Genomic DNA, 144,179 nt, shown 5'->3' on the forward strand with positions numbered 1-144,179 from the left:
AAACTGAAATTTCGCCTGATTCCCTAGCCCACGCCTTCCGCGTTGGCTATGCCCCTTGGACCCGGATCGCCTCAAATTTTTTTGGTCAATCAAAAATGACCTCGGGAACCATAGTCAATGCCCCGCCATTACCGTTCATTGGTTTTTGGTATTTTACAACCATAAAACTAACACGGATCGACTCAAAGTTTTTCGTGCCATAAAAAACTAGGTAAGGAACCATAGTCACCTCCTCGCGCATGACCGTCCCTCTTTGTTTTGAATTTCACGGTCATAAAACTGGAATTTTTCCCGATTCCTTGATTTTAGTGTGCTATACTATAGCCCATGCCTTCCGCGTGGGCCAGGCCCATCGGACCCGGATTGCCTCAAATTTTTTCGGGCAATCAAAAATGATCTAAGGAACCATATTCACTGCCCCGACATGAACGTTCCTCATTTTTTGGCATTTTACGACCATATAATTAGAATTCTGCCTGATTCCGTGATTTTCGTGTGCTATAACAAACGTCTTCTGCGTGGGCCCAGCCCCCCAGAATCGGATTGCCTCAAATTTTTACGTGCCATTAAAAATGACCTAAGGAACCAAAGTCACCTCCCCGCGCGTGATCGTTCCTAGTGTTTTGGCATTTTACGGGCACAAAATTAGAATTTCGCCCGATTAACTGATTTTGCATGTGCTATAGCCCACGCTTTCCTTGTGGGCCCGGCCCCTCGGACCTGGATCACCTCAAATTTTTCCGGTCCTGCAACAACGACCTAAGAAACCATAGTCACTGCCCCGCGTGTGACTGTTCCTCATATTTTGGCATTTTACGGCCATAAAATAGGAATTCTGCCCGATTCCTTGATTTTTGTATGCTATATCCCACTCCTTCCGCGTGGGCTCGACCCCGAGCCTATATCACCTCAAAGTTTTCCGGTCGTCAAAAATGACCTAAGGAACCAAAGTCACAGCCCCGAGCGTGACTGTTCCTCATGTTTTGGCGTTTTACGGCCATAAAATTAGAATTCAGCGTAATTCCCTTATTTTCATGTTCGATAACTCATGCCTTCCGCGTGGGCCCGGCCCCTCGGACCTGGATCGCCTTAAATTTTTCCGGTTCATCAAAAATGACCTAAGGAACCATAGTCACTGCCTCGCGTGTGACCGTTCCTCATATTTTGGCATTTTACGGCCATAAAATAGGAATTCTGCCCGATTCCTTGATTTTCGTATGTTATAGCCCATTCCTTCCGCGTGGGCTCGGCCCCGAACCAATATCGCCTATAAGTTTTCCGGTCATCAAAAACGACCTAAGGAACCAAAGTCACAACCCCGAGCATGACTGTTCCTCGTGTTTTGGCATTTTACGGCCATAAAACTAGAATTCAGCCTGATTCCCTTATTTTCGTATGCTATAGCTCACGCCTTCCGCGTGGGTCCGACCCCTAGGACCCTGATAGCCTCAAAATTTTCCAGGCCATCAAAACGATCTAAGGAACCAAGGTCATCGCCCCGCGCGTGACCGTTCCTTGTTTTTGCCTGATTCTCTAATTTTCGTGTGTTATATCCCATGCCTTCCGCGTGGGCCTTCCCCCTCGACCTTGATCGCCTTAAATTTTTTCGGGCCATCAAAAATGACCTAAGGAACCATAGTCACCACCTCACGCGTGACCGTTCTTCATTTTCTGGTGTTTTACGGCCATAAAACTGTAATTCTGCTCGATTATCTTATTGCTTGTGCTATAACCCACGCCTTCCACATGGGCCCGACACCCCGCACACGGATCGAGTCAAAGTTTTCCGTGCCACAAAAAACTAGGTAAGGAACCATAGTCACCACCTCGCATATGACCGTTCCTCATTGTTTTGCATTTTATGGTCATAAAACTGGAATTCCGCCTGATTCCTTGATTTTAGTGTGCTATAGCCCACGCCTTCCGCGTGGGCCAGGCCCCTCGGACCCGTATCACCTCATATTTTTTCGGGCCATCAAAAATGACCTAAGGAATCATAGTCACCTCCCCGTCATGACCATTCCTCATTTTTTGGCGTTTTACGACCATTAAACTAGTATTCTGCCTGATTCCCTGATTTTCGTGTGTTATAGCCCACGGCTTCCGCGTGTGCCCGACCCCTCGGACCCTGATCACCTCAAATTTTTTTGGGCTATCAACAATGACCTAAGGAACCATAGTCACCGCCCTGCCATTACTGTTTTCATGTGCTATAGCTCACGCCTTCCGCGTGGGCCCGACCGGTCGGACCCGGATTGCCTAAAATCTTTTAAGGCTATCCAAAATGACCAAAGGAACCATAGTTACCGCCTCGCCATGACCATTCCTCATTTTTTGGCATTTTACGGCCATAAACTAAAATTCCGCCTGATTCCCTAATTTTTGTGTGCTATAGCCCACGCCTTCCGCGTGGGCCAGGCCCCTTAGACCCGGATCGCCTAAAAAGTTTTCGGGCCATCACAAATGACCTAAGGAACCATTTTCACCGCCCCTCCATGAACGTTCCTCGTTTTGTAGCATTTTACAGGAATAAAATTGGAATTCCGCCTGATTCCTTGATTTTCGTGTGCTTTAGAAAACGTCTGCCGCGTGGGCCCAGCAATCGCACCCGGATCGCCTCAAAGTTTTACGGGCCATCAAAAATGTCCTAAGGAACCAAAGTCACCACCTCACGCGCGACCATTCCTAGTGTTTTGGCATTTTACGGCCATAAAACTAGAATTTCGCATGATTCACTGATTTTCATGTGATATAGCCCACGCCTTCTGCGTGGGCTATACCCTTCGGACCCGGATCGCCTCAAATTTTTCCGGGCAATCAAAAATGGCCTAAGGAACCATAGTCACATCCCCGCGCATGACCGTTCCTCATTTTTTGGCATTTTACGGCCATAAAACTGGAATTCTACCTAATTGGTTGATTTTCATGTGCTATAGCCAACGCCTTCCGCATGGCCCCAGACTCGAACCCGTATCGCCTCAAATTTTTCCGGGCTGTCAAAAGCGACCTAAGGAACCAAAGTCACAGCCCTGAGCATGACCGTTCCTTGTGTTTTGTCGTTTTACGACCATAAAACTAGAATTTCGCCTGATTCCCTTATTTTTGTGTGCTATAATAGCCCACGCCTTCCGCATGGGTCCGGCCCCTCGAACCCGGATCGCCTCAAATTTTTCTGGGCCATAAAAAATGATATAAGGAACCAATGTCACCGCCCCCTGCATGACGGTTCCTCGTTTATTGCATTTTACGGCTTAAAACTTGAATTACTCCCGATTCTTTGAACGACTCAAAGTGTTCTGGGCCAAAAACAACGAGCTAAGGAACCATAGTCACCACCTCACGCATGACCGTTCCTCATGTTTTTGCATTTTACGGTCATAAAACTGGAATTTCTCCCAATTCCTTGATTTTAGTGTGCTATAGCCCACGCCTTCCGCGTGGGCCCGGACCCGGATCACCAAAAATATTTCCAGGTCATCTAAAACTATATAAGGAACCATAGTTACCGCCCTGTCGTGACCATTCCTCGTTTTTTGGCCTTTTACGGCCATAAAATATGAATTCTGTCTGATTCCCTCATTTTCGAATGTTATAGCCAACGCCTTCCGCGTGGCCCCGGCCCCCTGTACCAGAATCGCCTCAAATTTTTCTAGGCCATCAAAAACACCCTAGGGAACCATAGTCACCGCCCCAGTGTTTTCGTTCCTCGTGTTTGGTGTTTTACAGCCATAAAATTGGAATTCGGCCTGATTCCCTAATTTTCTTGTGCTATTGCCCGCGCCTTCTGCATGGGCCCGGCCCTCGAATCCCGATTGCCTCAAATATTTTTGGGCCATCAAAAACAACCTAAGGGCCATTCCTCAAATTTTTCCGGGCCATCAAAAATGACCTAACGACCATAAAATTTGAATTTCTTTCTGATTGCATGGTTTTTGTGTGCTATAGCCCACGCCTTCCGCGTGGGACCGGCTCGTCAAAACCGGATTGCTTCAAATATTTTCAAGCTATCAAAAATTACCAAAGGAACCATAGTTACCTCCCCGTCATTATCGTTCCTCATTGGTTGGCGTTTTACGGTCATAAAACTAAAATTCTGCCTGATTCCCTAATTTTCGTGTGCTATACCCTATGCCTTCTGGGTGGGCCCGGCCCCAAAACTCAGATCGCCTCAAATATTTATCAGCCATAAACAATGACCTAAGGAACCATAGCTACCGACCCACCATGACCATTCCTCTTTTGTTGTCATTTTACGGCCATAAAACCTAAATTCCGCCTAATTCCCATATATTTATGTGCATAGACCACGCCTTCTGCATGGACCCGACCCTTTTGACCCGTATCGCTTCAAAGTTTTTCTGGGCCATCAACAACGACCCTAAGGAACCATAGTCACCGCCCCGCCATGACCGTTCCTCATTTTTTTGCGCTTTGCGGCCATAAAACTAGAATTCTGCATGATTCCTTGATTTTCGTCTTCTATAGCCAACGCATTCCGTGTGGGCCTGCCCTCGAACCCGTATCGCCTCAAATTTTTTATGGCCATCAAAAATGACCTAAGAAACCATAGTCACCACCCAGCGCGTGACCGTTCCTCATTTTTTGGCATTGTTCGGCCATAAAATTGGAATTCAGCCTGATTCCCTACTTTTCGTGTGCTATTAGCCCCTATGACCCGGATCGCCTCAAATTTTCCGGGCCATTAAAAACGACCAAAGAAACCATATTTACTGCCCCGCCGTGACTGTTCCTCTTGTTTTGGTATTTTACGTCCATAAAACTGGAATTCTACCTGATTCCCTGATTTTCGTGTGCTATAGCCCACGCCTTCCGCGTGGGCCGAACGCCCACGGGCTCGGATCGCCTCAAATATTTCAAGGCCACTAAAAATGACATAAGGAACCATAGTCACTGTACCGTCGTGATCGTTCCTCATTTTTTGGCGTTTTCGGCCATAAACTGGAATTTCTTTCTGATTACTTGATTTTTGTGTGCTATAGCCCATGCATTCCGCGTGGGCCCGACCCGTCGAATCCGGATCACCTAAAATCTTTTCAGGATATCAAAAACAACATAATGAACCATAGTTATCTCCCCTCCGTGACAGTTCCTCATTTTTGGCGTTTTACAACCATAAAACTAAAATTCTGCCTAATTCCCTAATTTTCATGTGCTATAGCCCACGCCTTCCGTGTGGGCCCGGACCCTCTGACCCGGATAACTTCAAATTTTCCCGGGCCATCAACAACGACATTTGGAACCATAGTCACCGCCTCCGCCATGATTGTTCTTCATTTTTGGCATTTTACGAACATAAAACGAGAATTTCGCATGATTCCCAAATTTTCGTGTGCTATAGCCCACACCTTCCGGATGCACCCGAGCCCAAGGACTCGGATCGCCTAATATTTATTCAAGCCATCAAAAACTACCTAAGGAACCAAAGGCACCGCCCCGCCATGGTCTTCCTCGTTGTTTGTCATTTTACGGCCATAAAACTAGAATTCCGTCTGATTCTCATATTTTCGTGTGCTATACCCACGCCTTCCCTATGGGCCCGGGCCCCCAGACCCGTATCGCCTAAAATTTATACGGGACATCAAAAACTACCTAAGGAATCATAGGCACTGCCGCGCCATGATCGTTCCTTATTTTTTGGCGTTTTAAGGCCATAAAACTAGAATTCCGCATGAGCCCACGCCTTCCGCATGGGCCCGGGCCCCAAGTCGCCTAAAATTTTTACGGACCTTCAAAAACTACCTAAGGAACCATATGAACCGCCCCTCTATGACCGTTCCTCGTTCTTTGGCATTTTACGGCCATAAAACTGGAATTCCGCCCGATTCTTATATTTTCGTGTGCTATATCCCACGCCTTCCGCATGGGCCCGGGCCCCTGAACCTGGATCGCCTAATATTTTTCAGGGCCATCAAAAACAACCTAAGGAACCATAGTCACCACTTCTCCATGACTATTCCTCGTTTTGTAGCATTTTACGTTCATAAAACTAGAATTCCGTCCGATTTACATATTTTCATGTACTATAACCCACGCATTCTGCATGGCCCCTGGCCCCTGGACCCAGATCGCCTAATATTTTTATGTGCCATCCAAAATTACTTAAATAACTATAGGCACCGCCCCGCCATGACCTTACCTCGCTTTTTAGCATTTTACGGCCATAAAACTAGAATTCCGCCTGATTCCCACATTTTCATGTGCTATAGCCAACGCCTTCCGCATGGGCCCGGACCCGGATCGCCTAATATTTTTCGGAGCCATCAAAATCTACCTAAGGAGCCATAGGAATCGCCATGCCATGACCGTTCCTCATTTTTGGCATTTTACGACCATAAAATTGGAATTTCGCCCAATTCCCATATTTCTGTGTGCAATGGCCCACGCCTTCCGCATGGGCCCGGGCCCTCGGACACAGATCGCTTAATATTTTTACGGGCCATCAAAAACTATCTAAGGAACCATAGGAACCACCCCACAATGACCGTTCCTCATTGTTTGGCGTTTAACGACCATAAAACTAGAATTTCGCCTCATTCCCATATTTGCATGTGCTTTTATAGCCCACGCCTTCCGCATGGGCCCGGACCCCTGGACAATTCTGCCCCTTTCCTATATTTTTGTTTGTTGTAGCCCACTCCTTCCGCATAGGCCCGGGCCCCAGGAACCGGATCGCTTAATATTTTTATGGGCCATCAAAAACTACCTAAGGAACCATAGGAACTGCCCCGCCATGACCTTTCCTCATTTGTTTGCATTTTACAGCCATAAAACTCGAATTCCGCCTTATTCCCACATTTTCGTGTGTTATAGCCTACGCCTTCCGCATGGGCCCGGGCCACCAGACCCATATTGCCTAATATTTTCCTGAGCCTTGAAAAACTACCTAAGGAACCATAGGCATCTCCTCGCCATGATCGTTCCTTGTTTTGACGTTTTACGGCCATAAAACTAGAATTCCGTTTGATTCTCATATTTTCATGTTCTATTGCCCACCCCTTCCGCATGGGTCCGGGCACCCGGACCCGGATCGCCTAATATTTGTTTGGTCCATCAAAAACTACCTAAGGAACTATAGGCACCTCCCCGCCAAGACCGATCCTTCTTTTTTGGCGTTTTACGGCCATAAATCTAGAATTCTGCCCGATTCTCATATATTCGTGTGTTATAGCCCACGCCTTCTGCATGGGCGCGGCCCCCCGGACACAGATCACTTAATATTTTTACATGACATGTAAAACTACCTAAGTAACCATAGGCACCGGCCCGCCATGACGTTTCCTCATTTTTTGGCAATTTACGGCCATAAAATTGGAATTTCCCCCGATTCCCATATTTTTGTTCCTTCCGCATGGGACCGGATCCCTGGACCTAGATCACCTAAAATTATTTCAGGTCATCAAAAACTACCTAAGGAACCATAGGCACCACCACTCCATGACCGTTCCTCATTATTAGGCATTTTACGGCCATAAAATTGGAATTCCGCCTGATTCCCATATATTTATGTGCATAGACCATGCCTTCCGCATGGACCCGGGCCCCCGTCTCAGATCTCCTAATATTTTTTTGGGATATCAAATATTACCTCAGGAACCATAGGCATCGCCCCGCCATGACCATTCCTTTTTTGGCATTTTACGACCGTAAAACTGGAATTCTTCTTGATTCCCGTATTTTCGTATGCTATAGCCCACGCCTTCCATATGGTCCCCGGCCACCGGACCCATATCGCCTAATATATTTCTGGGCCATTCAAAACTACCTAAGGAACCATAGGAATTGCCCCGCCATGACCATTGCTCGTTTTTAGCATTTTACAGCCATAAAACTGGAATTCCGCCTCATTCCCATATTTGCATATGCTAAAGCACACGCCTTTTGCATGTGCCCGGGACCCCAGATCCAGATCGCCTAATATTTTTTGGGATATCAAAACTACCTAAGGAACCATAGGCACCGCCCCGCCATGATCGTTCCTTGTTTTGACGTTTTACGGCCATAAAACTGGAATTCCGCCTCATTCCCATATTTTCATGTGTTATTGCCTAAGCCTTCCGCATGGGCCCAGGACCCCGGACACGGATCGCCTTATATTTTTTTGGTCCATCCAAAACTACCTAAGGAACCATAGGCATCGCCCCGCCATGAGCGTTCATCAATTTTTGGCATTTTACAGTCATAAAACTAGAATTTTGCTAGATTCTCATATTTTCGTGTGTCGCTTTCCGCATGGGACCAGGCCCCCGGACCCGGATCGCTTAATATTTTTTCAGGCCATCAAAAACTACCTAAGTAACCATAGACACCACCCCGCCATGACCTTTCCTCTTTTTAGCGTCTTACAACCATCAAACATGAATTCCGTCCGATTCCCATATTTTCATATGATATATAGTCCATGCCTTCCGCATGGGACCGAACCCTTGGTCCCGGATCACTTAATATTTTTACAAGCCATTAAAAAATATCTAAGGAACCATAGACACCTCCCCTCCATGGCCTTTTATCGTTTATTGGCGTTTTACGGTCATAAAATAGGAATTCCGCCCCATTCCTACATTTTCGTGTGCTATAGCCCACGCCTTCTGCATGGGGCCGGACCCGAATAGCCTAATATTTTTATGATCCATCAAAAACAACCTAAGGAACCATAGTCACCTCCCCACCATGATCGTTCCTCGTTTTTGGCATTTTACGGCCATAAAACTAGAATTCCACCCAATTCTCATATTTTTGTGTGTTATAGCCCACGCATTCCGCATGGACCCGGGCCGCCGGACCCGAATCACTTAATATTTTTATGGGCCATCAAAAACTACCTAAGGAACCATAGGCACTGCCCCTCCATGACCTTTCCTCGATATTTGGCATTTTACGCTCATAAAACTAGAATTCTGCCTAATTCCCAGATGTTTGTGCGCTATAGCCCACACCTTCCGCATGGGCCCGGAATCGGATCTCCTAATATTTTCCGAGTAATCTAAAAGTACCTCAGTAACCATAGGAACATCCTCTCCATGACCTTTCCTCAGGTTTTTGCGATTTACAGCCATAAAACTAAAATTTTGCCAAATTCCAACATTTTCGTGTTCTAGAGCCCACACCTTCCGTATGGGCACGGACCCGGATCGCCTAATATTTTTTCGAGCCATCAAAAACTACTTATGGAATCATAGGCACCTCCCCACCATGACCGTTGCTTGTTTTTGGCATTTTATGTCCCTAAAGCTAGAATTCCCCCCTATTCCTATATTTTCGTGTGCTATACACCTTCCGCAAAGACCCGGACCCAGATCGCCTTCAATTTATACGGGCCATCAAAAACTACCTATGGAACCATAGGCACCGCTTTACCATGACCGTTCCTAATTTTTGGCATGGGCCCGGAGTGCATAATATTTTTCCGGACCATCGAAAATGGCCTAAGGAACCATAGGCACCACCCCGCCATGGACGTTCCTCGTTGTTTGGCATTTTACGGCCATAAAACTAGAATTCCGCCCGATTCATATATTTTCGTGTGTGTTATATCCCACGCCTTCCGCATGGGTCCGGGCCCCCTGACCCGGATCGCCTAATATTTTTTCGGGCCATCAAAAACTACCTAATGAACCATAGGCACAACCTCGCCATGACTGTTCCTCGTTTATTGGCGTATTAAGGCCATAAAACTAGAATTCTGCTTGATTCCCATATTTTAGTGTGTTATAGCCCACGACTTCCGCCTAGGCCCGGGTCCCCTGACCAGAATCTCTTAATATTTTTATGGGCCATCAAAAACAACCTAAGGAATCATAGGCACCACCCCCACCATGACCGTTCCTCTTTTTTGGCATCTTATGGCAATAAAATTGGAATTCCGTCCAATTCCCATACTTTCATGTGCTATGTGGGCCTTCTGCATGGGCCCGGTCCCCCGGACCCGGATAACTTAATATTTTTACGGGCCATCCAAAACTACCTAAGGAACCATAGGCACCGTCCCGCCATGACCTTTCCTCGTGTTTTGGCGTTTTACGGCCATAAAGCTGGAATTCAGCCTAATTCCCACATTTTCTTTTGTTATAGCCCACGCCTTCCGCATGTGCCCGGACCTAGATCGCCTAATAATTTACCGCGCCATAAAAAACTACCTAAGGAACCATAGGCATCGCCCCACCATGACTGTTCCTCGTTTTTTTATATTTTACAGCCATAAAACTAGAATTCTGTCCGATTCCAATATTTTCGTATGCTATAGCCCAGGCCTTCCGCATGGGTCCGGGTCCCCAGACCCGAATTACCTAAAAATTTTGTGGGTCATCAAAAACTAGCTAATGAACCATAGGCACCACCCTGCCATGATCGTTCCTCGTTTTTTGGCATTTTACAGCCATAAAATTGGAATTCTGTCTCATTCCCATATTTTCGTGTGCATAGCCCACGCCTTCTGCATGGATCTGGCCCCCAGATCAGATCGCCTAATATATTTTAGGGCCATCAAAAATTACCTAAGGAACCATAGGTACCACCCCGCAATGACCGTTCCTCATTTTTGGCATTTTACGGCCATAAAACTGAAATTCCGCCCGATTTTGATTTTTTTGTGGGCTTATAGCCCACGCTTACTGCATGGGTCCAGGTCCCTGGACCCGGATTGCCTAATAATTTTTCGGGTCATCAAAAACTAACTAAGGAATCATAGGCACCACCCTACCATGACTGTTCCTCGTTTTTGGCATTTTACGGCCATAAAACTAGAATTCTACCCGATTCTAATATTTTAATGTGCTATAGCCCAGGCCTTCCACATGGGTCTGGGTCCCTGGACCCGGATTATCTAAAAATTTTATGGGTCATCAAAAACTACCTAATGAACCATATGCACCACCCCGCCATGACCCTTCCTCGTTTTTTGGCATTTTATGGCCATAAAATTGGAATTTTACGTGATTGCCATATTTTCATGTGCATAGAACACGCCTTTTGCATGGGCCCGCGACCCCAGAACCAGATTACCTAATATTTTTCAGGGCCATCAATACTACCTAACGAATTATAGGCACTGCCTCGCCATGATCGTACCTTTTTTTGATGTTTTACGGCCATAAAACTGGAATTCTGCCTGATTCCCATATTTTCATATGCTATTGCGTGGCCTTCTGCATAGGCCCGAGCCTCCGGACCCGGATCACCTAATATTTTTTTCGGTCCATCAAAAACAACCTAAGGAACCATAGGCACCTCTCCTCCATGAGCGTTCCTCATTTTTTGGCATTTTACGGGAATAAAACTAAAGTTTTTCCTAATTCCCATATTTTCGTGTGTTATAGATCATGCCTTCTGCATGGGTCTGGGTCCACTGGAATTCCGCTCGATTCTCTTATTTTTGACTGCTATAGCCCACGCCTTCCATATGGGTCTGTGCCCCCGGACCCTGATCACCTAAAAGTTTTACGAGCCATCAATAACTACCTAAGAAACCATAGGCACCGCCGCGCCATGGTCATTCCTCCTTTTTGGTATTTTATGGCCATAAAACTAAAATTCCGCCCGATTCCCATATTTTCGTGTGCTACATCCCACGCCTTCAGCATGGGACCGGTCCCCCGGTTCTGAACCGCCTAATATTTTTTCGAACCATCACAAAACTACCTAAGGAACCATAGGCACTTCCCCGCCATGACCGTTCCTTGTTTTTTGGCGTTTTACAGCCATAAAAGTGGAATTTCGCTTGATTCCCATATTTTCGTGTGCTATAGCCAATGCCTTCCGTATTGGCCCGGACTCGGGACGCCTTCAATTTTTATGGGCCATCAAAAACTACCTAAGGAACCATAGGCACTGCCCCGCCATGACCGTTCCTCGTTGTTTGGCATTTTACGGCCAAATAACTGAAATTTTGCCCGATTCTCATATTTTCATGTGCTATAGCCCACAACTTGCGCATGGGCCCGGGCCCTCAAACCCGGATCGCCTAAAAACTTTTCAGTCCATCAAAAACTACTTAAGGAACCATAGGCATTACCCCTCCATGTCCTTTCCTCATATGTTGGCATTTTACGGCCAGAAAACTAAAATTCCGCCCGATTCCCATATTTTCGTGTGCTACCCACACCTTCCATATGCTCCTGAGCCCAAGGACTCGGATCGCCTAATATTTATTCAGGTAAGAAAAAACTACCTAAAGAACCATAGGGACCGCCCCTCCATGACCATTACTGATGTTTTGGCATTTTACGGCCATAAAATTGGAATTCCATCTAATTCCCATATATTCGTGTGATATAGCCCTCGCCTTCTGCATGGACCCGATACCCTAGACTAGGATAGCCTAATATTTTTTTGGGACATCAAAACTCACCAAGGAACCATAGGCACCGCCTCGCCATGACCGTTCCTTGATTTTTGGCATTCTACGGCCATAAAACTGGAATTTCACGTGATTACAATATTTTTGTATATTATAGCCCACGCCTTCTGCATGGGCCCCGACCCCCAGATCCGGATCGCCTAATATTTTTCTTGACCATCAAAAATCACCTAAGGAATATAGGTACTTCCACGCCATGACCGTTCCTTGTTTTTGGCATTTTAAGGCCAAAAACCTGAAATTCCGCCTGATTCTTATATTTTCGTGTCTTATAGTCCACGCCTTGCACATGGGCTCGGGCCCTCAAACCCGAAAACCCTAATAAATTTTCGGGCCATAAAAACTGTCTATGGAACCATAGGCACCTCCCTTCCATAGTCGTTCCATGTTTTTTTGCATTTTACGATAATAAAACTAGAATTTTGCCAGATTCCCATATTTTCGTGTGCTAATAGCCCACACCTTCCGGATGCGCTCGATCCCCTAGAACCTGATCGCCTAACATTTTTTTGGGCCATAAAAAACAACCTAAGGAACCATAGGCACCACCCCTCCATGACCATTACTTATGTTTTGGCATTTAACGGCCATAAAACTGGAATTCCGCCCGATTCTCATATATTCGTGCGCTATAGCCCACATCCTCCGCATGGGCCCGGACCCGGATCTCCTAATATTTTCTGATCAATCCAAAACTACCTCAGTAACCATAGAAATCGCCCCTCCATGACCTTTCCTCAGGTTTTTGCGATTTACAGCCATAAAACTGGAATTTTGCCAAATTCCAACATTTTTGTGTGCTAGAGCCCACACCTTCCGTATGGGCACGGACCCGGATCGCCTAATATTTTTCCGAGCCATCAAAAACTACTTATGGAATCATAGTCATCTCCCCACCATGATCGTTGCTTGTTTTTGGCATTTTATGGACCTAAAGCTAGAATTCCGCCCTATTCCCATATTTTCGTGTGCTATACACCTTCCGCAAAGACCCGGACCCAGATCGCCTTCGATTTTTACGGGTCATCAAAAACTACCTATGGAACCACAGGCACCGCTTCACCATGACTGTTCTTGATTTTTGGCATGGGCCCGGAGTGCATAATATTTTTTCGGACCATCGAAAATGACCTGAGGAACCATAGGCACCACCCCGCCATGGACGTTCCTCATTTTTGGGGATTTTATAGCCATAAAACTAGAATTCTGCCCGATTCATATATTTTCGTGTGCTATAGCCCCCTGATCCGGATTGCCTAATATTGTTTTGGGCCATCAAAAACTAACTAATGAACCATAAGCACAACCTCACCATGATTGTTCCTCGTTTCTTGACGTTTTAAGGCCATAAAACTAGAATTCTGCTTAATTCCCATATTTTAGTGTGTTATAGCCCCCTGACCGGAATCTCTTAATATTTTTACGGGCCATCAAAAACAACCTAAGGAACCATAGGCACCACCCCCACCATGACCGTTCCTCTTTTTTGGCATCTTATGGCAATAAAATTGGAATTCCGCCCAATTCTCATACTTTCATGTGCTATATGGGCCTTCTGCATGGGCCCGGGCCCCCGAAAACGGATAGCTTAATATTTTTACGGGCAATCCAAAACTACCTAAGGAACTATAGGCACCGCCCCGCCATGAACTTTCCTCGTGTTTTGGCGTTTTACGGCCATAAAGCTGGAATTCAGCCTAATTCCCACATTTTCTTTTGCTATAGCCCACGCCTTCCGCATGAGCCCGAACATAGATCGCCTAATAATTTACCGAGCCATCACAAACTACCTAAGGAACCATAGGCATCGCCCCTCCATGACTGTTCCTCGTTTTTTACATTTTACAGCCATAAAACTAGAATTCCGCCCGATTCCAATATTTTCGTGTGCTATAGCCCAGGCCTTCTGCATGGGTCCGGGTCCCCAGACGGACCCGTATTGCCTAAAAGTTTTACGGGTCATCAAAAACTAGCTCATGGACCATAGGCACCATCCTGCCATGACCGTTCCTCATATTTTGGCATTTTACAGCCATAAAATTGGAATTCTGTCTCATTCCCATATTTTCGTGTGCATAGCCCACGCCTTCCGCATGGATCTGGCCCCCAGATCAGATCGCCTAATATTTTTTTAGGCCATCAAAAATTACCTAAGGAACCATAGGCACCACCCCGCCATGACCGTTCCTCATTTTTGGCATTTTACGGCCATAAAACTGAAATTCCGCCCGATTTTGATTTTTTTCGTGGGCTTATAGCCCACGCCTACTGCATGGGTCCAGGTCCCTGGACCCGGATCGCCTAATATTTTTCCGGGTCATCAAAAACTAACTAAGGAATCATAGGCACCACCCTTTCATGACCGTTCCTCGTTTTTGGTATTTTACGGCTATAAAACTAGAATTCTGCATGATTCTAATATTTTAATGTGCTATAGCCCAGGCCTTCCACATGGGTCCGGGTCCCTGGACCCGGATTGTCTAAAAATTTTATGGGTCATCAAAAACTACCTAATGAACCATAGGCACCACCCCGCCATGACACTTCCTCATTTTTTGGCATTTTATGGCCATAAAATTGGAATTCTACGTGATTGCCATATTTTCATGTGCATAGAACATGCCTTTTACATGGGCCCGGGACCCCAGAACCGGATTGCCTAATATTTTTCAGGTCCATCAATACTACCTAACGAACCATAGGCACTACCTCGCCATGATCGTACCTTGTTTTGACGTTTTACGGCCATAAAACTGGAATTCTGCATGATTCCCATATTTTCATATGCTATTGCGTGGCCTTCTGCATGGGCCCGAGCCTCCGGACCCGGATCACCTAATATTTTTTTGATCCATCAAAAACAACCTAAGGAACCATATGCACCTCTCATTCATGAGCGTTCCTCATTTTTTGGCATTTTACGGGAATAAAACAAAAAAATTGTCTGATTCTCATATTTTCGTGTGTTATAGCTCAAGCCTTCTGCATGGGCCCTGGTCCATTGGAATTCCGCTCGATTCTCATATTTTTGACTGTTATAGCCCACGCCTTACATATGTGTCCGTGCCCCCGGACCCTGATCACCTAAAAATTTTACGAGCCATCAATAACTACCTAAGAAACCATAGGCACCGCCGCGCCATGGTCGTTCCTCCTTTTTGGTATTTTACGGCCATAAAACTAGAATTCCGCCCGATTCCCATATTTTCGTGTGCTACATCCCACGCCTTCAGCATGGGACTGGTCCCCCGATTCCGAACCGCCTAATATTTTTCCGAACCATCACAAAACTATCTAAGGAACCATAGGCACTTCCCTGCCATGACCGTTCCTTGTCTTTCGGTGTTTTACAGCCATAAAAGTGGAATTTTGCTTGATTCCCATATTTTCGTGTGCTATAGCCAACGCCTTTCATATGGGCCCGGGCCCCCGGACTCGGAGCGCCTTAAATTTTTACGGGCCATCAAAAACTACCTAAGGAACCATAGGCACTGCCCCGCCATGACCGTTCCTCGTTGTTTGGCATTTTACGGCCAAATAACTGGAATTTCTCTCGATTCTCATATTTTCATGTGTTATAGCCCACAACTTGCGCATGGGCCCGGGCCCTCAAACCCCGATCGCCTTAAAAAATTCCGTTCCATCAAAAACTACTTAAGGAACCATAGGCATTACCCCTACATGTCCTTTCCTCATATGTTGGCATTTTACAACCAGAAAACTAGATTTCCGTCCGATTTCCATAATTTCGTGTGCTATAGCCCACACCTTCCTGATGTGCCTGATCCCAAGGACTCAGATCACCTAATATTTATCCAGGTAAGCAAAATCTACCTAAGGAACCATAGGCACCGCCCCTCCATGACAATTGCTCATGTTTTGGCATTTTACGGCCATAAAACTGGAATTCCGTCTGATTCCCATATATTCGTGTGATATAGCCCTCGCCTTCTGCATGGACCCGATACCCTAGACTAGGATAGACTAATATTTTTTTGGGACATCAAAACTCACCTAAGGAACCATAGGCACCGCCTCACCATGACCGTTCCTTGTTTTTTGGCATTCTACGGCCATAAAACTGGAATTTTGCCTCATTACAATATATTTGTATATTATACCCCACGCCTTCTGCATGGGCCCCGGCCCCCATATCCAGACCGCCTAGTATTTTTCTTGACCATCAAAAATCAGGAATATAGGTACTTCCACGCCATGACCGTTCCTCGTTTTTGGCGTTTTAAGGCCAAAAATCTGAAATTCTGCCCGATTCTTATATTTTCGTGTGTTATATTCCATGCCTTGCACATGGGCTCGGGCCCTCAAACCCGGAACCCCTAATAAATTTTCAGGCCATAAAAACTGTCTAAGGAACAATAGGCACCACCCTTCCATGGTCGTTCCACGTTTTTTGCAATTTACGATAATAAAACTAGAATTTCGCCTGATTCCCATATTTTCGTGTGCTAATAGCCCACACTTTCTACATGGACCCGGATCGCCTAATAGTTTTCCAAGACATTAAAAAATGCCTAAGGAAATATAGGCACCGCCCCGCCATGACTATTCCTTGTATTTCAGCGTTTTACAGCCATAAAATTGGAATTCTGCATGTTTCCCATACTTTAATGTGTTATAGCACACGCCTTCCGCATGTGCCCAAGCCCACGGACCTGGATCGCCAAATATTTTTCTTAGCCATCAAAAATTACATAAATAACCATAAGAACCGCCTTGTCATGACCGTTCCGCATTTTTGGTGTTTTATGGCCAATAAACTGGAATTCCTCCTCATTCCCATATTTTCGTGTGATATAGCCCACGTCTTCCGCATGGGTTCGGTCCCTCAGACCCGAATCGCCTAATATTTTTTTGGGTCATCAAAAACTACCTAAGTAACCATAGGCACAGCCCTTCCATGATCGTTCCTCATTTGTTCATAGTTTACGGCCAAAAATCTGGAATTCCTCCTGATTCCAACATTTTCGTGTGCTATAGACCACGCCTTCCTCACGGGACCGACCCAGATCGCCTAAAAACTTTCTGAGATATCACAAATTACCTAAGGAACCATAGGCACTGCCCTGCTATGACCGTTACTCATTTTTGGCATTTTACGGCCATAAAACTAGAATTCCAAACGATTACCATATTTTCGTGTGCTGCCCACACCTTCCGGATGCATTCGACCCCCAGACCCGGATCGCCTTAAATTTTTTCGGGCCATCAAAAATTACCTAAAGAACCATAGGCACCACCCTACCATGACCATTACTCATTTTTTTGCGTTTTACGGCAAAAAAACTATAATTCCGCTCGATTCTCATATTTTCGTTTTCTATAGCCCACAACTTGTGCATGGGCCCGGGCCATCAAAAACTACCTAAGGAACCATAGGCACCACCCCGCCATGGTATTTCCACATTTTTTGGCATTTTACGTCCATTAAACTAGAATTTCGCTTGATTCCCATATTTTCGCGTGCTATAGACCACACCTTCCGGATGCGCGTGAGCCCAAGGACTCGGATCGCCTAATATTTATTCAGGCCAGCAAAAACTTCCTAAGGAACCATAGGCACCACTCCTCCATGACCGTTACTCGTTTATTGGTATGTTACGACCATAAAACTGGAATTCCGACTTATTCCCATATATTCGTATGCTATAGCCCTCGCCTTCTACATGGACCCGGTACCCTGGACCTAGATCGCCTAATATTTTTTCGGGCCATCAAAACTCACCTAAGGAATCATAGGCACCGTCCTTCCATGACCGTTCCTTATTTTTTGGCATTTTACGGCCATAAAACTGGAATTTCGCCGGTTCCCATTTTTTCGTATATTATAGCCCACGCCTTCCGCATGGGCCTAGGCCCCATATCCGGATCGCCTAATATTTTTCCTGGATATCAAAAATCACCTAAGGAATATAGGCATTGCCACGCCATGATCGTTCCTCATTTTTTGGCACTTTAAGACCAAAAACCTGGAATTTCACCAAATTCTTATATTTTATAGCCCACCCCTTGCGCATGGGCACGGGCCCTCGGACCTGGATCGCCTAAAATATTTTCGGTCCATAAAAAACCACCTAAGGAACCATAGGCACCTCCCTGCCATGGTCGTTCAACATTTTTCGCATTTTACGACAATAAAACTAGAATTTCGCCTGATTCCCATATTTTCGTGTGTTATAGCCCACACTTTCCGGATGTGCTCGAGTCCCCAGAACCTGATCGCCTAAAATTTTATTGTGCCATCCAAAACAACTTAAGGAACCATAGCCACCTCCCTTCCATAACCATTACTTATGTTTTGGCATTTTACGGCCATAAAACTGGAATTCCGCTTGATTCTCACATATTAGTGTGTTAGTCCACGCCTTCCGCATGGACCTGGGCCCCCGGACCCTGATCGCCTAATATTTTTTTGTATCATCAAAAACTAGCTAATGAACCATAGGCATAGCCCCTTCATGTTCGTTCCTCATTTTTTGATATTTTACGGCCAAAAACTGGAATTTCGCTCGATTCCCACCTTTACGTGTGCTATACCCACACCTTCCGCATGGGCCCGGACTCGGATCGCCTAATTATTTTTTGAAAGCTATCAAAATCCACCTAAGCAACCATAGGCACTGCCCTGCCATGACCTTTCCTCGTTTTTTGGCATTTTACGGCCATAAGACTAGAATTCCACCTGATTCCCAAATATTCGTGTGCTATAGCCCACGCCTTCCGCCTGGGCCCAGGACACTGTACCCGGATCACCTAATATTTTTTTGGGCCATAAACAACTACCCAAGGAACCATCGGCACTGCCCTGATCGTTCCTCATTTTTAGCGTTTTACAGCCATAAAAATGGAATTTTGCCCGATTATCATATTTTCATGTGCTATAGCCCACGCCTTCCGCATGGGCCCAGGCAACCGGACTCGGATTGCCTAATATTTTTCCAGACCATGAAAAACTACCTAAGAAACCATAGGCACCGGCCCGCCATGACCGTTCCTTATTTTGACGTTTTATGGCCATAATATTTTTTGGGGCCATCAAAACATTACCTAAGAAATAATAGGCACTACCCCTCCATGATCGTTACTCATTTGTTGGAATTTTTCGTCCATAAAATTGGAATTCCACTCGATTCCCATATTTTTGTATGTTATAGCCCACGCCTTCCGCATGGGCGCGGGCCTCCGTACCAGGACCGCCTAATATTTTTTTAGATAATTAAAAACTACCTAAGGAACCATAGGCACCACCCTGCCATGACCATTCCTTATTTTTTGTTGTTTTACGGTCATAAAAGTGGAATTCCGCCAGATTCTCATATTTTCGTGTGCTAGAGCCCACGCCTTCCGTATGGGCCCGGGGCCTCGGACCCGGAATGCCTAATTTTTTTACGGGCCATCAAAAACTACCTGAGGAACCATAGTCACCTCCCCACCATGATTGTTCCTCGTTTTTGGCTTTTTACCGCCATAAAACTAGAATTCCGCCATATTCCAATATAGCACATGCCTTCTGCAAGGGCTCGGGCCCCCAGACCCGGATCGCCTAAATATTTTTCAGGCCCATAAAAAACTACCTAAGGAACCATAGGCACCGTCCCGCCATAAATGTTCCTTATCTTTGGTATATTACGGCCATAACACTAGAACTCTGTCCGATTCATATATTTTTGTGTGCTATAACCCACGCCTTCCGCATGGGCCCAGGACCTGGATCGCCTAATATTTTTCCGGGCCATCAAAAACTACCTAAGGAACCATAGGTACCACCCCTCCATGATCGTTTCTCGGTTTTTGGCTTTTTACGGCCATAAAACTGGAGTTCTACCCGATTCACATATTTTCATGTGCTAAAGCACACGCCATCCGCACGGGCCCGGGCCCCCAGACCCGGATCTCCTAATATTTTTCCAGGCCATCAAAAAGTACCCAAGGAACCATAGGCACAGCTTCTCCATGACTATTTCTCATTATTTGGTGTTTTACGGCCATAAAACTAGAATTCGGCCCGATTCCCATATTTTTGTGTGTTATCGCTCACGCTTACCGCATGGGCCCAGTCCCCCGAACCCGGAGCGCATAATATATTTTTGGACCTTCACAAACTACCTTAGGAACCGTATGCATTGCCCTGTCATGACCGTTCCTTTTTTTTGGCGTTTACGGCCATAAAAGTGAAATTCCACCCGATTTCTATATTTTCATGTACTATTTCCCACGCCTTCCGTATGGACCTGGGCCCTCGGACCCGGAAGGCATAAATATTTTACGGGCCCTTAAAAACTACCTAAGGAACCATAAGCGCTGCCCTTCCACGATCGTTCCTCGTATTTTGACAATTTATGATAATAAAACTGGAATTCTGCCCCATTCCCATATTTTCATATGCTAGAACATGCCTACCGCATGGGCCCGGGGCCCCTGACCTGGATCGCCTCATATTTTTTTCGTCCCATCAAAAACTACCAAAGGAACCATAGGCACTGCCCCGCCATGACCGTTCTTTATTTTTGGCGTATTATGGCCATAACACTGGAATTCTGCCTGATTCCCATATTTTCGTGTGCTATAGCCCACGCCTTCGGCATGGAGCTAGGCTCCCCGGACCCGGATCGCCTAATATTTTTCCGGGCACTCAAAAACTACCTAAGGAACCATAGGCACTGCCCCTCTATGACCGTTAATCGCTTTTTGGCCATAACACTGGAGTTTCGCACGGCCGCGGCCCATAGACCTTGATCGCCTAATATTTTTCGGGCCATCAAAAAATACCTAAGGAACCATAGGCACTGACCTTCCATGACCGTTCCTCATTTATTTGGCGTTTTACGGCCATAAAATTGGAATTTTGCTTTTTTCACATTTTATCGCCCACGCCTTCTGCTTGGGCATGGGCCCTCGGACCCGTATCGCCTATTATTTTTCCGGGCCATCAAAAACTAGCTAATAAACCATAGGCACTGCCACGCCATGACGTTCCTCGATTTATGATATTTTAAGGCCATAAAACTGGAATTCCACCTCATTCCCATATTTTCGTGTGCTATAGCCCAAGCCTTCCCCATGGCCCCCGGACCCGGATCACCTAATATTTTTATGGGCCATCAAAAACTACCTAAGGAGCCTTAGGCACCACCGTGCCATGATTGTTCCTTATTTTTTGGCGTTTTTCGGTCGTAAAACTGGAATTCTGCCTGATTTTTTAATTTTTGTGTGCTATATAGTCCACGCCCTCCGCATGAGCCCGGGCCCCCAGACCCGGATTGCCTAATATTTTTAAGGGCCATCAGAAACTACCTAAGGAACCATAGGAATCGCCCGGCCATGACCATTCCATGTTTTCTTTATGCGTTTTACAACCATAAAACTAGAATTCTGCATGATTCTCATATTTTCGTGCGCTATAGTCCTAAATTTTTGTGTGTTATAGCCCATGCCTTCCGCATGGGCCCGGGCCCCCGGACCCGAATAGCCTAAAACTTTTATGGGCCATCAAAAACTACCTAAAGAACCATAGGCACCGCCCTTCCATGACCGTTCCTTGTTTTTCTTTTGTGGTTTACAACCATAAAATTGGAATTCCGCATGATTCTCATATTTTCGTGTGCTATACCACGCCTTCCGCATGGGCCCGGGCCCCCGAACTCGGATCACCTAAAATTTATACGGGCCTTCAAAAACTACCTAAGGAACCATAGGAACTGGCCAGCCATGACCGTTCCTCGTTTTTTGGCATTTTACGTCCATAAAACTAAAAATCTGCCTCATTCTCATATTTTTGTGTGCTATAACACATGCCTTCCGCATGGGCCCAGGGACCGAGCCCCAGGCCCGGACGCCTAATATTTTTTTAGGCTAGAAAAAACTACCTAAGAAAGCATAGGCACCGCCCATCCATGACAGTTCCTAGTTTTTCTGCATTTTACAGCCATGAACTGGAATTCCACCTGATTCACATATTTTTGTGTGCTATAGCCTACGCCTTCTGCATGGGCCCAGGCCCCCAAACCCGGATCACCAAAAATATTTACAGGCTATCAAACACTACCTAAGGAACCATAAGCACCGCCCATCCATTACCGTTCTTTATTTTTTGGTGTTTTACGGCCATAAAACTGGAATTCTGCTCGATTTTTATATTTTAGTGTGCTATAGCCCACGCCTTCTGCGTGGACCCGGGACCCCAGACCCGGAACGCCTAATATTTTTAAGGGACGTTAAAAACTACCTAAGGAAACATAGGCATCATCTGGCCATGACCATAAAACTGGAATTTCACTCGATTCCTACATTTTTGTATGTTATAGCCCATACCTTCCGCATGGGCCCACGCCCCCGGAACCTGATCGCCCAAAAACTTTACGGGCCATAAAAAAATTACCTAAAGAACCATAGGCACCACCCTTCCATGACCGTTCCTTGTTGTTTTTGCGTTTTATACCATAAAACTGGAATTTTGCCTGATTCTCATATTTTCATGTGCTATAGCCCACGCCTTCCGCATGGACCCGAGCCCCCGAACCCGGATCACCTAAAATTTATACGGGCCATTAAAAACTACCTAAGGAACCGTAGGCACTACCCCGCCATGACCGTTTCTCCTTTTTTGGCGTTTTACGTCCATAAAACTAGAATTCTGTCTAATTCTCATATTTTCGTGTGCTATAGCACATGCCTTCCGCTATGGCCCGGGCCCCAGGCCCAGATCTCCTAATATTTGTTTAGGAAATCAAAAACTACCTAAGGAACCATAGGCACTACCCTGCCATGACCGTTCCTAATTTCTCTGCGTTTTACAACCATAAAATTGGAATTCCGCCTGATTCTCATATTTTCGTGTGCTATAGCATATGCCTTCCGCATGGGCCCGGGCTCCCGAACCCGGATCAACTAAAAATTTTGCGGGCCCTAAGGAACTATATGCACCGCCCCGCCATAACTGTTCCTCTTTTTTTGGCGTTTTACGGCCATAAATATGGAATTTCGCTTGATTTTCATATTTTCGAGTGCTATAGCCCATGCCTTCCGCATGGGCCCGGGCCCTCGGACCTGGATCGCCTAAAATTTTTATGTGCCATCCAGAACTACATAAATAACTATAGCCCCGCCATAACCGTTCCTCGTTCTTTGGCGCTTTACGGCCATAAAATTGGAATTCTACATGATTCTCATATTTTCGTATGCTATATCACACGCCTTCCGCTTGGGCCCGGCCCCCAGACCCGAATCGCTTAATAATTTTTTTGGGCCATCAAAAACTACCTAAGGAACCATAGGAACCGCCCTGCCATGACCGTTTCTTTTTTTTGGCATTTTACGGTCATAAAACTGGAATTCCTCCTCATTCTCATATTGTTTTTTATTAAACTCAAATTGTATTAATCAAAATGTATATATGTACAAATCCAAGTAGTTGTTGACCAACTACTATCCAGAATCTTAATCTAGTCCTAGATTACACATTTCATTCACACCTACTACAAATCTAGGAATCGCTTAAAAACTGGGAAAGAGAAGATGTACAGATCATTACATACAAAGGCACTAAGCAAATCTATCTAAGTTATGTAAAGTCTGCTGCCATGATGGATGTCTTCTGCCTTTAGTGTGCACGTGAAGGACAATTTCTCTACATATTTTGAGCTCCTCAAAAGTGCCTTGCTGGAATCTAAAAAGGTTCATTTCCCTCCATAAACAGTATATTAGCATAGAAAATACATAGCTAGCAATGACACCTCGCCCTGTCTTATTTTTAGCCATTCGACATGCCTACCTAAGCTCTTCTTGCCATCTATTTATGTTCCTTTTCATGCCTAACCACACCAGTAATCTAGTCCACACTCTGCTTGTTACTGAGCAATCAAAGAATAGGTGATCCGGTGTTTCAGTAGTGGCTTTGCAGAAAGCACAATCCTGAGGCACCTACACTTATATTTTATTTAGTATATCCACTGTAGCTAATCTTTCATGTGCAACCAGCCATACTATGAACTTGAATCTGGGGTGTATGCTTGTCTGTAAGCCTATGCTCTTCCAAGGGACTTTCTGATACTGGGGCATCAACATACGGTAGACCTGCTTAATTGAAAAGTGTTCATGCACCTGCAATATCTTCAGTCGATCAATCAAGAATTCCTGCATGGATTGACTCTGCAATGTCTCTCTAGTCTCTAAGATTTTCCTGATCGCCCATGTTGCAGCCTTAGGTGTAGGCATGTGCTCCAAGTCCTATTTTTTGATGTAGTAGTTATGAACCCATTTTATCCACAAGCAGTCTTTTTTCATTGCAACAACCCATAATTGCTTGATCACAGCAGCTTTGTTCCAAGTGCACAGGTTTATGACATTCACCCCCTGCAGTTTGGGGCATATAATCTTTTTCCCAAGATACCAGTGTTTTTTTGTGATGGATGCCTCACCACTCCATAAGAATGATCTACATATTGTTTCAATCATCTTCATAACCTTCTTGGGTAGGAGGAATATTTGTGCCCAGTAGGTTTGAATACCAAACAACACTGATTTGATCAGTTGTAGTCTGCCAAATAAAGAAAGCAGCCTTGTAGACTAATGGATTCAATGTCTACTCTGCAGAACATGAGTAAATCATCAGCAAAACAAATGTGAGTTATGCCCAGCTTCCTGCATCTAGGATGAAAGTTAAAATCACTATTCTCTGCCATCTGCATCATTTCTCTTTGTAAGTACTCCATAGCAATGACAAAGAGGTAAGGGGACATGGGATCCCCTTGTATGATCCCTCTTTTTCTTGGAATGGTTTTGTAAGTCCTCCATTTAGCACTAAGGAATATGAAACAATTGTAACACATTCCATAATCCATTCAATGAATTTGAAAGGGAATCAAAGATCACTAAGCATTCTTCTCAAGAATATCCAGTCTATAGTATCATAGGTTTTCCTTAAGTCCACTTTCATAACACATCTAGGAGATACACCTTTTCTGTTATACCCCTTGAATAACTCATGGCTGAAAAGTATGTTGTCAATGATACATCTTCCTTCTATAAATGCAGACTGTGAGTGTCATATTATATTGCCAATCACCTTCTTAATTCTTAGTTGTAACACCTTGGTAATGATTTTGTAAGAGGTATTACAACATGCCATTTGTCTATAATCTTTGACCTGAGATGGTGAGCTAACTCTAGGAATCAGAGTAAAAGTTGTGCAGTTAAGTTTTCCTATTTCAAAGAAGCTTTATGAGTGTTTATTCTTCAATGTTAATCCATTTGTCTATCTCAGTCAGCAGCTCCTTCTCCTAATCAAATAAGATTTGGCAAAAGGGTTGAGTGAGTATGGTGGCTTGTACAACCTCTAGTTTTTGCCTGTCTTAATTCAACCTTTCTGTATATGAAGCCATATACTGATTTAGATCCTTTAGCTCATGCTTTAAATCCCGTAACTTCCTACATATACCGACCATAACATCTGCACCTTGTCTCTGCTCCTATACACTTTGTAATATTGTATGAAACTCAGGTCATTCCATTATATTCACAGATAGTTTAAATGGTTTTGGGTGTAATCTCCTTTACTGACCACATCTTAGTAAAATAGGAGAGTGATCAGACACTCCTAGATTAAGGAAGTCTGCCTCTACATGTCCATATTGATGTAACCAAGGAAGGTTGCCCAAAGCCTAATCTATTTTACTATATACTCTGATGGCCATATGTTGCTTGTTACACCATGTAAAATGCCATCTAATTGATCTTATTGGAGTCAGCTGCATACTATTAAGCAGTCTCTGGAATCCTTGGATTTCACTAGATGTTACTTGCTGCCCAAAACATTCTGCAGAAAGTGGCTAAAGGAAGGAACCACAGTTGCAATTACAACACATTAGTAAATGGCAGAATTTGGCTCTTATGGAAGGATCATATCAATGTACATATATTAGCAATGAAGTCCTTCATTGCTAATATTCTGTCAGTAGATCCTTCATTGATGGTCCTTCATTGCTAATATTGAGCATATATTGGCAAATATTACTTCTCCTCTACTGAGCAGTGAATGTACTGCTCCTTCATTGCTAATATACATTGATATGATCCTTCCATAAGAGCCAAATTCTGCCATTTACTAATGTGTTGTAATTGCAACTGTGGTTCCATCCTTTAGCTACTTTCTGACCTTCTTTAACTCTAGTGTCCACACAACCCATGATGTCTATTTTTGTCTATTTTAACTTTTTCTATTTTGAGAGCTTGTTCAGCCCTCTAATATTCCAGGTGCATACAAACATGGAGGATCTGCCATCGTCTGTGCACATATAGGACCTCTCACTGTAGTGCTAGGCTCATCAATTCTTAGGGCAGCAAATATGTTGGCCTTCTGCGGCATCATAGGATCTCACTGTGTGGTATCTTGTGCAACTATGATTTTGCCTTTTGACATTTGCTATTAGGCTTTACCCCAACCTATTGTTCAGGAGCATCCTCTTCTGCATTCAGGGAGGCATTTTGTTGTTGTCACGACCCAAATACCTAACATGTCGTGATGGAGCCTATCGTAGAACTAGGAAAGCCGACTCATTCCAAAACAAATCGATATTTCATTTCAAAGAAAATTTCAAGGCTAATTAGCATAAAAACCTTTGTAAAGGAGATCAAATCTAAACAAAAGTGCGGAAAATAAAAGCTCGACATCGGGGTGTCACTAGTCATGAGCATCTACTACAGTCTGTCTAACAATATCAAGGCTAACTCAACCTAGAAAATAGCTAAATGCAACTAAAGGAAGATAAGAGGGAGAAGACCAGGGGCTGCGATCGCCAAGCAGCTACCTTGCTATCCCCGAGAAAATCTGCAACCAGAATAATCAACAACCGCTACCATGTCCAGCTACACTTGGATCTACACACAAGGTGCAGGGAGTAATGTGAGTATGCCAACTCAGTAAGTAACAACAATAAATAAATACTGATCAGTAGTGACGGAAAATAAAGCATATCAAGTTCATATCACAAAAATTCAGTAAAGTACAACATGCTCTAAAAATTAGTGTTTGAATCAAATCATCTCATTTAAAACCCAATTCCAGTCAAAATCATTTGAAGATATTTTTCAACAGTTTCAAATAGAGGCTCAATGCAAAGGTGAGCAAAAATGATGAAGCATAAACAACAGCCCCTCAGGCATACCTCACAATCACTCGTATACAGCCCCTCGGGCAAACCTCACAATCACCCATGCCTCTCGGGCATACCTCACAATCACTCATGCTACTCGGGCATACCTCACAATCACTCATGCCACTCGGGCATACCTCACAATCACTCATGCCATCCAGTCACTCATCACTCGACACTCGCACTCAGTAGGTACATGCGCTCACTGGGGTGTGTATAGACTCTGGAGGGGCTTCTTCAGCCCAAACGTTATATCAAGCCAAATCATGGCATAAATCACTCAAGCCCTCGGCCTATATCAAACATGTTGTTGCGTGCAGCCCGATCCCATAAATATGCAATATGTTGCGGCGTGCAGCCCGATCCCATAAATATCCTCACAAATCAGACCTTCGGCCTCACTCAGTCATAAACTTCTCAAGCCACTCGGGCATTTCAGTAAAATAGGGCTTTCGGCCCAAAATATTTATATGCATCAAAATAGAGTCATAAAACTGAGTTATGCGGTAAACAATTATAATCATGACTGAGTATAGATTTTCAATCTAAAATAGTGAGAGGATAGTAAGAAAAGGCCCCTAAGGGTCCAAACAGCACTGGCACAAGGCCCAAACATGGCATTCAGCCCAATTTACAGAAACTCTTTCTAAAACATATAAGTATCATATAGTTTCAACAAAGTATGCAACTTTACAGTTGCTACGGGACGGACCAAGTCACAATTCCCAACAGTGCACGCCTACGCGCCCGTCACCTAGCATGTACGTCACTAAAAATAGTAGATGATACAAATAATCTGGGGTTTCGTACCCTCAGGACTATATTTACAATCGTTACTTACCTCAAACTGGTCAAATCTCTACCCCTCAATGCTCTTGCCTCTCGACGTGGCCTCCAAATGCTCTAAATCTATTCATAATCGGTACAATACCATCAATATACGCTAATGGTATAAATTCCATAAGAGAAACTATAAAATTAGAGCAAACCCCGAAATTTGCTCAAACCCGGCCCCTGGGCCCACGTCTCGAAATCCAAAAAAAATTACAAAACTAGAAAGCCCATTCACTTACGAGTCTAACCATACCAAATTCATAAAAATCCGACATTGTTTGGTCCGTCAAATCCTTAAATTACTCCTCCAAATATCCCAAGCCCTAACCCCTCATTTTCACTAATTACATGTTAAAACAATGGGAAATCACCATATATACGAGTATTAGGGCTCAAATGACTTACCTCAATGATATCCCCCGTGATTCCCTCTTCAAAACTCTCCAAAAAGCTCCAAATCCGAATAGAAATTGTGAAAAATACACAAAATTTCGCGAAGTGTGCAATATGTACCTTCTGCCCAGGCTTCTCGCACTTGCGGCCTTTTACTCGCACCCACGCAACCGCACCTATTGTCCTAACAACCGCACCTGGGTGGCACGCCGCATCTGTGAAGCCAGCCTTCTTCCTTCCTTCCGCATCTGCACCCCAGGTCTTGCACCTGCGGGCTCGCAAATGCGATAGGCTTATTGCACCTGTGCATCCTATCTATCCCAGCATTTACCGCACCTGTGAACCCTCATGCGCACCAGCAGCCTCGCACCTGCGACTCCTCCTTCTGCAGGTGCGGAAATAGCAGAAGCAGCAACTTCAGCTGCATTTCACCAACTTTGACAAATCCGTTAAACACCCAGAATCACCCCGAGGCCCTCGGGACCTCAACCAAAAATACCAACAAGTCATATATCAACATACAAACTTAGTCTAACCTTCGAATCACTCAAAACAATATTTGAACACCAAATTACCCTCAGATTCAAGCCTAAGAACTTCTAAATTTCAAAATTCGGCAACCGATGCTGAAACTAACCAAACCACATCCGAATGACCTCAAATTTTACACACACGTCACAAAATGACACTATGAACCTACTCCAACTTTCGGAATTCCATTCTGATCCCGATATCAAATTTTCCACTGCCGACCAAAAATCGCCAAATTTCCAATTTCGCCAATTCAAGCCTAATTCTATCACGGACCTCCAAATCATATTCTGAACATGATCCTAAGTCCAAAATCACCTAATGGAGCTAATGGAACCATCAGAATTAAAATCTGAGGTCGTCTACACATAGGTCAACATCCGGCTGACTTTTCCAACTTAAGCTTCTACTTTAGAGACTAAGTGTCTCATTCCACTCCGAAACCACTACAGTCCCGAACCAACTAACCCGGTATATCATAATATAGCTTAAGAGCATAAAGGAAACAGAAATGGGGTAAACGGGGATATAACTCCTGAAACGACCAGCTAGGTCGTTACAGCTGTGCCTCTACCTACGTAGTTCCAGAATCAGATCCTCCTTGTTGCTTTTCCTGCTCTTTGCCTGGCTCCTTTGCTTGACAGGTTGGTCCCTTCTTCCTATTTCTTATCATTTTCCTCTTAGACACTTCCTGGAAAGGTTCTTCCTTAGTCTCAACATTAATCCTTCTGCAATTGTTTGAATCATGGAATAATTTTATGCATTCTACAAAAAACTTTGGCCTCCAATCATATGTCACGTGTTGTTGAAATACCATAAATGGTGTATCAATCTGAATACACTCTAGTAGAGGCTGAGAAACATCTGCTTCAATCAATACTCTAGCATATGAGATCTTCTCCAGTTCTGTAGTAAATTTGTCTGTATACAGTGGTTTACCAACTCCACTAGCCAGTTTGCTTAAGGCTTCAGGGGACCAATATCCCACTGGTAGACCTGGGAACTTCATCCACAGTGGAATGGTGCTAAGGCACTCTAGATCAAAGTACAAATCAATTTCCCAGTTCTTCAATATGAAAGGTTTGTTGTGATATGTGTATGGGCCAGCATGCAAAACCAAATCTCTATCCTCTATCGTATAGAATTTGAAAATATAGTATCCTTCATCATGATGCAGTATCTTAGGCTTTGTGACAAAATTCTATACCATTGTTACGTAATTTTCCATTGATCGAGCATATGGTGTGTCACCAAGTACATATCCTATCAGGGCCGTATTCCATAATTTCTTTTGCGACTTGATATTTTCTGCTACAATCTTAACCCCCAGCTTATCATCCCTCATCGATAGAGGAACATAGGTAAGAGGTTTCCCCATTTGCGATCCACGGTTATTGACCTGACCCTCATTTGGTTCAATTACCTCCTTCGCCGCCATAGCTATTGGATGTGTAACAGTACAAATTTTAGAGAATTGCAATTGACGAGGTGCATGAATTTCCTTCTTTACTTGCTCATTTTTACCTCCACTTACAGGAGAATTCTATTTGGAATTATCAAGCTCTGCCTCAATTTCACTCTCCTCCTCAATTGATTGGAATTTCAAATGGAGAAAGCTGCCAAACGTCAGTGAAATGCTCCTCTCTTGAATGCTAGTTCCCAGTGTTACCATTGCCTCCGTCAGTGTCACCGGACGATCCCCATGGTGGTGGTGTTGCGCCATCTATTCAGTAGACGGTGTAATTTAGCATTCCTTGCTTAACATGCGCTGAGAGTAAAAAGAGACCTTCGATATTAATTTCCTCGATTCTTATATTTTTTGTGTGCTATAGCCCACGCCTTCCGCATGTGCCATGGCCCCTAGACCCGTAACGCCTAATATTGTTGCAGGCCATCACAAACTACCTAAGGAACCGATATTCACCGCCTCACCATGACTGTTCCTCAATTTTTAGCGTTTTACGATCATAAAACTGGAATTTCGTCCTATTCCCATATTTTCGTGTGCTAAATGCACGCCTTCCGCATAGGCCCGGACCCTGGACCCGGATCGCCTAATATTTTTTTGGGCCATCAAAAACTACCTAAGGAACCATAGGGACTGCCCCTCCATGACTGTTCCTTGTTGTTTTGCGTTTTACGACCATAAAACTGAAATTCCGCCTGATTCCTATTTTTTTCTTGTGCTATAACCCACGCCTTCTGCATGGACCCGGGCCCCTGGAACTAGATCTACTAATAATTTTTCAGACCATCAAAAACTACCTAAGTAACCATAGGCACCGGTGTGCCATGACCGTTCCTAGGTTGCGTTTTACGGCCATAAAATTAGAATTTCACCTGATTCCCATATTTTCTTGTGCTATTACCCACGCATTCCGCTTGGGCCCCGGCCCCAGATCGCCTTAAGTTTGTATGGGCCATCAAAGACTAATTAAGGAACCATAGGCACCGCCCCACTATGACCGTTCGTCATATTGTGGTATTTTACGACAATAAAACTGGAATTTTGCCCGATTTTCATATCTTCGTGTGCTATTGCCCACGCCTTTTGCATGGGCACGGACCCCCCCGGATTCGGATCGCCTAATATTTTTCCGGGCCATCATAAACTACCTAAAGAACCATAGGAACTTCCCCCCATGACCGTTCCTCATTTTTTGGCGTTTAACGACCAAAACACGGGAATTCCATCTAATTCCCATGTTTTCAAGTGATATAGCCAAGCCTTCCGCATGGGCCTAGGCCAACAGACCAATATCGCCTAATATTATTTCAGGCCATCAAAAATTACCTAAGGAATAATAGGAACCGTCCACCATGACCGTTTCTCATTTTTTGGTGTTTTACGGCCATAAAACTGGAATTCCGCCTGATTCCCATATTTTCGTGTGCTATAACCCACGCCTTCTGCATGGGCCCGGGCCCCTGGAATTGGATCTCCTAATATTTTTTCAAACCATCAAAAACTACCTAAGGAACCATAGGCATCGTCGTGCCATGACCGTTCCTCGTTTGCGTTTCACGGCCATAAAATTAGAATTCCGCCTGATTCCCACATTTTCTTGTGCTATTGCCCACGCCTTCCGCATGGGCCCCGGCACTGGATCGCCTTAAATTTTTACGGGCCATCAAATACTACCTAAGGAACCATAGGGACCGCATCGCCATGTCCATTGGTCATATTGTGGCGTTTTACGACCATAAAACTGGAAATTTGCACTATTCCCATATTTTCGTGTGCTAACCCACGCCTTTCGCATGGGCACGGACCCCCGGATCCGGATCGCCTAATACTTTTCCGGGCCATCATAAACTACCTAAAGAACCATAGGAACTTCCCCCCATGACCATTCCTCATATTTTGGCATTTAACGACCAAAACACGGGAATTCCATCTGATTTCCATATTTTCTAGTGATATAGCCAAGCCTTCCGCATGGGCCCGGTCCCACAGACCAATATCGCCTAATATTATTTCGGTCCATCGAAAACTACCTAAGGAATAATAGGAACCATTCACCATGACCGTTCCTCATTTTTTGGTGTTTTACGGCCATAAACCTGGAATTCCGATCGATTCCCATATTTTCGTGTGCTATAACCCACGTCTTCTGCATGAGCCCGGGCCCCTGGAACTGGATCTCCTAATATTTTTTCAGACCATCAAAAACTACCTAAGGAACCATAAGCATCGCCGTGCCATGACTGTACCTCGTTTACGTTTTACGGCCATAAAATTAGAATTCCGCCCGATTCCAACATTTTCTTGTGCTATTGCCCACACCTTCCGCATGGGCCAGGGCCCCGGCCCCGCATCACCTTAAATTTTTACGGGCCATCAAAAACTACCTAAAGAACCATAGGTACCGCCTCGCCATGACCGTTGGTCATATTGTGGCGTTTTACGACCATAAAACTAGAAATTTGCTTGATTCTCATATTTTCGTGTGCTATTACCCACGCCTTTCGAATGGGCACGGGCCCCTGGATCCGGATCGCCTAATATTTTTCCGGGCCATAATAAAATACCTAAAGAACCATAGGAACTTCCCCCCATGACCATTCCTCGGTTTTTGGCATTTAACGACCAAAACACGGGAATTCCACGGGAATTCCATATTTTCTAGTGATATAGCCAAGCCTTCCACATGGGCCCGGTCCCACAGACCAATATCACCTAATATTATTTCGGTCCATCGAAAACTAGCTAAGGAATAATAGGAACCGTTCAGCTTGACCGTTTCTCGTTTTTTGGTGTTTTACGGCCATAAACCTGAAATTCCGCCCGATTCCCATATTTTCGTGTGCTATAACCCACGTCTTCTGCATGGGCCCAGGCCCTTGGAACTGGATCTCCTAATATTTTTTCAGACCATCAAAAACTACCTAAGGAACCATAAGCACCGTCGTGCCATGACCATACCTCATTTACGTTTTACGGCCATAAAATTAGAATTCCGCCCAATTCCCACATTTTCTTGTGCTATTGACCGCGCCTTCCGCATGGGCCAGGGCCCCAGCCCCGGATCGCCTTAAATTTTTACGGGCCATCGAAGACTACCTAAGGAATCATAGGCACCGCCTCTCCATGACCGTTCGTCATATTGTGCCGTTTTACGACCATAAAATTGGAATTTTGCCTGATTCCTATATTTTCGTGTGCTATTACCCACGCCTTTCGCATGGGCACGGGCCCCTGGATCCGGATCGCCTAATATTTTTCTGGGCCATAATAAACTACCTAAAGAACCATAGGAACTTCCCCCGATGACCGTTCCTCATTTTTTTGGCCTTTAACGACCAAAACACGGGAATTCCATCTGATTCCCATATTTTCGTGTGATATAGCCAAGCCTTCCGCATGGGCCAGGGCCCACAGACCAATATTGCCTAATATTATTTCGGGCCATAAAAACTACCTATGGAACCATAGCCACCGCCCCTCCATGACCGTTCCTCGTTTTTGGCATTTTACGGCCATAAAACTAGAATTCCGCTTGATTCCCATATTTTCGATTTCTATAGCCCACGCCTTCCGTCTGGGCCTGGGCCACCAGACACGGATCGCCTAATATTTTCTGGGACATCATGAATTACCTAAGGAACCAAAGGCACCACCCCTCTATGACCGTTCCTCGTGTTTTGGCGTTTTACGATCATTAAACTAGAATTCTGCTTGGTTCCCATATTTTCGTGGACTATAAGCCACGCCTTCTGCATGGGCCCGGGTCCCTGGACCCGAATTGCCTAATAGTTTTCTCGGCCATCAAAATCTACCTAAGGAACCATAGGCACCGCGCCACAATAGCCGTTCATCAATTTTTGGCATTTCACCGCCATACAATTGGAGTTCCACTTGATTCCCATATTTTCGTGTGATCCCACGCCTTCCGCATGGGCCCGGTCCCCCGGACCCGGATCAACTAATATTTTTCTTGGCCATCTAAAACTACCTAAGGAAGCATAAGCACCACCTAGCCATGACTGTTCCTCATATTTTGTTGTTTTACGGCCATAAAATTGGAGTTCCTCCCGATTCACATATTTTTGTGTGATATATCCCACGCCTTCCGCGTGGGCCCTAACCTCCAGACCCGTATCCCCTAATATTTTTTCGGGCCTTAAAAAATCACCTAAGGAACCGTAGGCACTGACATGACCATGACCGTTCCTCGGTTTTTGGCATTTTACGGCCATAAAACTGGAATTGCGCCTCATTCTCTTATATTCGTGTGTTATATAGCCCACGCCTTCCGCATTGACCCAGGCCCCCGGACCCGGATCGCCTAAAAAAATTTCTGGTCAACAAAAACTACCTAAGGGACCGTAGGCACTGCCCCGCCATGACCGTTCCTCAATTTTGGTATTTTACCACCATAAAACTGGAATTCAGTATGATTCCCATATTTTTGTGTGTTATAGCCCACGCCTTCTGCATGAACCCGAGCCCCCGGACTCGAATCACAAAACATTTTTCCGGGCCATCAAAAACTAGAAAAGTAACCATACGTATCGCCCCTCCATGACCGTTACCCGTTTTTTGGCGTTTTACGACTATAAAATTGGAATTTCGTCTAATTCCCATATTTTCGTTTGTTATAACCCATGCCTTCCGCATGGGTCCAGGCCCTCGGACCTAAATCACCTAATATTTTTACGGGCCATAAAAACTACCTAATAAACCATAGGCACCATCAAGCCATGACCGTTCCACATTTTATGGCGTTTTACGATCATAAAACTAGAATTCTTCCCGGTTCCCATATTTTTGTGTGCAATAGCCCACATCTTCCATATGGGTTCGAGCCACTGGACGCGGATCGCCTAATAGTTTTCTGGGCCACCAAAAATTACCTCAAGAACCACAGGCACCGCCATGACCGTTCCTCATTTTTTGGCGTTTTATGGCCACTAAACTAGAATTCCTCTCAGTTCCCATTTTTCGCCAAAAATATTGTTGAGTTATAAAATACGACCTAAGGAACCATAGTCACCACCACGACATGACTGTTCCTCATTTCTTTGGCATTTTACGGCCATAAAAAAGAAATTATTCTCAATTCCTAGATTTTTGTATGCTATAGCCCACGCCTTACGCATTGGCCCAGGACGAGGATCGCCTAAAATATTTTTAAGCCATAAAAATGACCTAAGGAACCATATTCATCACCCCCGCCATGTCCGTTCCTCAGTTTTTGGCATTTTACGGTAATAAAACTTAAATTTTGCCAGTTTCTCTGATTTTCGTATCCAATAGCCAATGCCTTCCGCGTGGGCCCGGGCCACTGGACCCAAGGAACCATATTCATCGCCCCTCCATGACCGTTCCTCATCTTTTTGGTATTTTAAGGACATTAAACAGGAATTCTGCTCGATTTCCAGATTTTCATGTGTTATAGCCCACGGCTTCCGCATGGGCTCGGGCCCCCGAACTGGATCGCCTAAAAAATATTTGGGCCATGAAAAATAATTTAGGGTACAATAGGCATTGCCCTGCCAATACCATTCCTCGAGTTTTGGCGTTTTACGGCCATAAAATTAGAATTCTGCCCGATTCCCCGATTTTTGTGTGCTATAGCACACGCCTTCCGCGTGGGCTCGATCCCCCTGACTTGGATTGCCTAATATATATAGGGGTATAAAATATGACCTAAGGAACCATAATCACCGCCCCTCCATGACCTCTCCTCAATTTTTGAAGTTTTACGGCCAAACAATTGAAATTCCACCTGATTCCTAGATTTATGTGTGCTATAGCCCACACCCTTTTGCATGGGCTTGGGTTCCCGGACCTGGGTCGCCAAAAAAAAATTCGGTAATAAAAAATAACCAAAGGAACCGTGATCATCGCTCTGCAATGACCGTTCCTTATTTTTGGTGTTTTCTGCCATAAAACTTGAATTCCGCTCGATTCTCCAATTTTCATGTGCTATATAGTCCACGCCTTCCGTGGGGGCCTAGGCCCCCGGACGCGGATCACCTAAAAAAAATTCTTAGGTTATCAAAAATGACCTAAAAACCATAGTCATCACCCTGCCATGACCCTTTCTAGTTTTTTTGCGTTTAATGGCCATAAAACTAGAATTCCGCCTGATTCCCATATTTTTGTTTACTATCGCCCAAGTATTCCGTATGGGCCTGGGCCTTTGGACCCGTAATGGCTAAAAATTATTCGGGCCATCAAAAATGACCTAAGGAACCATAGTCATCGCCTGGCCATGACCATTCCTCTTTTTTGGCGTTTACGGCCATAAAACTGAAAGTCTACCTGATTTCAATATTTTCATGTGTTATGCACACGCCTTCCACATGGTCCCGGCCCTGGGACCCGGATTGCCTAAAAACTTTTCTGACCTTCAAATACGACCTGAGGAACCATAGTCATCGCCTTGCCATGACTGTTCCTCATTTTTTGGTATTTTACGGCCATAAAACTGAAATTCAGCCCGATTCTCCGATTTTCGTGTGCTATAGTCTATGCCTTACACATGGGCCCGGGCTCCCAGACCTGGATCCCCTAAAAAAAATCGGGCCATAAGAAATGACCTAAGGAACCATAGTCATCACCCTACCATGATTGTTCCTCTTTTTCTAGCATTTTACTGCCATAAAACTAGAATTCCACCTGATTCCCAGAGTTTCGATGATATAGCCCACACCTTCTGCGTGCGCCCGGTCCCCCGGACCCGGATCACCTAAAAATTTTCTGTTCCATCAAATACGACCTAAGGAACCATATTCACCGTCTTACCACGACCGTTCCTCATTTTTTGGTATTTTACGGCCATAAAACTGGAATTTTATCTGATTCCCATATTTTCGTGTGCTATAGCCCACGCCTTCATAGCGGCCCCTCCATGACTGTTCCTCATATTTTGACATTTTACGGCCATAAAATTGGAATTCCGCCTGATTCCTAGATTTTTGTGTGCATCGCCCACGCCTTCCGCATATGCCCAGGCCCCTTGACCCGAATCGCCTAAAATGTTTTCGGGTCATCAAAAACAACATAACAAACCATAGTCATCGCTCTGCCATAACCGTTCCTTTTTTATGGTGTTTTACGGCCATAAAACTGGAATTGCGCCTCATTTTACGATTTTCATGTGGTATAACCCACGCCTTCCGCGTGGGTACGGGGCCCTTGACCCGAATCTCCTTAAAAGTTTTTCGTAATATCAATTTCGACCTAAGGAATCATAGTCACTGCCCCGCCACGACCGTTCCTCTTTTTTGGTGTTTTACGGTCATAAAACTGGAATTCTGGTCGATTCCTAGATTTTCACGTGCAATAGCCCAGACCTTCCGCATTGTCCCGGGCCCTCGAACCTAGATCACCAAAAAAAAATCCTGGTCATCAAAAACAACATAAGGAACCATGAACCTAGTCTCGCCATGACCTTTCCTTATTTTTTGGCGTTTTACGGCCATAAAACTGGAAATCCACCCAATTTCTAGATATTTTGGATCGCCAAAAGATTTTTCGGGCCATCAAAAATGACCTAAGGAACCATAGTCACTGCTCTGCCATGACAGTTCCTCTTTTTTGGTGTTTTACATCTATAAAACTGGAATTCCTCATGATTCCCTAATTTTCGTGTGCAATTGCTCATGCCTTCTGCATGTGCCCACGTCATCGGACCCAGATCGTCTAAAAGTTTTTCGATCCATCAAAAATGATCTAAGGAACTATAGTCGCCGCCACTCCATGACCGTCCTCGTTTTTTGGCATTTTACAGCAATAAAACTGGAATTTCGTGGGCTTCCTAGATTTTCGTGTACTATAGCCTACGCCTTACGCATGGGACGGGGCTTTCTGACCATGATTGCTCAAAAACTTTTCGGGCCATCAAATTTGACCTAAGGAACCATATTCACCACCCCGCCATGACAAATTCTCATTTTTGGCGTTTTACGGCCATAAAATTTGAATTCCGCTCGATTTCCTGATTTTCATGTGTAATAGCAAGCCTTCCGCATGGGCTCAGGTCCCTAGACCCGGATCGCCTATAACTTTTTTGGGCCATTAAAAATTACCTAAGCAACCATTGTTACTGCCTCGCCATGACCGTCCCTTATTTTTGGCATTTTACGACCATAAAACTGGAATTTCAGCGATTACCATATTTTCGTGTGATATAGCCCACGCCTTCCACATGGGCACGGGCCTCGGGACCCGGATTGCCTCAAATTTTTTTGGGCCATCACGTACTACCTAAAGAACCATAGTCATCACCCTTCCATGACCATTTCTCTTTTTTGGAGTTTTATAGCCATAAAAGTATAATTCGACCCGATTTCACAATTTTCGTGTGTTATAGCCCACGTCTTACGAATGGGGCCGGCAAACCAGACCCGACTTGCCTAAAATTTTTACGGGCCATCAAAAATGATCTAAGGAACCATATTCACCGCCCCTCTATGACCGTTCCTCATTTTTGGCATTTTACGACCATAAAACTTGAATTCCGCCCGATTCCTAGAATTTCGTGTGATATAATAGCCCCTGCCTTCCGCATGGGCCCTGGACCCCAGACCCGAATCGCCTAATATTTTTCCAGGTCAACAAAAATGACCAAAGGAACCATAGTCACTGCCTCACCATGACCGTTCCTCAAGTTTTAGCATTTTACGACCATAAAATTGGAATTCCGCCTTATTCCCATATTTTCATGTGCTATTGTCCACGCCTCCCGCATGGGCTTGGGCCCCCGGACCCGGATCACCCAATTCTTTTTTGGTCCATCAAAATTGACCTAAGAAACCATAGTTACCGCCCCACCATAACCGTTCCTCTTTTTTAGTGTTTTACCGCCATAAAATTAGAATTTTCCCCGATTCTCATATTTTGTGTGCTACAGCCCACGCCTTCCACGTGGGCCCGGGCCATAGGACTCGTATTGCCTAAAAATTTTCAGGGGCATCAAAAATGACCTAAGGAACCATAGTCACTTCCTTTCCATGATTGTTCCTTGTTTTTGGCATTTTACGGCCATAAAACTTGAATTCCGCCTAATTCCCCGATTTTCGTGTGCGCCCACGCCTTACGCATGGGCCTGACCAACCGGACCCGAAATCCCTTAAAAATAATTCTGGCCATCAGAAACGATCTAAGGAACCATTGTCACCTCCCCTCTATGAATGTTCCTCATTTTTTGGTATTTTACGGCCATACAACTTGAATTCTACCCGATTCCGAGAATTTCATGTGCTATAGCTAGGGGTGGGCATAAAATCCAAAAACACAAATTCCGAACCAGACCGAATTAATTCGATATTTCGGTTTTGGATTTTTTGGTATAATTCGGTATTAAATTTTCGGTATTTCGGTATAACTGTACGGTCCTCGGTATTAAGATTTTGATATTTCGGTATACCGAATTTATAAAGTATTCCATGTGCTTCCTAATTTCTTGTCCTATACTGCCCTTGCCCAACCCAAAAATTTAAGTTTATTTCTAGCCCAATAACTCAAAACTAAGCCCAAGTCCATTTATCTCTTAGTCTTTTTCCCTTATATCTAAGGATTTGAATTAGAATTAGTTTTCTCAATAACTGAAGACCAGATCGGCTGTGAGGATGTGAGCTTGTGGTTGCGAGTCTGCGACTGCGATAGATATGGCGTCACGTCGACTTCACGACCTCGGCGCCGACGACTCTCAAGTGTGACTACTTGTTTCCTCATTTTTGACCTTCATTCTTCAATCTTCAACTCTTCAACAAGTTCACAACTTTTTCATTCTTCGTTCTTCAATCTTCATTAACTTAGTACGTTGAACAATTGACTCAAGGACAATATAGTAAGTACAGAAGTAACATTTTGGAGTCTAGTTTATAGTTAAGTCGTGGAGACTTATGGGTAGTTGGACACCATTTACAGAATACATTTCACCACTTTGTCTAGGCAAAATTAAGAGCGAAAGAACTAACTTATGTGCTATCTGCAACTTGTTATTCAGCTTTTCAGTAGTTTGGGTGTACCCAAACAGATTTAAGGGACTATTTTAACGTAGCTATTGTAGTTTCCATTGGGTCTCTTTTCCTTAGGTATTGTGATACTAAACACAATTGTCATTTTTGAGCATCTACATTATTTCGTGGTAATTGTAGCAGAATAATTGTATTTCAGGCAAGTGTTGTAGAAAAAACCATCTCATGCGCTTATTTATTTTGTGGATGATGGTTTTAGAGGAGATATTAAGTCTATCAATGTAATTGAGTATTCAAAAGTCTTTTCCCTGTGCACTGGTCAAAGAACAGATCGGATGTGAGCTTTATTTGTTTGGTGATATACTTTTGTAGTTTTGTTCTTTTATCATCAAAAAATAATATTCTAACTTATGATTTTATCTTCTTCTTTTAAGGTTCAAGTTCAATCATGCCCCGTGCTCCTAAAGTTGATTCAAGAGTCGAGACTTTTTATGTTATTTCGATTTTGAGAATTTTTTAAACTTATTTAAGCTTAATGTGTTAGACACTTAGACTTATGGCGTTATGGGCCGGTGTTCTTATCATCTTATGTTGATATTGTTGTTGGTTGCCTTTTTATTAGTTAAACTTACAACTTTATGTTTGGCATAATGGCAGTAGCCTGTGACACTTTAGTTGTTATTACCTATTGGTGTAAACTTGAATTCTCTCTATTTTTGTTGCATTGTTCTTAATGTTGTTGCTACTCGTTAGTGGTTGTTGCATGACGCATCTATATATTTGTTGCAACTATGTAAAGTGTAAATTTGAATTAAAAATTCTGTTGCTGGGTTAGAAATTTTGTTGTCGGGCTGCTGCTCAGAGTTTTCAGTATGATTTTGCAGTCAATTTTTGGTTTTAGTGGCGCTGACTGATGATGCCTATGGATTTGATTCATTTTGGACAGATTTTCCTTTTAGTTATAATCTTTCCTTTCATACTAGTATTAAATTTAGTCATTATCATTTTGCTTTCCAAAGGAAAGATATTACTTATTAGTGGTGCTGAATGTTGAAGCCTCTGGATTCCATTTCCTTTCAATAACAAATAAAAGGAAAGATTTTCCTTAATTAGGAATGCACTAAAATCTTGTTTCTGCTTGCTAACGCTTTAAGCACTTAGCAGTTAGCAGTACGTGACACATGAATATGTATCAAACTGAAACCATACCGAACCACAATAAGAAATACCGAACTGTACCGAATTACTTTGGTACAGTATTTGGTATACACAATTGATAAACCGAATACCGAAATACCGAATGCCAGCCCCTAGCTATAGCCCACACCTTTTGCATGGGCCCGGGCCCCCAGACCCGAATCGCCTAATATTTTTCCGGGCCATAAAAAATAACCTAAGGAACCGATATTCACCGCCTCACCATGACTGTTCCTCAATTTTTAGCATTTTACGATCATAAAACTGAAATTCTGTCCTATTCCCATATTTTCGTGTGCTAAATGCACGCCTTCCGCATAGGCCCGGACCCTGGACCCGGATCACCTAATATTTTTTTGGGCCATCAAAAACTACCTAAGAAACCATAGGCACTGCCCCTCCATGACTGTTCCTCGTTGTTTTGCGTTTTACGACCATAAAACTGAAATTCCGCCTGATTCCTATTTTTTCTTGTGCTATAGCCCACGCCTTCCGCATGGGCCCGGGTCCCAGACCTAGATCGCCTAATATTTTTACGGGCCATCAAAAACTACATAAGTAACCATAAGCACCACTTTGTCATGACTGTTCCTCGTTTTAGGGCGTTTTATGGCCATAAAACTGTAATTCCGTCTGATTCCCAAATTTGTGTGTTCTATAGCCCACGCCTTCCGTATAGGCCTGGTCCCCCAGACCCGGATTGCCTAAAAATTTTACGGGCCATCAAAAACTACCTAAGGAACCATAGGCACCGCCTCGCCATGACCGTTCCTCGTTTTTTGGCATTTTTCGGCCATAAAATTAGAATTCTACCTCATTCCCATATTTTCGTGTGCGCTTTCCGCAGGGGCACAGACCACATACCCGAATCGCCAAATATTTTTACGGGCTATCAAAAACTACCTAAGGAACCATAGGCGCTGCCCCTCCATGAGCGTTTCTTATTTTTTTGCATTAGACGGCCATAAAACTCGAATTTCGCCTGATTCTCATAATTTTGTATGCTGCCCACGGATTCCACATGAGCCCGGTCCCCCAGACCCGTATTGCCTAATATTATTTCGGGCTATCCAAAACAACTTAAGGAACCATAGGAACTGCCCCCCATGACCGTTCCTCGTTTTTGGCATATTACGGCCATAAAACTGGAATTCCGCCCGATTCTCATATTTTTGTGTGCTATAACTCACGCCTTCTGCATGGACCCGGGACCCTGGAACTAGATCTCCTAATAATGTTTCAGACCATCAAAAACTACCTAAGTAACCATAGGCACCGGTGTGCCATGACTGTTCCTAGTTTGCGTTTTACGGCCATAAAATTAGAATTTTGCCTGATTCCCACATTTTCTTGTGCTATTGCCCACGCATTCCGCATGAGCCCCGGCCCCAGATCGCCTTAAATTTGTACGGGCCATCAAAGACTACCTAAGGAACCATAGGCACTGCCCCACCATGACAGTTCATCATATTGTGGTATTTTACGACAATAAAACTAGAATTTTGTCCGATTTCCATATCTTCGTGTGCTATTGCCCACGCCTTTTGCATGGGCACGGACCACCGGATTCGGATCACCTAATATTTTTCCGAGCCGTCATAAACTACCTAAAGAACCATAGGAACTTTTCCCCATGACCGTTCCTCGTTTTTTGGCGTTTAACGACCAAAACACGGGAATTACATATGATTCCCATATTTTCGAGTGATATAGCCAAGCCTTCCATATGGGCCCAGGCCCACAGACCAATATCGCCTAATATTATTTCGGGTCATCAAAAACTACCTAAGGAATAATAGGAACCGTCTACCATGACCGTTTCTCGTTTTTTGGTATTTTACGGCCATAAAACTGGATTTTCGCCTGATTCCCATATTTTCGTGTGCTATAACACACGCTTTCTGCATGGGCCCGGGCCCCTGGAATTGGATCTCCTAATATTTTTTTCAGACCATCAAAAACTACCTAAGGAACCATAGGCATCGTCGTGCCATGACCGTTCCTCGTTTGCGTTTCACGGCCATAAAATTAGAATTCCGCCTGATTCCCACATTTTCTTGTGCTATTGCCCACGCCTTCCGCATGGGCCCCGGCACTGGATCACCTTAAATTTTTACGGGCCATCAAATACTACCTAAGGAACTATAGGGACCGCATCGCCATGACCGTTGGTCATATTATGGCGTTTTACGACCATAAAACTGGAAATTTGCACTATTCCCATATTTTCGTGTGCTAACCCACGCCTTTCGCATGGGCACGGACCCCCGGATCCGGATCGCCTAATACTTTTCTGGGCCATCATAAACTACCTAAAGAACCATAGGAACTTTCCCCCATGACCATTCCTCATGTTTTGGCATTTAACGACCAAAACACGGGAATTCCATCTGATTCCCATATTTTCTAGTGATATAGCCAAGCCTTCCGCATGGGCCCGGTCCCACAGACCAATATCGCCTAATATTATTTCGGTCCATCAAAAACTACCTAAGGAATAATAGGAACCATTCACCATGACCGTTCCTCATTTTTTGGTGTTTTACGGCCATAAACCTGGAATTCCGCCCGATTCCCATATTTTCGTGTGCTATAACCCACGTCTTCTGCATAAGCCCGGGCCCCTGGAACTGGATCTCCTAATATTTTTTCAGACCATCAAAAACTACCTAAGGAACCATAAGCACCGTCGTGCCATGACTGTACCTCGTTTACGTTTTACGGCCATAAAATTAGAATTCTGCCCGATTCCCACATTTTCTTGTGCTATTGCCCACACCTTCCGCATGGGCCAGGGCCCCGGCCCCGCATAGCCTTAAATTTTTACGGGCCATCAGAAACTACCTAAGGAACCATAGGCACCGCCTCGCCATGACCGTTGGTCATATTGTGGCGTTTTACGACCATAAAACTGGAAATTTGCTTGATTCCCATATTTTCGTGTGCTATTACCCACGCCTTTCGCATGGGCGCGGGCCCCTGGATCCGGATCGCCTAATATTTTTTTGGGCCATAATAAACTACCTAAAGAACTATAGGAACTTCCCCCCATAACCATTCCTCGGTTTTTGGCATTTAACGACCAAAACACGGGAATTCCATATTTTCTAGTGATATAGCCAAGCCTTCCACATGGGCCCGGTCCCACAGACCAATATCACCTAATATTATTTCGGTCCATCGAAAACTAGCTAAGGAATAATAGGAACTGTACCGTTCCTCGTTTTTTGGTGTTTTACGGCCATAAACCTGAAATTCCGCCCGATTCTCATATTTTCGCGTGCTATAACCCACGTCTTCTGCATGGGCCCAGGCCCTTGGAACTGGATCTCCTAATATTTTTTCATACCATCAAAAACTACCTAAGTAACCATAAGCACCGTCGTGCCATGACCATACCTCATTTACGTTTTACGGCCATAAAATTAGAATTCCGCCCGATTCCCACATTTTCTTGTGCTATTGCCCGCGCCTTCCGCATGGGCCAGGGCCCCGGATCGCCTTAAATTTTTACGGGCCATCGAAGACTACCTAAGGAACCATAGGCACCGCCTCTCCATGACCGTTCGTCATATTGTGCCATTTTACGACCATAAAATTGGAATTTTGCCTGATTCCTATATTTTCGTGTGCTATTACGCACGCCTTTCGCATGGGCACGGGCCCCTGGATCCGGATCGCCTAATATTTTTCCGGGCCATAATAAACTACCTAAAGAACCATAGGAACTTCCCCCGATGACCGTTCCTCATTTTTTTGGCCTTTAACGACCAAAACACGGGAATTCCATCTGATTCCCATATTTTTGTGTGATATAGCCAAGCCTTCCGCATGGGCCAGGGCCCACAGACCAATATTGCCTAATATTATTTCGGGCCATAAAAACTACCTATGGAACCATAGCCACCGCCCCTCCATGACCGTTCCTCGTTTTTGGCATTTTACGGCCATAAAACTAGAATTCCGCTTGATTCTCATATTTTCGATTTCTATAGCCCACGCCTTCCGTCTGGGCCCGGGCCACCAGACACGGATTGCCTAATATTTTCTGAGACATCATGAATTACCTAAGTAACCAAAGGCACCACCCCTCTATGACCGTTCCTCGTGTTTTGGCGTTTTACGACCATTAAACTAGAATTCTGCTTGGTTCCCATATTTTCGTGGACTATAAGCCACGCCTTCTACATGGGCCCGGGTCCCTGGACCCGAATTTCCTAATAGTTTTCCCGGCCATCAAAATCTACCTAAGGAACCATAGGCACCGCGCCACCATAGCCGTTCATCAATTTTTGGCATTTCACCGCCATACAATTGGAGTTCCACTTGATTCCCATATTTTCGTGTGATCCCACGCCTTCCGCATGGGCCCGGTCCCCCGGACCCGGATCGCCTAATATTTTTCTTGGCCATCTAAAACTACCTAAGGAACCATAAGCACCACCTAGCCATGACTGTTCCTCACATTTTGTTGTTTTACGGCCATAAAATTGGAGTTCCTCCCGATTCATATATTTTCATGTGATATATCCCACGCCTTCCGCGTGGGCCCTAACCTCCGGACCCGTATCCCCTAATATTTTTTCGGGCCTTAAAAAATCACCTAAGGAACCGTAGGCACTGACATGACCATGACCGTTCCTCGGTTTTTGGCGTTTTACGGCCATAAAACTGGAATTGCGCCTCATTCTCTTATATTCATGTGTTATATAGCCCACGCCTTCCGCATTGACCCAGGCCCCCGGACCCGGATCGCCTAAAAAAATTTCTGGTCAACAAAAACTACCTAAGGGACCGTAGGCACTGCCCCACCATGACCGTTCCTCAATTTTGGTATTTTACCACCATAAAACTAGAATTCAGTATGATTCCCATATTTTTGTGTGTTATAGCCCACGCCTTCTGCATGAACCCGAGCCCCCGGAATCGAATCACAAAACATTTTTTCGGGCCATCAAAAACTAGAAAAGTAACCATACGCATCGCCCCTCCATGACCGTTACCCGTTTTTGGCGTTTTACGGCTATAAAATTGGAATTTCGTCTAATTCCCATATTTTCGTTTGTTATAACCCATGCCTTCCGCATGGGTCCAGGCCCTCGGACCTAAATCACCTAATATTTTTACGGGCCATAAAAACTACCTAATAAACCATAGGCACCATCAAGCCATGACCGTTCCACATTTTATGGCGTTTTACGATCATAAAACTAGAATTCTTCCCGGTTCCCATATTTTTGTGTGCAATAGCCCACATCTTCCGTATGGGTTCGAGCCACTGGACGCGGATCGCCTAATAGTTTTCTGGGCCACCAAAAATTACCTCAGGAACCACAGGCACCGCCATGACCGTTCCTCATTTTTTGGCATTTTACGGCCACTAAACTAGAATTCCTCTCAGTTCCCATTTTTCGCCAAAAATATTGTTGAGTTATAAAATACAACCTAAGGAACCATAGTCACCGCCACGACATGACTGTTCCTCATTTCTTTGGCATTTTACGGCCATAAAAAAGAAATTATTCCCAATTCCTAGATTTTTGTATGCTATAGCCCACGCCTTACGCATTGGCCAAGGACGAGGATCGCCTAAAATATTTTTAAGCCATAAAAATGACCTAAGGAACCATAGTCATCACCCCGCCATGTCCGTTCCTCAGTTTTTGGCATTTTACGGTAACAAAACTTAAATTTTGCCAGTTTCTCTGATTTTCGTATCCAATAGCCAACGCCTTCCGCGTGGGCCCGGGCCACTGGACCCAAGGAACCATATTCATCGCCCCTCCATGACCGTTCCTCATTTTTTTGGTATTTTAAGGACATTAAACAGGAATTCTGCTCGATTCCCAGATTTTCATGTGTTATAGCCCACAGCTTCCGCATGGGCTCGGGCCCCCGAACTGGATCGCCTAAAAAAATTTGGGCCATGAAAAATAATTTAGGGTACAATAGGCATTGCCCTGCCAAGACTATTCCTCGAGTTTTGGCGTTTTACGGCCATAAAATTAGAATTCTGCCCGATTCCCCGATTTTCGCGTGCTATAGCACACGCCTTCCGCGTGGGCTCGATCCCCCTGACTTGGATTGCCTAAAATATATAGGGGTATAAAATATGACCTAAGGAACCATAATCACCGCCCCTCCATGACCTCTCCTCAATTTTTGAAGTTTTACGGCCAAACAATTGAAATTCCGCCCGATTCCTAGATTTGTGTGTGCTATAGCCCACACCCTTTTGCATGGGCCTGGGTTCCAGGACCTGGATCGCCTAAAAAAAATTCGGTAATAAAAAATAACCAAAGGAACCGTGATCATCGCTCTGCAATGACCGTTCCTTATTTTTGGTGTTTTCTGCCATAAAACTTGAATTCCGCTCGATTCTCCAATTTTCGTGTGCTATATAGTCCACGCCTTCCGTGGGGGCCAAGGCCCCCGGACGCGGATCACCTAAAAAAAATTCTTAGGCTATCAAAAATGACCTAAAAACCATAGTCATCACCCTGCCATGACCCTTTCTAGTTTTTTTGCGTTTAATGGCCATAAAACTAGAATTCCGCCCGATTCCCATATTTTTGTTTACTATCGCCCAAGTATTCCGTATGGGCCTGGGCCTTTGGACCCGTAATGGCTAAAAATTATCCGGGCCATCAAAAATGACCTAAGGAACCATAGTCATCGCCTGGCCATGACCATTCCTCTTTTTTGGCGTTTTACGGCCAAAAAACTGAAAGTCTACCTGATTTCCATATTTTCATGTGTTATGCACACGCCTTCCACATGGTCCCGGCCCTGGGACCCGGATTGCCTAAAAACTTTTCTGACCTTCAAATATGACCTGAGGAACCATAGTCATCGCCTTGCCATGACTGTTCCTTATTTTTTTGGTATTCTACGGCCATAAAACTGGAATTCAGCCTGATTCTCCGATTTTCGTGTGCTATAGTCTACGCCTTACACATGGGCCCGGGCTCCCAGACCTGGATCCCCTAAAAAAAATCGGGCCATAAGAAATGACCTAAGGAACCATAGTCATCACCCTACCATGATTATTCCTCTTTTTTTAGCATTTTACTGCCATAAAACTAGAATTCCACCTGATTCCCAGAGTTTCGATGATATAGCCCACACCTTCTGCGTGCGCCCGGTCTCCCGGACCCGGATCACCTAAAAATTTTCTGTTCCATCAACTACGACCTAAGGAACCATATTCACCGTCCCACCACGACCGTTCCTCGTTTTTTGGTGTTTTACTGCCATAAAACTGGAATTTTACCTGATTCCCATATTTTCGTGTGTTATAGCCCACGCCTTCATAGTCACTACCCCGACATGACTGTTCCTCATATTTTGACATTTTATGGCCATAAAATTGGAATTCCGCCTGATTCCTAGATTTTCGTGTGCATCGCCCACGCCTTCCGCATATGCCCAGGCCCCCTGACCCGAATCGCCTAAAATGTTTTTGGGTCATCAAAAACAACATAACAAACCATAGTCATCGCTCTGCCATAACCGTTCCTTTTTTATGGTGTTTTACGGCCATAAAACTGGAATTGCGCCTCATTTTACGATTTTCATGTGGTATAACCCACGCCTTCCGCGTGGGTACGGGGCCCTTGACCCGAATCTCCTTAAAATTTTTCCGTAATATCAATTTCGACCTAAGGAATCATAGTCACTGCCCCGCCACGACCGTTCCTCTTTTTTGGTGTTTTACGGTCATTAAACTGGAATTCTGGTCGATTCCTAGATTTTCACGTGCAATAGCCCAGACCTTCCGCATTGTCCCGGGCCCTCGAACCTAGATCACCAAAAAAAATCCTGGTCATCAAAAACAACATAAGGAACCATGAACCTAGTCTCGCCATGACCTTTCCTTATTGTTTGGCATTTTACGGCCATAAAACTGGAATTCCACCCAATTTCTAGATTTTTCGGATCGCCAAAAGATTTTTCGGGCCATCAAAAATGACCTAAGGAACCATAGTCATTGCTCTGCCATGACAGTTCCTCTTTTTTGGTGTTTTACATCCATAAAACTGGAATTTCTCATGATTACCTAATTTTCGTGTGCAATTGCTCATGCCTTCTGCATGTGCCCACGTCATCGAACCCGGATCGTCTAAAAGTTTTTCGATCCATCAAAAATGATCTAAGGAACCATAGTCGCCGCCACTCCATGACCGTCCTCGTTTTTTGGCATTTTACAGCAATAAAACTGGAATTTCGCGGGCTTCCTAGATTTTCGTGTACTATAGCCTACGCCTTACGCATGGGACGGGGCTTTCTGACCATTATTGCTCAAAAACTTTTCGGGCCATCAAATTTGACCTAAGGAACCATATTCACCACCCCGCCATGACAAATTCTCATTTTTGGCGTTTTACGGCCATAAAATTTGAATTCCGCTCGATTTCCTGATTTTCATGTGTAATAGCAAGCCTTCCGCATGGGCTCAGGTCCCTAGACCCGGATCGCCTATAACTTTTTCGGGCCATTAAAAATTACCTAAGCAACCATTGTTACTGCCTCGCCATGACCGTCCCTTATTTTTGGCATTTTACGGCCATAAAACTGGAATTTCGGCGATTCCCATATTTTCGTGTGCTATAGCCCACGCCTTCCACATGGGCACGGGACTCGGGACCCGGATTGCCTCAAATTTTTTTGGGCCATCACGTACTACCTAAAGAACCATAGTCATCACCCTTCCATGACCATTTCTCTTTTTTGGAGTTTTATAGCCATAAAAGTATAATTCGACCCGATTTCCCAATTTTCGTGTGTTATAGCCCACGTCTTATGAATGGGGCTGGCAAACCCGACCCGGCTCGCCTAAAATTTTTACGGGCCATCAAAAATGATCTAAGGAACCATATTCACCACCCCTCTAAGACCGTTCCTCGTTTTTGGCATTTTACGACCATAAAACTTAAATTCCGCCCGATTCCTAGAATTTCGTGTGATATAATAGCCCCTGCCTTCCGCATGGGCCCTGGCCCCCAGACCCGAATCGCCTAATATTTTTCCAGGTCAACAAAAATGACCAAAGGAACCATAGTCACTGCCTCACCATGACCGTTCCTCAAGTTTTAACATTTTACGACCATAAAATTGGAATTCCGCCTTATTCCCATATTTTCATATGCTATTGTCCACGCCTCCCGCATGGGCTTGGGCCCCCGGACCCGGATCACCCAATTAATTTTTGGTCCATCAAAATTGACCTAAGAAACCATAGTTACCGCCCCGCCATAACCGTTCCTCTTTTTTAGTGTTTTACCGCCATAAAATTAGAATTTTCCCCAATTCTCATATTTTGTGTGCTATAGCCCACGCCTTCCACGTGGGCCCGGGCCATAGGACTCGTATTGCCTAAAAATTTTCAGGGGCATCAAAAATGACCTAAGGAACCATAGTCACTTCCTTGCTATGATTGTTCCTCGTTTTTGGCATTTTACGGCCATAAAACTTGAATTCCGCCTAATTCCCCGATTTTCTTGTGCGCCCACGCCTTACGCATGGGCCTGACCAACCGGACCCGAAATCCCTTAAAAATAATTCTGGCCATCAGAAACGATCTAAGGAACCATTGTCACCTCCCCTCTATGAATGTTCCTCATTTTTTGGTATTTTACGGCCATACAACTTGAATTCTACCCGATTCCGAGAATTTCATGTGCTATAGCTAGGGGTGGGCATAAAATCCAAAAACACAAATTCCGAACCAGACCGAATTAATTCGATATTTCGGTTTTGGATTTTTTGGTATAATTCGGTATTAAATTTTCGGTATTTCGGTATAACTGTACGGTCCTCGGTATTAAGATTTTGATATTTCGGTATACCGAATTTATAAAGTATTCCATGTGCTTCCTAATTTCTTGTCCTATACTGCCCTTGCCCAACCCAAAAATTTAAGTTTATTTCTAGCCCAATAACTCAAAACTAAGCCCAAGTCCATTTATCTCTTAGTCTTTTTCCCTTATATCTAAGGATTTGAATTAGAATTAGTTTTCTCAATAACTGAAGACCAGATCGGCTGTGAGGATGTGAGCTTGTGGTTGCGAGTCTGCGACTGCGATAGATATGGCGTCACGTCGACTTCACGACCTCGGCGCCGACGACTCTCAAGTGTGACTACTTGTTTCCTCATTTTTGACCTTCATTCTTCAATCTTCAACTCTTCAACAAGTTCACAACTTTTTCATTCTTCGTTCTTCAATCTTCATTAACTTAGTACGTTGAACAATTGACTCAAGGACAATATAGTAAGTACAGAAGTAACATTTTGGAGTCTAGTTTATAGTTAAGTCGTGGAGACTTATGGGTAGTTGGACACCATTTACAGAATACATTTCACCACTTTGTCTAGGCAAAATTAAGAGCGAAAGAACTAACTTATGTGCTATCTGCAACTTGTTATTCAGCTTTTCAGTAGTTTGGGTGTACCCAAACAGATTTAAGGGACTATTTTAACGTAGCTATTGTAGTTTCCATTGGGTCTCTTTTCCTTAGGTATTGTGATACTAAACACAATTGTCATTTTTGAGCATCTACATTATTTCGTGGTAATTGTAGCAGAATAATTGTATTTCAGGCAAGTGTTGTAGAAAAAACCATCTCATGCGCTTATTTATTTTGTGGATGATGGTTTTAGAGGAGATATTAAGTCTATCAATGTAATTGAGTATTCAAAAGTCTTTTCCCTGTGCACTGGTCAAAGAACAGATCGGATGTGAGCTTTATTTGTTTGGTGATATACTTTTGTAGTTTTGTTCTTTTATCATCAAAAAATAATATTCTAACTTATGATTTTATCTTCTTCTTTTAAGGTTCAAGTTCAATCATGCCCCGTGCTCCTAAAGTTGATTCAAGAGTCGAGACTTTTTATGTTATTTCGATTTTGAGAATTTGTTAAACTTATTTAAGCTTAATGTGTTAGACACACTTATGGCGTTATGGGCCGGTGTTCTTATCATCTTATGTTGATATTGTTGTTGGTTGCCTTCTTATTAGTTAAACTTACAACTTTATGTTTGGCATAATGGCAGTAGCCTGTGACACTTTAGTTGTTATTACCTATTGGTGTAAACTTGAATTCTCTCTGTTTTTGTTGCATTGTTCTTAATGTTGTTGCTACTCGTTAGTGGTTGTTGCATGACGCATCTATATATTTGTTGCAACTATGTAAAGTGTAAATTTGAATTAAAAATTCTGTTGCTGGGTTAGAAATTTTGCTGTCGGGCTGCTGCTCAGAGTTTTCAGTATGATTTTGCAGTCAATTTTTGGTTTTAGTGGCGCTGACTGATGATGCCTATGGATTTGATTCATTTCGGACAGATTTTCCTTTTAGTTATAATCTTTCCTTTCATACTAGTATTAAATTTAGTCATTATCATTTTGCTTTCCAAAAGAAAGATATTACTTATTAGTGGTGCTGAATGTTGAAGCCTCTGGATTCCATTTCCTTTCAATAACAAATAAAAGGAAAGATTTTCCTTAATTAGGAATGCACTAAAATCTTGTTTCTGCTTGCTAACGCTTTAAGCACTTAGCAGTTAGCAGTACGTGACACATGAATATGTATCAAACTGAAACCATACCGAACCAAAATAAGAAATACCGAACTGTACCGAATTACTTTGGTACAGTATTTGGTATACACAATTGATAAACCGAATACCGAAATACCGAATGCCAGCCCCTAGCTATAGCCCACACCTTTTGCATGGGCCCGGGCCCCCAGACCCGAATCGCCTAATATTTTTCCGGGCCATAAAAAATAACCAAAGGAACCGATATTCACCGCCTCACCATGACTGTTCCTCAATTTTTAGCGTTTTACGATCATAAAACTGGAATTCCGTCCTATTCCCATATTTTCGTGTGCTAAATGCACGCCTTCCGCATAGGCCCGGACCCTGGACCCGGATCACCTAATATTTTTTTGGGCCATCAAAAACTACCTAAGGAACCATAGGCACTGCCCCTCCGTGACTGTTCCTCGTTGTTTTGCGTTTTACGACCATAAAACTGAAATTCTGCCTGATTCCTATTTTTTCTTGTGCTATAGCCCACGCCTTCCGCATGGGCCCGAGTCCCAGACCTAGATCGCCTAATATTTTTACGGGGCATCAAAAACTACATAAGTAACCATAAGCACCACTTTGTCATGACTGTTCCTCGTTTTAGGGCGTTTTATGGCCATAAAACTGTAATTCCGTCTGATTCCCAAATTTGTGTGTTCTATAGCTCACGCCTTCCGCATAGGCCTGGGCCCCCAGACCCGGATTGCCTAAAAATTTTACGGGCCATCAAAAACTACCTAAGGAACCATAGGCACCGCCTCGCCATGACCGTTCCTCGTTTTTTGACATTTTTCGGCCATAAAATTAGAATTCTGCCTCATTCCCATATTTTCGTGTGCGCTTTCCGCAGGGACACAGACCACATACCCGAATCGCCAAATATTTTTACGGGCTATCAAAAACTACCTAAGGAACCATAGGCGCTGCCCCTCCATGAGCGTTTCTTATTTTTTGCACTAGACGGCCATAAAACTCGAATTCCGCCTGATTCTCATAATTTTGTATGCTGCCCACGGATTCCACATGAGCCAGGTCCCCCAGACCCGTATCACCTAATATTATTTTGGGCTATCCAAAACAACTTAAGGAACCATAGGAAATCCCCCCCGTGACCGTTCCTCGTTTTTGGCGTATTACGGCCATAAAACTGGAATTCTGCCCGATTCTCATATTTTTGTGTGCTATAACTCACGCCTTCTGCATGGACCCGGGCCCCTGGAACTAGATCTCCTAATAATGTTTCAGACCATCAAAAACTACCTAAGTAACCATTGGCACCGGTGTGCCATGACCGTTCCTAGTTTGCGTTTTACGGCCATAAAATTAGAATTTTGCCTGATTCTCACATTTTCTTGTGCTATTGCCCACGCATTCCGCATGGGCCCCGGCCCCAGATCGACTTAAATTTGTACGGGCCATCAAATACTACCTAAGGAACCATAGGCACCACCCCACCATGACAGTTCGTCATATTGTGGTATTTTACGACAATAAAACTAGAATTTTGCCCGATTTCCATATCTTCGTGTGCTATTGCCCATGCCTTTTGCATGGGCACGGACCCCCGGATTCGGATCACCTAATATTTTTTCGAGCCGTCATAAACTACCTAAAGAACCATAGGAACTTTCCCCCATGACCGTTCCTCATTTTTTGGCGTTTAACGACCAAAACACGGGAATTACATATGATTCCCATATTTTCGAGTGATATAGCCAAGCCTTCCATATGGGCCCAGGCCCACAGACCAATATCGCCTAATATTATTTCGGGTCATCAAAAACTACCTAAGGAATAATAGGAACCGTCCACCATGACCGTTTCTCATTTTTTGGTGTTTTACGGCCATAAAACTGGAATTTCGCCTGATTCTCATATTTTCGTGTGCTATAACACACGCCTTCTGCATGGGCCCGGGCCCCTGGAATTGGATCTCCTAATATTTTTTCAGACCATCAAAAACTACCTAAGGAACCATAGGCATCGTCGTGCCATGACCGTTCCTCGTTTGCATTTCACGGCCATAAAATTAGAATTCCGCCTGATTCCCACATTTTCTTGTGCTATTGCCTACGCCTTCCGCATGGGCCCCGGCACTGGATCACCTTAAATTTTTACGGGCCATCAAATACTACCTAAGGAACCATAGGGACCGCATCGCCATGACCGTTGGTCATATTGTGGCGTTTTACGACCATAAAACTGGAAATTTGCACTATTCCCATATTTTCGTGTTCTAACCCACGCCTTTCGCATGGGCACGGACCCCCGGATCCGGATCGCCTAATACTTTTCCGGGCCATCATAAACTACCTAAAGAACCATAGGAACTTCCCCCCATGACCATTCCTCATTTTTTGGCATTTAACGACCAAAACACGGGAATTCCATCTGATTCCCATATTTTCTAGTGATATAGCCAAGCCTTCCGCATGGGCCCGGTCCCACAGACCAATATCGCCTAATATTATTTCGGTCCATCGAAAACTACCTAAGGAATAATAGGAACCATTCACCATGACCGTTCCTCGTTTTTTGGCGTTTTACGGCCATAAACCTGGAATTCCGCCCGATTCCCATATTTTCGTGTGCTATAACCCACGTCTTCTGCATGGGCCCGGGCCCCTGGAACTGGATCTCCTAATATTTTTTCAGACCATCAAAAACTACCTAAGGAACCATAAGCACCATTGTGCCATGACCGTACCTCGTTTACGTTTTACGGCCATAAAATTAGAATTCCGTCCGATTCCCATATTTTCTTGTGCTATTGCCCACACCTTCCGCATGGGCTAGGGCCCCGGCCCCGGATCGCCTTAAATTTTTATGGGCCATCAGAAACTACCTAAGGAACCATAGGCACCGCCTCGCCATGACCGTTCGTATATTGTGGCATTTTACGACCATAAAACTGGAATTTTGCTTGATTCTCATATTTTCGTGTGCTATTACCTACGCCTTTCGCATGGGCACGGGCCCCTGGATCCGGATCGCCTAATATTTTTCCGGGCCATAATAAACTACCTAAAGAACCATAGGAACTTCCCCTGATGACCGTTCCTCGTTTTTTTGGCCTTTAACAACCAAAACACGGGAATTCCATCTGATTCCCATATTTTCGTGTGATATAGCCAAGCCTTCCGCATGGGCCGGGGGCCACAGACCAATATCGCCTAATATTATTTCGGGCCATCAAAAACTACCTAATGAACCATAGCCACCGCCCCTCCATGACCGTTCCTCCTTTTTGGCATTTTACGGTCATAAAACTAGAATTCCGCTTGATTCCCATATTTTCGATTTCTATAGCCCACGCCTTCCGTATGGGCCCGGGCCACCATACACGGATCGCCTAATATTTTCTGGGACATCATGAATTACCTAAGGAACCAAAGGCACCACCCCTCTATGACTGTTCCTCGTGTTTTGGCGTTTTACGACCATTAAACTAGAATTCTGCTCGGTTCCCATATTTTTGTGGACTATAAGCCACGCCTTCTGCATGGGCCCGTGTCCCTGGACCCGAATTGCCTAATATTTTTTCCGGCCATCACAATCTACCTAAGGAACCATAGGCACCACGCCACCATGGCCGTTAATCAATTTTTGGCATTTTACCGCCATACAATTAGAGTTCTACTTGATTTCCATATTTTTGTGTGATCCCACGCCTTCCGCATGGGCCCGGTCCCCCAGACCCGGATCGCCTAATATTTTTCTTGGCCATCTAAAACTACCTAAGGAACCATAAGCACCACCTAGCCATGACTGTTCCTCATATTTTGTTGTTTTACGGCCATAAAATTGGAGTTTCTCCCGATTGACATATTTTTGTGTGATATATCCCATGCCTTCCGCGTGGGCCCGGACCTCCGGACCCGTATCGCCTAATATTTTTTCGGCCCTTACAAAATCATCTAAGGAACCATAGGCACTGACATGACCATGGCCGTTCCTCGGTTTTTGGCATTTTACGGCCATAAAACTGAAATTGCGCCTCATTCTCTTATATTCGTGTGTTATATAGCCCACGCCTTCCGCATTGGCCCAGGCCCCCGGACCCGGATCGCCTAAAAAAATTTCTGGTCAACAAAAACTACCTAAGGGACCGTAGGCACTTCCCCGCTATGACCATTCCTTAATTTTGGCATTTTACCACCATAAAACTGGAATTCAGTATGATTCCTATATTTTTGTGTGTTATAGCCCACGCCTTCTGCATGAACCCGAGCCCCCGGACTCGAATCACAAAACATTTTTCCGGGCCATCAAAAACTAGAAAAGTAACCATACGCATCGCCCCTCCATGACCGTTACCCGTTTTTTGGCGTTTTACGACTATAAAATTGGAATTTGGTCTAATTTCCATATTTTCGTTTGTTATAACCCACGCCTTCCGCATGGGCCCAGACCCCCGGACCTAAATCACCTAATATTTTTACGGGCCATAAAAACTACCTAATAAACCATAGGCACCATCACGCTATGACCGTTCCACATTTTATGGCGTTTTACGACCATAAAACTAGAATTCTTCCCGGTTCCCATATTTTCGTGTGCAATAGCCCACGCCTTCCGTATGGGCTCGAGCCATTGGACGCGGATCGCCTAATAATTTTCTGGGCCACCAAAAATTACCTCAGGAACCACAGGCACCGCCATGACCGTTCCTCATTTTTTTGCATTTTACGGCCACTAAACTAGAATTCCTCTCAGTTCCCATTTTTTGCGTGCTATAACCCATGCCTTCCGCATGGGCCCGGACCCCAGACCCGGATCGCCTAATATTTATTCCGGCCATCAAAAACTACCTAAGAAACCATGGAACCATGTTGTCATGACCGTTCCACATTTTTTGACCTTTTAAAGCCATAAAACTGGAATTCCATCCTATTCCCATATTTTCGTGTGCCATAGCCCACGCCTTCCGCATGGACCTGGTCCCCCGGACCCGAATCGCCTAATATTTTGTTTAGGACATCGAAAACTACCAAAGAAACCATAGTCACCGCTTCACCATGACCGTTCCTTAATTTTTGTCATTTTACAGCTATAAAACTGGAATTCGGCTTAATTCCTAAATATTCATGTGAAATATCCCACGCCTTCCACATGGGCCCGGGGGCCCGGACGCGGATCGCGTAATATTTTTCCGGGCCATCAAAAACTACCTAAGTAACCAAAGGCACCATGCCACCATGACCATTCATCATTTTTGGGCGTTTTATGGCCATAAAACTAGAATTCCGTCTAATTCCCATATTTTCATGTGTTATAGCCCACGCCTTCCGCATGGGTCAGGGGCCCCGGACCCGTATCACCTAATATTTTTCCGAGCCTTCAAAAATTACCTAAGGAACCATAGTCACCGCCCTGCCATGATCGTTTCTCGTTATTTGGCATTTTACGGCCATAAAACTGGAAGTTTGCCTGATTCTCAGATTTTTGTGTACAATAGGCCACGCCTTACGTATGGGCCCGGGCCACCAAATGCGGATCGCCTAATATTTTTCCAGGCCATCAAATATTACCTAAGAACCACATGCACCACCCCTCCATGACCGTTGCTCATTTTCTGGTGTTTTACGGCCTCTAAATTAGAATTCCGCTCAATTTCTATATTTTCGCATACTATAACCCATGCTTCCGCATGAGCCCTGACCCCGGACCTGGATTGCCTAATATTTTTCCCGGCACCGCATCGTCATTACGGTTCCTCATGTTTTTGCATTTTAAAGAATTAAAATTGAAATTCTGCTCGATTCTCATATTTACGTGTGCCATAGCTCACGCCTTTTGTATGGGGTCGGTCCCCCGGACCTGAATCGCCTAATATTTTTTCGGGCCATCAAAAACTACCAATGGAACCATAGGCATCGCCGCGCCATGACCGTTCCTGTTTTTTGGCATTTTACGGCCATAACACTGGAATTTCGCTTGATTCCTATTTATTCGTGTGAAATAGCCCACACCTTCCGTATGGGCCCGACACCTGGATGTGGATCGTGTAATATTTTTTCGGGCCATCAAAAACTACCGAAGGAACCATAGGCACCGCACCTCCATGACCATTCTTCATTTTTTGGCATTTTACGGCCATAAAACTGGAATTTCGCCTCACTTTCATATTTTTGTATGCTAGCCCACGCCTTTCGCATGGGTTTGAGACCCCGGACCCGTATAGACTAATATTTTTCCGGGCCTTCAAAAATTACTTAAGGATCCATAGCAATTGCCCCGCCATGGCCGTTCCTCATTTTTTGGCGTTTTACTGCCATAAAACTAGAATTATGCATGTTTCTCATATTTTCGTGTGCACGGACCCCCGGACCGAATCGCCTAAAATTTATCCGGGTCATCAACAACTACCTAAGGAACCATAAGCACCGACACACCATGATCGTTCCTCGTTTTTTGGCACTTTACGGCCATAAAACTGGAATTTTGCATGATTCTCATATTTTTGTGTTTTATAGCCCACGCCTTCCGCATGTGCTCGGGCCTCCGGACCTGGATTGACTAATATTTTTATTGGCTAGCACAAATTACCTAAGGATCATAGGCACCGTGCCTCCATGACCGTTCTTCGTTTTTGGCATTTTACCGTCATAAAACTAGAATTTCGCCTGATTCCCATAATTTCGTGTGCCCGCGCCTTCCGATGGGGTCGGGACCTCGGACCCAGATCACCTAGTATTTTTTCGGGCCATAACAAACTACCTAAGGAACCATAGGCACTTCCCCTCCAAGACCGTTCCTCGTTTTATGTCGTTTTACGGCCATAAAACTAGAATTTCGCCTGATTCCCATATTTTAGCGTGCTATAGCCCACGCCTTCCGCCCGGGCCCCAGGAACCGGATTGCCTAATATTTTTTTGGGCCTTCAAAATTTATTTATGGAACCACAGGCACCACCCTGCATGACTGTTTCTCGTTTTTGGCGTTTTACGGCCATAAAATTGGAATTTCGACCAATTCTCATATTTTCTTTTGCTATAGCCCACGCCTTCCGCATGGGCTCGATCCCCCTGGACTCGGATCGCCTAAAAAAATATTTGGGTCAGCAAAAAATTCCTAAGGAACCGTAGGCACCGCCCCGCCATGGTCGTTTCTCATTATTTGGCGTATTACCGACATAAAATTGGAATTCCCCCCGATTCCCATATTATCGTATTATTATTGCCCACGCCTTCTGCATGGGCTCGAGACCCCTAACCCGTATCGCCTAATAATTTTCCATGACATCAAAAACTACCAAAGGAACCATAGGCACTACCCTTCCCTGACCGTTCCTCTTTTTTTGGCATTTTGCGGTGACAAAACTGGAATTCCGTCTGATTCCCGTATTTTCGTATGCTATAGCCCGCCTTCCGCATGGGCCCAGGCCCCTCGGACCCGGATCACCTAATATTTTTTTGGGCCATTAAAAACCATCTAAGGAACCACAGGCACCACGCCACCATGACCGTTACTCATTTTTTGGCATTTTACGGCCATAAAACTTGAATTCTACCTAATTCTCATATTTTCGTGTGCTTATAGCCCACGCCTTCAGCATGGGCCCGAGCCCCCATACCCAGATCGCCTAATATTTTTCTGGGTCATCAAAAACTACCAAGGGAACCATAGGCACTACCCCGCTATGAACGTTTCTCATTTTTTGGTGTTTTACGACCATAAAACTGGAATTTCGCTCGATTCCCATATTTTCGTGTGTTATAGCCCACGCCTTCCGCATGGGCCTGGGCCCCCAGAGCCTGATCCCCTAATATTTTTATGAGCAATCAAAAACTCCCTATGGAACCATAGGCACCATCCCGTCAAGACCGTTCCTCATTGTTTGGCATTTTACGGCCATAAAATTAGAATTCCGCCCAGTTCCCATATTTTCGTGTGCTATAGCCAAGCCTTCCGTATGGCCCTGGGCCACCAGACCCGGATCGCCTAATATTTTTATTGGCCATCAAAAACTACCTAATGAACCATAGGCATCTCCCCGTCATAACCATTCCTCATTTTTGGCGTTTTACGACCATTAAATTGGAATTCCGTTCAGTTCCTTCCCATATTTTCATGCGCTATAACACACGCCTTCTGCATGGGCCTGGGCCATCGGACCTGTATCACCTAATATCTTTCCCGACCATCAAATACTACCTAAGGAACCATAGGCACCGCGCCGCCATGATCGTTCCTCATTTTTTGGCGTTATACTGCCATAAAATTGGAATTTTGCATGATTCCCATATTTTTGTGTGCTATAGCCCACGCCTTCCGCATGGGCCCTGGCCCCCGGACCCGGATCACCTAATATTTTTTCGAGCCATCAAAAACTACCAAAGGAACCATAGTCACCGCCCCTCTATGACCGTTCCTTGTTTTTTGGCCTTTTACAGCCATAAAATTGGAATTCCGCCTGATTCCTATATTTTCATGTGAAATAGCACACCCTTTCCGCATGGGACCGAGCTCCCCTTCCCGGATCACCTAATATTTTTTGGGGGAATTTAAAACTACCTATGGAACCATAGTCACTACCTCTCTAAGATTGTTCCTCATTTTTTGTCATTTTACGATCATAAAACATGGATTCCACATGATTCCCATATTTTAGTGTGCTATAGCCCACGCCTTCCGATGGGCCTGAGCACCCGGACCCGTATCGGCTAATATTTTTTGGACCTTCAAATAATACCTAAGGAACCATAGGCACCGCCCCGCCATGACCGTTCCTCATTTTTTGGCGTTTCACGGCCATAAAACTAGAATTTTGCCCGATTCTCATATTTTTCGTGTGTTATGACCCATGCCTTCCGCATGTGCCCGGGCCCACAGATCTGGATCGCATAATATTTTTTCGGGCAATCAAAAACTACATAAGGAACCATAGGCACCGCCCTGCCCAGACCGTTCCTCAATTTTTGGCGTTTTACCGCCTTAAAACTAGAATTTCGCCTGATTTCCATATTTTCGTGTTCCTTAGACCACGCCTTCCGCATGGGGCCGAGCCCCCCTATATACGTATATACACAAGCTGTATACAAAACTCTATACCCGATAACTCCGAAGGGCGTGGAGCTTACCGATAAAGTTGAACTCGGACAACACCTACCGAGGAGATCTACTCGTCTGTCTATCTGAACCTGCACGCATGAAATGCAACATCCCCAGAAAAAGGGACGTCAGTACAAAATAATGTACCGAGTATGCAAGGCAATAAAATAATTGAAAGTTGAAACTGAACTGATAATATAATAACTGAAAATAACTGGAAGTTAAAGATAATCTCAAGATATGCTTACCTACTGATACTGAATCAACTCTCTTAATATAGTAAGTACAATAGTTGTCCGACCCTATAAGGCTCAGTATATATATATATATATATATATATATATATATATATATATATATATACATATATAATAAAAACTGCTCTGCCGTAGTGGGATCGCTCATAGGCGCTCGGCCATACCAGGCTCTATATCTCGGCCAACTGGGCTCGCTCACAGGCGCTCATCCGTAGTAGGCTCGGTATATAACTTACCATCTGATCAAAGGTTGCCCAATAGGGGCCTGCCCACCGATTATAGCTCGATGGTGGTGAAAATATTGCAATATTGTATATCTAAATGAACAAGAAACGGGAAACCTACTTTAGGGTCAGAAGCGTGTTAATACTTTGCCTTGAGATAATAAAATAGGATAACGTAACCAAGCAACACTTATTTTATATTCAAACTGCATGCTGCTAGTTGAAAACAAAAGGAGCATAGGCTATTCTGCATACCAAAGAACATTTGCACTTTTGTCACGTAATAGAAGGACCTGCATTTCTTAAACACTTATTTTAATATCCATCTTCAACTAAGAGTAATGCAGACTCAGTTCCCACAAATAGCCTCTTTACATGCAACTAGTTGTTGAATCTGCGAGCTAGGTAGAGTCCATAAACAAGTATATATAGAACCTCTTCTCTCTTGACTGCAAGAAGACAATACTCAATTGAATAAAAAGTCTCGATAAGGGAGAATGTTGTAACTTATGAGAGTAGGATAATGTATATAAATTCGGGAGTATGAACTTCTCTTTATGCCTCATTATCAAACTCATGTAATTACAAGATCATGCCAAAATGAAGGAAGGACTTACCCTTAACATACCTGGAGTAGGGAAAAATCTGTATGATATTCTTGAGAAGGATTGCACCGTACTCCCTTAGAATTACAAAATCTCGTTGTTATTACGCAAAGCAATTTCGTATGAATTTCTTTACAAATCTAAGAACTGTAGTTGCTATTGTAACATGAAGTCTCATATGAACTTCCAAAATCTCCTCCAAAAATGAATTTTTGATATCAATTGAACATAATTGTAAAGATGACTAACATAGACATTCCTTCTACGTTTTTGATGGCTAAGTGTATGGTTTAAGGATTTATCCAAAAGATCTTAAAAAATTATCAAATCTTTCTCCACTTGCTGTCACGTGGGGGGCTTTGTCCCCACCTACAATTATCCACAAATCCTTAATTATATGGTTAATCTTCCATTAAACTAATAATTAATTAATTACTCACACAATTAAGAATTACCTCAAATTACTTAAAATACTACTCACTTTTAACATATTTTATACACCATACTATCATGGTCATATGGTACCTTGTATGGCACTAGTCCATAAATACTGGGTATTATTGCTCGAACCTTATTTTATCCCAAATCAACAGCCTTCAATGAAACTCATTTTCTTTGATTCATTTACCCTTTACCTTTCACGGAACTTACTTATTGCTTGTTGTAAATAGCATAAATGCTTATTATCTCAAGAAATTCTCATTCCCGAATCTACGTTAATTAACTAAAGACGATACTTTAACGTACGAAAATGCGAGATGTAACACCCGGACACGGATCACCTAATATTTTTCCGGGCCATCAAAAACCACCTAAGGAACCATAGGCACTGAGCCACCATATTCGTTCCTCATTGTTTGGCATTTTACGACCATATAACTGGAATTCCGCTCGATTCCCAAATTTTCATGTGATATAGCCCACGCCTTATGCATGGGCCCGAGCCCCCAGACCTGGATCTCCTAAAAAGTTTTCGGGCCATCAAAAACTACCAAAGGAACCATAATCACCGCCCCGCCATGATCGTTCCTCATTTTTTGGCATTTTAAGGCCATAAAATTGGAATTCTACCCGATTCCCATATTTTCGTATGCACCCACGCCTTTCGTATGGCCCCAGGCTCCCTGACCCGAATCACTGAATATTTTTACGGGCCATCAAAAACTACCTATGGAACTATAAGCACCGTCCCGCAATGACTTTTCCTCATTCTTTCATGTTTTACGGCCATAAAAATAGAATTTCGTCCGGTTCTCATATTTTCGTGTGTTATAGCCACGCCTTCCGTATGGGCCCGGTCCACCGGACACGGATCGCCTAATATTTTTTCGATCCATCAAAAATTACCTTAAAAACCATAGGCACTGTTCCTCCATGACCGTTCCTAGTTTTTTGGCATTTTATGACCATTAAACTGGAATTCCACTCATTTCTCATATTTTCGTCTGTTATAACCCACGCCTTTCGCGTGGGCCCCGGCTTCCTGACTCGGTCTCAAATAATTTTCTCAGTCATCCAAAACTACCTAAGGAACCATAGGCATCGCGCCTCCATGACCGTTCCTCATTTTTGGCGTTTTACCGCCATAAAATTGGAATTCCGTCCGATTCCCATATTTTCGTGTGTTATAACCCACGCCTTCCGCATGGCCTGGGCCCTCGGACCCGGATCGCCTAATAAATTTTCGGGACACCAAAACTACCAAAGGAACCATACGTACCGCCCTTCCATGATCATGCCACATTTTTGGCGTTTTACACCCATAAAAATGGAATTCAGCCCGATTACTATATTTTCCTGTGAAACAGCGTGGGCCTTCTGCATGCGGCCGGGTCCTCGAATACGGATCGCCTAATATTTTTTTGGACCATCTAAAACTACCTAAGGAAACATAGGCAACTCCCCGCCACGACAGTTCGTCTTTTTATTTTGTTTTAGAACCTTAAAACCAGAATTCCACCCGATTCCCATATTTTCGTATGCTATATAGCCCACGCCTTTCGCATGGGCATGGGCCCGGTCCCTCGGAACCGGATCGCCTAATATTTTTCAGATCCATCAAAAACTACCTAAGGAACCATAAGCACCAGGCCGCCATGACCGTTCCTCGTTTTTGGCGTTTTACGGCCATAAAATTTGAATTCTTCTTGATTTCCATATTTTCGTATGCTATAGCCCACACCTTCCGCGTGGGCCTTGGCCCTGGACCCAGATTGCCAAAAATATTGTTGAGTTATAAAATACGACCTAAGGAACCATAGTCACCGCCACGACATGACTGTTCCTCATTTCTTTGGCATTTTACGGTCATAAAAAAGAAATTATTCCCAATTCCTAGATTTTCGTGTGCTATAGCCCACACCTTACGCATTGGCTCGGGACGAGGATCGCCTAAAATATTTTTAAGCCATAAAAATGACCTAAGGAACCATAGTCATCACCCCGCCATGTCCGTTCCTCAGTTTTTGGCGTTTTACGGTAATAAAACTTAAATTTCACCGGATTCTCTGATTTTCGTATCCAATAGCCCACGCCTTCCACGTGGGCCTGGGCCACTGGACCCAAGGAACCATAGTCATCGCCCCTCCATGACCGTTCCTCATTCTTTTGGTATTTTAAGGACATAAAATAGGAATTCTGCTCGATTCCCAGATTTTCATGTGGTATAGCCCACGGCTTCCGCATGGGCTCAGGCCCCCGAACTAGATCGCCTAAAAAAATTTCGGGCCATGAAAAATAATTTAGGGTACAATAGGCATTTCCCTGCCAAGACCATTCCTCGAGTTTTGGCGTTTTACGGCCATAAAATTAGAATTCTGCCCGATTCCCCGATTTTCGTGTGCTATAGCTCAAACCTTCCGCGTGGGCTCGGTCCCCCTAACTTGGATTGCCTAAAATATATAGGGGTATAAAATACGACCTAAGAAATCATAGTCACCGCCCCCTCCATGACCTTTCCTCGATTTTTGAAGTTTTACGGCCAAACAATTGAAATTCCGCCCGATTCCTAGATTTTTGTGTGCTATAGTCCACGCCCTTTTGCATGGGCCCGGGTTCTCGGACCTGGATCGCCTAAAAATATTTCGGTAATCAAAAATAACCAAAGGAACCATGATCATCGCTCTGCAATGACCGTTCCTTATTTTTGGTGTTTTTCTGCCATAAAACTTGAATTCCGTCCGATTCTCCAATTTTCGTGTGCTATATAGTCCACGCCTTCCGTGTGGGCCCAAACCCCCGGACGCGGATCACCTAAAAAAAATTCTTAGGCTATCAAAAAGGACCTAAAAACCATAGTCATCACCCCGCCATGACCATTTCTAGTTTTTTTGCGTTTAATGGCCATAAAACTAGAATTCCGCCCGATTCCCATATTTTTATTTACAATAGCCCAAGTCTTCCGCATTGGCCTGGGCCTTTGGACCCGTAACAGCTAAAAATTATCCGGGCCATAAAAATGACCTAAGGAACCATAGTTATCGTCTCGCCATGACCGTTCCTCTTTTTTGGCGTTTTACGGCCATAAAACTGAAAGTCTACCTGATTTCCATATTTTCGTGTGTTATGCACACGCCTTCCACATAGGCCCCGGTCCTGGGACCCGGATTGCCTAAAAACTTTTCTGACCTTCAAATACGACCTGAGGAACCATAGTCATCGCCTTGCCATGACTGTTCCTCATTTTTTAGTATTTTACGGCCATAAAACTAGAATTCAGCCTGGTTCTTCGATTTTCGTGGGAAATAGTCTACGCCTTACACATGGGCCCGGGTTCCTAGACCTGGATCTCCTAAAAACAATTTCGGGCGCTAAGAAATGACCTAAGGAACCATAGTCATCACCCTATCATGATTGTTCCTCTTTTTCTAGCATTTTACTGCCACAAAACTAGAATTCCACCTGATTCCCAGAGTTTCGATGATATAGCCCACACCTTCCGCGTGCGCCCGATCCCTCGGACCCGGATCACCTAAAAATTTTCTGTTCCATCAACTACGACCTAAGGAACCATATTCACCGTCCCACCATGACCGTTCCTCGTTTTTTGGTGTTTTACGGTTATAAAACTGGAATTTTGCCTGATTCCCCTATTTTCGTGTGCTATAGCCCACGCCTTCATAGTCAGTACCCCGCCATGACTGTTCCTCGTATTTTGGCATTTCACGGCCATAGAATTGGAATTCCGCCCGATTTCTAGATTTTTATGTGCATCGCCCACGCCTTCCGCATGTGTCCAGGCCCCCTGACCCGAATCGCCTAAAATGTTTTCGGGTCATCAAAAACAATATAACGAACAATAGTCATCGCTCTGCCATAACCGTTCCTTTTTTTATGGTGTTTTACGGCCATAAAACTAGAATTGTGCCTCATTCTACGATTTTCATGTGGTATAACCCACGCCTTCCGCGTGGGTACGGGGCCCTTGACCCGAATCTCCTTAAATTTTTTTCCGTAATATCAATTTCGACCTAAGGAATCATAGTCACTGCCCCGCCACGACCGTTCCTCTTTTGGTGTTTTACGGTCATAAAACTGAAATTCTGGTCGATTCCTAGATTTTCACGTGCAATAGCCCAGACCTTCCACATTGGCCCGGGCCCTCGGACTTGGATAGCCAAAAAAAATTCCTGGTCATCAAAAAAACATAAGGAACCATGAACTTTGTCTCGCCATGACCTTTCCTTGTTTTTTGGCGTTTTACGGCCATAAAACTGGAATTCCACCCAATTTCTAGATTTTTCGGATCGCCTAAAGATTTTTTGAGCCATCAAAAATGACCTAAGGAACCATAGTCACTGCTCTGCCATGACAGTTCCTCTTTTTGCTGTTTTACGTCCATAAAACTGGAATTCCTCATGATTCCCTAATTTTCATGTGCAATTGCTCATACCTTCTGCAAGTGCCCACGTCATCGGACTCGGATCGTCTAAAAGTTTTTCGATCCATCAAAAATGATCTAAGGAACCATAGTCGTCGCCACTCCATGACCGTCCTCGTTTTTTGGCGTTTTACAGCAATAAAACTAGAATTTCACGGGCTTCATAGATTTTCGTGTACTATAGCCTACGCCTTACGCATGGGACGGGGCTTTCTGACCATGATTGCTCAAAAACTTTTTGGGTCATCACAATTGACCTAAGGAACCATATTCACCACCCTGCCATGACAAATTCTCATTTTTGGCATTTTATGGCAATAAAACTTGAATTTCGCTCGATTTTCTGATTTTCATGTGCAATAGCACGCCTTCCGCATAGGTTCAGGCCCCTAGACACGGATCGCCTATAACTTTTTCGGACCATTAAAAACTACCTAAGCAACCATTGTTACTGCCTCGCCATGACCGTCCCTTATTTTTGGCATTTTACGGCCATAAAACTAAAATTTCGGCGATTCCCATATTTTCGTGTGCTATAGCCCACGCCTTCCACATGGGCACGGGCCTCGGGACCCAGATTGCCTCAAATTTTTTTGGGCCATCACGTACTACCTAAGGAACCATAGTCATCGCCCTTCCATGACCATTTCTCTTTTTGGAGTTTTATAGCCATAAAAGTATAATTCGACCCGATTTCCTAATTTTCGTGTGTTATAGCCCACGTCTTACGAATGGGCCCGCCAAACCAGACCCGGCTCGCCTAAAATTTTTACGGGCCATCAAAAATGATCTAAGGAACCATATTCACCACCCCTCTATGACCGTTCCTCGTTTTTGGCATTTTACGACCATAAAACTTGAATTTTGCCCGATTCCTAGAATTTCGTGTGATATAATAGCCCCTGCCTTCTGCATGGGCCCTGGCCCCCAGACCCGAATCGCCTAATATTTTTCATGGTCAACAAAAATGACCAAAGGAACCATAGTCACTGCCTCACCATGACCGTTCCTCAAGTTTTAGCATTTTACGACCATAAAATTGGAATTCCGCCTTATTCCCATATTTTCATGTGCTATTGTCCACGCCTCCCGCATGGGCTTGGGCCCCCGGACCCGGATCACCCAATTATTTTTTGGTCCATCAAAATTGACCTAAGAAACCATAGTTACCGCCCCGCCATAACCGTTCCTCTTTTTTAGTGTTTACCGCCATAAAATTAGAATTTTCCCCAATTCTCATATTTTGTGTGCTACAGCCCACGCCTTCCACGTGGGCCCGGGCCATAGGACTCGTATTGCCTAAAAATTTTCAGGGGCATCAAAAATGACCTAAGGAACCATAGTCACTTCCTTGCCATGACTGTTCCTCGTTTTTGGCGTTTTACGGCCATAAAATTTGAATTCCGCCTAATTCCCCGATTTTTGTGTGCGCCCACGCCTTACGTATGGGCCTGACCAATCGGACCCGAAATCCCTTAAAAATAATTCTGGCCATCAAAAACGATCTAAGGAACCATTGTCACCTCCCCTCTATGAATGTTCCTCATTTTTTGGTATTTTACGGCCATACAACTTGAATTCTACCCGATTCCGAGAATTTCATGTGCTATAGCTAGGGGTGGGCATAAAATCCAAAAAAATGAATTCCGAACCAGACCGAATTAATTCGGTATTTCAGTTTTGGATTTTTTGGTATAATTCGGTATTAAATTTTTGGTATTTCGGTATAACAGTACGGTCCTCGGTATTAAGATTTTAATATTTCGGTGTACCAAATTTATAAAGTATTCCATGTGCTTCCTAACTCCTTGTCCTATACTGCCCTTGCCCAACCCAAAGTTTTAAGTTTATTTCTAGCCCAATAACTCAAGACTAAGCCCAAGTCCATTTCTCTCTTAGTCTTTTTCCCTTATTTCTAAGGATTTGAATTAGAATTAGGTTTCTCAATAACTGAAGAACAGATCGGCTGTGAGGATGTGAGCTTGTGGTTGCGAGTCTGTGACTGCGATAGATATGGCGTCACGTCGACTTCACGACCTCGGCGCCGACGATTCTCAAGTGTGACTACTTGTTTCCTCATTTTTTACCTTCATTCTTCAATCTTCAACTCTTCAACAAGTTCATAACTTCTTCATTCTTCGTTCTTCAATCTTCATTAACTTAGTACGTTGAACAATTGACTCAAGGACAATATAGTAAGTACAGAAGTAACATTTTGGTGTCTAGTTTATAGTTAAGTCGTGGAGACTTATGGGTAGTTGGACACCATTTACAGAATACATTTCACCACTTTGTCTGGGCAAAATTAAGAGGGAAAGAACTAACTTATGTGTTTTCTGCAACTTGTTATTCAGCTTTTCAGTAGTTTGGGTGTACCCAAACAGATTTAAGGGACTATTTTAATGTAGCTATTGTAGTTTCCATTGGGTCTCTTTTCCTTAGGTATTGTGATACTAAACACAATTGTCATTTTTGAGCATCTACATTATTTCGTGGTAATTGTAGCAGAATAATTGTATTTCAGGCAAGTGTTGTAGAAAAACCATCTCATGCGCTTATTTATTTTGTGGATGATGGTTTTAGAGGAGATATTGAGTCTGTCAATGTAATTGAGTATTCAAAAGTCTTTTCCCTACGCATTAGTCAAAGAACAGATCGACTGTGAGCTCTATTTGTTTGGTGATATATTTTTGTAGTTTTGTTTCTTTTATCATCAAAAATTAATATTCTAACTTATGATTTTATCTTCTTTTTTTTAGGTTCAAGTTCAATCATGCCCCGTGCTCCTAAAGTTGATTCAAGAGTCGAGACTTTTTATGTTATTTCAATTTTTGAGAATTTGTTAAACTTATTTAAGCTTAATGTGTTAGACACTTAGACTTATGGCATTATGGGCCGGTGTTCTTATCATCTTATGTTGATGTTGTTGTTGGTTGCCTTCTTATTAGTTAAACTTACAACTTTATGTTTGGCATAATGGCAGTAGCCAGTAGGTTTGCAAACTTTGCATAATGTTTTTGTTATGACTTGTGAGCCTGTGACACTTTAGTTGTTATTACTCTCTCTGTTTTTGTTGCATTGTGTTTAATGTTGTTGCTACTCGTTAGTGGTTGTTGCATGATGCATCTATATATTTGTTGCATCTATGTAAAGTATAAATTTGAATTAAAAATTCTGTTGCTGGGTTAGAAATTTTGTTGTCGGACTGTTGCTCAGAGTTTTCAGTATGGTTTTGCAGTCAAGTTTTGGTTTTAGTGGTGCTGACTGATGATGCCTATGGATTTGACTCATTTTGGACAGATTTTCCTTTTAGTTATAATCTTTCCTTTCATACTAGTATTAAATTTGGTCATTATCATTTTGCTTTCCAAAGGAAAGATATTACTTATTAGTGGTGCTGAATGTTGAAGCCTCTCGATTCCATTTCCTTTCAATAACAAATAAAATGAAAGATTTTCCTTAATTAGGAATGTACTAAAATTTTGTTTCTGCTTGCTAACGCTTTTAGCACTTAGCAGTTAGCAGTACGTGACACATGAATATGTATCAAACTGAAATCGTACCGAACCAAAATAAGAAATACCGAACTGTACCGAATTACTTTGGTACGGTATTTGGTATACACAATTGATAAACCGAATACCGAAATACTAAACCAAAATTCCTAATACCGAACCGAAATACCGAATGCCCACCCCTAGCTATAGCCCACACCTTTCGCATGGGCCCGGGCCCCCAGACCCAAATCGCCTAATATTTTTCCGGGCAATAAAAAATAACCTAAGGAACCGATATTCACCGCCTCACCATGACCGTTCCTCAATTTTTAGCGTTTTACGATCATAAAACTGGAATTCTGCCCTATTCGTATATTTTCGTGCGTAATAGCCCACGCCTCCCACATGAGCTTGGGCCCCCTGACCCAGATCACCCAAATGTTTTTTTGGTTCATCAAAATTGACTTAAGGAACACCGCTCTGCCATGACTATTCCTCTTTTTCTAGTGTTTTACCGCCATAAAACTGGAATTTAGCACAATTCTCAGATTTTCATGTACTACAATCCACGCCTTCCACGTGGGCCTGGGCCATGAGACCCAGATAGCCTAAAAAATTTTCGGACCATAAAAAATGACCTAAGGAACCATAGTTACTACCCTGCTATGACCGTTCCTCATTATTTGGCGTTTTACGGCTATAAAACTTGAATTTCGCTTGATTCCCATATATTTCGTGTGTTCTAGCCCACGCCTTCCGCGTGGGCCCGGGCCCCTAAACCCAGATCGCCTAAAAATTTGTCGGAACATAAAAAGCGATCTAAGGAACCATATTTACCACCCTGCCATAACCGTTCCTCGTTTTTGGTATTTTATAACCATAAAATTTGAATTCAGCCTGATTCTCATATTTTCATGTGTTATAGCCAACGTCTTCCGCATGGTACCGTCCCCCCGGACCCCGATCGCCTAATATTTTTTTGGGCCATCAAAAATGACCTATGGAACCATTGTCACCCCCTCACCATGAACGTTCCTTATTTTTTTAGCATTTTACATCCATATAACTGGAATTTCGCCTTATTCCCATATTTTCCTGTGCTATAGCCCCCCTCCTCCCGCCGCATGGGCCCGGGCCCGGATTGCCCAAAAATATTTCGGTCCATCAAAATTGACCTAAGGAACCATAGTTACTGCCCCGCCATGACCGTTCCTCTTTTTGTAGGACCCCGGACCGAGATCGCCTAAAGTTCTTACGAAAAATAACCTAAGGGACCATAATCACCTCCCCGTAATGACCGCTCATCATTTTTTGGTGTTTAACCGGCATAAAACTAGAATTTCGTCCGCTTTCTAGATTTTCGTGTGCTATAGCCCACGCCTTACGCATGGGCCCAGTTCCCCCAGACCTCGATCGCCTAAAATTTTCTCGAGCCATAAAAAATGACCTAAAGATCCATAGTCACCGGCCCACCATGATCGTTCCTCGTTTTTTGTCATTTTACGGTCATAAAACTGCAATTCCACCTGATTCTTCGATTTTCGTGTGTTAGAGTCCACGCCTTACTCATATTTTGGCATTTTACGGCAGTAAAGCTCGAATTTTCTGCTAGATTTTCATGTGCTATAGCCCACGCCTCCTGCATGGGCCCGGGCTCCCGAGATCGGATCGCCTAAAATTTTGACGTCCCATAAAAAATTATCTAAGGAACAATAGACACCGCCTCGCCATGGCCGTTAATCATTTTTTAGTATTTTAGGGCCATAAAACTGGAATTCCATCTAATTTCCAAAATTTCGTATGATATAGCCCATGCCTCCTGCATGGGCACAGGCGCCCAGACCAGTATCGCCTAAAATTTTACCGCCCCATCAAAATGACCTATAGAACAATAGTCACCGCATCGTCATGACCGTTACTCTTTTTCCCCATTTTAGGGTCATAAAACTAGATTCCATCTAATTCCAATTTTTTCGTGAGCTATAGCACGCCTCTTGCATGGGCCTGGGCGCCCCAATCCGGATCGCCTAATATTTTGTCGTCCCATCAAAAATGACCTAAGAAACAATAGTCACCGCCTCGCTATGATTGTTACTCATTTTTTAGAATTTTAGGGCCATAAAACTAGAATTCCATCTTATTCCAAAATTTTCGTGTGCTATAGCCCTCGTGCATGGGCCCGGGCGTCCGACACGGATTGCCTAATATTTTGTCGACCAATAAAAAATGACCTAAAAAATAATAGTCACCACCTCGCCATGATCGTTACTCGTGTTTTGGCATTTTAGGGCCATAAAACTGGAATTCCGTACGATTCACATATTTTCGTGTGATATCCCATGCCTCCTGCATGGGACCGAGCGCCCGGACCCGGATCGCCTAATATTTTTTCGACCCATCAAAAATGACCTAAGGAGCAATAATTACCGCCTCGCCATGACCATTACTAATATTTTATCGCTTTAGGGCCATAAAACTGGAATTCCACTCGATTCCCAAATTTTCATGTGCTATCCATCCCTCCTGCATGGGCCAGAGCGCCCGAATCCGTATCGCCTAAAATATTGTCGGCCCATCAAAAACGACCTAAGGAACACTAGTCACTGCCTCGCCATGACCATTACTCATTTTTTGGCGTTTCAAGGCCATAAAACTGAAATTCCATTTGATTTCCTGATTTTCATGTGCTAGCTTCCTGCATAGGCCCGAGCGCCCGAATCTGGATCGCTTAAAATTTTGCCGGCCCATCAAAAATGACCTAAGGAATAATAGTTACTGCCTCACCATGACCGTTACTCATTTCTTTTTGCGTTTTAGGGCCATAAAACTAGAATTTCTCCAAATTTATGTGTGCTATAGCCCATGCCTCCTGCATGGGCCTAAGCGTCAAGACCCGTATTGCCTAAAATTTTACATGCCCCTCAAAAATAACCTATAGAGCAATAGTCACCACCTCGTCATGACCGTTACTCTTTTTTCGCATTTTAGGGTCATAAAACTAGAATTCCATCTGATTCCAAAATTTTCGTGTGATATAGCCCACACCTACTGCATGGGCCCGGACGCCCAGATCGTCTATAATTTGCCGGCCCATAAAAAATGACCTAAGGAATAATAGTTACCGCCTCGCCATGACCGTTACTCATTTTTTACCGTTTTAGGGCCATTAAACTGAAATTCCATCTCATTCCCAGATTTTCATATGTTATAGCCCACGCCTTATGCATAAGCCAGTGCGCCCGTACCCGGTTCGCCTAAACTTTTGCAGGCCCATCAAATACGACCTAAGGAATAATAGACACCGCCTCTCTATCACCGTTACTCATATTTTGGCATTTTAGGGCAATAAAGCTCAAATTTTCTACTAGATTTTCATGTGTTATAGCCCACGCCTCCTGCACGGGCCCGGGCTCCCGGGCCCGGATCGCCTAAAATTTTGAAGTACCATAAAAAATGACCTAAGGAACAATAGACACCGCCTCGCCATAACTGTTAATCATTTTTTGGTGTTTTAGGGCCATAAAACTGGAATTCCATGTGATTCCCAAATTTCCGTGTGCTATAGCCCATGCCTCCTGCGTGGGCCCAGACGTCCCGACCCGTATCGCTTAAAATTTTACCGGACCATAAAAAATGACCTATAAAACAATAGTCATTGCCTTGTCATGATCGTTACACTTTTTTCGCACTTTAGGGCCATAAAACTAGAATTTCATTTGATTCCAAATAATTTCGTGTGCTATAGCCCATGCCTCCTGCATGGGCCCGGGCGCCTAGACCCGGATCGCCTAATATTTTGTCGGCCCATAAAAAATAACCTAAGAAACAATAGTCACCGCCTCACCATTACCACAACTCATTTTTGCGTTTTAGGGACATAAAACTAGAATTTAATCTGAGTCCAAAATTTTCATGTGCTATACCACGCCTCCTGCATGGGCCCGAGCGCCCGGATCCGGATCGCCTAAAATTTTATCAGCCCATCAAAAATGACCTAAGGAACACCGGTCACGGCCTCGCCATGACCGTTACTCATGTTTTGGCGTTTTAAGGTCATCCTAAAATTTTGTCGGCCTATCAAAAATGACCCAAGGAGCAATAGTCATCACCTCGTCATGAGTGTTACTCATTTTTGGGCATTTTAGGGCAATAAACTGAAATTCTATCCGATTCCCAGATTTTCGTGTGCATATCCCACGCATCATACATGAGACCGGGCGCCGGGACTTGGATTGCCTAAAATTTTGCCAGGTCATCAAAACCCATCCAAGGAACAATAGTCACCATCTCTCCATGACTGTTACTCATTTTGTTTTGCGATTTAGGGCCATAAAACTGGAATTTCTCCCGATTCCCAAATTTTTGTGTGTTATAACCCACGCCTCCTGCATGGGCCCGTGCTCCCGGACCCGATTCGCCTAAAATTTTGTCGGTCCATCAAAAATGACCTAAGGAACAATAATCACCGTCTAGCCATGATCGTTACTCATTTATTGGCGTTTTAGGGCCATAAAACTAGAATTCCATATGATTCCCAGATTTTCGTCTACTATAGCTCATGCCTTCTGCATGGGCCTGGAACCGGATCGCCTATAATTTTTTTTCGGCCCATCAAAAATGACTTAAGTAACAATAGTCACCGCCACGTCATGACCGTTACTCATTTTTAGCGTTTTAGAGCCATAAAACTAAAATTCCATATGATACCCAGATTTTCGTGTGTTATAGCCCATGCCACCAGAATAGGCATGTGCGCATGTACATGGTTCGCCTAAAACTTTGCAGGCCCATCAAATACGACCTAAGGAATAATACTCACCGCCTCTCCATGACTGTTACTCGTATTTTGGCATTTTAGAGCAGTAAAGCTCGAATTTTCTGCTAGATTTTCGTGTGCTATAGCCCATGCCTCCTACATGGGGCTGGGCTCCCGAGCTCGGAGTGCTTAAAATTTTGACGTCCCATAAAAAATTACCTAATGAATAATAGACACCGCCGTCTCCATGGCCGTTAATCATTGTTTGGTGTTTTAGGGTCATAAAACTGGAATTTCATCTAATTTCCAAATTTTCGTGTGCCATGCCTCCTGCTGGGCCCAAGCGCCCGGACCCGTATCGCCTAAAATTTTACCGGCCCATAAAAATGACCTATATAACAATAGTCACCGCCTCGTCATGACCGTTACTCTTTTTTCGCATTTTAGGGTCATAAAACTAGAATTCCATCTGATTCCAAATTTTTCGTGTGCTATCCCCACGCCTCCTGCATGGGCCTGGGCGGCCGGCCCCGGATTGCCTAATATTTTGTCGGGCCATCAAAAATGACCTAAGAAATAATAGTCACCGCCTCGCCATGGACATTACTCATTTTTTAGCATTTTAAGGCCATAAAACTAGAATTCCATCTGATTCCAAAATTTTCGTGTGCTATAGCCTACGCCTCCTGCATGGTCCCGGGCGGCCGACCTGGATCACCTACTATTTTGTCGACCCATCAAAAATTACCTAAGAAATAATAGTCACCACCTCGCCATGACTGTTACTCGTGTTTTGGCATTTTAGGGCCATAAAACTATAATTCCACCTGATTCACACATTTTCGTGTGCTATCCCATGTCTCTTGCATGGGGCCGGGCGTCCAGACCTGAATCGCCTAAAAATATTTTGACCCATAAAAAATGACCTCAGGAGCAATAATCACCGCCTCTCCATGACCGTTACTAATTTTTTATCGTTTTAGGGCCATAAAACTGGAATTCGACTCGATTCCTATACTTTTATGTGCTATAGCCCACGCCTCCTGTATGGGCCAGAGTACCCGAATCCGGATCGCCTAAAATTTTGCCGGCCCATAAAAATGACCTAAGGAACACTAGTCACTATCTCGCCATGACAATTACTCATTTTTGGCGTTTTAGGGCCATAAATTTGGAATACCGCCCAATTCCCCTATTTTTATGTGTTATAGGCCACGCCTCTTGCATGGGCCTTGGCGCCATGATCCGGATCGCCTAAAATTTTGTTGGCCCATCAAAAACGACCTAAGGAACAATAATCACCATCTCACCATAACCGTTACTCATTTTTGGCGTTTTAGGGTCATAAAATTGGAATTTCCCCCGATTCTCATATTTTCATGTGTTATAGCCCACATCTCCTGCATGGGTCCGGCGCCCAGACTCGGATCGCCTAAAATTTTGCCGGCATATAAAAATGATCTAAGGAATAATAATCACCGCCTCACCATGACTGTTACTCATTTTTCGGCTTCTTAGGGCCATAAAATTGGAATTCCATCTGATTCCCATATAGCACACGCCTCCTGCATAGGTCCAGGCGCCTGGACACGGATCGCCTAAAATTTTACTGGCCCATCATAAACGACATAAGGAACAATAATAGTCATCCCCGCCATGACAGTTCCTCATTTTTCGGCGTTTTAGGGCCATAAAACTGAAATTCTTTCCGATTCCTAGTTTTTCGTGTGCTATAGCCCATGACTACTGCATGTGCCCAGGTGCCGCACCCGGATCGCCTAAAATTTTACCGGCCCATTTAAAACGATCCAAGGAGCAATAGTCATCACCTCGCTATGACCGTTACTCGTTTTTTTTTTTTTTTGCGTTTTAGTTTCATAAAACTGGAATTCCACCTGATTCCCAAATTTTTGTATGCTATAACCCACATCTCTTGCGTGGGCTCGGGCGCCCGGACTCGGATCTCCTAAAATTTTGCTGGCCTTTCAAAAATGATCTAAGGAGCAATAGTCACCTCCTCGCCATGACCTTTACTCGTTTTTTGGCGTTTTAGAGTCATAAAACTTGAATTTCGCCCCATTCCAAGACTTTAGTGTGCTATAGTCCACGCCTCCTGCATGGGCCCGAGCGCTCGGACCCGGATCGCCTAAAATTTTTTCGACCCGTCAAAAATGACCTATGGCACAATAATCACCGCCTCGCCATGATCGTTACTCATTTTTTGGCGTTTTAGTCTCCTGCATGGGCCAGGGCGCCCAAATTCGGATCGCCTACAATTTTGTCGGCCCATAAAAAATAACCTAAGGAACAATAATTACCGCCTCGCCATGACTATTACTCATTTTTTGGCGTTTTAGGGCCATAAAATTGGAATTCCACTCGATTCCTAAATTTTCGTGTGCTAAGCCCACGCCTCCTTCAAGGGCCTGAGCGCACAGACCCAGATCACCTAAACTTTTCCGGCCCATAAAAAACGACCTAAGGAACAATAGTCACCGCCAAGCCATGATCGTTACTCGTTGTTTTGGCGTTCTAGGGACATACAACTGAAATTTCGTCCGATTCCTAGATTTTTCTGTGCTATAGCCTACACCTGCATGGGCCCGGGCACCCATCCTCTATTTGTTTCCAATATTCTTAGATTTGTCTAATGAATTGAATTTTATTTATCCCTAAGTTGAATTGAATTGTTAGTTAAATATTATTTGAAAGTCAATTTAAAAAAAATTACAAGATAAATTAAACAAAAGAGTATAATGATGGGCAAATTATTTAGATCATAATTGTTTTCATAAACAATAAATATGTTAAAAGAATTATTACAAGAGAAATTAAAATACTAGAGGTAAACATAATATTTAAATCACTGTAAAGGTTAGTATCACAAAGCCAAACAAAGATCTCTGAAATTATATAAAAAAAAAAAATCATCAACAATTCTATCATGTAATTATCCATCTATCACACTTTGCACCTATTATTTCCATGACAACTCCTTTTCCATACCCATGAGGAGGTTGTGGCATGTTAAGTTATATTATTTAAGTGTCAATTCATGTGTTCATTTTTCTTTTTGTCGAAAAAAATAGAAAAAAGTGATAGAAGACTACAAAATCAAATATTGAAAACAACATTCAGAAAACAAAGAAGTAAAGAAGTCTTTCCAGCTTTTCATTATTTTTCATAGTAGAATATTGGCATTTCCCTAGGAAGCAGGAAGCACCATAAAAATAGTTATGGAAGGAAGGATGACCCATCATCCTTCGTGGAATAATATTAGTAACAGCACCAGCGGTATTTATATTTCAGCATCTCCAATTCCGATCTCTCGCACTGCCAAGTCCCAGCTTAGCCGGCCGTGGGTGGTGAGCGTCAAGAGGCCTTCGTTCACGTTCCGATTTGGGGGAAGTCCGATGGAAGACCCGCTCACTGCTTCTTCGTCGTCATCGACTACCGTCAGTCCAAGGAAGAACTTGACGACATCGAATCACTTGCGCCATGTCGAATCCATGGCCAAACTGCCTTCTGGAGCCGGCAAGATAACCAGATTGAATGCTCTCATCTTAGGCGAGGCACTTGCTTCCGAGGAGGATGATCTCGTCTTTCCCAGCGAAATTTTCTCTCGCCAGGCTCATGTTTCTTCTCCTCAGAAGGTTCCCCTCCTTGCCTCATCATCTTTTCTTCAATCTATCTATTTGGTCTTTTAACTATTGAACATTATCATGGAAAAGATAAAAGTATTGATCCCTTCAAACTTCTGTGTAGTATTTGGAGATGTATAGAAGGTCGGTCCAGGATCCCGCTGGATTCTGGTCCGACATTGCATCAGAGTTCTACTGGAGAGAGAAATGGGGCCAACAGGTCTACTTTGAGAATCTTGATATTCGAAAGGGGAAAATCCAGATCGAGGTCAGTGACTTATCCGTTTATTCCTCTCTCAAAAGCTTGTTACCAACTTTTGTCTTTCTTAACAGTGGTTCAAGGGTGGAATGACAAACATCTGCTACAACTGCTTGGATAGAAACATAGAATCTGGAAATGGTGACAAAATTGCTATTTACTGGGAAGGAAATGAACCTGGTCTTGATAGTTCTTTGACTTACAATCAACTCTTGGCTAGAGTTTGCCAGGTTTGCTTTTGCATTTTTTTTTACTGCTCCTCATACAAGGCTTATATTTTATATTTCCGCTTATACAATAGTGTGCAAAAATATGGTACAAATTTCTAATATTCTTTTTAACCAGCTAGCAAATTACTTGAAAGATATTGGAGTTCGCAAGGGTGATGCAGTTGTCATTTACTTACCCATGCTTATGGAGCTACCAATTGCGATGCTTGCTTGTGCTCGTATTGGTGCCGTTCACTCGGTAATAGTTAGCGTAGTTTATATTCCCTTTTATTTCAAATTGAATATTGTTGTCCCCTTCGTGAGTTAAATCTTCATCATCATCTTTTTGACTTGTGTTTTCATCTAATTCTGGATTCTTTTTCAAGCTTTCTTTTCAGCTTTGCATTGCATTGCAATGCTTATATTTATCTTTAAGACACACATGAATTATCTTCGAATTTTACTTCAAAGAATAGTCAAATTGACTCTAAGGGAACTGTGACCTTTAATTTGAGCCAACACCATTTCATTTCTTCCTTTTCCTTCTTAAATCCCTTTCACCAAATCCGAATAACCAGATACATAGGGTAGGAAACATCGTAATCCAGGTTGTTTTATACATCAGGTTGTGTTTGCTGGGTTCTCAGCTGAATCTCTTGCTCAAAGAATCATGGATTGCAGACCGAAGGTCGTCATAACGTGCAATGCTGTTATGAGGGGGTCCAAGATCATTTATCTCAAAGAAATTGTTGATAGAGCCCTTATGGAATCTGCTCATAATGGCATCAATACAGGTGAGAAGATTTTAAAGGATAAGTGCACCAAAATTTCTTTATTTTATTTCTGGTTAAGTAGGTTTCCGAATTTCCAAGAAATTATTTAACAAATGAGCAAAGTAGACTTTCATGGTGCAGGAAGTAGTTTGCACCTGTCGAAGATCTTGTTAAACCCCCCTCCCCCCCGGGTGATGTGCTACCCACTTCAGAGTTGAGCAGTTATCAACTCGCTTGTCTTTTAGTAAATCAAATTGTCGTCTCAAAAGCATGAGATGTTGCCTTACTAGCACTTTTGTGGGTGCTGTGGAAGGAAAGAAATAGAGGAACTTTTGATGGGATAAAGAACAACTATGCACTTTTGAGGAATAACCTTTCGTTCCTAGTTTCTTTTGGTGCACCCATGAGGTTCCAGTGTGTATAGAAGATTGGTTGTCGTTTGTAAAGAATCATACTATGTTGTAGATTCGTGGCCACATATGGCAGACTTTTGGTAATTTGGAGCAGCAAGCTGTATTAGCCCTCCCCCCCAAGGTTGGTTGCTTTATGTGCCATTACCCATTCGATCTGGCATTGTTCATTTCTCTTGGTTTATCATTAAGAAGGATGCAAACATTGGATGGGAAGATTACTAAAGAAGAATAGAGAGAAATAAGTAGCAATGACAGTAGAAGATTCTTCCTAACAATCATTACTTGTGAAGAGGCTTAAAGGGGTATGCATATTTTGCTTTACATTAGGCCTCATTAGTGAAGGAGTAAATAAGACCAAATTATTGAACATCAACATAGAGATAAAGATATCACTGCTAAAAGAAACATGAAACAGATTATAAACATTTATATGTGGTAGCAAACTCTGCCCTGTGGCAAGAGACCTCTGGAATATGCTCATGAACCTTTTTGGAATCCACTGGGTGACACCATCCACTGGAAAGACTACCTTCATCAGTGGGTGCTGCTGGAGGGTAGAGAAGCCTATTAAAAACTATGGCAGACCATACCAGGCTGTAATTTCTTGGATGCTTTGCAGGGCGGGAAACTTGAGATGCTTTGAAGGAACCTTCACCTCCATATCATCTGTAAAATCTTGGTGTTTATTGCATTTGTTTAGCTGGATAAACTGAATATTGTAAATGATGTACATCAACTCCCTCATCAAAACATGATGTACATCAACTTCTTGATTTTGTTGGTTCCTTGAGTTTTGTTTAGGAACCCGAACCACCCAGTTTTTGTTGACCTGCATCCTCTGGATGCTATTATGATAGAATGTAAATAACTTATTGAAAGAACAACTCTCTTCTTCTTCTTCTTCTTCTTCTTCATTTTTTACTTTGGACTGGTAAGACAAAAAAGGCCAATTTTTGTAGGTATGTTGTATGTCCCAGCAGATATAAGCAGTTGTCTATATATGCAAAGGAATATGGTGGAGACCTAAGTTTTGGAAAGAATTTGCAAAAGTGAGCGATTTTAACTCAGCAGGTTCGTGGAATCATTTTACAAGCAGATCACTTAAGGACAATGACAGCAAAAGTTGGAGATAGGGAACAAAGAGAGGGCATGTTCATAGTTAAGTCTTTCTGTAGCAGAGTACTCGGGAGGGAAAAACGGGAAATTGTTTCTCATGTTTCGATATGGGATCCTAGAGCTCCGACTAAGAGTGTCATTACTTGCTTTGATATTAGAGTAAGGAGCCACTCAGCTGAAAACTCGAGGAGAAGGACAATTTGCATTAGTTGGTAATTCATGTACAAGAATACAGAGTGTTTGTCCATTTGTTGCGTAATTGCCCAGCGTACATACATGCTATGATTGGGTGCTTCGTAGAAAATCATGTACTTATGTAGGATTCTTTGCTCTTTGTATACTCGTATGCAGGGGTTACCCCATAACACCAATAAATTATTATTTTCATTGTGAAAAATTATTAAGAATCAGTGTTGGACTACTGTTTGGTGCTAAGACTCGGGTAATCAAGGATATGTATGATGGTGCTAAGACTCGGGTGGGGACAATAGGAGGTGACTCGGATCACTTCCCAGTAGTGATGGGGTTGCACCAGGGATCGGCTCTTAGCCCGTTCTTATTTGCTTTGGCGATGGATGTGTTGACGCGCCACATTTAAAGGGAGGTGCCATGGTGCATGTTATTTGCCGATGACATAGTGCTGATTGATGAGACGAGAAGCGGGGTTAACGCGAGGCTGGAGGTCTGGAGACAGACCCTAGAGTCTAAAGGTTTCAAGTTGAGCAGGTCCAAAAATGAATACTTGGAGTGTAAGTTCAGTGACGAGACTCATGAAGCGGACGTGGGTGTGAAGCTTGATATCCAAGTCATCCCGAGGAGGGGTAGTTTCAAGTATCTCGGGTCTATAATCCAAGGTAACGAGGAGATTGATGATGAGGTCTCCCACCGTATCGGTGCGAGGTGGATGAAATGGAGGCTTACATCCGGTGTTTTGTGTGATAAGAAGGTGCCACCAAGGCTTAAGGGTAAGTTCTACGGAGTGGTGATTAGACCTACTATGTTGTATGGGACTGAGTGTTGGCCAGTCAAGAACTCCCATGTTCAGAGGATGAAAGTAGCAGAAATGAGGATGCTGTGATGGATGTGTGGGCATACCAGGAGAGATAAGATTAGGAACGAAGTTATTCGAGACAAAGTGGGAGTAGCCCCCGTGGAGGATAAGATGCAGGAGTTAAGGCTGAGATGGTTCGGGCACGTGCAGAGGAGTACGGATGCTCCTGTTAGGAGGTGTGAGAGGCTGTCCGTGGCGGGGCTGAGAAGGGGTAGAGGTAGGCCGAAAAAGTATTGGGGAGAGATGATTAGGCAGGACATGACGCTATTTCAGCTCACTGAGGACATGACCCAGGATAGAAGGGTGTGGAGGTCGAAGGTTAGGGTAGTAAGCTAGTAGGTAGTCGAGAGTTCCCCGTTCTTTTTTAGTAGTATTAGTAGCTCTCTCTCTCTCTTTTTGTATTCTTTGACCTCTAGTATTTGCTTATTGTTTCGTTCGCTCCGTGTATTGTATTTTCCAGTTTGTTACTATTTGATGCTACTTTTTCTTTTACTTATTTTTTTTTTTTGGTTGTTGTTGTTATTGTTATTGTTGTCTTTTTCCCCTTTTCCTTATCGTCCTTTGTCTTGTCCCCCTGTTCTTTCTTTCTTCTTCCTTTTTCTTCTTCGTTTTCTTCCTTTCTCTCTCTTTTCACCTTTTCTTGAGCCGAGGGTCTATCGGAAACAGCCTCTCTACCTTGCCAGGTAGGGGTAAGGTCTGCGTACACACTACCCTCCCCAGACCCCACTTGTGGGATTATACCGGGTATGTTGTTGTTGTTGTTGTTGTAGTGTTGGGCTACTGTTTGGGTGATGTAACACTATGGTGTCCATCTTGGATTGGGTATGATTTCAGTTTGCGGCCTAAACTTTGATTTTACTGCTTCATTAATCTGCACATACGTGAGAGGGAAGTTATATATTTTTAATAAAGGATAGGGAAGTTAAATAGAAAGGAAGCAAGCAATGCAAAGTGATAAGTTAGATTGAGAACTATTACTAATAAAATTATTTACCTCATAAAAAAGAATTGAGGATTATAAAGTGATTCCAAACTGATTACTGGTACTTGTTTTTGTTTGCTATTTTCTTTTTTGAAATGTTTTTTTTTGCTAAATCATTTTGCGTCCTACTAATTGGGAATAGGTTTTAGACTTGGTACAAAACTTCTATTTGTTACTATTATTGTTTTTATCTTTTACTTGCACTTTTATTTTATTTTGGTAATGACGATGATATGGTATATTGATTTCCATCTTTATTTCTTATTGCACCTTGCAGATGTGTGTTTGACATATGAAAATAAATCAGCAATGAAAAAGGAAATGACTAAATGGATCAAGGGGAGAGACATTTGGTGGCAGGTTAGCAACACATGACTTTCTGAAATACGGGTTCAATTTGAGAATTGATACCTATAATTTTGAAGCTTCTGTAATTGCAGAGCTCTGTCTGACTTGCCTTTTCTTATTTATTTAATTTTTCTTCTCATAGTCAGGATTCATGTTAAATATTTTTCATTTTTCTAATAGTGATGTCGATTTTCGTAGATGTTCAAAAGAGTTATTGCTTGCAAGATATATGTACAGAACTCTGATTTTGTTAATGAGCATGGTTGCTCGGTCAGATGTATTTAAGTAATTATGGATTTTGTTAATGAACACAATTAGTTTGGGTTTCTCAACTGCAAACATATTTGATGCTTTTCACTGTTGTCTTCTCCTTTCCTAGTATTTCTGGTTGACATCTCCTCTCCTTGTATGTGTCTTGTGAATTTACCTTACCCTGTAGTCCAATGGTACATGACAATTGTATATATGGACCATACAGTAAATTTTAAGACCAATGTAATCTTGCTGCCCATCATCTTATAGGCTAAGGTCTTGTATGTAGTCCTTATGGATTTCACTTCTTATTGATCAGTCGGGTCCAACTTGCTTGTGTGGTTCCAGGATGTTATTCCGAAATATCCAGTTACATGTGATGTGGAGTGGGTTGACGCAGAAGATCCACTTTTCCTGCTTTACACCAGCGGGAGTACCGGAAAGCCTAAGGTTTCATGCTTCCTGGATTTGCACTCTTTTTTCCTCATGTTTAGTGTCTTATATTCTCCAGTTTGTGTAAAGGGTGTCCTGCATACAACGGGAGGATATATGGTGTACACTGCTACAACATTCAAATATGCATTTGACTACAAGCCTACAGACATATATTGGTACTTCCAAGACAGCTCTTTCTTCTATACTTCTCTTCATTATTCTAAAACTAGGTCAAATTTCTTGAAATGTGTTTTCCCTGGATTCTTTTTACTATTTGTAGGTGTACAGCTGACTGTGGTTGGATAACTGGGCATAGCTATGTAACCTATGGACCTTTGCTAAATGGAGCAACTGTTGTGATTTTTGAAGGGGTATTTATTTTATTATTACCAAACATCATCTGCTGGTCCAAATATAGCTTGATTAAGTGAAAGCATTTAGCAAAGGTAGTTTAAATAAAGGACAAGTTTGAATAATTAAATTCTAATTTTCTTCTTCTCTTGCGTTTTCATTTTTTTTGTAAGGCAATTTATTAATAATGAGAAAATCTCCCATATACAAGCAGCTTGCCAGAAAGTAGGTATCTACAACATAATAGATTCTCTATGAACTACAAACAATCTTCTATACAAATTGGAACACACCCAACCTTGCGTTTTCTTTTTTTGATAATCTTATCCATATAAATTTGAAGTAGACAATGGATGACTGTTAAGTCAAGCCCAAGCTAGTTAAAATTTAACTATGTGAATCCCTACCATACATTTTGCTCAATGTGGACCCATTTCGTTCAATACTCAATAATATGTTGTTTAAGACAAATTAGGGTTTCTAAACTCTACAGGTTCTTTAACCTTTTTTTTTTCTTTTTCCAGAAAAAGAAAAGAAGAGGTTCTTTAACCTTTTACCGACATGCAAATATCTGAATATACAAAAAAGACTGATGATGATGATGTTAGGTCTACCTTGTCCTCTTTTAACAACTTCAATTATCATAGCATTCTACCTTCAAGACGGTGCTTTGGAAGTTTATGGCAAACTATCTCAAGCGACCTTTCATTTTATCCTCCAAGTCTGCTACAGATATCTTCTCTAGAATCTAATCATTTCTAATCTTGTATTAGTGCATATCCATCTTAATATTCACATTTCTACGAAAAGATATATTGGACGTTAGAGGCTAAACACTCACTCCCACATAACATTGTTGGTCTCACAATCGCTTTATAAAGGTTGCCTTTTATTTTGGTAGGTATTTTCCTATTGTATAGCACTTCCATAGCATTCCGTTTCAGATATCCTATTTTAATTCGTGCGTACCAACTTCATCTTCATACATTCTCTTTTGGGATATAGAGTGTCTGTAAAGGGATTTCTTCTAGGATGATGGTGAAGGTGACAAAAATCTCACCTTATTGCTTGAAACTAAGTATCTTTTCCAATTAGAGAAAAGGATTAGGGGTGAGGAAGATCAAAATCTTCAATGGAGCTCTACTGGGGAACAAATATGGATGGAGAATTCTTTTCTGGGATCATTGGTTGTGTGAAGGGAGTGCTTTGAAGGTTAAGTTCAATTAGCTGTTTGGTATTAATACTTGTAAGGAGGGATTGGTGGCTGATGTTGTAGGACGGATCACTAGCAATCTGAGCAGGGGTTTGACGCTTCAGTGAAATGTGTTGCTACTTGTGATATTAAAACCCTTCTGGATACACAAGGTGTAAGATCCTTCTTCATAGCTAAGCGTTGCCTTTTTTATGCCACAGCTGCTTGGAGCGTGATTCTTACTGCTGAAATCCTAGTAAGAGTGAGAATATATGTTAACAGGCTTACTTAAAACATCAACATAAAACGGTTATCAAAATTGACAATAATAATGACATTAGAAACAAGAGAAACAAGTCATATTTCTACAATTTTAAATACATACAAAATCAAAATAGAATACTTAATCATAAATAAATGCAGGCAAATACCCTTCTCCTTCTTTTTCTATAATGTAAACAAAAAAGTCTTATGTAGGTAAAATACTAGTAATAAAATACTCATAAATAAATAAAAAGAAAAAAAGAAAGGAGCAATAACTATAATGTGTCAACGTAAAATTTTTACCTTTTTTTTTTTTGTGAACTTGGTTCATAAATATTATACCTTTTTGTCAGAACTGTGGAATCTACCTTTTAGTCTGATGAGTGCTAGACTGGTGTTGCTAAAAAACTGTGTGATTTTCTTTCTTTTAGAAGTTGAAGAGTGTGAACCAGTAGTCGAAATCATGTAAAAGTAAGATAATGGTGAGTGAAGTATTAACCTTTACCTTATTAAAAAAAGAAGAAGAGTGAATATCAATTCTCGTGATTTTGAAGTATCCAAATCATGTAAAACCTAACTTTGTTTGAGACCAAAATTGGCTTCAATCATCATGTATTGAATAGAAGCAAAGCCCCAGGAATAGTAGGATGGCGGAAAAAGTTTATAGCACTTAAAAGAAAGAAAATGTAATTCCAATAAACAGTGACATATTGACCTGTATAGGACCTAGTTATATGATCCCTAATTGCTTAAATCATGAGAGATTTTGAACCAATCATAGAGGGAGGAAGAACTTCCTCTCTGTGAATCGTAAACTTCCAAATCAAATGAAATCCAAAATGAATAGAACTTTTAAGAAAAAAAAAAGAGTTAAGACTAGAATTATATTGCTCTTAGAGAAACCTAGGATCATAAGTTGACTTTATAGTTCATTGGATCTTTACGACGTTCCTACTTAAATTTGATGTCATGTAGTGTTACGTTAGAGTCACCAGTACCCAAATACTACATATTCCTATGCCTATTGTGAATCTATATGTTCTATCCAATAACCTATATTTCTATGGATTTTGAGATAAAAATGTTTTAGGGACTAACCATTATACGAAGAACTATGGTTTAAAAGTATATTCTCAGCTCACTCAAGAAATTGATATTAAACATAGGCTATTCAACTGAAAGTCTAAATCCAGTGTTCCCCTTTCAAGTTTCTTAGAGTTACTCAGTTACCCCATCCATCCTGTTGCTCAATTAGAAACATCGAGAACAAACTTGAATAAGCACCTAATGTTATTAATATAAAGCAGAAAACATAAATGTACCCAAATTTGAAAAAGGTGGGTCAATGTTGTCTAAAAAACTAATGTAGAACTTTTCGTGATGGTATAACTTTTCTGGTACTTTGATACTTCTTCCGCCCCATCTTATGTGAAGGTAATTGACTGGGAATGGAACATAAGAAAGTAAAGAAGACCTTTGATGTGTAAGCCAAATTTATGCAAAGTACCAAATGGTGGTTAAAGTTCCACATGTCTTTTCATTTTTCTCCCTTATAATAGATGAACTTTATATGGGTCCCAACAAGTCATGTCATTAGGATAAAATGTGAATATTAAGATTGAATAGTTTTCACAAACAAAAGGTTGGTATTAAGTAGAGAAGAGTAGATGGATGGGTCCGTTATCTATTGAGTTTTGAACAGCGCGTCATTGGCTGCGGGAATTTCTTGGTTATCAAAAATAAGATTAAATGGCTTATGGAAAAGAGAATGGTGTCATTCTTTTGGGAACTGACTAAAACGAAAAGTGTATCACATAAAATGTGATAGAAGGATTATTAAATGCTTTGTTTGCATTATAGAAGAAAAGAAACAAGATATACTTCCTCTGTTTTAATTTATGTGACATAGTTTGACTCGGCACAAAGTTTAAGAAAAAAAGAAGACTTCTAAAACTTGTGGTCTTAAAAGCTTAAAGGATAAAAGCTTTTGTGGGGCTTTCAATTTGTACGACTATAAAAGTTTCTCATTAAGAGTAAATGAAAAGTTTAAAGTTAAATTGTTTTCAAATATAGAAATGTGTCATTTTTTTGGAACGGAGTGATAACGAAAGTGTGTCACATAAATTGAAACAGAGGGAGTATGTATTTTAATGTTAATAATTTATGGAGTGTGTCGTATAAAGTGAAATAGAGGGGAGGAGAAGACAAAGGGCTTGAGATGTTGCTCCACCAGCCATCATGTGGGTCATTTGGAAAGAGAGAAATAGAAGGGCATTCGAAGGGGTAGACCAAGATTTTGTAAATTGCAAAGTATTCTTTTGTTTCTAGTTTCCTTTTGGTGTACCCATGAGGTCCCTACTTATACAGAAGATTGGATTTCTTTCATAGAGAAACATATTTTGGTGTAGACTTTCTATGTTTATGGTATTACGGTTTGTATACAGGGTTTCCCCGTCATTAATAAAAGTATTTACCTTATAAAAAAAAGGACTTCCTTTATGTGAGTTAATGGTTTTAATAATTTATGGATTGTCTCTACCTATGTTGTCTTTTGAAATTTTCACTGATGGGGATACATTTTCACCAATTCCTTCTTATTGGCGTCATAGTCGGTTCTCCCTTAATTTCATAAGTTTCTTGTGTTCCATGTACATTGCTAGATCTGTGTCCTTGCAATATTGGTTCGATCCGTTATGCAATTCTGTTAGCTCTATTCAAACAGTCTTCCGCTCATTCTTATGTTTAGATGTTGGTCATTGTTGAAATGAGTGAAGCTTTCTAATTTGTTTAGAAATTTGATAAAAATGTGTGAACCTTGTGAAAGCAGGGTTGCACTTGACTAGCATCTTCTTTCTGACATTGTTATTTTGATTTTGTAGGCCCCAAGTTATCCAGATGCTGGACGTTGTTGGGATATTGTTGATAAGTTTAAGGTTTCAATATTTTATACAGCTCCCACTCTGGTGAGGTCTCTGATGCGTGAGGGAGATGAGGCAAGGATACATCTACTTATTTTCACCTATATCTAGCTGGTTGTTATTCAATACTTCTATCGTACTTTTTAGTTGTATGCAGTTAGAATAACCATTGTTTTAACGGACGATTATAGAGCTGGCCTAGTGGCTAGGCAAACGGAAAACACCCCTCGGCTTTGTAGAAGAGCTTAAATCCTGTTGGGGTATCACGTAGAGCATGCCTGAAAACCTGAGGGTATATCTTAAGTAAATGGGCTCATCCTTTATGCCTAACTTCATTAACTTATAGAGAAAATGAATGTTTTCTCTCGGTAAAACTCCTAGAAAACTTTTATTGAGTGTTTTTTCATAATGAAATTAAGAAAAAAAAGATGCAACTTAAGCAGCTGATGTTTCAAACATAGTTTATGGCTTTATGCCAAAGAGGAGTTAAAGCTTGCAAACATTTATTTACTTGGTTATGTCTACAACAACTCATCTCTGCCCTTCTCACTTTTTTCCTCATTTCATCCCCAATGCTTCCCTTCTCAATCCTTTTACCATTTTTTATATGAAAAACCATCCCTCGATATGTCATGTTGACTATCGGGTTACTAAGAAATAAGAGATGTTTTGAAGGTTGTAATAGAAAGGTATGGGGTAATAGTTGATATATTATTCCATATATATATATATATATATATATACACACATGTATATAAATACATATACTTTGGAAAATTTTGAAAAGGAAAATCCTATAGATTTGCTATCAAATCCCTATAGTTTTGCTATCGTGTATATTACAAGGAATATGACTACATTCATTCTTCAACTCAGGTTCCATTCAACGCCTTGGTGAACAAATCAATTAGTTGCTTTCCCCTCGTCACGTAGCTAGTGGAAATCAAGTTTCCATGAATCTTCTGACGAATAAAATGATAGTCTAACCTCAATATGTTTAGTTCTTTCATGATACACCGGATTTGAGGAAAAATGAAGAGCAACTTGATTATCACAGCAGAGTTTTGCTGGTGTATGATGCTTGAGTTTGATTATCACACCAGAGTTTTGATGGTGTATGATGTTTCCTGTTATAGATCTTCTATCAGTTTTGGATCTAGCCCAGTCAACATCTGGGAAACACTCAGCACGAGTATGGCCGTGATTGCTATACAATATGCCAAGTCTGGGAGCTCCTTTCAAGTAACATAAAATCCGTTCCAAAGCTTCCCAATGTTTGACCATAGGTGTGGACATGAACTAGCTAACAACACTTACAGCAAAAGCAATATTTGGACGAGTCATAGTGAGATAGTTTAACTTTCCAACTAACCTCCTATATCTCTCTGGATCATCAAAATGATCGCCATCATCTTTTATAAGATGCAGATTAGGGACCATTGGAGTACTGCAGGGTTTGGCTGCCAACTTTCCAGTTTCTGTAAGTTGGTCAAGAATATACTTTCTCTGAGACAGAAGAATTCCATTCTTGCTTCTATTTACTTCTACTCCTAAAAAATATTTTAACGGGCTCAAATCGTTCATATGAAATCTAGTGTGCAAGAAAGATTTGAGGGAAGAGATTCCCGCATTGATGACAATATCATCTAACATATACAACAAGGAGGATAGTGCCAACTATTAATTGTAGATATAAGACTAAGTGGTCACATTTGCTCATTTTCAGCCCAAACTCTTGAACTACCTCACTAAACTTGCCAAACCAAGTTAGGGGACTCTGCTTCAAGCCATACAAAGACTTAACACAGACGACAGTGTAATAGATGAGGTTAGTTTAACAGTTCCAGATCCCCCATCAGCTACAGTCACAGGAGATGGTGCTTTGTGTGATTGAAATCTGGAAAAGGTATTGGGATTACCTTGTCATGTGATTAGTGGCACCAGAATCAATCACCCATTTATTTGAATAGGAGATAAGATATGCTTTTCCTAACTCAACAAGGGTAGTAACTTTTGTGGATTCCTCAAGTGATTCTCGATACTGAGAGACTTGGCAAACTCATCCATTGAAACCAATATTTTTTTAAATGATAGATTCGAGGCAACATTAATAACATAAGGCTTATTTCCTCTTCCAACAGTCATTTTCCAATTAACGAAATTCAGAATAGCAAAGGAGATAGAACTCCACAAGATGGCTTCAAATCAGTATACAACCAACTCAACGACCCAAGTCAAAAGGAAAGTTCTGAGCCAGAAGCAAAGAATCTGGGATGAGATTACTCTCCTTAAGTGAGCCCAAATGATTTGGGAGCAACCACAGATACGCCGGAAACATCAGAACGACGTCAGAAATGAAGCAAACTGGACCAACAAAGCTCACAGCCCTCGGACAATAATCAAATCAGATCACTAAACTCTCAATACAACAACTCTCACACAACAGAGGAGAACATATTGAACAAACTAATTCCTAGCAACAAAAATCGAATTTCTAGCCACAAAAGATCAGATTGGAGAGCATAAGATAACAAATCGAGAAGGATATAACCTGGAAATTGTCAAAACTCTCCCCACACGAAACCTGTCGAACAAGCTTGCACCAACTTCTAATCGGAGATGTCGAGGCGATGCGCGAACATCGAACGAAATTAATTTCTGGTGATGCACGCAATGCCACTGCACAACTACCGGTAAATATTTCGCCGGTGCATGGCACTCACTCTCGTCTCTGTCGGCCATTTGAATCTAGGGTCCTATAGATCAGGGGTGCAAGGCCCTCTCTATGTAGGTGGTGACAACAAAAATTCAATTCCCAATTTCCTTCCAAAGTACCAAATTTTGTTCGAAACTAAGTCGCACTTCCAGCGAGTTTCCTGACTCACTCCGGGAAAGTAAACGACCCGCTTTGATACCATGTAATAGAATAAGGTATGGAGAAACGATGTATTATTCCATGAAATAATAAATACATATATAGAGAGAGAGAGTGTGTCTGAACTATGGAAAGAACCTGAAAAGGAAAATCCTGTATATCTGCAATCAAATCCCTATAGTTTTGCTATCATGTATATTACAAGAAATATGACTACATTTATTCTTTAACAAAGGCAAAGGCCAACATGCTTCTATAGTTAATATTTTGAGAGAGAGAGTGAGATAGTGTGTCATAACTATGGAAAGAACCTGAAAAGGAAAATTCTGTATATCTGCAATCAAATCCCTACAGTTTTGCTATCATATATATTACAAGAAATATGACTACATTTATTCTTTAACAAAGGCCAAGGCCAACATGTTTCTATAGTTAATATTTTGCGTTGGAATTGATGGGAATGAAATGGTAACACGTATGTTGTAATCTTGTCTTTATTTTGCAGTACCTCCTTAGCACTTTATTAATGAAATTTACCTTACCTTATGAAAGAAAGTTGCAATCTTTAAGCTTAATCTTTTAGATGGAGTAGTCACATAATTCAATATAGTGTTGCAGTCGATGTAGGTCTTTTTAGAATCTCATTGTCGCCGTCCATAACGTGCACATGTTAATCCTGTGAAAAGAAATTAGACCTGCATGTGAGGGGATGTGTTGACATAATTAAGTAAATAAAATTATGTCATATCTAATACTTTAAATTTTCGATGAGATAGTTGCACTAGTATGAATGCAAGGGGTTAAAATGAATTGTTATACATTGAAGTTAAAATATCATAGTGAGGGGAAAGGGAGATGATTATCCGAACAAGAGGGACATCATGAATGTGGGATAAATGAGTGAGGTCCGAGTCTTGTGTGTTTAGAAAAAAACAAGACGGAAGAGATACCAACACAATTAGTAGGAGTTTTTGGGTGGAAAGGGAGGTAGCAAATACCCAGTGGAATAGTCAAGGTACGCGCAAGCTGATTCACACACCCCTTTATCACCCATATTATTCATTTGTCTGTGGAAATATTTAGGAAGACGAAGATAAAGCAATAATAGTGGGTTTCTCGAGGAATTTCTCAGTTTCACCATGGACTAGAGATGATGTCCAAGTTTCTCACTTGTTCTTCGCCAATGATTTCCTTGTATTTCGTGATGCAGACATAAATCAACTTAGGCACTTGAGGAATCTATTTGGTATGGTTTGAGACACTCTATGGATTAAAGATTAATTCAAAGAAATATAGGTTCGTTAAACATCACAGTAATTATTGAAGCACTAGCAGAACTACTCGGTTGTAGGGTGGGATCTCTTCCTACAACTTAACTAGGAATACTAGGAGCAAGTCATAAGGAATGAGCAACATGAAGTCCATCCATTGCGAGAGTTGAAAAGAAGCTAGCAAGTTGGATAAAAAAATACTTGTTAAGAAGACGAGCATTAAGTATTGGTTAAGAGCACCTTATTTGTCATCCCTGCCTATTGCATGTCCTTACTATGCTAGTGGTCATAGCAAGAGGGTTAGGAAAGTCTCTCTATGGTACTATATAATGAAGGGCTATGTAGACCAATCAAAATGTTGAACTCGAAGCATGTAATGTGACAAGAATTTATTTCTAGAGACAACGGTGGTGTGAAGTTGTACTCTATGTTAAGCTCCTGAGAAATCTTGTACATATATCTCAACAAGCTGGAATGGTGGGTCAAATCTACAAAAAGATCGAGGAGAAATTCGTAATATTGGGTAATGGAGGAGCGCTTTGGGATTTGAGGGCAGAAGGAACTTGCAAGATTGGGAGGTGAAGAAGTTCAAAATTTGATCGATTTGTTTCACAAACATAGAATTTCACAAGATAGCGAAGATGTATGGAGATTGGTGCAGGGAAAATGGTGTCTTTTTTTTAAGTCCTATTATAATGAGCTTCTGATAGGGAGAGTTAGCTTTTCCACATATCTCAGTATGGATCATTAGGGTATCGAGAATGGTGTGCTTCTACACTTGGCTAACTGCACGAGGGGTGGTCTAAACGGTAGAGAACTTCAGGAAGATGATGATTACTTGTGTCAGTTGGTGCTTCATGTGTATCTCATCCATTCTTCTTTTTCTCGAAGTCGGTGAGTCTTCGACTATTCCAAAAAGGAATAGGAGAAGGTGAATAAAAGTACAGTGGAAATAAATAAAAAAGAGAGAAGAAACGGATGTTAGAAACAAAAAAGGAAAGGAAAAGTTTAAATTAACGAGGGAAAATTTGAAAAATATAAATTTTTGGTAAGGATATTTTAGTCTTGAAAAATAAATTTTCTGCGTCTGCTCTTGGAAGAAGCTAGAATTTGTAGCTTCTTCCCAAAACCGATGCTGCTCAAAAGCACTTCTCCATTGTAGCCAAACACCTCAAATTCCTAAAAAAGTTTTTTTGGCCTCTCAGAAGCTTGGCCAAACAGGCTCTAAGAAAGATACTTAATGAACGAAAGAAGGAAACATTTAATTTAATCTTTCTAAAAGAGTGGAAAGATAATTTTCCTTATTCATCCTTGTGTATCCCTCGTGCCAGTGTATTTCGAAAGCTACATGAAAAGTGTCCCATGCATGAACAGCTGCCTGGAGAGCAATCCTCAGAGCAGACAATTTTAGAGAGAAGGATTCGATGCATAAGCTGGTGTTTTTTGAGCAAGAAGGCGGAGGAAGATGTTCATTATCTGCTCTACTTCGTTCCCCAATTTTATACCAATTACAATGCACCATATGGAACATGTTTGGAGTTGAATGGTTGATGTGAGAATCCATCAATCCAGATGGAAGTTCTGAAGGAGGAGGCAGAGGAGAAGAGTATGGGAAATAGCAGCTTTAGCAATCAAGTGAACCATGTGAAAGGAGAGAAATAGGAGGGCATTCGAAGGAATTAAAAGTACATTTTGCACAAGTTAGAGGAACCTTTTTTATTTTATACTTTTTTAGAGCACTTTGTATTCTTGTTACTACACATGATTGGATGTTATTCATAGTAAATCATGCTTTGCTTTGGTATGAAATATTAATGCTTTATATGTACATCGTGTTTGCGTGCTGTTCCCATTCAATCAATAAAATACTTTTTCCATTAAAAAGAAAAGGTAAAACTCCCTGATTTTGCTATTTAAAATATTGATAATTATTTAATATCAATAGATAGAAGTCGTATAACTTATATGCATCTGTTCATTTGACTTTTCAGCATGTCTCTCGATATTCACGCAAATCTTTACGGGTGCTTGGAAGTGTGGGGGAGCCTATCAATCCAAGTGCATGGAGGTGTCAGCTATACATATGGATCTTTTGCTTGTCTATTTTTCCCTGAATATCAGAACATCCACGACATGCTTTCTTCAAGTTTTTGTTCATCTTTGAGCAGGTGGTTTTTCAATGTGGTAGGTGATGCAAGGTGCCCCATATCTGACACATGGTGGCAAACAGAAACCGGTGGCTTCATGGTATCTCAGTTACTGCTTTCATCATTTTTATCATTCACATAGAAATGAATGTCTTACTTCACTCTTAATTATTTCTTTCTAGATTACTCCTTTACCAGGAGCATGGCCGCAGAAACCTGGTTCTGCTACTTTTCCTTTCTTTGGAGTCCAGGTACCTGCTTAGGATAATAAACAGACCTCCAAGTATATTTGGAACCCAGACTTTCATTTGGTATTGTTGGAATGATATTATTGAGTTTGCTGTCTAGCAGATTATGTGATGGTGTCTCTCATGCCACGCAATACCATCTTTTAGAATGTCTGAATATCTTTAGGATTTAATACATGATAACTGTATGTCTAAGGAAAGTTAAAACTGAAGTCATGCAGAGCTTGTACTTTTATTTATCATGATAATGTGAAACAAGGAAAGCCTCTAAAATTTGGTCTTTGCTTTTTGTCCATCATATGGTCATGATGTTCTAAAATCACGCAGCCAGTAATAGTGGACGAGAAAGGTGTTGAGATTGAAGGTGAGTGCAGCGGGTACCTGTGTGTGAAAAGTTCATGGCCTGGGGCATTTCGAACACTTTATGGGGATCACGAAAGATATGAAGCCACATACTTTAGTGCCTTCCCTGGCTATTATTTTAGTGGTGATGGCTGCAGCAGGTATTTTCCAGTGAAGTGGATTCCTGGTTGTCTATATACATTATCACAAGGGAACGTGTAGACATAATTTGCTTTTTCTTCTCTGATTTCTTGCACCTGTTTTGACTGATTTTCCATTGTAACGTTCAAACTTCTGTTTCAGGGACAAAGATGGTTACTGCTGGCTCACTGGAAGAGTAGATGATGTGATTAATGTGAGGTATAGTTTGCATATGAATTTTCACGTTTTCAGAACCTAATTAGAGTTTGAAAAAAATTAGAGGAACAAGAAAATTCCTTCTGGGAACTGAGCAAATTCCTTTCAATTTTGAAAATTTGAAGTGTCATTTTTGCTGGAAGTAATCTTTAATAGTGCAAATTCAATTGGAAGCGAGTATTGTGCAGGTACTATTATATTGTAGCTAGTTGAACTGGTAGTTCTACTTGTATATTGTATGAAGTAGTTTTAACACATGCAGTGGACATCGTATTGGCACAGCTGAAGTGGAATCGGCTCTAGTTTCACATCCTCAGTGTGCTGAAGCAGCTGTGGTTGGTGTAGAGCATGAGGTATTTTCATGTTTCTACTTCTCATCTGAGTTTATATGAAAGTTTCCGTTCTCTACTCTAATCTGTTCTTCTGGAGTCTGCCTGAAAGGTTAAAGGACAGGGAATATATGCATTTGTTTCTCTGGTCGAAGGTGTTCCATACAGTGATGACCTGCGAAAAAGTCTTGTGATGGTTGTTAGGAACCAGGTATATTTATTCCATCCTCTCTGGTGATCCGACATTTGCTTATTGTTTGTTTTCCCCTTTATTAGACATGCTACTTGATTACTATCAACCAATGGGGCAAAATAGGAAGTCCATAAACTCTCAGAACTTATTGGAAAATGAAAGAAAAAGAGAAAATCTAGCCATAGGACTGAAGCTATTACTTACACAAGGAATAATGGAGTTAGTGTAAATGCCGGTCTTCAGGCTTTAAGAGCCTCGCCTTTCCATTGCAAAGTGTTCAAGTTGTATTTAGGACCATAGCATCCTTTTTACCTGCTTACCAAAACTAGTGTCAAATATGTGGCCTGGTTGATGTAAGGGCATTCTTTTTTTTGTTGTTGTTGCTTTTTTTTTTCCGGAGTTTAGTATTGAAGTAGTAGTTGGTATTAGTAGTCATCTCCTTGACCGGTCTGACATTTTAACCCATGGAATTGGGTTGTTGTTGTATTGGGTAAGGTATTTGAAAATTTGGTTGAATTGGATTTTTGGAGAATATGAAATGAAAACCAGGGAATTTTTAGTTTTATTCCCTTGGGGACATACCTATTTTGTTTGTTTCCAACATACATACCCTTGTACTTCCACAGAAGGAGAAAAAAGAAAACAAAAGGGGAGGTTAGAAAGCACTGCTAATACATGACCTGAGTCACTGCTTATCTGATAAATATGAGCATATAATGTTTTTACTGCAGAATGTACACTAGCATTCTCCTTGTGTTTGAGATTGCATGAAGTTCTTACCACTGTCTGAAGCTTTTTATTTCACATGTCAGATTGGAGCTTTTGCAGCGCCAGACAAGATACATTGGGCACCGGGTCTTCCAAAGACAAGAAGTGGGAAAATAATGAGAAGAATTCTAAGGAAAATTGCTTCCAGGCAGTTAGATGAGCTTGGGGACACTAGTACACTTGCAGACCCGACTGTGGTTGATCAGCTAATTGCACTTGCTGATTGCTAAGTAACAACTTCCAAGTATAGTGAAGTTACAGGTTCTAGAAAGAAAAAGAAAAAAAAAAAGGTTACAGCTTTAGCTGATTGTGCTGATAGAGATTGGTCACTTCTTTTAGTTTTAGTTGGATTTTCATGTGAGCACCTTTTCTCTCCAAATTTGAAACAACTTACGATTAACACACTTTTGAAGGTCAGGATGCATTGAGAATCAAGAAATAAAATACCAAGATACGGATTCAATGTATTTCTGGTTGTTTTGTACCACTTTTCACTACACCTTGTTCATTAAAGGATAACAGCATACATAAGGAAAATTGTTTTCGCTGAATGTTATCTTTGCACGTCTGAAATTTTATGATTAAGGATCTGATATCAATCTGGAAAATTTGTTCGAAGTTGTTGGAGGGACTAATATTTGAACTTATTATGAGAAAAATATGTTTAGTATGTCAATGTATTCTCTATGAGAAAAAAGTTTGCTTTTACTTTCTATCTCTTATAAAATAAAGACCGTAAATTAAAGACAAGTATAGAGAGAAACTGATATATTATTCAAACTTCAAATTTATGTATATAATGAACTGAAAACTCCTTTATTTATAGAAGAAAGGAAGTTGTTGTGTAAGATGCTACTGCAAGCTGCTATGTAAGATGTTGTGTAAGCTGCTATTGCAAGCTGCTGTGTAAGCTGCTTGTAAGCTGTTACTGTACCAGATATAGATAATCTTCTACCGGGGGTAATGTTTATCCATAACAGAGTACCAAAATGATAAGCTTCTTCAGGAGGCTTATTTCCAATAGAGTACTAAATAGATAAATATATTTACGGCGGAGTTTCATATGAATAAACTTCTCCAGGAAGCTTATTTACAACGGAGTACTAAATGAACATCCATAATATAATATATTTATAACACTCCCCCTTGGATGTTCATTAAAAGATAATGCGCCTCATTAAAACCTTACTAGGAAAATTCCCGTGGGAAAAAATCCTAGTGAAGGAAAAAGAGTACACATATTTAGTAATACGCATTGCTAGCTGCCTCATTAAAAACCTTATAAGGAAAACCCTGTGGGAAAAAACCTTAGTAAGGAAAAAAGACTACATCGCGCATTTTACTCCCCCTCATGAAAATCTTATTTCAAATATTTGAGTCTCCGCATTCCAATCTTGTATACAATCTTCTCAAAAGTTGAAGTTGGCAAAGATTTAGTGAATAAATCTGCCGGATTGTCACTTGAACGGATTTGTTGCACATCAATGTCACCATTTTTCGGAAAGATCGTGTGTGTAAAATAATTTTGGTGAAATGTGCTTCGTTCTATCTCCTTTTATAAATCCTCCCTTCAATTGGGATATGCATGCATCATTGTCTTCGTATAAAATTGTGAATCTTTTATCACATTCCAAACTACATTTTTTTTGAATAAAATGAATCACTGATCTCAACTATACGCATTCCCTACTTGCTTCATGAATAGCTATTATCTCAGCATGATTTGAAAAAGTAGCAACAATAGATTACTTTGTGGAGTGCCATGATATGACAGTACCTCCACATGTAAACACGTACCCGGTTTGAGATCGGGCTTTATGGGGATCAGATAAATAACTTGCATCTGCATAACCAATAAGATCTGCACTACCTTTGTAAGCATAAAACAAACTCATATCAAGAGTTCCCTTTAAATATCACAAAATATGCTTAATCCCATTCCAATATCTCTTTGTAGGAGAAGAGCTATATCTTGTTAGTAAATTAACAGAAAATGCTATGTCAAGCCTTGTAGCATTAGCAAGATACATAAGTGCGCCAATTGCATTGAGATATGGTGTTTCAGGACCAAGGAGTTCCTCTTCCTCTTATGGAGGTCAGAACGGGTCCTTATTCACTTTAAGTGATCGAACAACCATTGATGTACTCAATGGGTGCGCTTTGTCCATGTAAAAGCGTTTTAAGACCCTTTCTGTATAGGCAGATTGATGGATAAAGATCCCGTCTGCTAAATGTTCAATTTGCAGACCAAGATAAAATTGTCTTTCCAAGATCTTTCATCTCAAATTCTTTCTTAAGATATTCAATTGCCTTTTGGAGCTCTTCTGGAGTTCCAACAAGATTTATGTCATCAACATAAACAATAATTATAACAAATTCGGATGCCATTTTCTTTATAAAAATACATGGACAAATAACATCATTTATGTAACCCTCTTTCAGCAAATATTCACTGAGGTGATTATACCACATGCGCCCAGATTCCTTTAAACCGTACAAAGATCTTTGTAATCTGATTGAGTACATTTCCTGAGATTTTGAATAAGCTTCAGGCATTTTAAATCCTTCAGGGATTTTCATGTAAATTTCATTATAAAGTGACCCGTACAGATAAGCTGTAACCACATCCATTAGATGTATTTCAAGCCTTTCACATAAGGCTAAACTGATAAGATATCGAAATGTTATGGCATCCATAACAGGTGAATATGTTTCTTCATAATCGACTCCGGGTCGTTGTGAGAATCCTTGTGCGACAAGGCGAGCCTTGTATCTTTCAACTTCATTTTTGTCATTCCTTTTTCGCACAAAAATTGATTTATGACCAACTGGTTTTATACCAGCAGGTGTTTGGACTACTGGTCTAAAGACCTCTCTTTTAGCAAGTGCATTCAATTTTGATTGAATTACCCCTTGCCATTTTGGCCAATCGAATCTTTGTCGACATTCTTCGACAGATCGGGGTTCAAAATCCTCACTATCTTCCATAATGTTAAGTGCAACATTATATGCAAAATATTATCCACCACTATTTCAGATCGATTTAAATTAATCCCATCACCAGTAGAACTTATTAAAAGTTCCTCGCTCACTTGAGTCTTAGGTTCATTGATTTCTTCAGGAATCTCAGAACTAATTAGATCTTGGATCTCTTCAGGAGATCCCTTCATAGTATCGTTATCATTTGTCGATTTTCTTTTTCGAGGATTTCGATCCTTAGAACCCAAAGGCCTACCACGTTTCAGGCGTACTTTAGGTTCACTAGCTCTCATGCTAGTAGATGGTCCTGCTGGGACATCAATTCAGATAAGCACATTCTCTGCAGGGATATGTGACTTAGTTGTCCTATTCAAATTAGTAAATACGTCTGGCATTTGATTTGCTATATTTTGTAAATGAATGATCTTCTGGACCTCCTGATTATATGTAGGGGTACGTGGATCAAAATGAGATAACGACGAAACTTTTCACACAATTTCTCTTTTGATTTCCTTTATCTCTCCCCCTAATTGTGGGAAATTTATTTCATCAAACCGACAATCTGCAAATCGAGCAGTAAATAAATCTCCCGTCAATGGTTCAAGATAGCGAATAATAGAGGGTGATTCAAACCCAACATATATTACTAATCTTCTCTGTGGGCCCATCTTACTGCGTTGTGGAGGTGCTACTGGCACATATACAACACATCAAAAAATTCGTAGATGGCAATATCTGGTTCATGACCAAAAACTAATTGTAACGGAGAATATTTATTATAATATGTCGGTCTGAGACGGATAAGTGATGCTGCATGCAAGATAGCATGGCCCCAAATAGTGGTGAGCAATTTTGTTTTCATTAGTAGTGGTCTTGCTATCAATTACAGGCGTTTAATAAATGACTCTGCAAGGCCATTTTGAGTATGAACATAAGCTACAGGATGTTCAACTTTTATCCTAACTGATAGACAATAATCATCAAAAGCTTGAAATGAGAATTCTCCAGCATTATCCAGGCGAATAGCCTTTATGGGATAATCTGGAAATTGTGTCCGTAATCGAATTATTTGGGCCAATAGCTTTGCAAACGCCAGGTTGCGAGATGATAGTAGGCACACATGAGACCATTTTGAAGATGCATTTATTAGGACCATAAAATATCTAAAAAGCCCACTTGGTGGGTGAATAGGTCTACATATATCCCCATGTATACGTTCTAAAAAGGCAGGGGATTAAATGCCAACCTTCATTGGTGATGGTCTAGTGATCATTTTGCCTTGATAACAAGCATCACAAGAAAATTCATTATTTGTAAGAATCTTTAGATTCTTTAATGGATGCCCACTCGAATTTTTAGTAATTCGTCTCATCATTATTGATCCAGGATGGCCCAAACGGCCATGCCAAAGCACGAAAATATTTGAATCAGTAAACTTCTGGTTTACGATAGAGTGTGCTTCAACTGTACTAATCTTTGAATAGTATAAGCCAGAAGATAAAGTTGGTAACTTTTCTACAATGCATTTCTGGCTAGAAATGTTCTTTGTAATACAAAGATATTCCATATTCATTTCATTTATCGTCTCCACATGATACCCATTTCGGCAGATATCTATAAAACTCAACAAGTTTTTTCAGGACTTGGAGGAGAATAATGCATTGTATATTATATGTTTCATTCCCTTAGACATAAATATAGTGGCTCTTCCGGAGCCTTCAATTAAACTTATATTACCAGAAATTATTGAAACATTTGCTTTTTCCTTATGCAAATAAGAAAAGAATATTTCTGATCTTTGAATATGGCATAAGTTGTTCCACTATCAATTACAAAAATATCTTCATGATTGGTCTTTGATCCAAACATAATTTGAGGATTATCCATATTCTTCAAAATGACATAAACAAAATAAATATGATAGTAAACATCATTATCAAAGCATAACTTTTATTTATGTACAATAATTACATAACCATACTATCTACTACAAACAATAAAAATTAAAATATTTACATCTCTATATATTCATCACCGATCACATGACTTGTTTCTCCTTCCGGGAGTGCAAAGTAATAAGCTACATCCAAATGCATGAAGTCTAAATTATCTTCAGAAATAAAATTTGCTTCAGCATTTTTCTCTGTCTTCTTCAGGGAGACTTGATAAAGCTTAACCAGGTGCTTTGGCGTACGACAGGTACGTGACCAGTGCCTTTTTCCTCCATATCTATAGCATGTATTTTCTGGCTTTGCTGCTTGCATCGCTTCATGCTTTTGTTCCTTTCTTTTACACTGCTGGTGGTGAGGAGGGTTCTTTGGTGCATTATTATTATCATGATTAGAGTTTCTTCCCCGACCTTGGCCATGACCACGACTGGGGCCACGTCCTCTTCCACGCTTAGTTTGGTGGAAGTTCGTCTTATTCACTTCAGGGAATGGACAAGAACCAGTAGGTCGGCTTTCATGGTTTTTCATTAATAGCTCATTATGTTGCTCAGCTACAAGAAGATGTGAGATAAGTTCATAATACTTTTTGAATCCCATCTCTCGATATTGCTGCTGCAGGAGCATATTCGAGGCATGAAAAATGGTGAAAGTTTTCTCCAACATATCATGATCAGTAATCTTATCACCACATAGTTTCAAATGGGAAATAATTCTGAACATAGCAGAATTATACTCACTGATAGATTTAAAATTTTGTAGCCTTAGATGAGTCCAATCATAACGTGCCTGTGGAAGAACGACAATCTTCAGGTGGTCATATCTATCTTTCAAATTACTCCACAGTATGACTGGATCTTTAATAGTGAGATATTTTATTTTCAAGCCTTCATTAAGGCGTAGGAATATCATCACTTTGCACAGTTTTGGTTTGATGCTTGATTTTTGTCCTTGATGGTGTCTGCCAGATCCATCGCATCAAGATGAATTTCAGCATCAAGCACCCAAGATAAGTAGCTTTTGCCCGATATATCCAGGTCTACAAATTCAAGTTTAGAAAGATTTGATATTATTTAGAAAAAGAAAGTTCGTACCTCTGATACTTTTAAAGTATTTGCTCGAGATGGCAGAGTCTCGTGCTGATAACGTGTTATAAAATAAAGACTGTAAAGTAAAGACAAGTATAGAGAGAAATTGATATATTATTCAAACTTCAAACTTCTATACATAATAAACTGAATTCTCCTCTATTTATAGAAGAAAGGAAGTTACTGTGTAAGCTGCTTGTAAGCTACTACTGCAAGCTGTTGTGTAAGCTGCTACTGCAAACTGCTGTGTAAGCTGCTTGTAAGCTGCTACTGTATCAGATATAGATAATCTTCTACCGGGGGTAATGTTTATCCATAACGGATTACCAAAATGATAAGCTTCCTCAGGAGGCTTATTTACAATAGAGTACTAAATAGATAAACATATTTACGGCGGAGTCTCATATGAATAAACTTCTTCAGGAAGCTTATTTACAACGGAGTACTAAATGAACATCCATAATATAATATATTTATAACACTATCTTTTATTTTTGAAATTTATAAAAAAAGTTGACCTAATGCGTGACAAGTGCATACTGTCCAGCTTGTTGTAAATATTGCTAAAGCACATATAAAATCATTTGAAAGGTTAATGATGATAATACTCTTCCTTCGAACAGGAATTTGTCACAATGTAGGCTCTAAGCTTGGGCGCATATATCAGGTGTAGGTGTTGGTTCCTCTAGGTGATTAAAATGATTTTGTGAATGTATTTGAACTAACGATACCAGTAGAAATAAATTGAACCGGAAAAGGGCCAAAAATGCCCCTAACGTGTTGAAAATGGCTCAAAAATACCCTCCGTTAACTTTTCGGTCCGCAAATGCCCCTAACGTTTGTTTTTGGGATTAAACTTACCCCTATATCTAACAGAAGGACCAACAATACCCCTAACGTATTGAAAATGGCTTAGAAATACCCTCCATTAACCTTTTGGTCTGCAAATGCCCCTAATATTTGTTTTTGGGCTCAAACTTACCCCTATATCTAACAGAACAAACCTGGTATTTTTTTTACTTTAACTTCGCCATGTGGCATTTTCTTAATCCGCCACGTGTATTATTTGTATTAAATAAAACCCACCTGTATATTTTTAAATATCCAACGACCCTGACCTGCTCGTATATATTTGGACGGTCGGCTAAAAATAATTACATCCGCTAGTTAAATATATAAAAAATGTACATTGATTATATATAAAAATATATATATTATACATTAATATTTTAATATATATTTTACATGATATTATTTTTAGGAGAAATTATACGGTGTAGTTTTTCCTATTAATTATGATCTATAACTTGAATGTATTAAGCAAATCTGACAATAATGGAACCTAAAATTAATATCATGTAAAATATATATTAAAATATTAATGTATAATATACATATTTTTATATATAATCAATGTACATTTTTTATATATTTAACTAGCGAATCTAATTATTTTTAGTCGACCGTCCAAATATATAGGAGCGGGTCAGGATCGTTGAATATTTTAAAAGATACAGGTGGGTTTTATTGAATACAAATAATACACGTGGCGGATTAAGAAAATGCCACATGGCGAAGTTAAAGTGAAAAAATATACCAGGTTAGTTCTGTTAGACATAGGGGTAAGTTTGAGCCCAAAAACAAACGTTAGGGGCATTTGCGGACCAAAAGATTAACGGAGGGTATTTTTAAACTATTTTCAATACGTTAGGGGTATTGTTGGCCCTTCTGTTAGATATAGGGGTAAGTTTGACGTTAGGGGCATTTGCGGACCGAAAGGTTAACAGAGGTATTTTTGAGCCATTTTCAATATGTTAGAGATATTTTTGGCCCTTTTCCGTAAATTAAATTGTTAATGACAAAAGAAAAATGGAGTGGGGAACCTTAATATTTATTCTACGGAGGAAGAAGGAAGGGGTCGGGGTTAAAATTTAGCTTATACGGGTTATAGATTTATTCTAGTGGGGAAGAAGGAAGGAGTTAAGGTTAAATTTTAGTTATACGGGTTATTGGAGGTCGGGGTGGGGGTGGCGCATCATTAGATTCATAATTTACAATGTATTTAAAGATTAGTCAATTTGTCCAAACTTCAGGACTAAATATCCTGAATTTTTGAGTTGTGTGTCCTAAATTTTTAAGCTGCTAATTTGATATTTAGGACTAAATATCCTGAATTTCTGAACTAGTGATTTAAAATTCAAGACATAAGATTCGAATTATTGGACACAATTTTCAAACTTTAGGACACGATTTCCTGAAGTTTGAACCTTGAGGTTTAAACTTCAGGACGTCGTGTCCTGAAATTTAAATGAATTAGCTAATCTTTAAATACATTGTAAACTGTGAATTTATTTTAAACATCATGCTTAAAAGTGTCTATCTGATGTCATTTTCACGGGTTATAGGAACTCAGGGGAGTCTGGTTATAAGAAAATAGGTTGGTTTAATTAAATTATAAATAATAATACATGTGGCAAGCTCAGAAGATGTCAGGGAGCTATTTAAAGACCCAAATTTATCCATTCTTGGTTCAGGTATATTTGAGCCCAAAAAAACGTTAAGGGTATTTTTAGATCATAAAGTTAACGAAGGTATTGGTGAGCCATTTTCTATTAGTTAGAGGCATTTTTGGCTATTAAATGAGAAAATAATGAAAAAATGATGTAGTGTTATGCAAGATCCTTTTTAGTTGGAGTTATTGGTTCAGAAGAAGAACGGTCTGCCAAATTTTCAATAATTAGATTTATGAATGTCAATAAGACAGCAAACAACAAATTGATATGTTTTCTTCACAATTTTCTCACTTCGGTTTCCAAAATATTGACTATTTAAAGAAGCGGATCCAGAATTTAAAGTTTATGAGAACAATCTCAAATTAATATATTATAATAGCCGAACTAAGGAACAAATAACAATATTTAATATGTATTTTAAATATCACAAACCATTTAAACGCAACATTTATCACCATTACAATTGTACACGACGGCTTGTCATGTTTTGAAAATGATCAATAATTATATCATTAAGTACACTTTCAAATACTTCATCCTCTATATAACAAATTAAATAGTGATTCAAATATTCATCACCAATTCTGCTTAGCAAGTCATTTTAATGTACTTGATCGAAGAAAAAGCTCTTTTCACCATTGCAATAGCAACATACAACATCAAACCTAGCTTCACAAGCAAATAAATAAGCCTTTAAGTCACGTGCAGATTTATTTTAACTAATATCTACGAAAAATTCCAAATCTTTTCAAGTTAGAGAAATCATTATCCACTCCTTGCACATAGTCAATATAGTTGTCAAGCTGAAAACTAAGATCTCAAGCATAGAATCACTAAACTCATTTGGATAATAAGTTGTAAGTTTTATAATTATGGCTTTATCATAATTTGCAAAAGAATATCAGGACTCAAACGAGCCATACCAAGTAATAGATCAATATTCACTTCATTATAGTGATTATTAAGCTACGAAAATTACAAATCAATAATAACATAAACAAAATATCTACACGCAAAGATGAGAATATGTAACACTTGAGTACTTACACTTCGACTTTTCTAGAACATAATTTATATTTATTTTATTATAATACAAGAGAATGGGAAGGGTTGTCCAACCATAGGGTCCAACAGAAAATTTTGGTCTAGAAATATGGGAGAAAAAATGCGGGAAAACTATCTGCATTGGCCTTTCAGAAAAATAATGCTACAAAAATTAGTCAATACATAAAATATAACCGGTATTAGCTAAATGGTATGAATATTGTCCCAATTGGATATTTGAATGCTTCTTCCCCTCTTTTATCTACCTCCCCCATCTCCCCTCTTTCTCCCTAACTAATTGAAGCTTCCTTTAAAGTTTTTTTTTTTTTGGCCACAACTAATTCTCCATAAGGATTGAAAAGTACAACTGAGCTTCTAAAATGTTCATGGCCAAAGATATTTCCACTGAAGTCGTGTGTGGTTAATGACTTCATAAAAATTTAAAACTGAAGGAATAGTTAGAGATGCGAGTGTCCAGACGTTGTTGATTATATTCAATACACTTCTAACCTCCCCCTTCCCTCCCTACTTCACCCCAAAAAGTAATATCTGCCAAAAAGATTACTAGGTATTACTAAGTAATATGCCTTAGTAATAGTTGACAAAAGCAGCCATTGGTGACCCTATCATACAGAAAAAATTATTCATGGGAGACTCCACTTACCGTCTTGACTATTTTTCCTTATAAGTCGCTACAAACTGGTATTATTCCTCCATTAGCATAAGGGGTAATTTAAAACCTAGAAATAATGTTGTGTGTATTTATGGAATAAAAGGTGATCAACATAGACTAATTCTAAACTAATTACTAAGCGATAAGGGTAGTTTTAACCCTTTTCGATAAAAAATAAAATAGATGGTTCCCCAACCCCAAATTCAACAAATATTATACACTATTTTTGTACGAGGTGAGCCATAATAATGGTTATAAATAGTTAAGAGACATTATTTCACATAATATAATATAACTATATAAGAGAAAAATAAATGAAAAAATAAAGATGGAGGAAGAGGAAAGAATCTGTCAATGGCTGACTTTAAATCTTTGAGTGGCACTAGCAAGAAGCCAAGAACTAGTAAAGCAGTAACGCATCAAGGCTTCTAAAAGACTAAAACCCTAATCTCTTCTAAAATTTTACCCGTATTTATTTTAATATTTGATTTAAAAATTTGGGATATGAGTGAAAGTATGTTCAGAAAGTTTTTGATTTTGTTTTCTTTTTAGTTTGACTTTAGTCCTATATAATATACTTGTGTTTTGCTTTTGAAATAGACTCATAGTAGTAAATATTAGTTGTAAGACCGACTAATTTTGGTAAAGTAATATGAAAAAATAAAAGGAAAACTAAAAAATGTTTTTTTTATGAAGTAAAACTAAAAAAAATGATTAAGCATACTCGAACTCGCATTAGTTGGCAATGGAAAGTGACGCAACCCTATATCTACTCTTACGACAGAATCAACAGTACGTTTGTAATTACGTTCCCATCTAAATATTCTTATATAGTTCAAGAATTTTTCAATACAAATATAGGATCTACCATGACCCAAAATCCCACCAACAATCGTGATGGCACCTAACACCTATGACTAGATAAACCAACATCCAACATAGAGCAAACCCAAGATAATCAAGTGTAAAAATATTGAAATAGCATAATTAACGGAATAAGTCTTTTAACAATAGAAAGTATAAAGATATTGCAATAATAATCTCCCAAAATTTAGTAGTAAGGACTCATGAGCTCTACAATAAGATACAACAAAATCTCTCAATAATGCAAATATTGTCTGAAATGTAAATAACAATATAAAAATAGGAGCAAGAGAACTCCAAGGGTCTGCGAGCGATCATGCAACATTACCTCGAGTCTCCTTTGTCAGTTGCTAGGCACTCTCCTGAGGTCCACAACTGCTAATGCCCGGATATGTATAAAAATATACATAAGTGTAGTATGATTACGAGACAACGTGTACTCAGTAAATATCAAAATTAATCTCGGTGAAATAGTGATGAGGTTCAAGTCATGTGATACCTGCTAATCAAATAAACTTACATTTTATAATTATACACAACAAGACTATGAAAGGAGATACAATACTGCCAAAAATTATATCAAGAGATATCAACTCAACATGGATAGTTTTATCTCGTCTAACAAGTCTAAAGTATATTAACAAAGGCATCAAGTAGCATGTTAGAATTCATCATAGAAAGCATGTAGAATACATGATATGACATAAAAGATTCACTTCAATGGTCAAAGCTTCCACATTTACGCTCAAAACTCACCACATCAGGTTCTATATCAGAATCAACTAGACATGTGATAATTTCTCACAACCTGCGTGTATGCCATCAAGAGAGAAACATGAGAGGGCGGCCTTAGGGGGATGAATCAATATTCACACGATGCACGACAAAGACCTCATGCCAGAATAGTAATGTCACGATCCAAATTCACGTGACCGACACCCGGCACACTACCCAACCCGAGCGAACCAACCTATATATCAAGACCAAATTGCGGAAACCAATTGAAAATCTTGTACATTTTCAAATCAAGTCATAAAATATTTTTTGTTTCCAAAATCATACATGAAAGTTTTCATAAAAATGATATAATCAAATTAAATAATTATTCCTTTAAGCACAATGTCCATTATCCTAATTTTACAATCCAATACAACTATCTATGGGGTCTCTATATCAAAGAATAAAACTAATACTTGGAATAATTTCAATAAAAGAAAATAAGAAATAATATGATAGCTACCACTAGATAAAAGTGGTGCTTCATCATACCTCGGAAAGAGAGTCATCATAGCCATGTCTCGGTGGTCTCCACTAGTAACTCCCAAAATATTTGACATTCCAAAAATAGATTCATAGCATAGTAGCCTCAAAGGATCTATTTTTATCAAATCATAACATTAATATAAAATCTAAGCCATTTGAACAAAAATTAAATAAAAAACCTTTTACATGTTAAAGCCTTTAGCAATTTAACATCAATTTTTAAAAAGATACTACAAGTACTATTTCATTTATCAATTTTCAAAAGAAATACTTTCCATGAAAATTTATCTTTAGCACTCAAATATGTATATTCTTATCAATTAAATTTTGATAAAACTTATAACATTTACCTTAAGTGTCATTTTGCCAACTAGTTTTAAAATAAAATTTTATAATATAATATAATACTACATATGCAACATAATATTTTAGTTTATAGAGATATCCGCACTTGTTTGTCCCCACAAGCACTAAAGCGCATTTGCAAAAAACTTAAACATTAACTCGAAACAAGCTTTTAGAGAAAATCCCTCAAGAACAGTAAGTTTTAATCAGCTTACCTCGCATTCACTTTATTAACATTCACAAGCTTTCAATTCTCTTTCATTGTTCCGTTGTTGATTAAAATTCTCAAACATTACCAACAAGCCAATATTATAATTAGATATCCTAATTACATCGAAATATAACCTTAAATATTGATCAATATCCATTTATGGCTCATAAGTTTGCTACAAGCCTCCAACAACTCCAATCGCCCAATAGATTCATATGCTAGCTTATTCAACTTCGTTCTTATAATTTAATACTCATTCGAAGTCATTAATGATTCTACATCAATTGTCCAATGACACCAAATTACTATTCATTATCTCCCTAAATCAACACTTGCAAATATATTTCGGGTGATTAATTAGTTGGTCACTTTCAATTTTGCTAACAAATAACTTCATAGGTTCACTGTATTCATTAATTTCATTTCCAAGAATATTGTTCAGCTTCTCTCTCATTTTCTCAAGAATACTATTCATGCCATGAACTAGAGTTTTAATATCCAATATTTCAACCATTATAACTTATAACAAATGCTATAAATACTTCTAACTACTCATATAAACGAGTTTGAAGCATTAGAATCACCTCTTGTAGACCAATCATGAAAAATCACAACTTTGGTGATTTTTTGTGTTCTTGAAGATTTGATGATGAATTCTAGTATTTGTATGTAAGAATAATATTAGAACTCATGCATATTGAGTAATAATCAACCCAAAATATCATTAACAACTTACCTTAGCTAGTTGGACTTGATTTGAGCTTAAAATCACCTTTTGACCTCAAGAACCCTAACCCAAAACTCAAAATAACCTCTTACCCCGACCTTGTACTTATAGGATCAAATTTCTGGGTTTCAAATGCTGCCCCGGATGCTTCGCGTCCCCAGTTCACTCCTCTTCCAAGCCCGGACGCGGACCCGGACGCGAAGGCAGTAATTCACTATCAGCCTTTGGTAATTTGATCATAACTTCTTGTAGGGAAGTCCAAATGACAAACGGTTTGAAGCGTTAGAAACTAGACTCAAATATCCTTCATTTGATAGGTAATACACTATATAACTCTTTATATATATATATATATATATATATATATATATATATATATATATATATATATATATATATATATATATATATATATATGCTCGTCTAAAGTTAGGTCTTACGCATGCTCATTTGGAACTTTAGTCTATCATGTAATTTTCAACTTAACTTGTCCCAAGGGCCCTCCTTAGGCCCTATATCACTTTAAATACATCTTGTACACTTATTATTATGTTCACGGGATATATTTCATATTATTAATTAACACTCGCATACAAATAAATATAGTTAGCATACGTCGGACCTCTTAATGGCCTTATAACATTTTGAAACTTTTCTTTTCGGCGCGCTGATAAGTAGGGATTTTAACCTATTTTTTGCTCTCTTTTACTTGCGTTTTAGGCCAAAAAATGCTTGAAGGTATTCCCAAAAACTAATGAAATATGCTTGCTTGCAGGAATAGTTCAAAATGAGCCAAAGGAATCAAAATCAACTCACAAAAGAGTCAAAAGTTGAACAAAAACCAAAGCTGGGCAAAGAGGTCTGAAGTGCGGACCGCACAAATATTGTGCGGCCGCGAAAGCCATGATACGACCGCGATCATAATTATGCGGTCCGCAAGACTAAGATTCAGAGAGCTGACAACTTGAGCAAAAGAGAGAAGTGCAGACCGCACCAGAATTGTGCGGCCGCAATCGAAATTATGCGGTCCACAAGATGAAGAATCAGAGAGTTGATTTCAAGCCAAACTCAAGCAAGTGCGGACCGCATTACTTTTATGAGGCTGCATAATCTGGAGCGCGGTCGCACTTAGAATTATGCGGTCTGCAAAAGTTCATCTCAACCCAGATCCAAAAGAGAAGAACGCGGACCGCATCAAAATTATGCGGCCGCGAAAGCAAGGTGCAGCCACACTCAGAATTATGCGGCCGCACAACCTCCGCAGTGGCATTATTGTCAGATATTTTCAGCTTAGTATAAATAGAACTTCTTATCATTTTTAGGTTATGTTATGTTTTGTATGAGCACCTGAGACGGCTGACTTTTCTGTTTTCGGAAATTTTGTACTAGATTCACTTCTTAACATTAGATTTTCATTCCATAAATTAATATTATGGATTTTATCTTCATTTCATCTTTAATTTCTGTTATTTCCATGAGTAGCTAAACCCATAGCTAGGGTTGTGACCCAACCCTAGTGTGAGTATTTAATGAGTATTTGATTTTAGGGCTTGAATGTGAATGGGTTAGTGATATTTAGCCTAGTTCTTGCTAGAACTCGAGAATTAATGGTTGCAAACATTGATTCATTCCTTTATGACTTAGTCTCTACTTAAGAAAGAGGGACTAAGTCTAGGAAAACTAGGCTAACAAGGAATTAGGGTGAACTCAAGAAATTAGTAGCCCAAATTAAAGGGTTAAACCTAGAGATAGTTACCCAACTTGAGCTAATATCACTTGATTTTCATGAATGCCCATTTGGACTTGAGAAAGCCAAATTGGGCAAAATCACTCAAACTACCGAGAGGTATAAAGTGAGTACCCGGGTGTGATAGCTATATTACAATCCCAACTAATCAAGCTTTCCCTAGATTTTGCTACCCGTTAGATATCCACCTAGGCAGAAATCACTACCCGTCTCTTTAAAGATTTGAAAAACAACAACAAAAAATATTGTCCTTAGTTTCAATTATTGCAATCTTTAGAGTAAAGTTAGAAGTAGAAATCAAACCCAAACTTGTGGAAGTGTAATTAGATTCAAAACCCGCATCTAGCTCAAATATAAACCTAATTCCAAACATTAACTCCATGTGGATTCGATCCCGACCTAGTTGGGTTAAAACTATATCGACCACCCTCGCTACTCAATAGTAGTGTAGGCTTGGACGCGATTAATTTTTGGCGCCATTACCGGGGAGTTAAATGGATTTATCTATATATCTAGGTATTTGTGTGGTTTGTCTTTATTTCCTTCCGAGTCACTAATTTTGTTTGTGAATTGCGTTTAGGTACAAAATGGCCCTTAACATCGAGCCCCTCAGAAATTTACCATTAGGGGAGGAGGTAGATGACGATCAAGTGTATGAGGTTCATCACGGGCCTCAAGTAAATAGGCAAGGCTGACCGCCTCCACCAAGAGTAGCGCACCGGGTGTTGCCGAATGAGGGCTATGCAAGTGCAATAGTCCCACCTCGGATTAGGGCGGGCAACTTCCAAATTACCAACGTGATGCTTACACTTCTTGAGCAATGGGGTTTCTTCACCGGAGCTCCTCAACAAAATGCCTACAAGCATCTCAAGGGTTTCGTCGATACTTGTTGGGGGAGCAAGCAAACAAATGTCACCGAGGATGCATTGCGGTTAAGGTTGTTTCCCTTTTCTCTACGGGGAAAGGCTTTGGACTGGTTAGAGAGATTGCTCAATCATTCCACCCACACTTGGGATGAGTTGGCCGAGAAGTTCATTGCCAAATTCTTCTCTCCGAGGCATATGGCTACACTAAGGGATGAAATTTTAGCTTTCAAACAAGAGCCCAATGAGCCACTGCTGGGAAAGATATCGCACCATGGTCAAAGAATGCCTGAGGCCATGATCCAACAGACCGTCTACAGGGGGATCTGTAAGGCCCCGTAAAATTTTGCAAAAGAAAATAATGTTTCGTGGTGCCAAATTGGTTTTATGTGTTGAGTAATAATGGCTCGGACCTTTTGGGTTGAACAATGCACCGAAAAGTAAAGAAAAATTTTTGGCGGAAAAGTGCATTTTTGTGGTCCATTATGCGACCGCAGAATCACTCTGCGAACCGCATAATGGCCACAAAGTGTGGAAGTTAATTGGGTCAGTTGGAAGTAATTATTCGGTCGACTATGCAACCGCATAACTGTTATGCGGTGCACTATGTGACCGCAGAACAGTTATGCGGGCCGCATAGTGACCGCAGACTCAGGCAGATTCTTGGTCATTTTGGACACCAATTATGCGACCGATATGTGGTCGCATATGCGACCGCAGAACCTGTTCTGGAGCTTCATTTTTGGGTTTGACCATACTTCGTTAAATACATATTTTGGGCCATTTTTGAGATATAATCTAATATTTTAGAGTGAGAGAGAGTGCCCTAGAGTGAGAAGGTGTTCTTCAATAATTGTTCTTCAATTCTTGCTCAAGTTTTGGAAGATTAAGAAGTCAATCTCACTAGGTCTTCATCTTAGAGGTAATATTCTACACCCTAAACCCTAATTTCGAAATCATCTGAAAATGGGTAATTAGCAAGATAATTTTTTAGGCATGAGAGTTGATTATTTTACATGCATATGATATCAAGGGGTGTAGGAGATTTTTGAACTAAGCATGGTAAAGATTGGGTTGTGGGATGATGGAATCCTCCATAAAATGACCTTGAAACCTTGTGCACACCTATTGTTTGATAAAATGCTCAAATGAACTAGAACCATGATCATCTTCCTAATTTTGATTCAATTTGTTATATTTTTAAAATAGATTAAAGTTGCTAAGAATTCCATAATGTTTTAGAGTTTAAGGAAGCTCAATTAAGGTATGTTGGCTAAACTCTTCTCTTAGAATTGAATCCCACGATATTCATGTAAATTATGTAAGTCCCGAGTGATTCATTATGAAATTGGCTATTCTGAGTAAGATTGGGTTGAAAGATATATGTTCAACAAGCATCCCAAATGCTCTATTCATGTTATGTTACCAATTGAGGATATGTTAAAATATGAGTTGTACATTAATAATGTTTCGACTTTAAGTCAAGTTCAAATGAAGGATATTATGCCAAATTTTGTAAAATATCTCTATGTGCATTAGACTCTAAATTGCTCACATGTGTACTACACACTTTGATTTGAATTGTGTTTGTTGTTGATGATGAGGATGATATTTGAAATTGATAAGGTGAGCATGAAATACTGAATATGGCCAACGTACCAAGAATGATCTTATAATTACGGCCACTAGTGCCAATGAAATGAAAAGATGTGAGAATATTATGAAATACGATGATTGATATAAAAAGGTTGATGTCTCAAATAAGACAGCCTAGCCGATCGGGTTGTTATCGGACACCATGCTGCATACATGGTGGTGATTGTGCTGGAAATTGTAATTGAAATTGTGATTGTGATCAATGTCCCTAATGGATAGCCTAGCCGATCGGGTCGTGATCGTACTCCGTGTTAAATATGGTGGTATTGATATTGAGAGTAATTTTTGTTGATGTCTCTAATGAGATAGCCTAGCCGATCGGGTCGTGATCGGACTCCGTACTGAGAATACGGTAGTACTGGTATTGTGGACAATGGTATATCGATACTAAAAATCTCCCAATATGAGATATGGAAATTAATTTGAACATTGTCTTGATCCTAAATTGAGGTTTGAGGTTAATTAAGGCTTTCATTGATATTATGATAATCTTGTTTGTATTATTTTTCATTCTATTGAGAGGGTGTTTAGTTATACATACTAGTGCTATTCGACAGTACTAACGTCCCTTTTGCCGGGGGCGCTGTATCTTTCAATGGATGCAAGTGGTTCCACAGCAGGAGATATTAGTCAGTGATCGCAGTGCACCTTCTTCCAGCTGACTTGGTGAGCCCCACTTCATTCTGGGGTCATGAATCTTTTGTACTTTGTGTATTCTGTTTGAGGTATAGCTGGGGACTTGTTGCTGCCATTATCATTGTACTCATCTTTATCTATAGAGGCTCCGTAGACATAGTGTGGGTTGTGTATTGGTGTTGGGAAAGACAAACTATGCTATGTTGTGGTTGTATTACTTGTCCATTTGAGACTTTAAAAATGGTGAAACTTATGGTAAGAAATTGGTAATTGCAGACATGACCACTTTATTGTTTAATTAAGGAAAACATATATTCTCTTTATTCATGAATGAGTTTGGTTAGAAGAAATCTAACAGGCTTGCTCGGTCGGGTTCACTCGGTTGAGAGCCGATCGCGCTCCTCGGTTTTGGGGCGTGACACCAGTCATGAGGAACATAAAGCTCAAAACAACTCGCTGGAGGTAACTTCATGAACACGCCTTATTCTGAAGCTTGTGAAATCTTGGATGAGATGGCGGACACCTCTTCGGCGTGGCAAAGTAGAGCCAATGTTCCTCAAGGTGACCCAAATATTATTCACCTACACAAGGAGCTACATGATCATGGGCAAGCTATTGCGGAGTTGACAACCACCATGAACCAATTGGTCAAGGCTCAGCTTCAACAAGTTCAAGGGTCGAAACAAGTGAATGCTATGGAAGGGGTAAACATGATGGTAAACAAGAGACGGCAACGAGGTCAACAAGTACAAAACCATCTGAAACAATTTGAGCAAATTAATAGCGGGTATAATCAAGATGATTCATATGATGAGCAAGATGAAGAGGTTCAATATGTCAACAATTATCAAGGTCAAAGAAGAAATGCTCCAAATCAACAACAATGGAGATCACAAGGAAACTGGAACAACCAAGGCCACCAAGGAAATTGGAGTGGTGGCAACAACAATAATCAAAGCAATTGGGGTAATCAAGGCAATTGGGGAGGAAATAATCAAGGTAATTGGGGTGGCAACAATCAAAGCAATTGGGGGAACAACAATAATCAAGGGGGTTGGAACAATAGCAATCAAGAAAATCGGGGGTAGGGCTTTCAGAGGCCCCCGATGTATCAACAATCAAACAACCCGCCTCCATATCCGTCACAAGGTCCTAGTTCTTCCAATAGTGAAATGGGACAGATTGAAAACATGTTTAAGCAAACGATGGAGAAAAACGCCGACTCCGATGCCCAATTAGGCTCCCACAACACTTCTATCCACAACTTGGCGGTTCAATTTGGCCAAATTTCTCAAGCTTTAAATACTCGCCCAAAGGGGGCGTAACCTAGTGATACGGTGTTGAACCCAAAAGGTGGGAATACGGGGCATGCAATGGCCGTGACAACAAGAAGTGGGAGAGGTGGAGTTACTAGTATCTCAAACCAAGGAAGACATATGGGTGATGATGTGTTGGTGCAAGATGATGATGAGCCAAGCAATGATGTTCAAGTTAATGAAGAAGCGAGGATTGATATTGATGAAAATGTGGAGGAGACGCAAGAAGAAGTGAACCCGTCTAAGGAGCACATGACTGACATGCCGAAACCGGTAGTGCCAAAGGCTAAGGTACCAATGCCAAGGCCTCCTCCTCCATACCCTCAAATACTTGCAAAGAAAAACAATGAGAATTAGTTCAAGAAATTCATTGATATGATGAAAAGTTTGTCCATAAATGTGTCGTTGGTTGAAGCTTTAGAACAAATGCCAGGATATGCCAAGTTCATGAAGGATTTGGTAAAAAAGAAGAGATTAATGAGCTGTGAAACGATCAAAATGACACATCAAGTGAGTGCTATGGTGCACTCCATGGCTCCAAAGTTGGAAGACCCTGGTGCTTTAACAATCCCGTGCACTATTGGGAGTGCCAATTTTACCAAAGCTTTATGTGATTTGGGGGCAAGCATTAACTTGATGCCCTATTCTGTGTTCAAAACCCACATTCATAAGGTTGAAAATGATGGATCGGACAATGAAAAGGCCATTGGGTATAATTGATGATGTGTTAGTTAGGGTCGACAAGTTCATCCTTCCCGCAAATTTTGTGATACTTGACTGTGAGGTTGACTGCAAGGTGTAAATCATTATGGGGAGACCTTTCCTTGCTACAGGGAAGGCCTTAGTTGATGTGGAAGCTGGAGATCTCACCTTCTGGGTGGGCGATGAAAAATTGGTGTTCCATGTTTGTAAATCAATGAGGCAGCCAAATAGCAACGAAGTGTGTTCGTTCGTGGATCTTGTGACCGAAGTAATTGTTGATGACACAAGTGTTGTGATAAATATAAAAGATACCTTGGAAATTGTGTTGTTAAATCATGATGAGGATAAGAAGGAAGGCTTTATAGAATGTGTCAATGCTTTGCAAGGAATGGGATCATATACATATAAGCCCCAAAAACTTTCCTTGGATCTAGAAAACCGGAAGACTCCGCCAACAAAGCCCTCAATCGAGGAGCCTCCCACCTTGGAGTTAAAACCTTTACCTTCACACCTCAGGTATTAGTTTTTAGGCCCTTGTTCCACTTTACCTGTTATTCTTTCCTCGTGCTTAACTAACGTGCAGGTAGATGCCACCCTTGCGGTGCTTCAAAGGAGGAAGAAAGCAATAGGTTGGACATTGGCGGATATTCGAGGTATAAGCCCCGCTTTTTGCATGCACAAAATAATTTTGGAGGAGGATGCCAAACCCTCCGTGGAACATCAAAGACGATTGAATGAGGTCATGCAAAAGGTAGTAAAGAAAAAGATCATCAAGTGGTTGGATGCCGGAGTGGTTTACCCCATTTTCGATAGTTCGTGGACCTCACCGGTGCAATGTGTCCCAAAGAAAGGGGGCATGATTGTGATAACAAATGAAAAAAATGAATTGATCCCCACAAAAACTGTCACCAGGTGGAGAGTGTGCATGGATTATAGAAAGCTTAACAAAGTTACGCGGAAAGACCATTTTCCGCTTCCATTTCTTGATCAAATGTTGGATAGGTTAGCCGGACGTGCTTATTATTACTTCTTGGATGGATATTCCGGATATAACTATATTTTTATTGCACCTGAATACCAAGAGAAGACCACCTTCACTTGTCCATATGGCACTTTTGCATTCTCGCGGATGCCATTCGGGTTATGCAATGCACCGATAACTTTTCAGCGGTGTATGATGTCCATCTTCACTGATATGGTGGAGGAATTTCTCGAGGTTTTCATGGATGATTTCTCTGTCGTGGGGGATTCTTTTGAAGAGTGCTTGGATAACTTGGATAAGGTATTGGCACGTTGTAAAGAAACTAACTTGGTACTGAATTGGGAGAAATGTCACTTTATGGTCAAGAAGGGCATTGTCCTCGGTCACATGATTTCCAAGAATGGTATTGAGGTTGATAAAGAAAAAATTGAAGTGATATCCAAACTCCCTCCGCCTACTTCCGTAAAGGGAGTGAGAAGCTTTCTAGGTCATGCGAGGTTTTACCGCTGATTCATCAAGGATTTTTCTAAGGTGGTAAACCCCTTGTGCAAACTCTTGGAGAAAGATGCCAAGTCCCTTTTCAATGAAGATTGTATGAAGGCATTTGAACTACTCAAGTATAAGTTGACTACCACTCCTATTATCACCGCGCCAAATTGGAGATTACCATTTGAGCTCATGTGTGATGCAAGCGATGTGGCGGTTGGTGTGGTATTGGGGCAACGAATTAATAAGATCTTTCATCCGGTCTACTATGCTAGCAAGACCATGAACGAGGCCCAAGTCAACTATATGGTGATCGAGAAAGAACTCCTAGCCATTGTCTTTGCTTTGGAGAAGTTTCGCCCGTACCTAATGGGTACAAAGGTGATTGTTCACACCGATCATGCGGCACTTCATTATTTGATGAGCAAGAAAGACTCTAAGGCAAGGTTTATGCGGTGGGTTCTTCTATTGCAAGAGTTTGATCTAGAGATTCAAGACTGAAACGGTAGTGAGAATCAAGTGGCATACCACTTGTCCCGATTGGAGGAGGAGGGGAGGCCACATGATGGCCTTGAGATCAATGATTCATTTCCTAACGAACAACTCCTTTCCAATTCTATGATTGGGATGCCATGGTTTGCCGATGTGGCCAACTATCTTGTGAGTAGCATTATTCTGAATGAGTTCTCCTCAAACCAAAGGAAGAAGCTCAGACGGGATTGCCTGAACTACTATTGGGATGAGCCATATCTCTTCAAAATTTGTACTGATGGTATTATCCGAAAATGTGTACCAGAAGAAGAACAATTGGGTATTCTTGAAGCTTGCCACTATTCGTCATATGGTGGTCACCATGGTGGAGCGAGAACTGCTACAAAGGTGCTAAGCTGTGGATTCTATTGGCCTACCCTGTACAAGGACGCTAGCTATCTCGTTAAGCATTGCGATGAATGTCAAAGGGCCGGTGGGATCTCCAAGAAAAATGAGATGCCTCTCACCACCATCCTGGAGATTGATATTTTTGATGTTTGGGGCATTGATTTTATGGATCCATTTGTAAGCTCATGTGGGAATACCTATATATTGGTAGCTGTGGATACGTGTCCAAATGAGTTGAAGTCGTGGGTTTGCCCAACAATGAAGCTCGGAGTGTGTTAGCTTTCTTGAAGAAGAACATATTCACAAGGTTTGGTACTCCAAGGGCCATCATTAGTGATGGGGGATCACATTTTTGCAACAAAGCTTTTGATACTTTACTCTCCAAGTATGGTGTCACTCACAAAGTGTCGACCTCCTATCATCCTCAAGCAAGTGGACAGGTTGAAGTCTTCAACCGGAAGATCAAGAGTATTCTATCAAAGACTGTGAATGCCAACCGGACAAATTTGTCAAAAAAACTTGACGATGCTCTTTAGGCTTATAGAACAGCTTACAAAACACTAATTGGTATGTCTCTGTATTGGTTAGTGTTCGGGAAAGCTTGTCACCTCCTGGTAGAACTTGAGCATAAGGCTATGTGGGCATTGAAGAAGCTTAACCTTGAGTGGGATGTAGCTGCAAATCTTAGGGTGGAGCAATTGAATAAACTTGATGAGTTTCGGTTCCATGCATACTCCAGTTCGTCCTTGTATAAGGACAAGATGAAGTACCTTCATGACAAGTATATCCGAAATAAAGAATTCAAAGAAGGTGACCTTGTTCTTTTATTCAACTCTCGGTTACGGATGTTTCCGGGAAAGTTTAAATCAAAGTGGAGCGGTCCTTTTGAAGTGGTACATGTGACTCCTTTTGGTGCTCTTGATTTGAAAATAAGAATGGTGAGATCTTTAGAGTCAATGGGAACCAGGTGAAGCACTACCTTGGTAAGGTTGATGATGGCCACGTTGTGGCATTGCTCTATTTCAAATGAATGATGGTAAAATGCGTCGTGCCGCGATGTTAAATCAGGCGCTTCTTGGGAGGCAACCCATGTGTTTTTCTTTCTTTTGATTTTCTTGTTAGATTAGGCATTGTTTTGGACTAACTGGTTGTGAAGTGTATGCAGGAATTGGGTGTGTAGTGCAGAAAATTGACAAGACAAAAATTGGCCAAGTGGTGAAATTGTGCGGACCGCGCCAGCATTATGCGGACCGCACAAGCCCTTCGCGGCCGCACAATTCCGTGTGTGGTCGCACAACAGAAAGATGGAAAATTCCAACTCTCTGAAGTTTGGCCTGACAAAATCCCTTAAGGATTCGCGGCCGCGATCAAAATTTTGTGGACCTCACAGATTGTGTGGCCGCAGCCATTTTTATGCGGACCGCATCACTGAATCAGCTACTAGTTAGAAAAGGTAAAGAGTGCGGACCGCACCAAAATTGTGCAGCCGCACTCAGGTAAGTCGGTGGGCCAACATGGTCAGAGTATAAATAAGACTTTTTGAGACTATTCACACTTTACACACTCTGACCTCTCTAGCTAGATTAAAGCACAGTGCACTCTTTCTTGTTTTCAATTTCATCCAATATTCATCAAGTGTTGATTTCCTACTACATTTCATTAATGGTATGTTGATTTCAATGAATTAATTTCATCTTTTTTTTTCTTTTCTCTTTTTTTTTAGTTTTCTTTTTATCTAGGGTTAGATTCATGCCAAAAATATCAAATTGATGCTTAATTCTTGCTTAGAAGCATGTGGGTAGTGTTTGAATGCATAATGGGGGTCGGGGTTAGTAGCTTTTATTGTTTAATTTCCACAAATCATGCCTAATTAGCGAAAACCCTAGTATTAATCATACTTCAGTGCCACTCTAATTTGAATTTCGCGGCCGCACACATTTTGAGCGGTCCGCGCTAGGGTATGCAGCCGCATATAAAATTGTGTGGTCCGCGATACCCTAGGTTGAAGGCACTTGTCATTGCTAAGTTTGTGTGGACGCACTCAATTTTGTGCAGTCCGTGGTTGGTTTTTGCGGCGGCACTCAATTTTGTGCGGTCCGCACAATTAAACTTCAGAGACCCAACAAATCGATTATGCGGCTGCACTCAATCTTGTACGGTCCGCGATGGGTTTTCGAGGCCGCACTCAAAAGTATGCGGTCCGCACTGAGGTAACTTCAGAGAACCAGTAGTCTGAACCTGGGATCTCCGAAACCGCACTCAATTTTTTGTGGTCCGTGATGGGTATTATGCAGCCGCACTCATTTTTGTGCGGTCCGTGATGGGCAGTCTGCGGCCACACTCACTTTTGTGCGGTCTGTGCTGCCCTGTTCTGAGAAGCAGTGTCTTTATTTTCAAATGTAATTCAATAACACATGTTGAACCCCAATTCTAACTAACTTTCACTACTTCTGTGTTGCAGACAATGATGCGTTCTCGTGGTCGAGGTGATACTTCCGAAGGGAGGGCAGAATCCTCCTGAGGCCGGGGTAGAGGAAAACCTAACATGCCACTATCAGTCCAGAAAGTCTTGGGCAAAAAGACTACTCTCAGTAGACCACCTCTGGACTCCTCAAACACCAGTGAATACCTCCCATCCCAGGAAACTTCTGAGGGGGATTCTATACAACCACAACCGGGGGCACAATCACAACAATTCCCCGATATACTTCATTTAATCAATGAACCTACCTCCTCCTCTAGTTCTTGTGATGGCTCAGAGGGAGGTAGTCAGGCATCTGAACCATCTTCCTCACCTGCTATAACACCTGCCATAACAGCTACCTAAATTAATTTAGATGATGATGATGAGGTCCCGGATGACGGGAGAGGGAGTGACACAATTGTGGGAGGCCTGGCTAGATCAAGGAAGCCAGAGGTGTGGGATGATAGATTTGTAAGTGAGAAGGCGTATGCAAAATTTCGGGAATGGTGGCCCCAAAGGTCGCTCACTCTTAAGCGACAATTCATAACCAAAGACCTAAGCTAGCACAATCTGAATGTCCTAAAGAAATTTATGGAGAGAAAGGGATGAAAATGGTTCACCGGCCGGTTGCAAGATGCCAATGAATACCTCGTCAAGGAATTTTATGCCAATGTTGCCCACATCAAAAAGGGTACAAAGGTGACGAAGGTCCGAAACTTGAAAATTCGGTTTGATGGCCATGCACTGAACATATATGTGGGGTTTGAGGAGGTCGAGGCAGTGCAATACCTGGAGAAGCTAGCCTTGGGTGATGCAGTTCGCCCATGGCTAGCTGAGATACTTTCTATTCCGGGGACAAAACCTGCATGGCTCATAAAAGGAGTTCAAATTGCCAGAGCTACCCTTAACTTTGAAGCAAAAGGGTGGCAAACATTCGTGTGCAGCCGTCTTGACCCGTGCCAGCATGAGAATGTCCTTCCACTCCCTGGGGCAGTATTGGTAGCTTCCATCATGGCAGTCTATCCTATTAATGTAGGAAACTTGATGTCCTACAACATCTCCAATGTAGTCCAGAAAGAAGAAAGATTGTTTCCCTACCCCAACTTCCTCACAGAGTATTTCCAAGACCAAGGGGTAGAGACGAGACATTTTGATGTGGAGGTGAAGGCTAAAAAGCTTTTCTCATGGTACCACCTCCAGGGAGCGGACAACCCTAAATTCAAGGGTAAAGCCACTACCTCCACTGGCCAGTCTGAAGAGCCAGGGGTAGTGGCCACCGGGTCAGTTGCCGAGCCCTCCACAGCAACCACTACTTCTGCTGGAGCAGCTGCCATGCCTCCTCCTTCCTCCGGACCATTCCTCTCAATGCCACTGTCAGTGCACACATATTCTACCTACCCTCAGACTGCACTGCGGGTTTCACAGACACTATTCAGTCTCAACAAATGGATGCAGGCAACTACCACAAAGTTGACTGCCATATCTAGTGCAGTGGCAGCACAGTCTTCAGCCCCATCAGAGCTTCAGGTACCTCCATCAGTGGAGGACTCTTTGAAGAAGATTCTGGACAACTAGAAGAAGATTCTGGATGAAAATAAGAAGATCCGGGAGACTCTTGATACACACGGGGTCTTATCAAGGATTTGAGGAAGCAGGTGAAGAAGATGCGGAAGACTCAGGCATCTAAGGAGTCGGTGGAGAAGTTGAGCAAAGAGGTTGAGAAGATTGCTTCTGCTAGTGATATTCCACTGGATCTGCTCATGGAGGAGACAGTCCCAGCAGCACATGCAGCAGTGCCCGAGGCATCAGAGGCAGCAGCCAGCCAGTCTAAGGAGCCGGCTGCCACTTCACACACAGCTGAGGAGCTAATTCAGATGCTCAGCAACCCCGTAATCCCCCAGTCAGAGGATGTGGAGATCCAGTTAGAGGATACGGATGGTGTTGATGAGCCTATGCATGTTGAGGACCCCGTCCATATTGAGGACCCGATGCAGACAGAGACCACATAGGGATTTTTCTCTACTCTCTACCCCTTTTCCCTGTTATTAATTTTTATGAGCATTGAGGACAATGCTATTTTTTATTTGGGGGTGGTCCATTTTGATTTGATGACATTTGGTATGTAATAACCATTATACTATTTTTCTTTATCTTTATTTATCTTTATTTTCACTTTTGGTATGTATATATTCTTACCATTCGATGTATATATTCATTTACATTATGTATATATTCGCTTTACTTCATTTTGTACATATTCAGTCTACTTTCTGTAGTTTACTTCATAACCTCTTTCGTTGTTTTTCCTTAGTAGCATAGCTTCTTATTTACTTTAATAGCTTCTTTTTAAGTTGTTAGCTTCTCTTTACATTTTGTGTGAACAATAAGCCTTTGGTTTTCTTAATGCCACGGTTCTTTCCAAAGTTGGATGTTGTGTGAACCGGGTGGCTCTTCCCAACAATGGATGGCGTGACAACCTTCTTAAGGGATTAAGTCCATTTTCTTTATGTTTTTGTATATATAGTAGTAATGAATACAAGTGTCTCAAGCAAGCTTCACTTGGTACTAACACATTTACTTTCGACCTTATGGTTAGAAACAAGTTGATTGGCAAAGAATAGCTCTAGTTGTGACCTTTAGACTCTTGTGTTGACTAAAACAATCATCGAGTGGTTTCTTTGAGCCATTTGTGATTTTCAAACTTAGCTAGGTTATTGTGGGCCCTCGACTCTGTTCTCTTTAACAATCCTGCAGCTTGAGAGGTGAGGTATTGAATTGCAAGTCCAAGTTCTGTGCCACTAAGTCTAGAACTTGCTATGAATGTTTGTCTAGGCGAAATTCTAAGTGTAGCTCGACTTGAGAAATGAGGCTCTTCTTGATCCAATTTGAAACTTGAAAGCTTCCGTAGCCTACCAATGTGATATCCCTAGTCAACCCCTTTGAGCCGAAGCCCTTTTTCATTCAATAGCCATGTTACAACCCTTTATCCGTTTTATAATGATCTTCTCTTGGCACCCGATCTTTCCTTAGCATTCTTGATACAATTGGCAAAAGCAAAAGTTTGGGGGAGAGACGAGGAATGTGAAAGTGATAAAAGGTACAAAGAACAAAAAAAAAGAAATGAAGAAAAGGGAAGGCAAAGAAAAGGAAGAAAGGCCAAAAAGAAATATATCAAAAAGAAAATGAATAAAGTAGAAAGTTGAAGGAATTCAAAGAAAGCAATGATGAAAGGCATGAAGTGATTATAAAATGAGAAAAATGATTGTCATGAGCAAGAAAGAGTTACATTACGTCTCTCTAGTTCCTCTAAGGAAGAAGAAAATGACTCAAAGAGTCAAGAAAGTATGAGCCAAAAAGAGAAAATGGAGTGCTTAAGGAAAGATGAAACCATCATATGCCGATAAGTCCTACCTTGATCCAAAAGCCTTCGTTACATTCACGCAAAAACCCTATATGATTTCAAGTTGAGTGAGCTTACATTAGTGGTGATTTACATAAGGGGCAAGCTTATGGTACTTAGAGCCGGACTTGTGACATTCTTTTAAGAGAGACGAGTGCACTTCTTCACAATCCTTGTTTTGAGTGTTACATTCTAAAGTGAGATTTGCTCATGGAGAGTAGAGGAGGAGGAGTTTGGGTTCCACAATGACCCAAGTGATAGAGCGAGCTTCCTTGGTGAATTAAGTCAACTCTTGATGCTCTAGTGTCATATTAGAACTGTGGTACTCAAAAGGTCAAAACATGGTGTTGTTGATAATTCATTTGTGTTGAGGGTAATTGTTAGTCCCAATTGATGCATGATTGATTCACCTTAGGCCAGCTGAAATATCCTTTTTTTCTAGTAGAGGTGATTTGCTTGAGGACAAGCAAAAGCTTAAGTTTGGGGGAGTTAATAAGTAGGGATTCTAACCTATTATTTGCTCTCTTTTACTTGTGTTTTAGGCCAAAATGCTTGAAGGTATTCCCGGAAACTAATGAAATATGCTTGCTTGCAAGAATTGTTCAAAATGAGCCAAAGGAATCAAAATCAACTCACAAAGGAGTCAAAAGTTGAACAAAAACCAAGGCTGGGCAAAGAGGTCTGAAGTGTGGACCGCACAAATATTGTGCGACCGCGAAAGCCATGATGCGGCCGCGATCATAATTATACGGTCCACAAAACTAAGATTTAGAGAGCTCACAACTTGAGCAAAAGGGAGAAGTGCGGACCGCGCCAGAATTGTGCGGCCGCGATCGAAATTATGCGGTCTGCAAGATGAAGAATCAAATAGTTGATTTCAAGCCAAACTCAAGCAAGTGCGGACCGCATCACTTTTATGTGGCCGCATAATCTGGAGCGCGTCCACACTTAGAATTATGCGGTCAGCGAAAGTTTTGCTCAACCCAGATCCAAAAGAGAATAACGCGGATCGCATCAGAATTATGCGGCCACGAAAGTAAGAGTGCGGCCGCACTCAGAATTACGCGGTCGCACAACCTCTGTAGGGTCATTTTTGTTAGATATTTTCAGGTTAGTATAAATAGAACTTTTTGTCATTTTTAGGGGATGTTATGTTTTGTATGAGTACCTGAGACGACTAACTTTTCTATTTTCGAAAATTTTTGCACTAGATTCACTTCTTAACATTAGATTTTTATTCCATAAATTAATATTATGGATTTTATCTTCATTTCATCTTTAATTTCTGTTATTTTCATGAGTAGCTAAACCCATATCTAGGGTTGTGACCCAACCCTAGTGTGGGTATTTAATAGAAATTTGATTTTAGGGCTTGAATATGAATGGGTTAGTGATATTTAGCCTAGTTCTTGCTAGAACTCAAGAATTAATGGATGCAAACATTAATTCATGCCTTTATGACTTAGTCTCTACTTGAGAAAGAGGGACTAAGTCTAGGAAAATTAGGTTAACAAGGAATTAGGGGGAACTCAAGAAATTGATAACTCAAATTAAAGGGTTAAACCTAGAGATAGTAATACCCAACTTGAGCTAATATCACTTGATTTGCATGAATACTTATTTTGACTTGAGAAAGCTAAATTGGGCAAAATCACTAAAACTACCGAGAGGTATAGAGTGAGTACCCGGGTGTGATAGCTATATTACAATCCCAACTAATCAAGCTTGTCCTAGAATTTGCTACCCATTAGATATCCACCTAGGTAGAAGTCACTACCCTAGTCTCTTTAAACATTTAAAAAACAACAAGCTTAGTTTCAATTATTGCAATCTATAGAGTTAAGTTAGAAGTAGAAATCAAACCCAAACTTGTGGAAGTGTAATTAGATTCAATACCCCCATCTAGCTTAGATATAAACCTAATTCCCAATATTAACTCCTTGTGGATTCGATCCCGACCTAGTTGGGTTAAAACTGCATCGACCATCCTCGCTACTCATTAGTAGTGTAGGCTTGGACACGATCACGCGCTACAAGTAATAATATCAGCATGACTGCACAATAGAAAGCTCGTGCCATAACAAAAATAATGTTATAATAATCTCATAGTAGAAACATCGTACCATTTTCAAATGAATTCTCTCAATACGTCCAAATGTGCCATAATCATAGCAATTAGAATGCCATTTCACCTTTAAAGATGCATATGCTCATAAATAATCAATAAGGTGCACAAAGACATAATAATAAAGGTGCGAATATGTGCATAAGATGTGAAGCATGACTACGGCTAAATCAAGTATAATAACATTTTTGCAAATAGCCCATCTTAGCCAATTAAGAGATAGTAATCCTAAACATGGTTACTAGCATGGAAGAATAAGCTAACATAGTCATACAATTGATTAAACCATACATCATGGAAGGCACACGATCAAACTAGGCCAACTAAAAGCCTAAAGTCTAGTCTTGTCATGAATCATACGTAGCACCCATGCATATAAGTCGCTTCCCACAAATTTCAATTAAGTAAACAATGTCATGTCCTAAGAATTATTGCCTCAAACCAATATTAGGCAAGAAACTCACTTTAACAAGTCAAATCAACCCTCCAAAATCACCTTTCCTTTAGAAATTACCTCACACCGGCTCAAATCTAGCCAAATAATACTTAATAATTTCAAATAACATTATAAGAATCAATTCCAAACAATAAATCTTCAATCTTTAATTAATTTTTAAAAAGTCAACAAAAGTCAACCCGCGCCCACATGGTCAAAACCCGAGTTTAGGGGCAGATCCCTTCTACGTATAACCCTAAAAATCTAAATAAGTACTTAGTTTTCAAATTCAAGTCCAAATCATTGCTCAAAATTCAATTTACATTCTCTTAAGTTTTAATCAAAAACCTCAAATTTCGCTTCAAAAATTGTATATTTTAGGTGTAGAAATCAATGGGAAATCAAGATATATGACTAAATCCAAGTAAAAATTACTACCTTCAAGATTCTAGTGAAATCCCTATTAGAAATCACCTCCTCCCGTTCTCCAAAATTTAATGTGGTAAAAAATAAGCTAAGTCCCAAAATTAGAACTTAAAATACCCCCTGCTAGCAATACCTTTTGCGAATGTGGACCAACCCCGGCGTTCGCGAAGCACAATGCTACCGCCGAGAAAGTTTCCTTTGTGAATACGACAGAGCTCACCACTGTTACACCCCATATTTTCGTACGTAAAAGTACTCCATAAGTAAATTGATGAAAGCTCAGAAATTAGATATTACATCCCGTATTTTCGTACGTTAAAGTTTCGTCGTAAGTTAATCGACGTAAACTCGGAAATGAGATTATTTTGAGATTATAAGCATTATGCTATTTCAACAAGCGTGAGTAAATTCGTGAAGGTTAAAGGGTAAACGAATCAAAGAAAGTGAGTTTCGTCGAAGGTTGTCGATTTAGGATAAAATACGGTCTGAGCCATAATACCCAGTATTTATGGACTAGTACCATACAAGGTACCACATGGCCATGATAGTAAGGTGTATAAAGTGTATTAAAAGTGAGTATCATTTTATGTAATTTGAGATAATTTTTAATTATGTGGATAATTCGTTAATTATTGGACTAGTGGGGGATTAATGAAGTGATTAAGGAATTAAGTGGATGACTTTTTGATAAGTCTTATGACCAATTACGTGGCAGCCCCCTCCATCCCCATGTATGAATCTTAAGTCATCAAAATACGTGGCAAGACTAGAATGTGAGAATTGGACAAGTCTTATAAAGTGAGTCATATATCACTTTGGAAAAAGAGAACCAGTATATGTCTTAAAGACATAAGAATCACATCTCCATTTTTAATTGACGTAAGATTTCAAGAATCTTAAGGAATTCAAAATATGATGTCCCATAATGTCTCCAACACTTTAAAACCCGAGATTTCAGAGCACCTTAATTAACATGAGATTTTGCAATATTAAGGGAGTACAGTGCAATCTTTCTCAAGAACATCATACGAATTTTTTCCTACTTCGATCTACCGTTAGGTGTTGTCAAAATTGATGTGTGTTAGAAGCATTGTCAAGGGGAATCGACTCAGGTATGTTAAAGTTATTCCTTCTTTATTTTGGCATGATCTATACGACACGAACGAAACAAGCAAATGCACAATTTCTATAAATGACTATATTCATAAAAATATTAGGGGTGTCAATATTCTTGATTCCCCATGTGAATTATTATTATATCTTCTGTTCATGGGTCTTAGAAAAATACGTATTTGAAAAAATTTATCCGACATGCATATTATTTTTATGACATTCTGAGAAAATCTTATTAACGTATTTCTTATGCATTTCATGCATTTATACATGTACATTGACCCATGACCAGATGGCGTTATATACGCATATATTATATGTATATGTGATATGGAAAAAGGTTATGGCGTTATATACGCACCACCACCTGATCAGCTGGTATACGTTGATGATTTTCCCACAAGTCCCGATAGACAGGTCGAGAGTCCTCCAAGTAGGCTATCAGCTCAACGGAAGATGTTGGTGCGCTCTATTTGATTCGAAGTTGCTTGTTTGGTCAGTATGATTTAGACGTGTATTGTTTGGTATGGCGAGACTCTGTCCCGACCTTTATGACAAATATGTATTCTTAGAGACTTGTAGACAGATGTCATGTACGTAAAAGATTGTATGGCCTTGTCGGCCTATGTTCAGTGTACAAGTGATTATTTTGGTCTTATAGGCCCGTATGTCTTATGCATAAGTTGATATTTCATGTTGTATTCTATTTATCTCACGGCAGCCTCTTCGGCTCAGTTATCTATGATAAAATGATACGAAAGATACGTTATGTTGGTACTCGGCTGAGTAAGGTACCGGGTGCCCGTCGCGGCCCATCGGTTTGGGTCGTGACAAAAGTGGTATCAGAGCAGTTATATCATAGGGAGTCTACAAGCCGTGTCTAGTAGAGTCTTGTTTATGGGTGTGTTGTGCATCACACTTATAAGCAGGAGGCTACAGAGCATTTAGGATTGTCACTCTTTCTTCTTACTCTAGATCGTGTGGTAGAGCTCAGTTATAAGAACTCAATTTCCTAAACTCTATCTTATTCAGAATACGACGATGCCTACATCTAGAAAGATGGTTGGTAAGAGATTGAATGTGGCTATGGAAGAGTTGAGTCAGAGGAACTCAATTTTTGCATCATGCTTATGATGGATAAATATGAGGTATTCCGCAGATCATGTGTGTACTAAGATGTGTAAACTTCTTGATAAGGATCCCTAAGGCAAGAATGTCTATCCACTCTTATGGTAAAAAGGAATAAGAAAATCGAAAGGTAGATACAAGTTTCGGCAAGTAAAAGAAGCAAGATGGAAAAGGGTACGAGTTACCGAGCTAATAAAGATTATCGCAGAGGAATATAAGCCTTTTGAGTAGTATAAGAGAAGGCAGGATATCAGGATCTAGCTGGGGTTAGGATAACCCAAAATGGTGGATGGATTGTTAGCGTTAGTTGACATTTCCGAAGGATATTGTGTATGTCCTAATAGATCTCCTTGTGAGACACCCATATGGTGCACTCTAAAATAGTACAGCTAGATATGAGTACTACAAAGATAGGCACTGGAATACTGGAAGGAATAAATATTACCTTAGTATAGCTCCCTTCCCTAGTAAAGAAAGAATGTTAGGCAACTCGAAGAGCCAACAAATGAAGCAAGGGGAGCTAAAAGCAAAAGAATGTCTTGTTAAAGTTTTCAGAATAAAGTGATAGATAGAAATATTAGCAGGGAAATAAGAAGAGAGATAATAAAGCATTATGAGTAAGATGTGATGCATGTATGACAACGGTAGGAAAAAAAATGACAGTATTAAAGAGTCTATAGTCAAGTGAAGGAAAAGACGAGAGGTGACAGGCCTTGAGACAACAAAAGAGTATAGGCCATAAAGTCATACCCTCATTTCGAGAAATAAGTTCGTGACTCCAACGTGATTACCAAAAGAAAAAGTTAGACCCCAGAGTAATAAGAAATCAGCATGGACTGATGAACAAGATAAGCTAAACATGAATTAGGGACTGAGTGATTTGATAATAGTCGCCATTATGAGAATTTCAGATTTGCGTCCCGGCAATAATGGAATGGACGACAGAAGAATAATCTTTGAAGGTCATTTAGGAAGACGTTTCCCTAAAGTAAGCAGGGTGAGCAAAGTTAAGCGTATAGGACTGTATGTGCCAGTTACACTAAGTGTCACCCTCGCGAGTAAGGATCATCGATGATGTGAAAAGATGCCAAAGATGAGAAGGAAAAAACATCTATACGTAGATCATCGTAGCACTAAATCTTAGCGCTCCCTTAAAGGGAAGGGGGAATATGGAGTGAGGTGGAATTAAGTCAGAATTAAGTGGTTCTAGTAACTATGCAATGGTAAAGGAAGAATGTGAAAAACAAATATGAAAGAAATGAGATTGCACTTATCCAAATCCTACAGATATGCTACGATTCCGGAATATTATGCAAACACGACGTCAAGGAGAGGAAGTAAGGGTTCCTGCTAGAGATAAAAATGATAAATGAGTAGCCAGTGCGAGACGTAAGTTAAGATAAAGAAAATAACCCAAGAAAGATTATAGGGAATATTGATATGAGAGTGGGCCAACGAGTGGTTAGTAGATGATTCACAAAGAGCCTAGTCATGGCTAGACAAGAGGTTACAGGCAAATCAACAGATCGTGCAAGATAAATATAGTGAACCCCTAACATAGTGAATCCAGTCTCGCAGATAATGATATCGTGACCCTTGAGATATATTCAGATAGGACCTGCACTGATACCAAGTTTGTCACGCCCCAAACTACGGGAGGCATGACTGGCACTCGATACTGTATTTGATCGAGTTAGCCACTAAACATACTAGCTAACTAGACTGGGGGCCCAACAGATCGGGCAGCACAACATCTGAAATACTAAGCCTGGACCGTAAGGTTATGACATGAATAACAATAAGCCATATAAACATAGGTAGACAAGCCAAAATAATAAAATACTAGCTGGCCGACGAGGCCGCGACTGAAGACATACATGCCTACACACCTATATATACATGCCAAGCCTATGGGCTGGAGACTGAAAGCAGCAAAAAAGAAACCCAGAATATTGTGTCCATAATAGCCTCTAAGAGTGTCATAAGCACTGTCGGGATAAGGCCCCAACTATACCCAAACTGTACAACAAAAGTAACCATCCTATGAAAGCTCCAGGAAGAGGTGGAGCTTACCAACTCACAGCTGAACCCCGAAATCCTAGCAGAGGGGTCGATCAGAGTCCCTACCTGGACCTGCACGCACGAAACAAAAATGCAGTATCCCCAGGCAACGGGTATGTAAGGCAGAAAGTAGAATCATACATAGCTGATGCAAAAAGGTAATAAAGATACCACCTGACACTGAAACTCTGATAGCCTCCATGGCCGACATCCGACCTCATAGTAATAAAATATGCTTATGCTCGTGTAATCGTATGTTGTGAATACATATATATTGATGTAAATGCATGACATACCTAACCAAATGCTAGCAATGGCGGTCTCTCCCGGTAGCTAACCGGTATCATATTGCCAACTTGTGGCCATCTGTACAATATATATAGTCTTTCGGGCAAATAGGCCCCTTATTGCCAACCTGTGGCCATCTGTACAATATATATAGTCTTTCGGGCAAATAGGCCCCTTACCTCCGATTATAGCTCGAAGTCCATGCATAATATGTCATGTATGATATGAACTTTGAATGCACATAATAGGCCATAACAAGAACTTAGCCAACCTTGGCTCATTGGTACTCTTATTCTCATAATTTCATAATCACCTTCGTATCGCATACAAATGTCTCGTGGAACCTCATATCTTTTTTTAATAAGTTTGAAAACTTAACTCGACTTTTAGAAAGATAACTTAGCTCTGAATATGTTCATAAAAAGCTTCAGGTGCTTCACTTAGTCCTTATACCTGATTTCTTGATAATTAGTAAAAGAAAGTATTTCAAAAAAAAATCAAATGTTTTAGTAGTTTAAACATAAAAATTATATTTGAGAATTTTGAAATCGACGTGTCACTTTAGAGATTTTAAAATACACTTTAAAAAGGAAGAAGTACTGATCGCAAATACTAAATGCCTTTATTTTTAAGTCACACAACCCAAAGACGAATAAGAATTCATATATATGGACATATATTTAAGAAAGCCGACAAAATGACATATATAGATGTCGGATACCCTTTTTAACCAAACGAGTGGAATATCAACCTAATAGAATCATGAAAATACTTCAGCTACGATACCAATGCCTTTCACAGAAGGTCTTTCTAGCAACAGAATAGTAAAATATCACATTTGGCGTCTTAGGAATTTCCCAAAATTCGTGCTAAAAGGAAGGACGAAGCTTAGCCTTAACATACCTCTCCAACGAACGTCTGAATGCCTGTAGTTCCTTCACGAAAGTTGTTCCTTACATCCTAAGCTTCGAAACCACTATATATATGCAGCTTATACATACCTATAAACAGTTCATAAATGAGTTTAAATTGGCAGATTTGCCATATGACCCTAACTTGACGAAACGTCCGTAGAACTTTATAAAAACGATCATAAAAGAGTCCCAAGATGATTACCTTGGCAAACCAAGTATAAATCCTGAAGAACCAGCAAGAAAAACAATTTCCTATCTTCCAAAAATAGCTCCAAACACAGCTAATAGAAGGGGAAAACGATTGCAAAGCGTAGAGATTGCGCTTCTAGGCACGGGGGCAAACTTTAATGATAGAAATCGTTAAAAATGCACCTTAATCACTCAAGAACACCATGAAACCCTCTCTTATGATTTCTCACTGTTTTGGGACGAATATGAAATATTTTGGGGTCTTAAAAGTCGGATTTTCCGACTTATACCACTTGTTTGACCCGACCCGGTTCGCGACCCGATTTCAGCCCGGACAGTCCGCGGTAAAACAGTCATAACCTTTTACTCCAATGTCAGTTTGATGTGAGATTTCTTTGGTTGCAAACTAGACTCGTAGATCTTCGATTTGGTAGGTTGTGGGTCCCATAAATCTTTATATATTGGGAGAAATGATCTGATACATTTGACCCAAAGTTTAAAAAATTTATTAGAGAAATTTACGATAACTTTTACCGACCTTTATTTCGCAACTTGCTTGACTCCAAAACTTAACATGTGACCAGTGTGATATTATAATACCTCATAACACATTATTCTTAGCATATTATACACTTTCAGTCTTATCCCACAGGTGCAAGTTAACTTAAACCTTCCAAACGCGCGGGGTGCTACCCGAGCCATTTCTTTAACCATGAACCTTTGTTTAAGGGATTCCTTTGACTTAAAGCTTTAGTTTAGTTCCTTGATATTACCACACATTTTCAGTCTTATTCTCCCAATGTGCTATACCCAATCATATATACCTAATATAACCACGCCACGTTACGTATATTACGTAAGAGAAGAGAGAAGCACCTGGGGTCTCACATTCATGGGCAACCCAACAAGTACAAGGATGTGGAAATAAGTAACTACGGATAATTATAGGCAAGGAAGAACATCAAAAATTCCGTCAATTATACGATGTGATAAGCTCGCAGCTTTACAAGAGTCAGAAGGTCTTCCCTAAGAACTACAATGAAAGACTAGCTGAGGAAATAAGGAAGAAGACTTCAAACTAAGCACAGTGACCTAAAGAGGAAATGGTCATGTAAAAAAAAGTCTCCCTACAACATTGTATGCACTCCATAAGAAAGTGGCACCTACCGTGGCTAATGAACGGGAAGTAAAAGCAACAGTAGGATTCGAGATCATATGAGTTGCACGAAAAGAATTATTCGATCAATGATCCAGAGTTAGTTACATTATGAACGCACTTAAGATTTTAGAGTATTATCCATGCAGCATATATGTTGACAATCATACAGCCGTAGAAGATTCTAGTATAAGTTAAGAGAAAGAATTGAGCCCGGGTCATAGACAAAGGATTGAATTGTTAGAAGATTGTATCATGGACATTCCATAGCGTCCATGAAAGGCTAAAGTAATTGCTAATACCAGAAGCCGCAGATCGGAAGATAACTTAAGCCTACATAAAGGCTGATCAAAAGGAAAAGGAAACTAAAGAGTTACATCAACAAAGTAAATCAGGAGTCTGATCATTGGACCCAGAAAATTGTAGAAATAGTGATTGAGAACATTGCAGAATCACTCTTAATATCATAAGTACAAGAGTACAACAACCATATTCTATAACGGCTCTACGAGAAAGCCAGTTAGAAGAGTACCAGCCTCATAAGAAGTTAGTATGAAGCTCTCACCGGATTAAGTATGCACCAGAGGTGCAAGTATTATAATAGAACTTCAAATTATGGATGTAAATGATACCTATGTGTAAAGGAGGTCATGAAAGAGATAGAAGATGTGATGCGAGACTTTAAGGTAAAGTAAGGTAAAGGTAGACAGCGTACAAGATACTTAAACCTAGAAGGTTGTGGATAGTCCATACTTCGAATAGAAGGCCAAAAGCACTGGGATTCAGTATCCAGGAATGATAGTGGCATCGTCAGCGGCATGTCTTCCAGCCTATGGTTTCTAAGTATCGAGAGGTCTAATTAAGAGAGTAAAGAAGAGTTAGAGACGATGTAATATCTCGCTTGATGTTCCAGGATGACATAAGGAAATCTATGGTGCAAGCAAGTTGAAGGAAGGTTACGAGTAGTCTAAATAGATACGTATAGGTCGCAAGCTAAAGTATAGTAAAGCGACAAGGATTTATGACACGAATAAGGATAAGAAAGGGCGAGTGAGAAGGTGATGAGAATGGATAAGTCCTCAGGATTAAGCCCATAAAAACAAGAGAGTTGATGATTTCTCTAAGTTATAGGAAGCTTAGTAGAGCCTGAATGAACTCAAAGAAGTCTAAGACTAATGGCATTTAGAAGAGATGGAATGCCACCTTGATAGTACAATGAGGGTGTAATTGTGATAGATAAAGGATGACGATTAGGCCTTCGATTGAGTAATGATTTGAAGAGGATTTCATGAATTATACGTGATTAAAATACCCACGTAAGTGAATCATATTGGGATGCTATAAAATACGGTTATTGAAGTACAATATCGCCGCTAAGTGGATCAGGAAAATCACTTCAAATATTCCTCGATGCAACGTAAGCCTTAGTGGCAAGGTATTACGTAAGAAGTTTCAAGTTATCAGTGGTGTATTGTAGATCAATATTGAGGTGAATCAACAATGGATGGGCAAAAGTCACAAATTATGAGATTAGATTAGGTCGTCATTCTTAAGATGAACAGTAATGAGGAAGCATTAAAGGACTTAGATTTATACATATGGGATAAGCAATGAAAGTAACCTGAAGTTTGGTAGCAGACCTCAGTAACGATAAATTAAAGTAAGAGTTATGGTATAGTATGACCTACCTAGATGCAGTAAAGTCATACGAATGGATAATCGGGTCTATAAAATAAGATATAGCAATATTCGTAAGTTTAACAAAGTATCTGTAATGACCCGAATTATCGTTTCAAGAATTTAAGTCTCGTTTGGAGTCATAAGACCCTGAATACCTTCATATTACGTGTATTGACTTGCGTGCGTGGTTGAATTCAGTTACCGGATGATTCGGAGTGATTTGGGACACTTGGTCCCTAAAACGGAAGCTTAAATCTTAGGATTTTGACCGTAGTCGGACTTGTGTGAAGACGACTCAGGAATGGAGTTCCGTTAGTTCCGTTAGCTCCGTTGGGTGATTTTTAGACTTAGGAGTGTGTCCGAACTGTGAATCTGAGGTATGTAGCTGATTTAGGCTTGAAATGGCGAAAGTCAAATTTTTGGAGATTTGGACCGGAAGTGGACTTTTTGATATCGGGGTCGGAATCCGATTCCGAAAGTTGGAGTAGGTCCGTAATGTCAATTATGACTTGTGTGCAAAATTTGAGGACAATCGGACGTGATTTGATAGGTTTCGGCATCAATTGTAGAAGTTGAAGTTTCAAAGTTCATTAAATTTGAATTGGGGTGCGATTCATGATTTCGATGTTGTTTGATGTGATTTGAGGTCTCGAACAAGTTTGTCTTATGTTATGCGACTAGTTGGTATGATTGGACGGGGTCCCGGGGGCCTCGGGTGTGTTTCGGATGGGCTACGGGCCATTTTCTTCTATTTTGAACTGTTGAATCTGTCATCTGGTTTCCTTCATCGCAATCACGTCATCTCCTTCGCGTTCGCAAAGTGTTATTGTGTAGGAGGAATTATTTGTTATATGCGTTCGCGAGCCTCCATTCGCAATCGTGAAGGTCTGCCTTTCCCTTCTTCGCGTTCGCAGCTCCACATTCGCATTCACATAGTAGAAATTGTGAGCTGGGGACTGGTGATCATTTCCTCTACGCGTTCGCATTCTTCTGTTCGCGAACGCGTACGTATGTCTTTCCCTCTTTCGCATTCGCCTACTTCTTTACGCGTTCGTGTAGCTCAGTTTGTGGGCACCAGATTTTCCTTCTTCGCGATCGCACAACTCTGTCCGCGATCGCGTAACACCTTTTGGGCAGTAGCCACTTTCCTTCGATGCGATCGTGATGCTTTGACTCCTGGGCAGAATTAAAAGTCCCAAAACTGGGGTTTGAGCTCATAACACAAAATCAAATTGGGAGCTCGGTGGGAGGCAATTTTTGGATAGATTCTTGCGTAGGTGTTTGGGGTTAGTGATTCTTATCCATTTTTGATTAATTTTCATGATTATGCCTTTGAATCCATCATTTAATTCAGATTTGATGGAGGAAAATCAAGATTTTTGTTAAATTTTCCAAAAACAAAAATTTAAGATTTGGAGGTCGAGTTGTTATTGGAATTCGATAAAATTGGTATGGTTGAACTCGTATCGGAATGGGTGTTCGAATTTCATAAAAATTATGTCGGGTTCCGAGGGGCGAGTCCCGTGTTGACTTTTGTTGACTTTTTGGTATAAAATTTTAAGTCGACGTATTATTATCCGAAATTATTTTTGATAAATTTTAATGAAGTTATACAATTAATTTGGATAGATTTGAGCTGTCCAGAGGTCAATTAAAACAAGAAGGCTATTTTGGATTATCGCCCTAACTTCAAAAAGGTAAGTATCTTGATTAACCTCGAGTGGGGGAATTACCCCTTAGGCATCGAGTCTTATGTGCCATTTGTGAAATGTGAAAAACCGTGTACGCGAGGTGACGAGTACGTACTGGGCTTATATGTGCAAATTTTTATTGGATTAATGCCTTAGGAATTATTGTGTAGTAAATTGGGTAATCGTGGATAAGTATTAAATCATCTGTTTGCCATACCTAAATCCTTGTTGTTGTTGAATCTGTTGTTATATGACAATTTGATGTGCTTGTTACTTGATTATTTATGTAATTCCGTAAATTTATTGGTTTGATAGTTATTGTAATTTAATTTCATTATGGATTTTTCCTCTGCAAATAATTAATTAAATGAGCTTAAGAAGAGGTGTTTATATAATTATTGAAAATTTGAATTTAATGAAGACTTTGCTTTATGTTGAGTAATTTTTATCTCTATTGGTTGTTTTTGGGTATTGTACACATTGTGTGAAGCTTTTGGCTATTTGTTGTGAAATTAATTAATTTTGTTATATCCTTGAAATTTGTTGTGGCCATTGGGCAAACTATAATGTGAATTGATTTGGTTATGTTGCCGTGCAAATTGTTGTGTTGTGTGAATTATTATTTTCAGGAAATAAGGGTGGCATTTCACCATTGATATTATGTGGGTATAAGGGTGGCATTTCATTGTTGTTGTATTGTTGGAATATTATCTGGGCGGAGCGATAAGGGTGGCTATAGGAGCGATAAGGGTAGCAATAGGAGCGATAAGGGTGGCTATAGGAGCGATAAGGGTGGCAATAGGAGCGATAAGGGTGGCTATTGTCAGGGACGACATGTGATGATGTGGGGTTGTGGCGTTGATGATTTTCATGTGATGTGATTTTTTTGTGTTTATTTTTATACCTTGTGCAATTATTCTTGTTGTTGGTAAATTGATAACAATCTGATTTATATTGAAATTGAGAGCATGTGGCTATTGCCAGGCAGATTATAAAATGAAATATGGGCATGAGGTGCCGTGAGTAAATAATGAGGATATTTGGCAAGTGAATTGTCCGTGCAGTTGTGATATAAAATATGGGCACGAGGTGCTGTGATGAAATGATAATGATATTTGGCACGTGTATTATCCGTGCAGTTGTGATATGAAATGAGGGCACGAGTGTCACGACCTATTTTCTCCTAAAGGTCGTGCGCCCAACACTACAGCTAGGCAAGCCAACTTAATAAATTAAGTATTCATTGACAAAATTTAAAATCAATAGAAATAATAAAACCCAAATTCTACCAATGTGTATGTCAAGACCTGTTGTCACAAGTGTATGAGCATCTAGTAGATTATACAAAACCTCAAATATTGTTTGAAATAAAAATAGACAGAATGAAAAATATAAAGAAAGACACTAGTTGCTGCAGAACGGATCAGAGAAACAGCTCACCACTATGCCCCTGGATAATGTAGGTGTAAGACGATAGGTCCCCCACTAGTACTTGCCTCAGTTCCTGCACAAAAAGTATAGCAAGTGTAGTATGAGTATGTAAACAACGTGTACCCAGTAAGTATCAAGCCTAATCTCGAAGTGGTAGAGACGAGATGACCGACTTTGACACTCACTATGGGTCAATAATAACAATTGAAATACAACTAGGATATTTAAATCAGCATGATTTACAGAATTTAAACTAATTTATTTAATCAGCGGAAATAATCAAATTTCTTCAAATGCAACAATTCTCAATATATTAATTAAATTCCTTCAATTCAAATAATTTCTAATTTATCAATTAAATATCATTTACAGGAATAACAATTAATTCTTTAACAAGCAAGAATAATAATTCATTAAATTTCAAGGATTTTCCAATTTATCAATTAGCTTCGCAAGCCGAAATAAGCTATTAAAGCATCGTATAATTATTATTATTATTAAGTACGATTTCTGCCGAGGATGTACGGCCCGATCCAGAGTGTCATGTACACTGTCGAGGGACGTGCGGCGCGATCCATAGATGCATCTATCCTGCCGAGGCATTCGGCCCGCTCCACAAGAAAGGAAGACATTTTCTTATGTACTTCCGGAAGAAGAGTATATTTATTATAGGATAAATTCAGGAGGAAAAATAATTTCTTTTAACAATTAATTAATTTAAACAGAAAATCAAGCATATGAGATTTCCATCCTTTAATATATTTATCTAACAATTCACAATATATTCATATATATCAAATAATATTAATTAAACAAAGAATACAATTTACACAAGTAATTCATGCTTTGAGTCCTAAACTACCCGAACTTTAGCATTAATAGTAGCTACGCACGGACTCTCGTCACCTCGTACATACGTAGCCCCCACAATTAGCAATAATTATTTAATTTTAATCACCTATGAGGTAATTTCCCCCTCACAAGATTAGACAAGAGACTTACCTCGTCTTCCTCCAATTTAATCCACTAGAAGGCCTTTTCCACGATTATCCAACTCTGTCTGGCTCGAATCTAGCCAAAATAATTCGATACAATCACTAAAAATTATAGGAATCAATTCTATAAGAAAATACTACATTTTCAAAAAAAAATCCGAAATTAATTAAAAATTCGTCCGTGGGACCCACATCTCGGAATTCGGCAAAAGTTACGAAATATGAACACTCACTCAA

At 41.0% G+C, this 144,179-nt stretch overlaps 1 protein-coding gene across 8 annotated transcripts; it reads left to right on the top strand.

Moving 5' to 3' along the window:
• Positions 1 to 79,848: 79,848 nt before the first annotated feature.
• On the top strand, positions 79,849 to 100,076 carry LOC107818723 (acetyl-coenzyme A synthetase, chloroplastic/glyoxysomal). Of its 8 annotated transcripts, XR_012701306.1 has the most exons (20): positions 79,865 to 80,444; positions 80,557 to 80,700; positions 80,766 to 80,921; positions 81,037 to 81,159; positions 81,526 to 81,694; positions 85,513 to 85,595; positions 86,184 to 86,285; positions 86,358 to 86,446; positions 86,551 to 86,641; positions 90,957 to 91,070; positions 97,133 to 97,209; positions 97,310 to 97,388; positions 97,471 to 97,539; positions 97,864 to 98,039; positions 98,182 to 98,238; positions 98,361 to 98,423; positions 98,498 to 98,588; positions 98,677 to 98,775; positions 99,570 to 99,834; positions 99,939 to 100,076. XR_012701306.1 is itself a non-coding variant. In XM_016644758.2 (18 exons), the coding sequence occupies exons 1-18, from the start codon at positions 80,028 to 80,030 to the stop codon at positions 99,753 to 99,755; spliced, it is 2,322 nt and encodes a 773-aa protein (XP_016500244.1). In that variant the 5' UTR covers positions 79,849 to 80,027; the 3' UTR covers positions 99,756 to 100,076. The 8 variants fall into 8 exon arrangements, 1 of the variants encoding a protein (XP_016500244.1); XR_012701302.1 differs by lacking the exon at positions 98,361 to 98,423 and having other exon boundaries at positions 79,849 to 80,444; XR_012701304.1 differs by having other exon boundaries at positions 99,570 to 100,076.
• The last annotated feature ends 44,103 nt before the right edge of the window (positions 100,077 to 144,179 follow it).

Source organism: Nicotiana tabacum, chromosome 17 (genome assembly GCF_000715075.1).
Source record: "Nicotiana tabacum cultivar K326 chromosome 17, ASM71507v2, whole genome shotgun sequence".
Taxonomy (NCBI): Eukaryota; Viridiplantae; Streptophyta; class Magnoliopsida; order Solanales; family Solanaceae; genus Nicotiana; species Nicotiana tabacum.

Bases quoted from the DNA above. Each gene is read 5' to 3' on its own strand.
- LOC107818723 (XM_016644758.2), top strand. From the start codon at position 80,028: ATGGAAGGAAGGATGACCCATCATCCTTCGTGGAATAATATTAGTAAC. The intron at 81,695-85,512 runs GTGAGAAGATTT...TGCACCTTGCAG, and splicing joins TCATAATGGCATCAATACAG to ATGTGTGTTTGACATATGAA. The intron at 97,540-97,863 runs GTACCTGCTTAG...AAAATCACGCAG, and splicing joins TTCCTTTCTTTGGAGTCCAG to CCAGTAATAGTGGACGAGAA.